Raw genomic sequence first — 144,179 nt, 5'->3', positions numbered from 1 at the left:
CAGGTGAGGTGGGTCCACCCTCATATACCAGCTGCCTCTGAGGTAGCCACTGTTCTGTTCCCTCTCAGACTCAGAGACAGGACAGGGCAGAGGCTGAAACACACCTGAACTCCCAGCCCTGTGAAACCTGCCCCTGAGCTTAGTCCCCTGGTACACGTCCCCAAGGCCGTGTTAATACCAGCCATGTTGAGGAGGTATCATCCCACTTGCCTGATTTCTGAGCAACCTGAGGCCCTGAGATTTTAGGTTAGCTGCTCAGGGCCTCACAGCTTACAGGAAGTAAAGGTCAATTTTGAACTCAGTGTCGAGTCTGATAACATAGTTGATACTCTTTCCACATGTCCTGCACCTTCTGATCAGACGAGGGGAGGCAAACAGGGGGAGTGGAAGAGCAGCAATTCCACAGCCAGTCAGTTCTCATGGTTGTCACACGTTTTGGTCACCTTGTGCAAATTACTCACCTTTTCTAAACCTCAGTCCACACGCTTGTGAAAAAGGGATAATGACAACCACTTCAAAGGGTTGTTTTGAAAATTACATTATTTTTTGAAATGTTTATTTATTTTTGAGAAAGAGAGAGAGAGAGAGAGACAGACAGGGCATGAGCAGATGAGGGGCCAAAGTGGGGTACAGAGGATCCAAAGCAGGCTCTGTGTTGACAGCAGAGAGCCCAATGCAGAGCTTGAACTCACAAACCACAAGATCATGACCTGAGCTGAAGTCAGATGCTCAACCAACTGAACCACCCAGGCACCTCACATTATTTGTTAAATACAGGGGGGGAAATACAGGTACCCTATCACAGATCCTGGCACATCGTAGACACTCAGTTCAATTTTGCTTACTCCCCCTTGCTTTTCTGCTTCAGATATCCTCAGTGCCTCCTTTGAGAAAGAGCATGGGAGAATAAAGGTAAGGAGAATATCCACTCCCTAGCACTCTGGGTAGTATGTCCCAGAGGCCAGACCCAGAGGCCAGAGAATCCTGAAATTCTGGATTAGAGCTCATTCACAGGTGAAGAGATGAGAACCCAGGAAAGAGCAAGGTTGTTGCTAAGTGTCACATTACCAGTCAAGGCAGAGTGAGACCATGCATCAATAAAACGACTGTGATCACTGAGCCTCTGCCATGTGATGGGACCTTTGAAACTCTGGCCATGCAGGGTGATTCCAACAGATGAGGCACTTGCCCTAAAGGAGCTCACGTTTCAGCAGGAAGACTAAACTACAAGCAAATAACTGCTGAGATGAGGAACCCTGGGAGAGAAGGGGACTCCCATCAAAAGGGTGACTTGAAGACTCAGAAATGAGAAGGGATCCCAAGCACAGGACAGACGAGAAAAGGAACACCCTTTTTACTGCAAGAAAGAGAAGGACTAGAGGAAGTGTCACAGCTAAGACTGGAGGTTTGGGGCCTGGGAACTCAGGGCGCCTCCAGCTGATGGCTTCTCTGTGTGGAGTGTTGACTTTTCTCCAGCTCAGGGTAGGCTCCTCCTGGTTACTTTGGTTGTTACTTGAGCACATTCATCCATGCTGCTACACATTGTTGTAGTTCATCACTGATTGCTTTCAATGAATACAACTTTCATTGCATTTCTTACATGAATATGCCACCATTTACCTGTTACATTTGGGTTCTTTCTAGTCTTGGGCAATTTCAAATAATGCTATGTGCATCCATACACACCTTTTTCATTTCTATGAGCATATCTGGGGGGAGGGTATATATCTAGGAGTAGGATTGCTGAGTCACAGAGTATGAGTATTTTCACTTTTAGGAGACAATGCCATAGTTTCCCAATGTGATTGTTGCAATTTACTCCCACCAGTAATGCATAACATTTTCATCCTGGAATGGTCAGTTCCTAAAATTTTTGCCATTCTTGTGAGTGAGTAGTGGTCTATCATTGTGATTTAAGTTTCTATTTCCCTAATTACTAATGAGGTTGAGTGTCATCTCAAATGTTTATTGACCATCTGGATTTCTGTTTTTGTAAAGTTCACTCTCTTGCCAATTTATTGTTGGGTTATCTGCCCTTATTGATTTCAGTACTTCTTTTAATATTCTAGATTTAAGCTCCTTTGTCAGATGCCAGGATCTTCTCCCAGTCTGTGGCTAGCCTTTTGTACTCTCCTCATAGTGTCTTTTCATGAACAGAAGTTCTTAATTTCCATATTTTATTTCAATATTTTCAATATTGAAAATTCAAATATTTCAATATTTAGTTCAATATTTTATTTTATTTTTATTTATTTTTTAAATGTTTATTTACTTTAGAGAGAGAGAGAGACAGAGTGAGAGCGGGGGAGGGTCAGAGAGGGGGAGACACACAATCTGAAACAACTGCAAGCTCTGAGCTGTCAGCACAGAGCCTGATGCAGAGCTTGAACCCACAAAGGGTGAGATCACAACCTGGGCCCAAGTCAGATGCTAAACTGACTGAGCCACCCAGGCGCCCCCACAAATGTATCAACATTTTAAAAGAGTTTTAGTGTTAAGGCAAAGTCATGAAGATATTCTTCTATATTTTATTCTAAAAGTTTCATTGCTTGGTCTTTCACATTTAGTCTACATTCTGTCTGGGATTGACTTTTATGTTTAGTATGAGGTGAGAGTTGAGTTTCATTTTTTCCTTGTGGATGACCATTTGCTCTGGGATCATTTATTTAAAAGTGAATCTTTTTCCCACTGCTTTGCAGTGACACTTTCGTCAAAACCAATGTTTGTGTATATTCTAGGGCCTGCTTCTGGGATCTGTATTCTATTCTCTTGCTAAATAAATTTACAGCATTGACTTAATGTATAATTTTATAATAAGAGCAAACCTTCCAATCATAACTTTTCTTCAAGGTAGAGGGTTGATTATTGTTGGTCCTTTGTATTTCTATATCAGTTTTAATTACCAGATTGAGAAAAAAAAATCTGTTGAGATGGAATCACAATCTACATATCGATTTAGGGAGATGTAATATCTTCACAGTAACTGACTACCAATTCATTTATATGGCATATCTCTCCATTTATTTAACTCTTTTTAGTTTCTTATAATATTATTTTGTAGTTTCTGTATAGAGATATTACATATGTTTTGTAGGATTTATTTTTAGGTAGTTTATCATTTTTATGCCTTTATAAATGATACTCTTAAATTTTATTTTTCAACCATTTGGGGTTCAATTTTTGAACACTGACTTTGCATTCAGTAACTTATCAGTTCTAATAATTTATAAATTCTCTTTTATTTTCTAAGTACATAATAATGTTGCCTTCAAAAATGACACTTTGACCCTCTTTGCAGTTCTTATACTTCTGATTTCCTTTTCTTGATTTCCTGCACTGGCCAAGAAATGTCATATAGAAATGGTGGGAACAAGTATCTTTGTCTTGTTCCTAACATCAAAGGGAAAGCTTTCAATTCTTTACCATTAAGTCTTTCATTTTCCTGAAGATTTTCTAGGTTTGGGTGTGGGTTTATTGGTTACTTATCCTGTTTATACTTTTTTGGTCTTCTAAAAACCGTGGCTTGATATCTTTTGTTAGTTTTGGAAATTATTCAGCCAACCCCCTTAAAACATTGTTTCTGCTCCATTTTTCTCCTTTATTTATGAGATTCCAATTAAGCCAAAATTTAGTCCAGCACTAATAGAAACTGCTACAACAATGGGGTTGTTCTAGATCTGTGCTAGAGCTATTGAGCATTTGAAATGTGGCTAGTATGATAGAGGAACTGAATTTTAAACTTTCGTTTAGTTGTAATTCATTTAAATTTAACAAGCCACATGTGGCTAGTGGCTATCACATTGAGCAGTATATAGTTAGAACTCTCCAACTCTGTCATACATATCTCTTACCCTCTGTATATTCCATCTTTCTGATCTGTCTTCCAATTCCCTAATTCTCTCTCAAGTTGTGCCTAATGTATTATTACACTCATCTCTTTTCTTAACTATGGATATTTTGTTTTTTAATTATAAAATTTCTTCTTGTTTCTTATTCTGGTTATTGAATTATTATCACTCAGTTCCAAATTTACCCTGTTGGACTACTCCATGAAAATGGATCTTTCTCTTTAAGTATTTTCTTTCTCATGCCAATTGGCACCAATGTTTTCTTAGTAGAGTGTGCTGAAGAGACATTCAAAGAAAAGGGTTTTGCTTCCTGGTTCCAGTGTACTAGGCTAAGTAGGCTCTGACAGAGCACATGGCTTTTCCAGTGCAAAGATTCTGCAGTGAGTGTAGCTTCCCCAGCAGATGGCTCCAGCTGAGTGTCTAGTTCTCTCCATCCTGATAGTTTTGTAGTAGAGCGTCTCTAGTGGGATACTTCCTTGTAGACGGCTTTCCCCAGCACCCTACAGGGCAGATTTCTGGCAACTTTCAGAGGGTGTAATTCTAATGAGTTCCACTAATGTAGCACCACGGAGATTTCTCTATCCATTGATACAATCCTTTTTAAAATATGCAGTGTCATTTTTTATAGTCTATTCCTAGTGTCTGTTGTTTGTGCTGATTCTTGTTTATGTGCCTCATCCCCTCATTATGTTTGATTTTGTGTTGGTCATACAACACAATTAGCTATAGAAGTTGTGTTGTGACAAAGCATAGAAGTTACTCTCCTCCAGGCGTGTTTTGCTTAAGCTTCTGCCAGGGTCTTAAACATACTAACAATCCAAAATTACCTCAATATAATATCAATTGATGTTTTCTGGACAATCCAGAGGACCTGAGAGCAGGCTACAGGTAATATCATGGTTCCTCTATATTTTCCTTTACTTTCAGGGTGCAGCCCTTGCAGGCTTAGTGCTGAGCACAGGGAGCTACATGAGGTCCTCACCACTGGCCACCTGTTGAGTCTGATGTTTGTTCCTTCTAGCCCCACAGTGCTCTTTGGCTACCCAGTCACCTCCTCTGGGCCAGCAAATATCTTCTAGGCAAAAGCAGTCCCAAATGCTGGAACTTAATTCTCTGGATTCCTATCTCAACCTAGATCTTATCCTTCTAACTCTCCACTATCTTTTTAATTTGTTAATGCTTTTAGGAAGATTTTTTAAAAACTTAAAAAAAAAGTTGTCTAACTTTTTTTGCTGGCTTCAACAAGAAGATTGGGATATTAGGTAGTTCAGCTCAGAATCAACAGTAGAAGAGAGTCATTATTTGTTCTTTACTGAAAACAAAGTCTTATGTACCATGAGCCATCTGTTGGCTTAGTTCGTACTCTGGAGCATCAGTTCACCCAGGAAGCTGTCTTTGAACACCCATATTCACCTTCTATAATAAGCTGTACATTTTTAATTATCTATTTAATCCTATTAGACTGTTAGTTACTTGAAGGCAAGAACTGTTTCATATTTATTCTTCATATCCTTGGTGTTCATGGACGGCTTGCACATGGGAGGTGTTCAATAAATGTTACATGAGTGAAGGAATGATTAATAATGGCTTTGTTCTGATTTCTTAAATTTTTGACATTTCCTCCAAAAAGCTGATCTTATCCTTGGGAGCAAGAGTTCAATCTATTCTTCAAAAACTGAATTTTAAAGAAGACTTTAGAAACTTGCTCAGGCTTGCTGTAGACGCCTTTCTTCCTCTTTCTCAGAGAGCTAATCTCTGCTTCACTGAGGGCTTTTCTCTCCAGGTGTTCATGTTTCAGCAAGTCAGGAGGCAAATGATTAGACATGAACTTGGCATCAAAAAGAAGTCAGCCTGGGATCACAAAGTGGATTTTTTTTAAAATGCTGTAATTTTCTTTAAAGTATTTTGGGAAGGATAATAGGTAAATGTGTGTTGTGTGTGAGGGGGGGTTTGGTTAAGATGCACTTAAGCGGAAGTCAGTTTCTTTAATCAAGAACTTGCTCTTCAAGAGTGGTCAGCTAATGAGGCACCTGGGTGGCTCAGTCGGCTAAGCATCTGACTTCAGCTCAGGTCATGGTCTCACGGTTGGTGAGTTGAAGCCTTGCATTGAGCTCTGTGCTGACAGCTCAGATCCTGGAGCCTGCTTTGGATTCTGTGTCTCCCTCTCTCTCTGCCCCTCCCCTGCTCACACTCTATCTTTCTCTGTCTCTCAAAATTGAATAAACGTTAAAGAAAAATTTTTTAATAAAATTAAAAATAAGAGTGGTCAGCTAACATTTAATTGAATAGCCACACAACAGAGTCAGTTACTATAAAAACTTCACCATATGTTTATATTCTCTGGATTCTTTCTCCTTACATATATAGATATATGTACTTTGATCAATAGGAGAGTCTTTTTACTAGAAAAGTGAATGTTATAAACAGGTTTTCATTTGAAAATTAGTGGCTTTCTACACATTATGATGGGGATGCCCTGTTGGCTTAGTCAGTAGACCATGTGATTCTTGATCTTGGGGTCGTGAATTCAAGTTTCATGTTGGTGTAGAGCTTACTTTAAAAAAAAAATAATAAAAGAAACAATAAGATGGATGTCAGAAATGGGCTGTTCCCCCACAAAGAAACCATCAAGCCCAGTTTGTTTTACAGGCAAGTCTACCTGTTTGAGGAATAGATCATTCTAATTTATAAAGACTTTTTTAGAGAATGAAGAGGAAAGATTACTCCCCAACTCATTTCATGGGACTTCAATTAAAAAAAAAAAAACAAAACATTAGGGGGTTGCCTGGGTGGCTCAGCATATTAAGCATCTGACTTCAGCTCAGGTCATGATCTCATGGTTCGTGGGTTTGAGCCCCACATCGAGCTCTGTGCTGACAGTTCAGCCTGGAGCCTGCTACTCCCTGACCTCTCTCTCTGCCCCACCCCTATGCACTCTGTGTCTCTCTCTCAAAAATAAACAAACATTAAAAAAAAATAGTCTCCTTTAAAGTCAGGAAGGAGACAAAGACGCCCACAATCTCCAGGTCCATTTAACATGTCCCAGCCAGCACAATAAAGAAAGTCAAGTCATAAGTATTAAAAGGGGGTTAAATTATAATATTTAATGATGATATTATTGTCTCATAGAAAACTAAAAGGAATTAAAAAAAAAAAGAAAACTAAAAGGAATTGACAAATTACTACATATAAAAAGGAGAGAGTTTGGCAAGGTGATGGATATCAACGTATAAACAGCAGTACCATTTTATTCACTGGCAATGTCCAATTGGAAAATTGAACTTTTATTTCTGTATTTCTGTATTTATTTCTGTATTTCTGTATTTTATTTATTTATTTATTTATTTATTTATTTATTTATTTATATTTTGGAGACAGAGAGAGCCCGCATGATCAGGGGAAAGGGGCAAGGGAGAGAGAGAGAAAGAGAATGAGGAAAGAGAGGAAGATAGAGAGAGGGAGAGAGAATCTTAAGCAGGATCCATGCTCAGCACAGAGTCTGACATGGGTTTCATCCCAGGACCTTGGGATCATGACTTAAGCCAAATCAAGAGTCAGATGCTCAACCAACTGAGTTACCCAGGCACCCTGAAAATTGTGCTTTTAAAAAGACACTGTATAATAGTAACAAAAACCTAGAAAAAAATCTAATAAAAGATATGCAAGCACCATACAAAGTAAATTGTACAACTTTATTGAAAGCCTTTTAGAAAGACCCAAGTAAGGAGAATGTATTATGTTTATGGGCAGGAAAGTTTACCCTAAAATTGTCACAATTCACATAATGACCTATAGATTTAATGCAACTGTCATCAAAATCCACAACAGAGGGGCGCCTGAGTGGTTCAGTCAGTTAAGCATCTGGCTCTTGATTTTAGCTCAGGTCACGAATGTCACAGTTCATGAGTTCAAGCCTTGCATTAAGGCTCCATGCTGACAGTTCAGGCTGCTTGGGATTCTCTCTCTCCTTTCTTTGCCCTTCCTCTGCTTGCACTAAATAAATAAATAAATAAATAAATAAATTTATTTTTAAAAAACCTACAACAGAGTTTATGTATTTTTTTTAAATATGACAAACATATGAGGAGAGCAAATGTATATTCTAGCATGTGTAAGGAAGAGCAAAGAATATCCATGACCCTTCTGAAAAAGAAGAGTAGAGACATTAGCTCTATGAGATATAAAGATTTATGAGAAAGCTCTGGTAATTAAGATAAGTATGCCATTGGCACAGAGACAAAGTGACCAATGGAATAAAATAGAGAGCCCAGAAACAGATCTATATATATGAGGAACATTAATATATGACCAAGGAGATCATGACAAATCCTTGGGAAAAAGAAAAACTACTCAATGACAAAAGATAGGTTATCTAAATAAATTTTAAAAAAAGGAACATGGATCTCTGCTGTAAAAATATATCCTGAATAGATTAAGAACGTGGATGTCAATAGGAAAAAATTTAACATTTAGAAGAAAGCATAGGTGACTTTTTCTAACTTCAGAGTAAAAGATCATTTTAAAATAAGACCTACTCTACAAAATACTTGACCAGTACTCCTCACAACTGTCAGGGCACAAAAAGCAAAGAAAGACTGAAAAACTGTCCTATACCAGAGACTAAGGAGACATGACAACTAAATGCATTATAGTTTCCTGCATAAGATCCTGGAAGAGAAAAAGGGCATTAATGGGAAAACTGGCAAAATCCATATAAAGTCTGGAGCTTGGTTAATAGTAACTTCCCAGTGTTGGTTTCTCCACATTAACAAGGAACCATGACCACGTAACATAATAGTAAAGAAAGTGGACACTGGTGAGGGGTATACAGGGACTTGCTACTCACCATGAGTGGCTACTGAAACTCCTCTGTAAATCTAAAATTATCCCAAAAGAAAAATTCTATTTTAAAAATAAATAAGACCCAAGAATCTCTAATGATAAAATATTGATTAACTTGACATTGATAAATAATAACTTTTTTCATCCAAAATACTTCAAATCGCTCATTGATAGCTGTTTGTAACTCATGTATTGTAAAACACTGGGTATCTGGGGATTAATTATATTATACTTTAGACTTCTATGTGTTTGAAATTTTCCATAATAAAAAATAAGATCACAATTACAAAAAAAACAATGGGGCACCTAGGTGGCTCAGTTGGTTGAGCATCTGACTTTGGCTCAGGTCATGATCTCACGGTTCATGGGTTGAAGCCACTTATTGGGCTCTGCGCTAACAGCTCAGAGCCTGGAGCCTGCCATGGATTCTGTGTCTCCCTCTCTCTCTGCTCCTCCCCTACTTGAGCTCTGTATCTCTCTCTCTCTCAAAAATAAGTAAACATTAAAAAAAATTTAAAAACATAATTCTTAAAAAATATTTTAAATAAAAAAAATAAAAAACAAAAAAGATCCCCTAACAAAAGTGAAAAGACAAATGACAAACTAGAAGAAGATATTTGCAGTACATATTACTGACAAAAGATTACTACCAAATATACATAAAGATCTCCTAAAAATCAATAAGTAAGAAAATACAACCCCATAGAAAATAGGCAAAGGGTAAGAACAGGCATTTCAGAGAACAGGAAACACATGGGGGCCAGTTATGAATGAGGAGCTGCCATCCCTACTACATGCCCAGGAAGACATTTTAAATTCTTGGGAGAAAGAATTTCCTTGTCAAAACCAATTTCCTAGCCCTGGTTTCTAAAAGAGGTCACTGTTGTGAGACCATTTCTTGACCATATTAAAATATAAATATCTGTTCAAGATGGGAAATTTGAGTATAGCTTCCTAGACCAGGCTACCTGGAAGGGGGTGGCTTTGCTGGCAGAGGTTCCCATGCTACACTGACCTGTGACCAAGGAGACAGTTCTGAGGGCAGCAACCTCCACAAAGCTGGTCTTGGTTCCCATGGCTTCCAGGACGCTGCAGCGTGATGCCCGAGAACACTCCACGGCAGCGTCTGCTGTTATCCCCTGCCCGGGAGCCTGTCTCCTTACACCAGATTTCTCAATAGAAGGATGGTCCCAGGATGACCAAACTGCAGATTTCCTCTCGTCCAAGACATCTCTTGGCCCACACTTAAGGAAGGTGTATTCAACTGGTTGTTGAAAAACCACCCCAAGTCAAATTATTTCCTAAAATTAAATCAAAGTGCATCCTAGATCTGCCCGCTTGTGTATTCCACACATTAAGAAGGTGCCTGCATGATGATTCTGAATCATTTATGGATCTGTTGACTCAGCTCTTTCTTTACAGCTGTGTCTTGAAGTAACTCCATTTGGGCATATCAGACTCGGCTTTAACATTGGCTTTCTCTTTGTTCTTTTCAAAATATAATTGGAAACCTCTAAGCCAACATGAGAATTTGAGTCCCAGTGTGATGAATAGGGGAAAAAAAATCAGATCTTCTTTTTATATAAGTGGCTGGTTCTAGGGCTGAACTTAGAAAGTACAGATAAACTTGAAATATCTTGTCCCAGAAAATGAGGGACTGCTCTAAAAGTGATGAGAACGTGTCAAAAAGACACAGAGACCTGTTTGAAGGAATTCACGCTGGCCGAATTTGGGACAACTTGAACATCAAAATAATGATAGTAATGAATTATGATCCTTTGAATATAATAGGAAACTACAAGTCCATGCAGATACAAGTAAGTTTATATATATATAAGGGAATATATAAAAGTTTAGTGAGAAACAGGATATTTACATAGTTTCATGGTTTTCAATTCCAAAGGGAAAGGAGTCACCTTACAGTCTGCCTCTGTCAGCTCAGGCTGCTATAACAAAACACCTAAACCAGGTGACTTATAAACAACAGAAATTCATTTGTCACAATTCTGGAGGCTGGAGGTCCAAGATCGGGGTGCCAATATAGTCGGGTTCTGATGAGAACCCTCTTCTGGGTTGCAGACTTAGGACTTCTCGTTGTATCCTCACATAGTGGAGAGCAGAGAGATAAAGTCTCTTGTGACTCTCATGAAGGCACCAATCCCATTCATGAGGGCTCCACATTCATGACCTCATTTAATCCTAATTACCTCCCAAAGGCCCCACTTCCTAATACCAGCACACTGGAGGTAGGGTTCAACATAAATTTGGGGAGCACACAAATATTCAATCTGTAACACCATGTTAGTGTAGTGATCAAAGGCAACATCACCTGTTAACAAATCAAAACCTTGTGCCACCTCATGGAATGGCATGAAGAAAACATGGCATCACTTGTGCAATATTCCAGCCAAAGATGCATAGTAACCAAAGATACATCAGATAAACCCAGATTGAAGAATATTTAATAATGGAATAACTGGCCTGATAATGCTCAAAAGTGTTGAGGTCTTAAAAGTCAAGGAAAAACAGGGACGCCTGGGTGGCTCAGTTGGCTTAGTGTCTGACTCTTGGTTTTGGCTCAGGTTATGATCTCACGGTTTTGTGAGTTTAAGCCCTGCATTGGGCTCCATGCTGATAGTGTGGAGCCTGCTTGGGATTCTCCATCTCCCTTTCTCTCTGCCCCTTTTCCAATCACACTGTCTCTGTCTCTCTCAAAATAAATAAATAAACTTGGGGCACCTGGATGGTTCTTTCCTGGTCCATGAGTTCCAGTCCTGCGTTGGGCTCTGTGCTGACAGCTCAGAGCCTGGAACCTGCTTCAGGTTCTGTGTCTCCCTCTCTCTCTGCCCCTCCCCACTCACGCTTCGTCTCTCTCTCTCTCTTTCTCTCTCAAAAATAACAAACATTTATAAATAAATAAATATACTTTAAATAAATCAAGGACTGAAGAAACTATTTCAAATTGAAAGAGTCCATAAAAACATGGCAGCTAAATGCCCCAGGTGATACTGACCTGGATCTTTTTGTTATAAAGGACATAACTGGAGCAATGGTTCAATTCTTAAATGGAGTTTGATGATTGGGTGGTAGTACCATGTAATGTTAATTTCCTGATTTCCAGGGGTTTATTGAGGTTGTGTAAGGAAGTGTCCTCATTCATAGGAAACACATGCTGAAGTATTTATAGGTAATGGGGCATCAAGTCAGCAATATGCTTTCAAATTATCCAGAAAAAAAGTTTTTTGTACTGTATTCAACTTCCCTCTAAATTTGAGATTGCTTTAAATAAATGAAAAAGATGGGCATCTGGGTGGCTCAGTTGGTTAAGCATCGGACTCTTGATCTTGGCTCAGGTCATGATCTCATGGTTCGTGAGATCAAGCCCTGCATCAGACCTTGCACTGTAAGCACAGAGCCTGCTTGGGATTCTTTCTCTCCCTCTCTCTCTGCACCCACTCAAAATAAATAAATATACTTAAAAAAAATAAATGAACAAGAAAGAAAGGAAGAAAGAAAGGTCATAATGCTCCACCACTGTGACATGGGAAAAGGAACAAAAGGACAAAAATGTCCACATATCACGCTTAGCATGTAATTTGTAATTACCATGTTTTGCCTCACATTTAAGCCAAGTTGTGACATTAGCTAAAGGGACTGTTGGGGGTCATTCTCCTGTTTACCCTATTCATCTTCCCTTAGTTACCACTGGAGTAAAAGCGAAGAGGTAATGGCTTCAGATGACTGACAGATGAAAATGGAGGAAGAAATGTTCCTAACTCCTGGGACCTCACCAGGGAAATGATGGGACTTACATAAGTACTCCCTGTGGCAAGGGTTAGGGGGTCAGTAGGCTTGGACTGAGGCCACTGGGAGTGGGGGAGGTTTCCTAAGCCTTTGCTGGTGGGGCTGCTGGCTCCACCCAGACTCAGCTGTCCACTAGAATGGCACTTCCCTTCACGTCCCAGTGGCTTCTGTAGAATCCAGCAGTTCCTGAACAGCAGGAAAGAGGGGGGGAAGAATTATCGGCTGAGATCTGCACCATCTCCCCTCTTCCATCACCTGCCTTTGCAAACAAGAGTTGGAGAGCTGAGTGAAGCAACAGATTGACCAGCTGAGAACCTGATGCTGGGCCAAGAGAGGCCCTCTGCTCAGGCCCATCCCAAGTGATATGCCATCCTGGTGAAACTCATTTCTTGAAACTTCCTTTATTCGAGGAAACACCAATTTCCCATTGGGTGTTTTTCAAAAAGTGCCCAGACATCTAGGAACCTTACCTGAGTGCACACAGTTTTCTTCTCTTGCTAAAGGGAAGAAGATGGGAGAAGAGGTGTATTCAGACTCTTGAGTCCCTGAAAACACAGACTACACCAAATATTGTCCTTAAGGTCAATTTCATCCTTATTGGAAACTGCACAAACTGCTCTGGTGTTACTGAGCCCAAGACCACAGTCCCTTTCAGAAGTCAGGCCTTATACCTTGGCATTAATCCAAAGTTTGAATCAATCACAGGCACTGAGGAAAGCTGCAAGAAATAAACTGAGTAGATATGCTATGCATTAGGCGGAGTCTGCCTCCAGAGTCTTTACCTGCAAGGAATCAAGCCTAGCAGTGGATGAAAGTCTGATGAGTAATAGGATATTTGACATAGACTCAGAGTATATCCCCACAAATTGCTTCTTAATTACAACAGGAAAAATAATAACTACAGTGGAGAAGTCTGGAAGACCCCACCTTAACGTGAGTCTAATCATGAGAAAACATTAAACAAGCCTCAATTGAGGAAGTTAATGCCCTGAATTAAAGCCTGACTATGATGGAATGAGCTGGCTCTAGTCCTAGTCTGGGTGAGGCAGACCCTGCAACATGGGCATCTCAGTCAAGGTTGTTAGAGAGGACTTAGAGGATTTGGGCCCTGATAGGGTGATTTGGAGGAGGGCTTAAGAAAGCAGGGCTTTGCTTTGGATTGGATACTGTCAAGAAGCAGGACTAAGTTATAACTGGGCATCTTAGTAATCTCTATGAGGAGGTCAGGCTAAAGCTGTAATTGGTGAGGCAGCAGTCACTCATACTGGTCATAGAGGGTAGTACTTGGTGTTTGTGATTTTGGCAATGGTCATGTTTTGTCTGTGTTCAGACATGATTATAGAGTGGTTTTGTTTTTGTCATAATCCAGCATGGTCAGAGTGGCCTCGGTGCTGTTGGTATTCTGTGAGCCTGTTGGTATCCCACAGGAGAACACCAAGACTTTCTTGTGAGTGCCCAGCCGGCTCAGAAAAACCCCAGGGACCGATAGTAGACACTCAGAGCCTGGTTATCAGGGGCTACTTTTTCCTCCTTTTCAGAGACAATCCACAAAACCGACTCCTACCTTAAAAGTAAAATCACGAAAGACAAAGAAATATTGAGATGTCTTTCCAGGTTGAAATAAACTAAACAGAAATGATAGTACATGATCTGGGCTTTGATTCTGGGTGAGAAAAGTATGGAATTTAAATGTGGATTTTTTTATTAGATAGTAGTGGTATGTAAATGTTGGATTTCCTGCTTCTTATTACTGTTTCATTCTTATAAAAAAGAATACACTGAAGTATTTAGGGACAAAGGGGGTTAATGTCAGCAACTTATTCTCAATGTGTTCAGGAAGAAAAAATGTTTACATAGAGTAAATAATAAATCAAATTGGGGAAAATGTATATAATTGGTGTATCTGAGAAAAGGGCGTAACAGTGTTCTTAGTACTATTCTTACAACACTTTTGCCATGTTTAAAATTATAAGAAAATGAAACTCACCAAAAAAAGGTAAACCATGAACAAATGATCATTTTTTTCTTAATTTTCTTCCCTTAAAGAGCAGCTAGATCTAACTCAACAGTTAGAGCCTCAGAGTCTTTACTTGCTTGAAATGTGGAGGATTTGGGGTGATGGTTTCTCTACTGGGTACAGAGAAGAGAACAGAGTTGGAAACTTTGATCAAGTCTCCGCATCACTTTGCTGTTTGTCAGCTTGGTAATTCAGCCAGAAGTGGGACTTTAATCGTTGTGTGGGTCCACGAAGATCACATAGACCATATTCTTTTTTTTTTTAAGTAAACACACAAAAAGAGGACTGGAATAATTAAAGTTTATTCGTTAACGGGCTTCATAGAAATGTGAGAATAAAGTGAGATGATGTTTCTGAAAGAGTTTTGAAAAGAATATAGGACCATGAAATTGTAAGATATTATCCATAATAGACACACACTTTTTGATTAGTTTTTGTTTTGATTTTTGTTTTTAGCTCAGATGAATTTGGTACAATTACCCTCAAGTTATTTTTTATTTTTGCTTTTTATTCTTCAATAATGAAAAGTTATATTGAATAATGAAAAGCATGTAAAGTTATATTTTTTCTTTGGAATAAAGTTTTGACTGTATCCTATTTTTTTGGCACAAAGTGTTCTAGAATCTTTAGTTTTGATTTTTATTTATTTTTGAGGATGTTTTCCTTTGTTTTTAAATATACATAGTAAAATTCACTCTTTTTCATGTACAGTTCTATCCATTTTAAGAAATGTCATCTAGAGGCGCCTGGGTGGCTTGGTCTGTTACGCGTCCGACTTCGGCTCACGGTCCGTGAGTTCGAGCCCCGCGTCGGGCTCTGTGCTGACAGCTCAGAGCCTGGAGCCTGTTTCCGATTCTGTGTCTCCCTCTCTCTCTGCCCCTCCCCCGTTCATGCTCTGTCTCTCTCTGTCCCAAAAATAAATAAACGTTGAAAAAAAAAAAAAAAAAGAAATGTCATCTAACAACCACCACAATGGAGGTACAGAACAGTTTCATTATACTACTTCCTCCCCCCAGATAGTTCCTTTATGTTGCTACTTGTAATCAAACCCTCCACCAAGTTTTAACTCCTGGCAATCACTGATCACATAGACCATGTTCTTTCTTTTTTTTTAATAATGACTGATCTGTTCTCCATCCCTATAGCTTTGCTTTTTCCAGAATGTCATACAAATGGAATCATAAAGCATGTGATCTTTGAGTCTGGCTTCTTTCACCTAACATAATACATTCAAGATTCATCCACATTGCTGTTTGTATCAATAGTTTATTTGTATTGCTAAGTAGTATTCCATTGCATGGATGTACCCTAGTTTGTTTATCCATTCAGTAGTTGATGGACATTTGGGTTGTTTCCAGGGTTTTGCACATATTAATAAAGCAGCCATAGGGGCCCCTGGGTGGCTTAGTCGGTTAAGCATCCAACTTAAGCTCAGGTCATGATTTCATGGCGTATGAGTTGGAGTCCCACGTCGGGCTCTGAGCTGGTGGCTCAGAGCCTAGAGTCTGCTTCAGATTCTGTCTCTCTCTTGCTCTGCCTCTCCCCCGCTCATGCTCTGTCTCTGTCTCTGTCTCTCTCAAGAATAAACATAAAAATTTTTTTTTAAATAGCTATAAATATTCCCATAGAGGTTTCTTTGTGAACATAGGCTTTAATTTCACTTATGTGGGTCATATGTTAAGTATGTGTTCAACTTTATTTATTTTTTTTAATTTTTTTTTAATGTTTATTTATTTTTGAGACAGAGAGAGACAGAGCATGAATGGGGGAGGGTCAGAGAGAGGGAGACACAGAATCTGAAACAGGCTCCAGGCTCTGAGCTGGCAGCACAGAGCCCGACGCGGGGCTCGAACTCACGGACCGTGAGATCATGACCTGAGCCGAAGTCGGACGTTTAACCGACTGAGCCACCCAGGCGCCCCTAGTATGTGTTCAACTTTATAAGAAACTGCCAAAAAGTTTTCCATAGTGTCCATGCTATTTTGTTGCCACCAGCAATGTATGAGAGTTGCAGTGGCAATGCATCCTCACCAGGACTTAGTATTATTTTATTACTGTGATGGAAAGTGTTTCTTAATTTCCAAGTTTTTAAGATGACTTTAGTCATCTTTGTATTATATATTTTTATTATCTACTATGTATCTAAATGAATTGCTATGATTGGAACATAACCAGTAAAATTTCCATTAAAAAATCTTTCTTATTTGAATATAGTTGGCACACAATGTTACATTAGTTTCAGATATACAACATAATGATTTGAGACGGTTATACATTCTGCTCTGCTTGCTGCATCTGTCACCATACAATGCTATTAAAAGTTCCATATATTTATTACCCAAGGGATACAGGAGTACTGATGCATAGGGGCACTTGTACCCCAATGTTTATAGCAGCACTCTCAACAATAGCCAAATTATGGAAAGAGCCTAAATGTCCATCAACTGATAAATGGATAAAGAAATTGTGGTTTATATACACGATGGAGTACTACGTGGCAATGAGAAAGAATGAAATATGGCCCTTTGTAGCAACGTGGATGGAACTGGAGAGTGTTATGCTAAGTGAATTAAGCCATACAGAGAAAGACAGATACCATATGTGTTCACTCTTATGTGGATCCTGAGAAACTTAACAGAAACCCATGGGGGAGGGGGAGGAAAAAAAAAAAGAGGTTAGAGTGGGAGAGAGCCAAAGCATAAAAGACTCTTAAAAACTGAGAACAAACTGACGGTTGATGGGGGGTGGGAGGGAGGGGAGGGTGGGTGATGGGTATTGGGGAGGGCACCTTTTGGGATGAGCACTGGGTGTTGTATGGGAACCAATTTGACAATAAATTTCATATATTGAAAAAATAAATAAAAGTTCCATATACTTAGTTACAATTTTCTGTTATTGATCTTTATCATATGTATTTAATTTTTCATTGAGATATACTTCCTGTACCATAAAATTATTGATATATAATTCTCATACCATATTCAATTAATGATTTTTAATATATTTACAATGTTGTGCAACTACCACTTCTACCTATGAAGATTTTTTATTTCTCGAAAAAAATCTCCAAAACCATTAGCAATCATCACATTCCTCCTTTGCCTAGCCCATGATAAACTAGTCATCTTTCTGTCTCTATGGATATGTCTATTTTTAACATTTCACATAAACAGAATCATAATGTGTTTTTTTTGTGTGTGTGTGACTGTCTTCTTTCACTTAACATAATGCTTTCAAGGTTTATCCATGTGGTAGCACATGTTAGAATTTCATTCCTTCGTGTGGCTGAATAATATTCTATTCTCTGGAATACTACCTTTTATGTATCCATTCTTCAGTTAATGGATATTTGGATTATTGCCTCTTTTTTAGGGTATTAATTCATAATACTGCTGCTATGAACATTTGTGTGCAAGTTCTTCCATGCATATAAGCTTTCAATTCTCTTGGGTATATACCCAGGAGGGAATTGTTGGATCACATGGTAATTCCATCTTTAAATTATTGAGGAACTGATAAATTTTCCAGAGCAGCTGCACCATTTTACATTTCCACAAGCAAAAGTCTCCCATCTCTCCACATTGTCCCTAACACTTGTTATGGTAGCCATCCTAGTGGGTAGAGGTGATATCTCATCTCACTGATTTGCATTTACCTACCAACAAACGATATTGGGCATCTTCTTCATGTATTTATTGACTATCTGGATATTTTCTTTGGAGAAATGTCTGTTCAAATATGGTGCCCTTTTTAAAATTGGTCTTCTTATTTTTTTCCTTTTTTGGGGGGGTCTTCTTATTATTGAGTTGTAAGAGTTCTTTATATATATTTTTGATAGTAGACCCTTATCAGATATATGATTCACAAATATTTGCCATCATTCTGTAATGTAACTCTATACTTTTTTAAAATTAAGTTTTTAATTGTAATTCTAGTATTATTAACATAATGCTGTATTAATTTCAGGTGTACAATATAGTGTTTCAACAAGTCTATACATTACTCAGTGCTCATCATGATAAGTGTACATTTTAATCCTTATCACCTATTTCACCCATCCTCGACCTACCTCCCTTTTGGTAGCCATCAGTTTGTTCTCTATAGTTAAGGGTGTATTTCTTGTTTTGTCTTTCTCTGTTTTTTTTCCTTTGCTCATTTGTTTTTTCTTATATTCCACATATGAGTGATACCACATGGTAGTTGTCTTCTTCTGACTTATTTTGCCTAGCATTATACTCAGTACCTCCATTCATGTTGTTGTAAATGGCAAGATTTCATTCTTTTTTGAGTGAACAATATTCTATTGTATATATACCACTTCTTTTTTTTATATACCACCTGTTTTTTTATCCATTCATCTATTGATGGACCCTTGGGCTGCTTCTATAATTTGACTACTGTAAATAATTCTGCAATCATCATGGGGCACATATATCCCTTTGAATTAGTGTTTTTGTATTTTGGGGGTAAATATCCAGTAGTGCAATTACTGGATCATATGATATTTCTATTTTTAAGTTTTTGAGAAACTTCAAAACTGTTTTCCACAGGGGTTGCACCAGTTTGTATTCCTACCAACTGTGCACAAGTGTTCCTTTTCCTCCACATCCTCACCAAAGCTTGTCATTTCGTGTGTGTGTGTGTGTGTGTGTGTGTGTGTGTGTGTGTGTGTTTAGTTATTCTGACAGTTGTGAGGTGATATTTCATTGTGGTTCTGATTTGAATGATGAGTGATGTTGACCATCTTTCCATGTATCTGTTAGCCATCTGGATGTCTTCTTTGAAGAAAAGTCTGTTCATGTTTTCTGCTCATTTTTTAATTGTATAATTTGTTTTTAGGGTGTTAAGTTGTATAATTTCTTTATATATTTTAGATACTAACCCTTTATTGGATATGTCATTTGCAAATGTCATCTCCCATTCAGTAGGTTACCTTTCAGTTTTGTTGATTGTTTCCTTTGCTGTCCTTCAGCTTTGTGGAAGCTTTTTATTTCAGTGTAGTCCCAACAGTTTATTTTTGCTTTTATTTCCCTTGCCTCAGGAAGCATATCTAGAAAAACATTGCTACCACTAATGTCAGAGAAATTATTGTCTATGCTATTTTCTAGGATTTTTATGGTTTCAGGTCCCACAATTAAGTCTTTAATCCATTTTGAGTTTATCTTTATATATAATCAAAGAAAGTGTGGTCCAGTTTCATTCTTGCTATCCAGTTTTCCCTACACCAATTATTGAAGAGACTTTTTCCCATTGTATATTCCTTCCTCCTTTGCCAAAAGATTAATCGACCATATAATTGTGAGCTTATTTCTGGATTTTCTATTCTGTTCTCTTGATCTATGTATCTACACTTATGCCAGTACCATAAAAATAGATTACTATTGTTTTGATTACTACAGCTTTGTAATAAAACTTGAAGTCTGGAGTTGTGATACCTCCAATTCTGTTTTTGTTTTTCAAGACTGCTTTGGCTATTTGGGGTCTTTTGTGGTTCCATACAAATTTTAGGATTGTTTGTTCTAGTTCTATGAAAAATGTTATTGGTATTTTGATAGGGATTGCATTAAATCTGTAGATTGCTTTGTGACATAAACATTTTTAAAACTTTGTTCTTCCAATCCATTGGCATGGTTTTCCATTTCTTGGTGTTGTCTTCAATTTCTCATCAATGTTTCATCGTTTTCAGATTACAGAAAATACACTTCTTTGGTTAAGTTTATTCTTAGATATATTTTTTTGGTGCAACTGTAAATGAGATTGTTTTCTTAATTTCACTTTCTGCTGCTTCATTATTAGTGTATAGGAATGCAACAGATTTCTCTACATTGATTTTTGTATCCTGCGACCTTACTGAATTCATTGATTAGTTCTAGTAGTTTTTTGGTGGAGTCTTTAGGGCTTTTGATATATAGTATTATGTTATCTACAAATAGTGAAAATTTTACTCCTTCTTTACCAATTTGTACGCCTTTTATTTCTTTTTGTTGTCTGACTGCTGTGGATAGAACTTCCAGTACTATGCTGAATAACAGTGGTAAGAGTGGACATCCTTGTCTTGCTCCTAACCCTAGGGGAAAAGCTGTCAGTTTTTTCCCCATTAAGTATGATGTTGACTGTGGGTTTTTCATCTAAGGCCTTTGTTTGTTGAGGTGTGTTCCCTCTAATCCTACTTTGTTCAGGGTTTTTATCATGAGCGGATATTGTACTTTGTCAGATGCTTTTTCTGCATCAACTGAAATAATCATATGGTTCTTATCTTTTCTCTTGTTAATAAGATGTATCACATTGATTCATTTGTGAATATTGAACCACCCTTGCATTCCAGAAATAAATCCCACTTGATTGTGGTGAACAATTTCTTTTAATGTATGATTGGATATGGTATGTTAGTATTTTGTTGAGGATTTTTGCATCCATGTTCATCATAGATATTGGCCTGTGATCATCACAGATATTTATCTGTGATGTCTTTTCTGGTTTTGGTATCAGAGTGATACTGGCCTCATAGAAGAGTTTGGAATTTTTCTTTCTCTTCTATTTTTTGGAATACATTGAAAAGAATAAGTATTTTTTTCTTTAAAATGTTTGGTAGAGGAGTACTTGAATGGCTCAGTCAGTTGAGTGTTTGACTCTTGATTTTGGCTCAGGTCATGATCTCATTGTTCATAACATGGAGTCCCATGTCAGGACTGTCTCTCCCTTTCTCTCTGACCTTCCCCCACTCAGGCTTTTTCTCTTAAAATAAATAAACATTTTAAAAAATAAACGTTTGGTAGAATTCACTTGTTAAGTTGTCTGGTCCTGGACTTTTGTGTTTTGGGAGTTTATTGATTATGGATTCAATTTCTTTACTGGCTAGGTCTGCTCAAATTTTCTATTTCTTTCTACTTCAGTTTTGGTAGGTTATATGTTTCTAGGAATTTATCCATTTCTTCTAGGTTGTTCAATTTGTTGGCATATAATTTTTCATAATATTCTCTTAAAATTCTCTTTTTTTCTGTGGTGTTGATTGTTATTCTCTTTCATTAGTGATTTTGTTTATTTGGCTTTTCCCTCTCCCCCCTGCCCTTTTTCTTTTCTTTTCTCTCTTTCTTTCTTTCTTTCTTTCTTTCTTTCTTTCTTTCTTTCTCTGTCTCTTTCATCTTTCTTCCTTTCTTCCTTTCTTTCTTCCTTCCTTTCTCCCTCCCTCCCCCCCTCTCTCTCTCTCTCTCTCTCTCTCCCTTTCTTTCTTTCTTTCTTTCTTTCTTTCTTTCTTGTAAGTCCAGGTAGAGGTTGATCTTTCCAAAGAACCAGCTCCTGGCTTCATTGATCTTATCTATTGTTTTCTTTTGTTTTTAGTTCCTATATCATTTATTTCTGCTCTAATATTTATTATTTCATTCCTTGTGCTAGCTTGGGGTTTTGTTTGTGGTTCTTTTTCTAGCTCCTTTAGGTGTAAGATTAGGTTCTTTATTTGAGATATTTTTTGCTTCTTGAGGTAGGCCTGTATTGTATAAACTTTCCTCTTAGAACCACTTTTCCTGCATCCCTAAGATCTTGGATTATTGTGTTTTTATTGTCATTTGCCTCCATGCAGTTTATTTATTCTTTAATTTCTTGATTGACCTGTTCTTTAGTATCATGTTATCTAATGTCCACGTATTTGTGTTCTTTCCAGATTTCTTCTTGTGGCTGATCTCTAGTTTCATACCAGAGTTGTCAGAAAACATGCATGGTAAGACTTCGATCTTGAATTTGCTGAGTCTTGTTTTGTGGCCTAGTATGTGATCTATCAGGAGAATGTTCCATGTACTTTGAAAAGAATGTGTATTTTGCTGTTTTAGGTTGGAATGTACTGAATATATCTGTTAAATCCATCTGGTCCAGTATGTCATTCATAGATACTGTTTCCTTATTGATTTTCTGTTTGGGTCACCTGTCCACTGGGGTAAGCCGGGTTTTAAAGTCCCCTATCAATTAGTGTTACTATCAATTAGTTCTTTTTTTTTTTTAAATGTTTATTTATTTTTGAGACAGAGAGAGACAGAACATGAATGGGGGAAGAACAGAGAGAGAGAGAGGGAGACACAGAATCTGAAGCAGGCTCCAGGCTCTGAGCTGTCAGCACAGAGCGGACGTGGGGCTCGAACTCATGGACCATGAGATCGTAACCTGAGCCGAAGTCGGACGTTTAACCGACTGAGCCACCCAGGCGCCCCTCAATTAGTTCTTTTATGTTTATTATTAACTGTTTTATGTATATGGGTGTTTCCACGTCAGGCATATAAATATTTACAATTGTTATATCTTTTTGTCGGACTGTCCCCTTTATTATTATATAATGTCCTTCTTTGTCTCTTGCTGTAGTCTTTGTTTTAAAGTTCATTTTATCCAATATAAGTATTGCTACTCTGGCTTTCTTTTGACATTCATTTGTGTGATAAGTGTTTCTCCATCCTCTCATTTCAATTTGCAGGTGTCTTTAGGTATGAAATGAGTTTCTTGTAGGCAACATATAGAAGGGTCTTGTTTTTTTGTTTTTTTATTAAAACCCATTCTGTCACCTTGTCTTTTGATTGGAGTGTTTAGTCCATCTACATTCAAAGTAATTATTGATATGTATTTTATTGTTATTTGTTTTGTGGTTGTTTTTGTAGTTTTTCTCTGATCCTTTATTTTCTTGCCTCTTTCATGGTTTACTGGCTTTCTTTAGTGATATACTTGGATTCCTTTCTTTTTATTCTTTGCATATTTATTACTGGTTTTTGATTTGTGGTTACCATTTGGTTTGTATATAACATCTTCTGTATATAGCAGTCTACATTAAGTTAATGGTCATATAAGTTTGAACCCATTCTTTACTCCACTGCCACTCCCCAATGTTTTAGGTATATTGTGTCATGTTTTACATCTTTTATTTTATGAATCCCTTGACTTTTTTACAGAAATATTTATTTTTACAGTTTCTGTGATTTTTTTTTCCTTTCCATACTCACATTTATGGTCTTTCCTTTCCACTCAAGGAGTCCCCTTTAATATTTCTTGTAGGGCTGGTTTAGTGGTCATGAACTCCTTTAGATTTTGTTTGGGATACTCTTTTATCTCTTCTATTCTGAATGATAGCCTTGCTGGATAGTATTTTTGGCTGCAGATTTTTCCCTTTCAGCACTTTGAATATATCATGCCACTGTCTTGTGGACAGCAAGTTTCTGTTTAAAAAATTGCTGATAGCCTTATGGGGTTTCTCTGTTCTCTTTTCAATTGCTGCTTTTATTTTTTTTATCACTAATTTTTCCAAATTAATTAATATATGTTTTGGTGGGACCTCCTTGGTTTGATTTTTTGGGGGATCTCTGTGCCCCTTAGACCTGGATATCTGTTTCCTTCACAGTAGAGAAGTTTTTAGCTATTATTTCTTCAAATAAATTTTCTGCTCCTTTTTCTCTCCCTTCTTATTCTAGGATCCCTATCATGTGAGTGTTGTTATGCTTGATGGAGTCACTGAGTTCCTTAAGTCTATTCTCATTTTCATAATTCTTTCTCTCATTTGCTAAGTTTGATTAATTTTCATTCCTGTCTTCCAGGTTATCCTTTTCTCTGTTTCCTCTAACCTATTTATTCTATCAAGTGTATTTTTAATTTCATTTATTGTGTCCTTCATATCTGATTGGTTCCTTTTTATTTCTTTGTTAAGGATATCACTGATGTTTCCTACCATTTCTCAAGTCCAGTGAGTATCTTTATGATTGTCACTTTCAATTCTTTATCATGCATATTACCTATATCCATTTTTGCTTAGGTCTCTTGCTATAGTTTGGTATTGTTCTTTCATTTGGAACATAATGTCTCTGTCTCATTTTGTCTAACTCTCTGTGTCTTTTTCTCTGTGTTAGAAATGTTAGCTAAGTCTCCAGCTCATGAATGTCGTTATGCAGAAGAGGTCCTATAGTGCCCTGCAGTGTCCCCTGTTCCCCAGGAGCTGGCACTTCAGGAAGTGTCTCTTATGTGTGTTTCATGTGCCCTGCTGTTGAGTCCTGGCTGCTTTTTCCTTCAGTCCACTCATCTTCAGAGCCTCTTTTTGCCTGTCCCTGACCAGGGTGGGGGTGGGGGGGTCATTTTAACAAGTTGTTCACTGGTCTGCTTGCTAAATGAGACCTGGTGCTGTTGCCACTGGAACGGAGGCCCCACAAAATTGCAGGTCAGGAATCCCATTGTTGGCAAAGTTTGCACCAGTCTTCTAAGGGAAGGGCCCCACAGTGACAGGACTGAGGCAAGTGTGACTAGGAAGGGTGAATCCAATGATTCAAGCAGAGCTTGGTATAAGCAAGTTTAGTAGCAAGTGTGGATATTGTGCTGGTTTCTGCATGTGGTTGTGTGTTTATGCTGGGGAGTAGAGGAGGGAAATGGCACCGGTCAGCAACTTTGTTCCTAGAGGGGTCTTCTCATGATCTCTGCCTCTCCAGGACACACTCTGAGATGTGTAAATTATTCTCCCTCCACTATGGCCCAGGTATTTTGTTTGTTTTTCAAATTGCTGCTTCTACACTGTATCTCTACTGCTCTTTGTTGTAGTGTCTCTTCAAGGGCAGAACTTCATGTCCTAATGCCCTTGGGGCTCTCCTAGAGCAAGTCCATCAACTTTTAAAATTCCAGGCTTTAAGTCCCACTAATTGTAAGAGCTCACAAAATTCAGCCCTTCTTGCTATCAAAGCCAAATGTTATGGGGATTCATCTTCCTTGTGAAGGCTTCCCAGTATGACAGTCTGTTTCTTGCCCTTCACTGCGACCCTCTCTTCCTCCTGACCACAGATGGCCACAGTCCATTTTGCCCCAAAACAACATCTCTGCCCTTCCTACCTTCTTCTATGTGGCCTTTTCTCTACCTTTAGTTGTGGAGGTTGTTCTGCCAGTCTTTGGGCCAGTTTTGGGGTTATTTACACCGATGTGAGTGGTATCTAGTTGCATCCATGGGATGAGGTGAGCTTAGGGTCTTCCTACTCCACTATCTTCCTTAATTACATCTTTTATCAACTCTATACTTTCCTGATGGTGTCCATTGACAGAAAAAAAGTTTTAAATTTTGTTGAGATCCAATTTATTTTTTCATTGGTTGCTTATACTTTAAAAATATTTTTTTTACAGTTTATTTATTTATTTTGAGAGAGAGAGAGAGAGAGAGAGTGAGCATGAGTAGGGGAGAGGCAGAAGACAGAATCCCAACCAGGCTCCACTTTGTCAGCATGGAGAACAATGTGGGGCCTGAACTCACAAACCATGAGATCATGGCCTGAGCTGAAGTCAGACACTTAACTGACTGAGCCACTCAAGTGCTCCTTTTGGTTGCTTATGCTTTTGGTGTCCTATCTTAAAAAAAACTAAACCAAATTGTTGCTTAATCCAAGATCATAAAAATTTACACGTTTTTCTTAAGAGTTTTATATTTTAAGTTCATACATTTAGGTCTTTCATCCATTTTGAGTTAATTTTGTATATCGTATGAGGTAGGAGACCAAATTCATTCATCTGTATATGGATATCCAGTTCTAACACTGCTTGTTTGGAAGACTATTATTTCCCTGCTGAAGAATCTTGGCACCCTTGTCAAAAATCAATTGATCATAAAATGTAAGAGTTTCTCTGGTCTAATTTTCCATTCCACTAGTGGTTACCATCCTACACCTAATACAGATAAACAAATATTTACTACTATATATAAAAACGAAAACACAGTACAAACTACTTCCTTCCACCGAGGCGTTCCTTTCCCTCACTAATAAGATGAAAACTTGAGAATGCTTTAAGTACCCTATTGCCCCTTGACCCAGATCGGACCCAGTGGGCCATGGCTCTGATCAGATGGTTTGGTGCTTCTAGTTTCCAGCTATTATCAGAGTTTTGCTTATAGAATTGTTTCTGTTTCAAGATCCTTATTTAGCATTTTTGTGATCCATTCCTAGTCACTCTATCATCTTACTGTATATTGCACTACACACACACACACACACACACACACCAGTTGCCATGATAACATGACAAAATGCTGCCACTCTGGTTGGAGGGACAAAACTTCACATCCCCAAATAGTAAAAACTCATCCTAATACTAGAATGTCTACATTTCTTACAAAGAATGCCCCTATTTGCCAGAACTCAAACCACCAGAGGAAGGTAAAGATCTCTAGGAGAGCACTGTGGGAAATGTTTGTATCCCCAATCCTTGCTTCCTCCCAGTGTCCCTGCCTTTTCCTAATAGTCTCCTGGGCTGATCCTCCCACTTCCAGAACCATTCAGATTGTCTCCTTCCAAACGGAGCTCAAGATTTGTGACCTTACTCCCTCAAGGCAGATAGAAAGGTGGCTTGCTGGGTTCAACTGGTGGAAAAGCAGAGGCACTCCGAAATGTGGGAGCCCTTCCAAAAAACCAGTTTGCACAATAAACAGGAACTTGGACTTCTTAAATACAGAGGAGTCTCTAATAGAGAAAGTTTAGATACTCAGGTAAGGTGTTTTTGGTCAGAAATTTTTCCAGACTCCTCAATTCACAGTGGCATAGAAACCTTTAACCCTGCTTCAGTTCTAGAAAAGCACAGTTTTGGTTGCTCAAGAAGTTTCAGCCTGGTGTCAAGAAAAAAATGCCCTCAGGGGCGCCTGGGTGGCGCAGTCGGTTAAGCGTCCGACTTCAACCAGGTCACGATCTCACGGTCCGTGAGTTCGAGCCCCGCGTCGGGCTCTGGGCTGATGGCTCAGAGCCTGGAGCCTGTTTCCGATTCTGTGTCTCCCTCTCTCTCTGCCCCTCGCCCGTTCATGCTCTCTCTCTGTCCCAAAAATAAATAAACGTTGAAAAAAAGAAAAAAATGACCTCAGTCCTCTTCTGAGGAAGAAAAACCAAACAACAACAACAAAACAACAAACAAAACACGTAGCTTTTGCTGTCTCTCATGTAAGCAATCCCTCGAGAGATTCTAGAGGTTCCTTGCATTCGGCTCACAAAGGGAAAACCCAGACCATTTATACTCTAACCTGGAGAACTGGAAGTGTCTCCTGGGGTATTTCTGCTGCACATGAAAGACAAAGCTATTTCACTTAAGCCAAAAACATAAGGAAGGGGATTTTTCAGTGTGAGAGGTTTAACTATTTGATTGTTAAGGCCAACCTAACTCTATGCATTAATTCTGGGAACTACCATCTCCAGGTACCCAGTACATACACTCAACTGTCTGTCCTCCTTGTTTGGAATCAGAGTATAAGAGAAATAATTTTCCCTGGTAATCTTGTTAGAATGTGTCAGGCCAGCTTGATTATCACCCCCGTATCTTGCAGTCTCTCCAAGACTATACCTCTTTTGCAGGTATAGTCCCATTCCAGCCTCCAGACCAAATCCCTGCAGTAGAAGAGGTATATAGTCCAGACTGCTAGTTCAGGGTTGCCTGGTGTCCATTTCTGATGAGTGAACTTCTTCCTATCTCTGAGACCTTTAGGCTCCACTTGGGTTAACTGAGGTTTTGCCTTGCTTCTTGTACTTAGACTTCTGTTATGAAAATGCTGGGCCTTGGCTTGCACATTCCAGGCTCTAGAGCTGGGCCCTGACATCTGCTAACTCCTTTGCTGATGCAGTTTCTCTTTGTCCATATGAATCAGTGTCCCTTGTCTCTAGTCATGCTGATATGCTTATCTGCAGCCTGCTTCTTGATACATAAACCTGCTAATCTGCTGGATTACTGTCATTGTCCCTGATGCAACCCATCTGCCAGATTCCAAATATGCTCTGAACACACAGCCAACAAGGAGGATGTGAAAGAGATGAGTAAAGGAAACTCCAGGGTTTGGCCTGAGAAACCAGGAGTTGCCATCAACGGAGATGGGCAAGCTATATGTAGAACATGTCTGAGGTTGCTGGAGGAAGAATAGAAGTTGTTTTGGATACGTTAACATAGAGATATTCATTATCAATCCAGCTATGGAGATGGACTTGGTCATTGGACATACACCTCTGGAATGTGGGAGAGAGGCCTGGACTGGATATTACTATTTTGGATGTCATTGGTATGTATAGAGCATTTAAGCCATTGCACTGGGTGAGATCACTAAAAGGTTGATGTAGACAGAAAAAGTCTAAAAACTGAAGAGACACTCCTACATTAGAGATTGGGGAGGAGAGGAAGAATCAACAAAGAAGGCTGCTTCTTGGAAAACCGATTGCCTTTTTTTCAGCAAATAATTAGTAAACATAACTATAGATGCATGCTAGGATCTAACCAGAGTTTTTCCTCTTTGTGAGTTTTTTTTTTTTACAGTGTGTGCCTCACTTTACATGCAAATAGGATGCTACATACTCAGCATTGGCCAAGGCCTTTTTGTGTAGTTCTGACCATGGACTTGGGTTTGTTCCAAGTCTTCCTCATTTTCTCCTGGTTTATGTGGGATCAGTAATATGCATTTTCATGAAGATGTAGCAGAGGCAGAAGTGAAGACATGTCCAGAGAGCAGTGCAGTTTATAGGCTCACATCAGATAGAATACAAGGTTTAAGAACAACCTTCTATCCAAATGTGCTAACCAATCATACCTGTGGGTGACCATTTGGCTTTTTGTGTATGTATTCTTTATCTGGTAAATGGTGATTCTTTGGGAAATATTTTCTCTTTTTAAGGAAAAATTGGAAAATTTCGTGTTTAGTTGGCTTTTCTATGGAAGTGTAATCTAATTAAAACGTAAACTATTTAAAATATTAAAAGCCCCCCGAAAATTTTTAAACAAACCCATTTAAAAAACATATAAAAGGAACTGTATTAATTTTCCTGGGCAGCCATAACCAAGCACCATAAACTTGGTGCCTTGAAACAACAAAATATATTCTCTCACAATTCTGGAGGCTAGAAGTCCTAAACCAAGGTGTTGGTGCTCTGCCTCTTCCCTGTTTCTGGTGGTTCCCGGCCATCCCTGGTGTTCTTGGCTTCTTGCTGCACTATTCCAATCTCTGTCTTCACATGGCCTTCTCTCCTGTGGGTGTCCAAATTTCCATTTTCTTAGAAGGACACCAGTCACTGTATTAGGGCCCACACGAACCTAGTATGACCTCATCTTAACTTGATTACAACTGCAAAGACCCTATTGCCAAATAAGGTCACATTCACAGATTCTGGGTGGATATGAATTGGGGGAAGGGGACACTTTCCAACCCAGTAGAGTAAGAGTGAACTTATTCCATATGTAACTAAATACAAGTTATTGTATCATTGTCATAAAAATAAAAAACACATGCACGCCCATCCCAAAACAAAGAAGCTAACAAAGTAAACACTTACAGAAGAGGACTTGCCCTAATTCTGAGTTATCACACCTCAGTGTGTGCCTCTAGTGTATTTTCAGAAACCATAGCACTCTACTACTGTGTTCCACTGGGTCCCAGGAGATTCCTTAGTTCGCCACTTGCTTGCCCTTTTATGAGTTATCCATGCTGGGTTTGACAGTCTACTAGGGACAAAAATGAGTAAGGTAGCTGTCTGGTTCTTCCCTTCTTTTATCTCTGCTTCACAGAGAATCCCAGATCAGTTGCCTCCAGCATTTCCACTTGGTCTCAGAGCTTTGGATCTAATCAGAATGGATTTAAATTACTGGGCCAGCAGTGAGCCTGCCTGATTTTTCCAGAGCCAGGCTTGACCTCCTAACTGGGCAATCTCCTAAGGAATGCAAACCGGTTCCATCCATTCAGACCTGGGTCAATGTCAGTGAAAGCATAAAAAAGAAAGCAAAAAAGTTGGGGTGCTGGGCTATGGACACTTCTTCCTTACTCTGAGTACTACTCTTTCCTGTACTGTGGAGCAGTGGACAGGGCAGTCCCAACCCAGGTCAAGCACATAACTTACAAGTGGAGAGTGACTTCTTATACCACATATTTCCAATTTACCACATGGCTGAAGATCTTCACCTTGGCTGTCAAAACTTAGAAATAATTATTTTAAAACACACAATCTAAACAAGACATCTCAGATGTTTACCTCATAGCATAGCACTGATTTGAATTTTGTTGCTCCAGCATGTTTAGTGTTCAACTAAAACAGCTTTGTTTTTTTCTATTCAGCATTCAACTTTTCCTTTAAGGTCAGAGTACGTCTGCTGCATCAGTGGCCTCCTTGGGTCAAATGTTAGGTACGATGTATTCGCTAAGCCAGTCAATTCCTACTAAAAGTAGATCTTTGCTTACATCTGTACCTTCTTCCCTAGGAAACAAACTAATAGGTAAAAATGCACTCACTTTAAAAGTTGGGGCTCTCAGCAGATGACTGAGTGCTGTGCTAGGGGTAGTCTCACGAGCTAGCTAACCCAGGCTGCTTATAAAGGTCATAGAAAGTTCTTCAAGGAAAGTATCAATCTGGCCAACCCCCTAACTTTACCTGCTCCCAGGATTGCTAACTTCAACACAAGTTATAATTCTTCGACTACTGTAACTATAAATAGTAAGCTACTAACAATGGAGAAAAAGAAAACAATAATAAACAAAAATAGAAAAGCCCTTTATGTTCTTTTCCACAAGTTGGTTCCCAAAAGTTCCTTCTTTTTTGCTGAAAAATGATATAGTTAAGCTTGTCAGAAGAATGCAAAACACAGATAGATCTCTCCCTCAAGGGCAGTGTGTAACCAGTAGCTGACAAAGATTTCTGAATATAAGAAATAATCATATGGCAGATTAACTTTTGGCTCAATTTCTCTACTTCAATGTGTCCTTGCCTCAAAGTGGGATAACAAAGACCACCCACTTAAGCACAGAAAGACAAATCTTAGAACGTGTATAAACGACTATTCTCATGCTTTTCCATTCTTGTTTTTGTGATTCAAAATGTAATACATTTGTGTGGTAATAAATGTTTCTCTTTGATCACATTTAACCTGGACATTGTTAATTCATGGCACAGAGTCAAAGAAATGAGAATGGATCAAAAAGCCTCTAGGTAATAGTTTCTAAGATTCAGGAGAGGAGCACCTACGCAGTAGTTTCAGACCTGTATAGCCAACGGCCTGTTACATTAGGTTATCTCAAAAGCACATCAGATGCAAGGTGTTATAACCAAGCTCATTATGTTCCTCTTCGTCTTCCAAAGTTCTCCTAACTCACTGAATCAATAGGCCATCTTTGACTCACCCCTTTCCTCCCTCATTCACCCTATCCCAACCCATTAAGATGTGTCATCAAATTAACCCATTCATTATTAAGATGTTAATTTTATCTACTTTATCACTCTGGAGATGGCCGCTGTCACCACCGTAACTGCTCACCTCACCAGTCTCCTAAGTATCCACGCTATTTGCCTTCAGCCCTCTACAGTCTATTCTTCACATTAATGCAGGTTACCCGTTTTCCACTGAAATTTGCAAACAGGATTTTGAAATAGTTTGCAAACACCAAAGAACAAATTGAAATATGTACACTATAAAGCATAATGAAATGAATATTCATACAGCTACCACCCAAGGAAAAAAAAATATATATATATGCACAAATGTAACTCCCCTGTGTAAAATCCACATCATTCATTCAGAGATGTTTTGATTCTTAGGTTGTAGCTGGTGCTTCTTACTTCAGGATCTTTGCTGTTACTGGTTAGAATATGCTCTCCCTGTCTCATTTCCTGCCCTTCTAACCTCTCTTATGCAACCCTTCTCAAAGTACCCAAGGCTTTCCTTCATAAGCATGTACACTTGAAATGGCGTACTTATGACTGATTGTTACAAGTCTAAAAGTTCCATGTTGGCACAGACTATATCTTTTTTGCTTATCACTTCAGCAGTTGTACTCACATAATACCCTGGCACCAGTAAATGTTTGTTAGATGATGAAAGGTGAATTGGCTGAACTATGGATGGAGAGCAGGGGAAGGAAAAATCCTTATAATTTCCTATGTCGTATAGTCACTACATATAAAAATGACTTCTCCCCATCAGTGAATCCTACCTTTAATGAAGTCTAGCCCTTGAGGTTGTATGTCTCACATAAGGATTGCCTCACTTAATTGCTTCAGCTTTAGATATGCTTCATGAACTTCAACCAGTGGACCTCTCCATATTTTTCTACTCATTTAGCTACAGTCTACGTACAACTGCCCTTAGGTCTAGTATTTTAAAAGTTCATATATTTACTTTGACCTTGTTCAACTAAGAATGTGTACTAGGAACCAAAGATTAAGAGCTCAATAAACTATCCACTGCTACTATAACTCAAAAAATTTTAACTGAACACAGGTTTGCATTAAGTATATGTATATTAGGATATATATATATACACTCGAAATAGATATTCTATAGCTGTACATGTGAAGGTAAAATATTAAATTCATAAGTACCTTCCACCATGAATCAGCTACGAGCAAAGTTGTTTAACATGTATATTTAGATCTTAAATATCTTAGGAAACTGAAATATGAAGTGTTTAAAAAAAGTTTTTTTAATGTTTATTTATTTTTGAGTGGGGGAGGGCAGAGAAAGAGAGAGAGACACAGAATCCAAAGCAGGCTCCAGGCTCTGAGCTGTCAGCACAGAGCCTGACGCGGGGCTCAAACTTGTGAGATCATGCCCTGAGCTGAAGTCAGACACTCAACTGACTGAGCCACCCAGGCATCCCAAATATGAAGTGTTTATTCTCACAAATCACCTAGAAACAAATTTTTGCTCTGAAAAGTCAGGAAAAACTATTCTTTACGTATAAAATGAAGTTACTTCTATCTTACAGGCTATTTTATATATATAGAGAGAGAGAGAGAGAGAGAAAGAGAAAGAGAGAGACTGTATTTATTAGGTCCACAATTTTGACTAGGATTTAAATTCAGGTTCTGCGGTCCCTGACAATGACTCCTGGAAAACTCTTCATTTGGTTTCCTCTTCTATGAGAGAGGAGCATTGCCTGGTTAACAGGATTATCGGAAGGTCAAACAAAATAACATATGAGGAAGCACCAGTCACAGTCTGTACTCAATAAAAGTTAAAAAAATTAACAGAACTTTATAGCATTGTAGCATATACAGGTTATAAAATCCTATAAAGGTAGTACGTTATAAATAAAGCAAAGCACAAACCCCAGAGTATATCTTTGTTTATATTAAAGCAAACGGTCATAAAATCTTAGACTAAACCCCTAGAATAAAACTACAGCAGCAATTAAAAAAACCTGGTTTCAAAGAGAAGGACAGAACGTGAACAAAAGCAGCATGCTGTCTGGCTGGAAAATGTATCACTGACTCACACATTAACTACCTCAGTATTAATAATAATTTTTTAAGAACCTCTGAAAGTTTTGCTCACATTATTTTTGTTTTCCAAGATAAAGCACAGAGAACCCTTTCTTCTCCTTCCGCTTCTTCCCCTTTTGTAGCTTTGACCTCCTCTGCCCACAAGCACTAGGTACCGTACACAGGGCCTGTCAGGTTAGTGCTCTGGGCTGTGCGCTAGGCTCGTAATGATTTCAAGCGCCTGACCTAACTTGACAAAACTGCAGCCTTCCCTTCATTCTCCTCAGCAGAAGGTCTGTGCTAGAATTCATTCTGAAAGCTGCTCCCTCTTGGATGGTGACTTGGTTAAGTGTATCTGGCCTCTTCCTCCTCATGCGTGAGTATATCTTTAATGTTTCCTTTCTGGTAAAATGAGAAAAAGATGTGAAGAAAACTCTTGGCAGTCACTTCTGCAGACCTCAGCACAAGTATTTTGTCCATTTTTCAATATATTTTCTTGACAATTTAGATACCAAGACTTAATTTAACATTTATAAATATTTAAGAAAAAAGGAGTCAATTTGGAAACTTTATCAACAAGTTATCAAAACAAGGTTTGTTTTTTGACAGTGAATGTACAATATTGTATGGTTTGCCATTACGTCCTCTCTAGAAAGAAAGGTAAAATGAGAGATACAGTTTATAAGTAAGTCGTTATAAGCTTAGATTTTTCCAACACTTAAAGAGACATGAGTCAGAAAAAGTGCAATCGAACAAACCAAATGCAGAAGCCATTTTTGCAACAAGACCACATATTAGATGATATTAAGTAATTATTTTTTGTTAGGTGTAATAATGTCATTAAAGTTGTGTTTTTGTTGTTAAAAAAGATCTTATCTGTGTCAGAGATACAAACTAAAGTACTGTAAGTAAAATGATTCACATGGGATACCCTTTAAAATATTCCAGCTTATAGATGGGTAATAAATATAATAGACTGGAGTAGTCTAATACTGCTGTTAACATAAATAATAAACAAAATAGTGGAATTTCATGTCTATAATAAGTGGCATCCGGTGTAATGCACCATACAGACAAAAAAAAAAGGTATTTAGGTTACGCATTGCTAAGCACACCTATGACTTATGAGAGTGAATTTAGTATCAAAATGTATAGGGGTGTAAGGGTAATACACAGGTAAGAGAATGGAAGGAATACACTGGTATCAAAGGATCTCCTATAACTCAGAGAAAGGTAGAAGGAGAGGTAAGACAGCTGGGTATTTGTCTACATTAGAATTAATGTATTATGAAAATAAAAGACAACTTCTGGATGAGAAACGCTTTCTATCCAGACTTGAGGCCACCACATATTCTCCTCATCCTTTATTTCTGCGGTGTAAGCATATCACCAGAAACTCCTGATAGAATTAAATCCTCAACATTGAAAATGCTCATATCCAATGTAGTTCCAGTCCATAAAAATAAAACATTCTTTATGTTGAATGCATTTTTATGCATTCAAGAACAATAATCTAGACATTTTTCATGTAGGACTTAAGTAGGAGTAAAAAGCGAGTTAAACCATTCAGATAAAAATGCAACTAAAGCTTCATTAGCTGCTTTGATGACTCATGAACATTTATATTTATACTATTATGTGTGATGCTCCATCCACATAAAAAAGGCATTCTATTTCTTTATTTTTTTTATTTGACAAGCAGCAATATCATGTTTGTCATTTTAATGTAGATACAATTATTAGGTTATCTGTCATATTACAATATTTAAGTTTTTTATTTTATGTCCTTTAAGATACATTAAAAAAAAAAAACACATCAACTGCAAACGTGAAGGGGAGAAAAAGCATGGTACCCAACCAAATTTCCACATTTCAGCAATACTTCACTCATTCTTTTAATAAAGTTTTAAGAAATGTCATAATGACATGAGCTTGAAATATCTCTAGGCATTTTCTCTGACGCTCATGACGTGGCACTGGTGATGTTGTAAACAGCAGAAAAACAGGGGCTGCCAAATGACCAAATTATGGAGGCACAGGCCTGCTTTTTCCCACAGGAACACACCAAATGGTGATGGCAATGATCTTCTCACACCCACACTAGAGGAGAGCGACATCACGCTACGTAACTGTATTCATCTGCTGACGCTTGGCTGCGTTCGATGTACTGTTTGTCTATCAGAACTTCAATACACTTCTTAATCATGCTGATACTAGGATTAAACCTAGCTCTTGACTGGCTAATCACCTGTTGGAGAGAGACATTGATGTGTCAAACTACTGCTAATCAGTCAGTTATAAATCATTACTAACTAATTGGCTATGACGTGCTTCCAATGCATTGAGTGAGGTTCCATCAAATAGACCTAATCCATACGGGAAAAGTATGCTTAAAGTAATTATGAATTATATTAATTAAACTGAATAAAATCATCCTAAATGCATGGGTATGATACATCAAACAAGTGAATGCCATGAACAGTATTAAACTGTTTTAGCTCAGAGGGCATTACACAAGGAGAGAGGGAACAATTTAAATCAATTTTGATGACAAAAAATTTTTATGTAAAATAGGGGAAAAGCCTAATGTTTATGTTGTGAAGGAATTAAAGTGCAAAACACAGATATAGCAAAATCTAATAATTTTCACACATAACAAAATTAAACTATACACTAATCTATCTAAATACACGTACACATGCTCCAACTTCCATTTCACCCTTGCCAAACTTTCAAGTCCTTGCTGAACTTATACTTTCTCCAGAAACCTTCCCCCCAAATCCCCTAAGTCAATGCTTCCGTGTACACTCTCACAGTACTGTATCTCTTTCTCAGTGCATGTTAATGGAATTTTATATTTTTTGCTTGCATACTACTTCAGTCATGTATTTCTTCCCTATTAGACAGTCAGGAACCATATCTTGTGTTGCTCTGCACCGCATCCCTAATGACGTGCATAACACTCTATCACATGGTAGACACTCCTATATTTATGGAATGAATGAATACTTGATATCGTCAATTTCCTTCAATAACTGGACAGGAGGCTCAATATACTGGTGAACTTAGCTCTCTAAATCTAAGCCAAGGGAAATCTGAACTTAAAACTGAAATTATAAGTGAGTACTGTTCTCATTAAGTAATGAGACATTTCTTTATGCTATTTGGGAATCATATTATTTCTGTATCATGTTTACAAAGAAACATTCCTAATCCATACATTGATAATACCCTTTGCCCCAAAAAGCCTTGAGGACTTCCCCGCCTTTTACCTCTTGAATAAGGGCATTATGCCGAAGTACTTTTCGTGCTTTCATGATACGAACTATAGCAGCTTGGAGATACATTTTCCGGTCCTCATCTACAGCACTTCTAGTCTGCTCCATTTCCTGTTTCACAGGGGGGAAAAAAGAGCAAATGAGACACTAGTCACTGAACCTTTCATAATTCATTCTATCATTGAGTTTAAATAAATTTCCAATCAATCCTGAGCATCAAATTATGTAGTTAACATGTGCCCATTACCACATAACCATTACCAAAGGAATATCTACAGTGAGTTATTTATAATTTCTTGGGTTAAAGTTGGAAGGTTATTAAAAAAATTAACACTACTGTAAAATGTATTTAATGTAAATAAGCAATAAAGGAGAATTTAAATGATTTTCAGATTTTCAATAATTTTCAAATTTCTGTCCTGTCGGGGAGTACAGACTATATACCACATACATGCTTTTAGATGCTTTAGTAACTGTGCATACTGGCCTCAAGGAGAAGAGCTGTGAAAGATTCTATTTGGCTCAAGCAGAGAAGCAGGGAAGAATGGGCCACAAAGGGCCTATCTCCACACAGCTCAAGGAAACACAGTAGAGTGAGGCATAGAAGCAGGCAATGCTACAATAGGGCTCTCATAACAGCTTTTAAAAGACAAAATATAGGGGCGCCTGGGTGGCTCAGTCGGTTGGGGGGCCGACTTCGGCTCAGGTCATGATCTCGCGGTCCGTGGGTTCGAGCCCCGCATCGGGCTCTGTGCTGACAGCTCAGAGCCTGGAGCCTGTTTCAGATTCTGTGTCTCCCTCTCTCTGACCCTCCCCCATTCATGCTCTGTCTCTCTCTGTCTCAAAAATAAGTAAACGTTAAAAAAAAAAAAAGACAAAATACAACCCACATATTATAAATTATTATTCAATAGCCCAGAGAAAAATGAGATCTCAAACATTTTTGTGTTGAAATTTAGTCATAGTTAACTAACATCTGTCTCCCATGGGGGAATAAGTTCTTGGAGAGGGCCCGACATCCTATCTTTTAACTGGACATGGGGCAGGATGTAAAGTTAGAAACATTTTCAACTTCTCTTTGAAAGAAACGTGTTATAAAGCTTTTCTTTATTTTACAAATGAAAAATGTGAGAGATTATATCACTAGTCAAGGTAGGAATTTTTGTGAAGAATGCAAAGCAATGCTCCACATTTTGTCTAAAAGCAAATGTGACAATACTACAATACCCTTTTCCTTAAATACCCATTATATTACTATTTTTATAATTTAAGATACTGGCAGCGGGTTTGTTTGTAAGGTTAGTAAATGCAGAGAATAAACCAGAAAAAAATGCATCACATTATTACTTTTGATGTGCAAAGTTTTGCATTCTCTCAGTTACACTTGTGAAGTCCAATGCTTAAATATTTCCAAGAGAAACAACATTAAAAAGCACTTACCTGTGGGGTGTCTTTCTGCATCGATGTAGTAATTTTAAATTTTGTTCTTTTACTGCTAAAGTTCATATTTAATGAAAATGAAGATTCTGCATCAATGTCTTCCTATAATTAAAAATAATTCATTCATATTTATCAAAATTAAAATCATTAAATAGGAGTTGCTGCAAATAATATGCCTTAAAATGAAATGGCCAAGCAAAGAAGACTCAACTCTCATCATTTTACATTACAAAGATCATTTAAGAGAAAAGTAACTGTCTTCTGTCAAAGAAAGCAAAAAACAATTCTTTTCTAGTTTTACACTTGAATTTTAATCTGTTTAACATTTAGAAATAAGCTATTTTATGGCCCAACTATTATGTATATTACCACTAGATAAAGGGTCAAAGCTCATTGGCTTAAACAGAATTTAACATTTTAATTTTTATGACCTACTGTCACCCCATTTTGAAAAAGTGAGCAACCAATGGTCTTGTGCTGCAGTAACAAAATATCGATGATAAATAACTGGACTACAGAAGCAACTGGTTTCCCGTGGCACACGTGACTCTGGCGTGGTTCTGATGAAGTTCACCCTCCAATTCATGTTTTATTCACTCTGCCAGAAGCAAGTGGCCTTTTCTCAAGTGAAAGTTGTCAAACCAATTTTTATAATCACAACTTCTCTATCAGGCTTAAGAAAGCCACTCATGTCCTATAGTGAGTTTTCTCCATCAGCAGGATCAAAAAGCACTTGGCAAATGAACCATCTTCAATAATAACCTAAGAAGTTCTGCTAAGGAATGGCATTCATAATTAAAATTTAATGTGCGAATAAGCAATCTGTATTTATTTTGAACACTCCTGGGCAGCAAAAATAATACATTTTAGAAAACTATACAACTTCTTAAGCACTTAATTTAGCTAAAAATTTATACTTAAAATTTTAAGTTTTAAGTTTAAAAATTCATGCTTAAATTATAACTAATTGCATTAATTAAAATCTTAATATTAAGAATTTAATATTTTGTTAAGATTCTGAAGTCAGAAAAATTAATCATTTCTCAGTATTAAGAAAAGCTTTATTTGACTTTCAGAATACATGCTATTTAAAGCTGCTCCAATCATAGGCTACAAAATATCATCGGATTAAATGAACTGATGAGAGAAACTGTAGGCTATTAAGTTCACCAAAACAAAAATGAAACACAATTTATGAGAATTTTTTCTTATAGGCACAATTTGAAATAGGACTCTTAACTCATATCTGCTTTTTAAACAACGATTTAAGTGTCTAAAATATACTGTAACAACAACAAAAACTTGTTATTAGGAAAAAAAGCTATAAAGAAAAGAAGTAGATTACTGGCTTGTTCTTCTTGTGACAGATATTACAAATATATGGTGGTTATTAGTTGAGTCCTGGAATGAGGGAACAGGAGAGTGAGAGCATTTGGGATGGTTACACAAACTAAATATGCACACAAATAAACATCAATAGATGGTCATTTCTTATTACAGAATCATGTAATTAAATATCAACTAAACACATGGAAAAAAAAACAAACAGAAAGATTTACAATATGCTACTGTTTTTAACCTCAATTAACCAGAATCTACTCAGTGGCAATTCTTACACAATTTTCAGGAAACTGTCACAGTGTAGGACAAATATAATCAAACTGTAAAGGGCACACAGTCACCAACTTCTCTGTGACTGCACAAGCTCACAGCTGTGAGGAGCCTACAGTAATGCAGCTGGCTCCGCACTCAAGTGTGTTCCAAAGTACAAAGGACATTGCCAATTATAACCTTACTTGAAAAACTGCAAACATCTCATGAAAAAGCTGTAATGTTTATAATGCTTAAATTCCCCATACCTTTTCTGAATCATGGTTAATCATTTTCACATCAAGTAATGATTTGATTGTTTTTGTCAGTTCCTTTTCATTCATTTGAGTGCTGTCTTGAAGCTCTTTATAGCTGACAGTTTCACTGTTGTTAAAGGCAAGAAGAACTGCCATTTGGTATGTTGTAACCATGGCTACATATGGTTTGCCCAAATAGTTCATTTTAACTTCACCTACAATTAAAACAAAATTGTGACAATAAACTGATCATCAAAGAAACATTTCAAAATTACTTGAGTAATTGTTTATTTCAGCTACTTTCTCCTGAAAGAATGAGCCAAGGACTTATTAAATTGTTATAAAGCCATTCTTGCCAGCAATGTAATCATTTTGTTTGTCTGGGGGGTGGAGGGAGGGCTGTTAGTTTTGAGTAGGCAGTATAAATCACAATTAAACTAAAATACCTCTACCAGCAGGTAACAATGTCTCTAAAAGTTAATAGGAAAGCTAAGACTTAGGCATGAAAAAAAGCAGTAACAGGAGGTGAGGGTAGGAGGAGAAATGGACAAAAGGAGAGAATGACAGCCTGCTACCAGTAACTGCCTCAGGGGTGTCTATCTGGCAAGGTTCAAGCACAGAGGGAGGTCTACAAGCACACGGGAGATGCTTCTCCTGTGGCTCTAACCTGCAGTTTCTGCCAAAATTTAACAATGCTATTTTGTCTCATAAACAAACATTTTTCTTCTCAGTAACTTTCTAGGGGCAAACAAATGAAAAAGAGACAAAAAGATACATTATTTTGATGAAATAGTTGATAGAATAAACAAGTTCTAGATACTACACTACTCTGGAAAGCTATAAAGGATACAGCGGGTTTAGGCTCACTGAAGTTCTGCAACACCCCAGGGAGGCAGTGCACTGAAAAGTTTATAATAAACTGTATGACAAACATGTATGCACTCTATAACATGTAAAGTTAACGCAGGTCAACCAACAATTTCCTTTAGGACATAAAGCATAAAGCTGTGGTTTAGTGGCTGTATTTCTCTCTGTCTCTTACACACCCTGAATTATTCGACTATTAATGGATTATAAACTAAAACCATTACAAGATCTGGTTTTAAAGCTCTACATTATACTCAAGGAGGCTATATTTCACATGAACTTACCCCAGAGGCTACATTCTCCCTGTGAGTGGTAATTAGGATCTCTGATCAAGATATTGTGCTTATTTATTCATTATGTAATTAAAAAATTTAAAGGATATCAAGTCAATTCTGCCACTGATTATCATGCAGATGCCTATTCCAATTTTTATTGTGCTTCAACCTATTTCAAAAATAACTGTTATTCAGATATTTAGAAACACCTAAAGAAAAATATGCCTTATCTCTGAATTTTCATGAAAGGAGGGCTTAACAGAGTTTAAGTAAAAAGTTAACATTAGGAGTGTCCTGCCAACAATCAGTACCAAAAATACTTTAAGGACTCTCACCTCAACATTTAAATTTGGGAAATATGGTGAGAAGCAAGATATCACATAAACTGTACATAATTTGTATAATGACTGTTTCAATCATGTCAGAAACAAGTACGAAGTAATGCATCAAACATGCAGATGATGAAGTGGGACCTCAGGCGACACTTTATGGATGCTATAACACGCTGCCATGGGTTTGGACACAGAATGCATCTCCTGCCACACCAAGCAGTCTTTCATCACCACCAGAACCCAAGGAACATTAAGAGACAATGCAAGGAAAGGGTCAATGTAAACAAAGGGTCAATGTAGCATTTATTATTAAGTTCATTCTGCAACATTTAATAAGAGGAAAACTAGTTTTGTAATACTTTTTTTTTCCCCTGCTATTTTTTAGTTGTCAGCATTAGGGGCACATGGGCCTCTTGACACCTTTTCAGTACCACTGAAAAGTACCACAGTACTCATTAGCTCACAGAAGAAAAAAAATGGGAAAAGCGTAGAGGGAATATGTGGGGCAGGGTAGGAAATCCCAAATTTGGACGATTCATTTAATTACTGCCATAAACAGAAACAGAAGATACAAACGAGGTCATTTTACCTACAGAACAGGCTGGCAAACTTGATGAAACTTCAAACTAGAACAAAACATTCTGATACGCACATACTTTGAAAAAATAAGCCAACCATAACTCAAGAGGTATTTACAACTACAGGAAGTTAACGAGTGGGCAGAACTCTCTTAATAGTTTCATCCAAGTTACTTTCCCATTACCTGTCGGCTCCTTAGTCTCTAAGGGAAAGCTTTTCTTTACAGAAGAATGTCAGCTACTAAATGCTGAATGAGTGATAGAGTATCGCCAATTTGCAATCAGTAATGAAATAACTGATTCAAGCCATGATCATCCGTGGGTGCCAAAACCATTAGATAGAGCTGTTCCTGAAAAAGGGTATTCATATGGGACCTAGGTATCTCCCCTCAGATCACCTGTTAATTGAAAAGGGAAAAGAGTATCTTTACAATGAAGCTATGTGGTGGTCACCACCTTAACCAGGTGTCCAACATTAGAGTCTCTAATAGTGGGATAACCTGATATTATAAGCCTTCTGGTGCATTATGAAGTATATAGAGCTGCCTAAGAAGTATTCTTGCCGACAATATAATTTGAATAAAATCAAACTTTTGAACCTAATTTCAGAAATACTAATTTACAGAAAGTATAGGGAATAGAAAACAAATCAAATACATCACAATAATGTGACAAATCCAAAACACTGTCTGGTCTTTTCAAAAATGTATATCAAGAGGGCTAAAGGGGGTTAAGGAAGAGGTGGTAGGGAAAGGAAGTAGGAAGACACAATAACCAAATGCAATCAGTGACCTCTGATTACATTAAAACAGGCATTAAGGTCTCTTTGGGGACAACCAAGGAAATCTAAATATGGACTGGACATTAGGTAATATTAAAATCCCTCACAATTTTAACTGTCAAAGTATTTGAAATCAATAATGAAAGAGAATTCAGTCAAGGATAGGATCATTACCTTTTAAGGTATGTGCAATATGATGGGATTTTGATTTTGGCAAATTTGCCAGATTAGATTTTGGCAAATAATCAATACTTATATGACTTATAGTTCATTAATTGCTTATATAATCTAATTATATGTATTATTTATGTATTATCTACATAGCTATGTATTAACCAATGAAGTGTTACTTCCCTTGAATTTATTTCTCAACTTATCTCTCAGCAGCTGACTTGGGATTCCTATAAAATCTTGATGTGCCATAAATAAAATTTATTTATATCCAGTGTAAGTTTCTAGGTTCTGTATTTGTCATTTCTTCATCTAGTTGTTCTCTCAGAATAATTCTACCCAGTGTCCTAGTCATAAATCCAATGGAATTTTTATCTTTCTCTCATTCAGTATCTCTGTCACACCTGATAGCATAGATTGCTTACTTCTTAAAATTCTTACCTCTGTTTGTAATATGCTCTCAACATTCTTCTTTGCCTATCTTGGCTAAGTCCTATTCATCCTTGAAAACCAAGTTTAGATGTTATTTACTCAGAAGGTTTCCTTCACCAGGAGCTATTTGCTACCACCAATCTATGGGAAACTAAAACCCTGGGCTCACCTATTACAACATTCAAAACATTTACCATAATTATTTACTTGTCTATCCTCCCATTAGATGTGAGCTTTTTGAGGGCTGAGGCTCTGTATTTTATCTGTACTTGGCATACAGAAGTACTTGGGACAAAGATGTTCTCTGGGTTATAAATGAAATTTTCAAAGTGAAAGATGAGGGAATAGGCTCAGAGAAGTTAAGTAATTTGCTCAAGGTCATAGACTTAATAGGCTAATAACCTGACATCTCCTGATTTTAAGTTTCTCCAAATATCACTTTATACCCCATCTCCAACCATTTGTAAAGACTCTTGGATTACAATACAAATAATACCTGGAATAATGTACAAATGGATTAGGAAAGAATAATTTTGATTATATGTAAAGGTATGAGTAATAGGGGTTCTCAAGAAACAAAACTCTTAGTCTAGAATGAGAGCCAATGTTTTAAAGGAGCCCTGGAACCTTATGACAAATGTGGGAACCACAGAACAAGCATCTTAAAGACAGATGGTGTTTGACAACTTTTGCTAAAGAGTAAATGAATAAATGAGAAACAAAACCAAAATAAAATTTACCCAATAGTTTCACTGATAGATCACAGGTATTTTCAGTGCTTTCAGTGATTCAAAACAAAAACGAATTTACAAGGTTAACAATATCTTTTCCAAGGAATAAACTATTTGACTCTAATGAAGACACATATACACAACATTGAAACAAGACAAAAACAAACAAATGAGCTCCAAAAATCTGGTTATCATGGACCAGCTTTGGAATTCTGTATGTTCAAAAACAGAAAAGGAATGTTGTTCTCTTTCCTATGTAGGTGTCATCAGTAACAGTTTTCAGGTCAAATTCCAAGAGCAAAAACTACGTCATTTTTTTCTTTATTTCTATTACAATTAAGTTGCTGAACACCAAAAAAGTGAGCCCCTCATTAAAATACTTTAGGAGGTTGATTACTGCTGAGGTAATGAGAAAAACAAAGAGAGTTTAAACTCCCCAAGACAGATATTCATGGATATCAAAAATAAATTAAATTCAAGTACATTAAGATATATTAGTTCTTTTAGTTATCTAAAACACTGGTTGAGCATGTTTTTTCTTAAAACCCATTATATTTACTAAATGAGAATAGAAAAAATTCATAACAGATATAAAATTAAAGGTCAAGTGCAAATTGACCACTTATTAAATATCATTTCTGGGGCGCCTGGGTGGCTCAGTCAGTTAAGCATCTGACTTCGGCTCAGGTCATGATCTCGTGGTTTGTGAGTTTTGAGTCCTGCTTCGGGCTCTGTGCTGACAGCTTGGAGCCTGGAGCCTGCTTCGGATTCTGTGTCTCCCTCTCTCTCTGCCCCTCCCCTACTCACGCTTAGCCTCTCTCAAAAATAACTAACATTAAAAAAATTTTTTTTGGGGGCGCCTGGGTGGCGCAGTCGGTTGAGCGTCCGACTTCAGCCAGGTCACGATCTCGCGGTCCGTGAGTTCGAGCCCCGCGTCGGGCTCTGGGCTGATGGCTCGGAGCCTGGAGCCTGTTTCCGATTCTGTGTCTCCCTCTCTCTCTGCCCCTCCCCCATTCATGCTCTGTCTCTCTGTTCCCCCAAAATAAATAAACGTTGAAAAAAAAAAAAATTAAAAAAAAAAATTTTTTTTAATCATTTATTTCACAAACTGCTGAAAAAATGTAGATGTCCAACTTGTTCAATAAAGTTAAACTTGTGTAAGTATGTTTTATCGTGTACTGATTATGTACTAATATGTATTACTAACAATGAGACATCATATTCCAAATATAAATTAGTCAAATAAATGGTAAGAGAAATTTTTCTTAAGTGAGTGAATAGAATTTCCTAATAAAGGTTATGGCACCTGATTGATCAAATTTTCTTATACCATTTCTAAGAGATACACCCTTAACAGAGATACCTTTTCCTTCTTATAGAAAGAGAAAGTTGACTCAATGAACTTTTCAAAGCAGAGCTTTAGCAAAAGTAGAGAAATTTTTGAGTGTTTGCTTTGGCTAACATCTTCAGGCAACTCAGAGCAACTGCACACAGTCTACAGTCATTCAGTTATGAATCCTATTGTCAAATAAGTGGACCCCACTGTTCCAGAAAGAAGCAAAGGACCAGATTCTGACTTAACTTTTCTAAAATTAAAAACTACTGGAAATGAATTGGGACACTCTGGAAAAAGTATTTACTATTGCAGTTCACTATAGCACCAAAAAGAAAAATCAAATGCTTGGATCTCCTTATGATCCTACAATGTTTAATGAAATTTCTGAGGACATTTGACATATTTAGAGAAAATAGGTTTTTTTTAAGAGTATCTGACCTGTCAAGTCTTGGTTTCTAAATAAAATTTCTACTGTCTATATAAAGTGCTTTGTTACAGAAATGTAAGAAACCATTATAAAATTCAGACATTTTCTTACCAAGCAGTAATAAAAACAGCATAATTTTATACTTATACTATTAAAAAGTGCTGCACATGAACTTCATTATTAGTTGCTTTAATGATAACCAGCAAGGCAAATAGAGGAAAAGAGGTTAAAAACTATTATTAGAAAAAAATAAAACAAAAAAAACAAAACTATCATTAAGCTGTAAGAAATCTCTTCCATTAAATTATTAACATAATTATATCAGGTAAATTTCACTACACTAGATATAATTAAATGCATTTTACCTGTACAGAGATAATGTAACCATGTAAGTTTCCTTCCACTAAAATGCTGGCTGTAAAATAATTCAAACTGTAGAAAAAGAAAAAAATCAAGTTAATTTCAGCTACTATAACATAACTACCTAGCTATTACTACATTGAAAAAGTAAAAAAAAATGTTCATGTTAGAAAAGACATTATAACCCATCTGGTATACTTACTCATTGTATAGATGAGAAAACATATCCATGGCAAGTCCCTGACCAAGATCTTACAATTATTAGTCCAGCTCTTTTCACTTACAACTTTGTCCAGGATTCTCTCCACTAAACCACAGCCCTGTACAGTTGACTATTTGTATAAATTCAGAAATGACATAGCCAATGATTCATTTTGAGTTTGGAATGATAGCCATTTGGACTTTACAAATACAAACTACAGACCAAAAACATCATCATATATTTCCAATATGAAAATGGAAATCATACCTTCATTTCTAATCTCCTATTTGCCAACATATATACCCTTGCTAAAGTGACAGGTTGATTAATATTTCTGTGGTTACCTATAAGGTGACATCTACAATTTAACTTTACATCCAGTCAAACACAAATACAAACAAAGTTTCAAGGTACTCATCTTTGTATCTTCTTTTGTTGATATTATTATAAAAAAATTAACATGCTATTATTGTAGCTTTGAAAATTAAAAAAAATCTTCCTTGAACTGAATGTATAATTGTAGGACATCAATCCAAAAAGTACCTTTTAAAGAGCCAGTACATAATTTATAGTGAGAAAACAATGCTGAAATGTAAAAAAAACAAACCTCAATTTCATTATAACACTAAAAAATAAACGCATCATGTCACAATTCAGAATTATGGACATACTTTCAGCCATGATGTGCCACAGGTAATAGTTACACCTAAAGCTTTTATCTGTATATCAAACTTAACCTTTTTTATTCCCAAAACAAAGTTTCAATAAAGCAATCACCAACGTTTGACCTGCCAGCTGCATACTTTCACTCTTTACAGCAGAAGTTTATAGCTGTCAGCCAAGAGAATTAGTGAATTCTTTTCAGCAGTTTATTCCAAGTTTGCCTGGTCCTGGGAAGCTAAAACTTGTTCAGCACGCTTTCCCTCCAATAGCATGATAAATAGGAAATGCCTGGCACCTAAAATACTTAAGATTTTCTGCTTGGTTCTAATCTAGACAAAGAGAAAAGTCAAAATAATGTCATCAAAGAATCCTAGAAGCGGGCTTTGACTAATCATCTCCAGGGGTGTCAATAAATTCAATTACTACTACCTAACTCATAATTTTATGATGAATAATTTACAATGAATTTGTGGACAAAAGCAAAATAAAACATTTTGAAATCACGAAAATCAAACTTTAAAATGCTCTTTATAAATTATTTAAGTGCAAAACTAGCTCCAGGATGTATATTCCAAGCTCTGAAGGCACATGCCTTGCCTCTTTATACTCCTAGATCTATCAGTCAAGTTTTATTGATAATGATATAGATACATCAACAGAAAACATTCTTTTACCTTAAATTTAAAATCTGATTATAAAGATTTTCATTTCTGTAAATCATCAAGAACAAAAAGTCTCAGTTCCAAATGGAAATACTATAATATTCATCTGGTATTCAAAGATAAAAGCTATAAAACTTTGCTTCATTATATCATTAAACAATTATGTTACCAAAGTTTAGTAGTAAAAAATATGTCTTGCCTCAACTTCTAATTTTAAAATCAGTAACAGGCCAGGACAGCATCTTTTAAATGCCGTTTGAGGGTATTAATTAGAACTCAAGAGGCCTTAAAAATGAATAATTCCTATTCACTTCTAATAGAGAGCTGAATTAATACAGATTACTTTATATTTCTTCAGTATTATTCAGATTTCTGGACCACGTACAAAGGAAATATAACAAGAGTTAATGGTCTAATATGCAAAAATAAATTATTTTTTATTGTTTTAGTTTTTTAACGTTTATTTATTTTTGAGACAGAGAGAGACAGAGCATGAACAGGGGAGGGTCAGAGAGAGAGGGAGACACAGAATCTGAAACAGACTCCAGGCTCTGAGCAGTCAGCACAGAGCCCGATGCGGGGCTTGAACTCGGATCGCGAGATCATGACCTGAGCCGAAGTCAGACGCTTAACCGACTGAGCCACCCAGGCACCCCCAAAATAAATTATTTTTAATTAAAGTTTAATTTCTATAGTTTTAAGATTCACATGTGTAAAATGAAAGTAAATTTTTTGTAAAATAACTACATATTTTAAGATGTAAAATATAGAAAAGATCACTAAGGCAAGATGAATTATTTACATGTAAAAATGTACACTGTTAAGTACACAGATGGATTTTCATTCCTATGTAACTGAACCCTTGGATTTACTAGGAAAAAAATAGGAGGACAAACTCCCTCTACTGGTAATTAGCGAAAATCCAAATGGAGAGGACAATATTCTTGGAATCATAAATAGTCAGAAAAAAAAACCCGCTGTTTATAAGTGAGGAAAGTGAAACCTGATAAAAGTTATACATTAATAAAGGCTGAAGCGTTTAAAAACCTGATGTTGGAAAATGATTATTTCAAGAGGAGAGAAAAAAAACAACATAAAGTTAAAAGGAAACTATTTGTGGCAGCACCTGTTCTCTGCCTTAATTGTGATTCAAACATTTGGGCCCTTAAGAAGTAAGTTTTAATACTGTCAAAGATGAGAGGTTAATTTTCTTCCACTTGCCAGATCACAAATACATCAAAATGCTTTACCTGGCTACCCCACCCCTACTCCTAGCTTGCATCTATCCTTTTTGCAAAATCCGTACTAACCTGGGCTCACACTATGCCCACCCAAATGAATGCTTTTCTTCATGTAGTTTCTAAGATGGTTGTGCCACCATGCCTTTCTAAGGAAGATGCAAGAAGTCCCTAAGTTCAACTCCTATTTTGAAAGCCTACCTTATGCCTAGTATCTTGAAATCTACCTGGTTGGTTACACTACTCTAACTCTGCTATTACCATTACTACTATAACTGTTATTTCTTCTATATTAGCTACCATTTATTGAGTACTTATTATACACCAGGCTAAGCGCTTTACATGATCTCATTTTATCTTTGTATCAGCACTCTGAGGTAGTCCTCTTATCAGTTAAAATATTAGAAAGTTATGTGCCCAAAGTCACAGAGCATACATAGTAAATAGCAGGATAGGAATATAAAATAAAAAACTATGATTCCAAAGCCTGTACTGTTATTTTATTTATAATGCTTATTTTGAAAGAAACAAAAAACATACTTACTTTAAAACATGACTCAAAATATCCATTACATATATCTCTAGGGAATAGTGTAATGAAATACCATTTTCATTTTTAACTTCATAACGTATGCATAACCCACTGGTTCATGAACAACTTCAAATTAGTGTCCAAATAAGGGACTATAAACAATAATGAAGATTTCTCTAGAAAAAAATGCTACCCAAACTTCTAATCAGTCAAGAAATAAGAAACCTCTTTTGGTGAGTTAGTAAATCAAAAAGGGTTAGCTGCAAGAGAAATGAAAACATGTCCACTAAAAAACTTGTACACAAATGTTCACAGCAGCATTATGCATATATTAAAAAGGCGGAAACCACCCAAATGTCCATCAACTGATGAACGGACACATATGTGGTACATCCATACAAGAGAATATTATTTGGCAATAAAAAGGAATTAACTACTGATACATGTTATAACATGGGATGAACCTTGACATTATGCTGAGTGAATGAAGTCAGTCACAAATGATATGACTCTGTATGAGATGTCCAGAATAGGCAAATCTATAGAGAAAGAAAGTAGACTGCTTCGGGATGAGTGGAGTGGTGAAGGGAGTTAAGGAAAAATGAGGAATGACTACAAATGGGTAGGGGGTTTTGGAGGGGTGATTTTGGGGTAATAAAAATGTTTTAAAATGGATTGTGTGATGGTTGCACAACTGTGAATATACTAAAAACCACTGAAATTGTACATGTTAAATGGGTGAATTGTATAGTGCTATGATTTGAACATCTGTGTCCCTCCCAAATTCCTATGCTAAAATCCTAATGCCCAATGTGATGGTATTAGGAGATGAGGCCTCTGGGAGGTGCTTGGATCATAAGTATGGAACCCTCAGGAACAGGATTAGTGCTAATAGAAGAGAGACCTCACAGAGCTCCTTAGCGCCTTCTACCATGTGAGGACACAAGAAGTCTGTGGCCTGAACATGGCCCTCACCCAATCACGCCGGCACCCTATTCTTAGGTTTCCAGCGTCCAGAACGGTGAGAAATAAATTTCTGTTGTTTATAAGCCACCCAGGCTGTGGTCTTTTGTTAGTTAGAGCAGCCTGAACAGGCTAAGACATACATTATACGAATTATAGCTCAATAAAGCTGTAAAGATACAGTCTCTACAGTCTTTTTAAAAGCTTTTTGGTAAGCATTGTAAGGTTTATTTACAGTTGCACTTTAAAGCACTTTTTCTAGGTTATTTCACATTCCATATATTTACCTAAATCACAGTCCAGAAATAAAAATAACTATCACAGGGAATAAATGTGGAGGCTCGGGCACCTGGGTGGCTCAGTCGGTTAAGCGGCCGACTTCGGCTCAGGTCATGATCTCGCAGTCCATGAGTTCGAGCCCCACGTCGGGCTCTGTGCTGACAGCTCAGAGCCTGGAGCCTGTTTCAGATTCTGTGTCTCCCTCTCTCTCTGACCCTCCCCCGTTCATGCTCTGTCTCTCCTTGTCTCAAAAATAAATAAACGTTAAAAAAAAATGTGGAGGCTCAAAAATGGCTCCAAAACTGAATGAAAAATTAGAAAATGATCATTTTAAGTATTGTGTTCTAAGCTGTCTTCTAATATGAAAATTTCTGTAACTTAAAACTGCTTAAGAGCAGATAACAGATTTAATAAAAATGAGGCACACTTGACCAAGAACTGGATGACACACTTAGCATTTTAGTTTTTTTTTTTTTAGTTTATTTACCTTGAGAGAGCAAGAGAGAGACAGAGAGACAGAGAAAATGAGAAGAGGCGGGGCAAAAAGAGAGGGAGAGAGAGAATTCCAATCAGGCTCTGTGCTGTTAGTGCAGAGCCTGACATGGGGCTCAGTCTCACTAACCTTGAGATCATGACCTAAGCCAAAATTAAGAGTCTGACTTGGCCACCCTAGCAACCCCTTAGCATTTAGCCAACTTAGTATTTAACTGACTGAGCAACCAAGGCACTGCCTTAGCATTTTAGTTTTAATATTAGGAACCACAATAATTTACATTTTTCCTACAAGGCAGACTAACTATAATTTGTGAATATACTTTTATATCACATGAGCCCTCAAGGCTTTGTAAAAATATTTAAATATAACGTGAAGACAATTATTAAAATTTCTTTGGTCTTCTAATATATTTTCTGCAAACTTACCATCTGTACACTTTTTTCCAATTCCTGGGGAATTGCAAATGTAGATGAAGGAGCCTGAGTAAGAGGCCATGCACCAGCCTACAAGGAAAAAAGTTAAACAAATAAATATCTAACTTAAAAGTAAATATTTTTAAAATGATTTAAGCAACTAAAGCCCCCCCTTTTTTTTATCTCCCTTAAAATGTTGATAAAGCCCATCAACATTTCTATCATGACATATTTCATTCCAAATCAATATAACATGTAACTTTAGAAGATAGCATCCACTGACTGAAAGAAATGTAATCAGGCATCCATTATTAATCCTTTGTATCAGAGTTTTTGAAATGGTTAGTCATACCTGTAGAACATATATTTGAAAACTAATTCCCAAATCTATTACTGTGTCTTGATTTTTGATAAAATTGTTGAACTTATTGTTGAGATCAGCACTGACACTCATATCTGTATACATCCGATGAAGCTTGCTGGTAAACTCATAACCACAGGCTTGCTGTAAAAGAAACAGTTTTTAAAAATAAAAATAAAAAACCACATTGATTATTAAAAGAATGTGATAGGTCTACAGTCAAACATCCTGCTTGTATATTTACACCAGAGGCCTATATTATTCATAATCTAAAGCAGCTATTCAAAACAAAACCTTTCAAAAAATTTTTTCTGTTTAAATGCAGAATAAATGAGAACACATATTTATGAAACAATAAATTTCCCTTTAAAAGAAAAACTTTTCTATAAATTCATATGTCCTATTTCAACACTACAAAATGTCCACTATATGTAAGACACCTTTTAAGGTTTATATATAGTATCAAACACACATGAAAGATGACTGGAGATATTTGAGCCAGTAGTCAATTTAAAAAGGAGGGTATTTAGACATATTTTTAGTGCCATCTACTGAAATCTACCTCTTTGAAATTATTTAAAACTCTGTCATCTCCAGGTCAGAAAATTTGGATCTCTAGTCTTGGGATACAAAACGCTTTGTGTTAACATCATTTTTAAAATTTAAAAAGTTATTGATATATTTAAAAAGGACCACATATCATATTGTGTCTACTATATAGGAAAATGATCAACTACTGAATAACGCAGGATAAGAACCAGCTACTACTTATCTCATCAGTCCATAAGCTAAAATGATGTAGAAATATTTACAAAGGAAAAATGAAATTCAACTGTACTCCAAAACTTGTACTTAAAAGAATAATTTTGGTGTATTCATTTATAAGTAATACAAGTCTTTTGTAAAATTAACACTGTTTATATCTTGTGGATAATTTTATACCAATATATAGAGAGGGATTTTGTCCTTTCAATGCAGAATTTGCATATCCCACCACACAAATATACATTCTACATTTTAACCAATTACCTATTGATGAAAGATTTCGTTACTACATATAATGCTGCAAATAAATATATTTATGTGCTAGTGGAATAATTTTTAGGACATTATTAGATCACAGGCTTAAATTACCTTTAATTTATTGATCATGGCTTCTTCAGAATCCATAGACATAGATAACCCGTGAATTAAACGCTTCGCCAGCATTCTTGCGTAGAACTACATTAAAAAATTTTTTTAAAGATTACTTCCTTTCTGATGATTTAAAGTTCAAAACTAAATCAAAGCAGACTGAAACACAAATATAACTTCCTTATTTATAACTTACCTTTTGAAAAACATCTTTATCATCGATATACTTGAAAACAGTGATGAAGCTCGTGAGTTTGTCTTCTACTTCATTCTCAGTCATCCCCTTCGCTGACTTCTTTAGTAAGTTGTCACAGTACTTGGCAAGCTGAAGTAGAAATTGACAGTAAATTTTAGAAAGGGCCCTTCTGTATATATCATGCCTCAAAGGAGGCAAGGTGGCAAAAATACAAAATAAGATCAATGGACAGGGTCTCTGGCATCCTAAAGCTTTTATTTTAAAAACATGAACATGACCTTAAAATATAGGTGTTAAGGTAAAAACCAAAACAACAACAACAAAAACAAAAACACGTAGAAACAACCCAAAAATCTAATCAACATGTAGTGACCAATAAAGCATTGATACAAATAATGTAAGTTTCAAAAGAACACCTAGATGAGTTTTGAGAGGCTCTGTAATTTATTATGTTAAATAAGTACTTTTCTTTTAGGCTATCAAAAACTTACCATCAATTTTTTTTAGAGTTCAGATAAAAAAAATCCCTAATGCAAATTATTTCAAAGCAAACATATTTTAAACCCCAAATGTAAAATGGAATATTTTCTCCTTCAGTTATTCCTTAAAAACAAAAAAGGCTTCAGCATATGGCCAATTGCATTCCTTAAATAAATGCCAAATTATACACAATGTATACAATCACTTTTATTTTTAATAATTTAATTTCATCTATTTTTCTGAAAGAGACTACAAAAGCAAATTAATTTGATGTTCTCCTCAGTTTTCTTTTTCTAATACTGATTTTCTGTAGGATTATTTTTAAGCAATCATCAAACTTACCAGTTCAGGTGCTTTGCAAACAGACTTGGGTTCTCTGTAATTTACAACTGATGTAAGGGCCTACATAAGAAAACAGACCAATAATCAGTCCCCAGGAATAGGGGAAAAGTGCAGATGGTTCAACAGAGAATATTATCTGTAAATCCAAAAATGAGTGCCTCACACAAAACACAGCATTCTGATGGTAGTGTTCTTGTTTTCACATTTAACACAGGGTAAATTTCTCTAACTCTATTCCTCATGGTAACTACATAAAAATTATATATATTGTTCCTACTGAAAATATTCTCTATAACTCATTATTGCTATTTGAACACAGATAAAATAAGACTACATTTTAAAAAATCTTACAATAGCTATGTAAGCAAAGTTTCCTTTAAGGTATACTAAAATCCAAAAGTTTGTAAAACGTATTTATTTTTCTTTCAAATATCATTGTTATTTCAAATATTTCAAATATAGTAGCCTAAGTATTATATTTAAAGGAAAAATCACTACTAAAGAATATTAAAATTACACATGCATTTTTGAAGATACTAGTTTATTAAAAATTTCCCCTATATTGCATACTCATGGGAAATTCAATTCCCATATAATTCAAACATTTTATTTAACCACTCAGTTATTAATCTAAAAGTTTTATTTTGGGTCGCCTGGGTGGCTCTGTCGGTTGAGCGTCTGACTTTGGCTCAGGTCATGATCTTGCAGTCCATGAGTTCAAGCCCCGCAATGGGCTTGTTGCTGTCACCTGTCAGTGCAAAACCCTCTTTGGATCCTCTGTTCCCTCCTCTCTCTGCCCCTCCCCTGTTTGTTCTTTTTCTCTCAAAAAATAAATAAAAAACATTAAAAAAGAAAAAGAAAAAGAAAAAAAGAAAAGTTATATTTCAATTTTGACTTTGTCTAGATTAGAGGTCATACACATAATCAGTTAGAAGCTCAAATTCTGAAACTGCCTAAAGAATAGTGATTAAATAGAATTATATATACAGATTAAAAAGTTACCTTATCCAATGCACTCATAAAGTGCTGATCACCATTTAAAACAGTGTTGATTAGTTGAACAAATTTACCATGTACTTCCAAAACTGACTCCACAAATAGTGTTGGCATCTACGAATATGAAATACAAAGTACAAAATCACATTTTAAGAAGCATAAAATTAGGCTCACTAAAGAATTGCTTCATTACGTGTAAAGTTTTTCCCAAGCAAATTAATGTTATATACACATTATATATCTAGATACAGACCCTCAAAAATGTTTTTAACTAAGATGGCTTTAAAAATCTAAACCTTTGGTATGGAAATTAGCTTGTCATTCAACATCACTGAAATGCAGGACTCTAGTTCTTCTACCAGAAAAACCGACTAAAAACACTTCTGTGTTGGAATACCGTATCTTAAGGGTAACAAGATACAGCCTCCCAACTACCAGGCCTATCACTTTCATAGAGGATTATATAAACAAAAACTGCCTTCAAAGCTACTGAAGGTTGAGAGGGAAAGGAGAGTTAAAAAGCCAGAATCTGTGAAAACAGAGACCCCTGGAACTAAGCAGTACAATTCCCTACATCTCAGAGGGAAGAAGTATCTAGCAGTGCAAAAGTGAGTTTTTGATCTTAATGGAGGGAACTATGTCAGCTAAAATTATTTGGGTCTACTACAAATGCATTCTCTTACACTTCCACCCCCTTGTCCTTGACACAAATCTCTGCCTCTTTGCCTAGTACCATTTAACCCAGAATCTAAAAAATATAATTAATAAACCTAGGCTTTACAAAAATGGAAAACTTATTAGTGTGGCAAAACCATTACTGTGGCAGGATATAAAAATCACTGGAGTGATGAGCATTTAATAAATGCTCCTAAACAATGATATCCATATAGAGATTACTGCAAATGAAGAGCCAAAAGCTCTACTTCAGGAAGAGAAAGAAGTAACATTTCATGTCATGTCTATCTTATTTGTCAAGCCATCACTAGTGATAACAAAGGCGGTGATCCAAAAGATTTGATGATACGAACACATATTGAGAAGAAAGACACCTTGTTGTAAACAGTCATTTGACTGACAAGGAACTCTTCAGAAAGATGGGTGTTAGGAACATGAGGATACTGCTGGATATTCTGGGTAGTAAGCATATATTTAGGGAAGATTGTTTTAATTTAAATTTGCTTCCTGGACTACCAAATTCACAGCATTTATAAAGAAAGCAAATTGTAATTTGCCTATACTGCCTTTGATAGATACCATTACGACTATAACTATTAATGCCAGTTACATAGAAACACAATCATTTACAAACAGCAAACATATTTTTCTGTGAGAAGTTAATTAACAATTGCTAAATGAACACATCAGTATAACTAAGAAGCCTATCTCATTCAATGACTTTCTAATAATACGGTAATTCCAAAATAAGGACAACAAACTATAGGTTTAAAACATATTTTAATAAATATGTTTCATTTGTTATCATGGTAGGACTCTTCTGCCATTGTTTAAAATAGTGAAGTCAAAAGAAAAACTCCATGATATTCTGATTAAGAGAAAAACATCCCAGCTCCTTATATAACTCACATTTTCCTGAGTAAGATTACTGGTTGCTCTAAGGCCCTCATCATAGATATGATTTTGCAGCTCCTGAATCATATGAGGTAAACCAGTGGACACAGCACGAAGTAAGACATACATATTTGCCATGTCTGAAGAGAAAAAGAAAATTTGATTATTAAATTTCCAAAGAGTTCAAATAATATTTTAATGCAATAGGTAATATATGGTTCAAAATGCAGAGTTACAAGAGAATGCAGAGAAAGTCCCCCACACCCATCTCCAACCATCCAGTCCTCCTTTCCCACAGGAGAGGAATACTGTAGTTAATACCTTTTCAAAGATGTTTCATGCACATTCAAACAAATACATATAGTCTTTCCTCTGCATCTTTTTACACAAAAAGTGTAGCCCGTTTTATGTATTATTTGCAATTGTATAACACACTATTTTAACTTAAGAGATCTTTTTATATCATTATACAGTGTATTTCACATATTTTATAACTGCATAGCACCACATTATATGGCTATATTACAAATGCTTACAAATTTATGAAAATTTGGTTGTTTCCAATCTCTTGCTATTACAACATTACAACTACTAAACCTGTATATTAGCAAGCATATCTGCAGTATAAATCCCTGGAAGTGGGATTGTTATGTCAAAGCTTCATCCTCTAAACAGATCCTTATAACACAGCTCCCAACAGCAGGAAGTTCCCTTGCCAACAACGTGTTATCAAATGTTTTGATCTTTCCCACTGAGAGATGAAAATGATGTCTCCGTGCAGTATTTTTAAACTTTTTATTGAAATATAACACACGCATAAAAAGTGTGCAAACATGTATCTAAATGAATTGTCATAAGTGAACACATAAACACCCACGTGATCACCCTGGGTAAGAAACAGACATTTCCTACACCTACAAGTTCCCTGCACGCCTCCTCCCAATCACTACTCCTCTTGCTCTTCCTCAAAGGCAATCACTGTCATGACTACCAACCCACAGATTAGTTTTGCTTGTTTTGATTTATAAAAATGGAATCATACAATTCCTTCATGTTTGGTTACTTTGGTTCAACATATTTATAAGGTTGATCTACATTTTGTATGGTAGCTATAATCTGTCCATTTTCACTCCTCCATAATATTTCACTGTATGAATATACTGTACTTCATCTATTCTGTTATTGAACATTTGAACTGTTTATGGTTTGGGGCTGATACAAATAACACTGCAATGAACATTCTTGTACCTTTTTGTAAGTTTTTGCACACAGTTTGGGCAGGGGATTATGTATCTGGGAGACAATGTCAGTGTTTCAAAGTAGATGCATCAATTTATATTCTGAGCCTAGTGTATAACAAGCTCTCTGTACTCCACACATTTCCTAATGCTTATTATATTCAATCTTTTAAATTTTATATCAAAATGTGACTATTGATATCAGTGTGGTTAATTTGTATTCCCCTATTTTAATAAGATTGAGGGCCTCTGTATATGTTTACTGGCTACTTGGATACCCTCTACTCTGCAGTACCTGTTCAAATTTCTTGACCATTTTATACTTTAGACATAAACCTTTTTCAGTCATTGCAAATATATTACCCTATGATTGTCTTTTGATACTTTTAATGGTCTTTTAATGACCCAACGTTTTTAATTTTAATGCAGTCCACTAGATCAATCTTTCCTTTGTGGTTAGTGCTTTTTGTGTCTTATTTAAAATTATCTTTCCCTACCTCAAGGTCATGAAGTTATTCTCCTACATTATCTTCTCACAGTGTTACTGTTTTACATTTAGGTCAAAAGCCTACAATGTACTGACTGATTCTGGACATGCTGTCTGAGGTACAGATCAAATTTTACTTTTTTCCCCAAGTGATTATCCAATGGACTCAGCACTATGTGTTAAAAGGACTGTATCTTTCACCCATTGCTTTACAGTGTTACTTTGGTCGTAAATCAAGTATCTATTGTATGTATGCATGGGTTCTTTCTATGCTATTTTATTCTATTGGTCTATCTTTCTATCCTTACACCAATGCCTCGATGTCTTAATTACTGTAGTTTTATCATAAATCATGCTATCCTGCAGTCTTCCCATTATGGTCTTTAAGACTGTTTTGACTGTTCTTAGTCTAAGAGTTTAACTTTCAGAATTAAAACAAACAAACAAAAATCAAACCACTTCAGTTTTGAGTATATTCTCCTGATCTGTAAATCAATGTTGCTTTCAACAGTGTTTAGTTTTTTGGGGCGCCTGGGTTTGTTAAGCGTCTGACTTCGGCTCAGGTCATAATCTCACAATTCATGGGTTCCAGTCCCACAACGGGCTCTGTGTTGACAGCTCAGAGCCTGGAGCCTGCTTTGGATTCTGTGTCTCCCTCTCTCTCTGCCCCTCCCCCCACCTCTCTCTCATGCGCGCGCGCACACACACACACACACACTTTCTCTCTCTCTCTCTCAAAAAAACATTAAAAAAAACCAATGTTTAGTTTTTTGTGTAAGTCTGGCACACATCTTGTTATGTTTACTCCCTGCTAGTGAAAATTTTTAGTGCTATTTTGTCTTTAAAAAAAAAAAAATCCCATTTTTTTACTGCTTATTACTAGCATCTCATTGCATCTTTATTTTGTATTTTCTTCTATTTTGAGTGAGATTAAGCATCTCCGTGTATTTAAAATCTATTCACGTTTCCTCTTCATCTTCTTTGTTTTTTTTTCCTGTTTATTAGAAACTCTTAATGTATTAAGGAAATTAGCCCTTGTGATACACAAAAATGTGCAAACACATTTTCCTAGTTTTACTTTTGACTTAGGAATATACTGTGAACATATACTTTTCCAAAACAGTCTTTCAACGTAGATTATTAAAACATCTGTAAAAAGGCACATCAAATATCTTAGAGACTATTACTAAAAATACTTGAAATCTAAGGAAGTTTGAAGATGATGTAAAAAGTGGGTTTATAATTTAATATCTATTCATAGTTACTGTTTCATATCACTTACCATTTTTTTTCTCTTGTCGGATGATATTATGACATTCTGCATGTAAGAACTGTAAGTGGTCTGCTACCATTCGTTGCTGACATTCATGAATCACTTTAGTATATGAACTTGGATGCAAGTATTTTCGACATCGAATTTCTTCATCTTTTAATCTACCTAGAACCTTTAGAAATATATTCTTATAGTCATGACCTACTATGAGGAAAAACCTGTTATCAGTAAGTAACTTAGGTAGCCTCAATTTAATGGCTCCATTAAATATGGCCAGGTAACAAATAAGGATTATATAACCAACGTAAGTCCACATTCCATAAATGATTTCAATTTTTTATTTAAGCTACTAGCTATCACCTACATTTCACCAAAATCTTATGAATCAGAACTAATAAAGTTAAGTGGTCTACATTTTGTCTTCATTTTAAAGGCAAGTTAATATGCAACAGGAAAAGTGGGTAAAAATTATTAAAAAATAGAACAGGTGGTTACTTTATGAATATTTAACTATCAAACTAAAAAATAATTTACATCAACTGGATCAAGTAGATTAATCTAATTATTTTATATTGGTTCCTCTTATAAAATGTAAATGTAAACAGTATGTACATTAATTATCACATTAAAGATTTCATTAAAATTTCTGACAGTCAAATATAGTCTTAGTTAAATATGTCAATCAAGATCTTTAGTAAAGCTTATCCTATATAAGAAACATTGGGCTACAAACAATATACTGATTAATATTAATAAGAACCAGCTAATAAAGATAATAGCTAGAGAATCTGGCTAATTTCTACCTCAAAACAAAACTGCATTTGCAATAAAAATCATGCTAGCATAGTATAGACTTTGAAAATACCCTGCAATGCAAAGCTATATAACTACAGTTTTTGAACTTAACAGGTCCCAGAGAACTATGTATAGCTAAGCCTTTAGGGAGTACTACTGATTTGTCTGGGCATAATTAGATAATACTGGGGGGAGGAAGTGCCTGGTGGCTCAGTTGGTTAAGCATCCAAGTCTTGGTTTTAGCTCAAGTCATGATTTCATGGTTTAGAGACTGAGTCCCACGCTGATAGCATGCAGCCTGCTTGGGATTTACTCTCTCCTTCTCCCTCTGCCCCTCCCCTGCTCACACTCTCTCCCTCTCTCTTAAAGTAAACAAACAAAACTTAAAAAAAAAGAAGCTAATACTGGGATGAAAGGTGATGTTGAGAGGGGAAATAAGACATCATTCCTGGATACCTCTCAGATACCTTTTGATGAAAATGAGGTAAAGATGGAAGAGAGATTCATGGTCCTATCTTTGCTACCCTGTGGAACCAGGAGTTCAGGGCAGACACAGAAACCAAAGGTAGCCAAAAAAGTATCCAGACTAAAAGATGATGGGGCATCTGGGTGGCTCTGCTGGTTAAGCGTCGACTCTTGATTTCAGCTCAAGTGATCTCATGCTTGTGAGATCAAGCCGCACATAGGGCTCCAGGCTCTGTGCTGGGCATGGAGCCTGCTTAAGATTCTCTTTCTTCCTCTTCCTCTGCCCCTCCCTGCTCATTCATGTGCATATGTGTGAACTGTCTCTCTCTCAAAAAAAAAAAATAAATAATAATAATAATAATAGCTTATAAGATGTTTATAGCACATATTTAATCAACGAAGACAGTCATTTTGGTTAGTAAGTTTTTCTTTCAAAACAAAAATATCCCTTAAAAGAATTATGCCTATTAATCATTATAGTGCACTGTAAGTGACTTTAGTGTTTATGCGTTAACTAAATGCAACAGGAATTAGAGTCTGGAGGTGAGGAAGGATGAGTAAAGGAAAAAAAAATAATGACAATTGGGAGAAGCATACGTATCAAGAGGAAGGTAGACAAGAGTGGAGTATCTCCATGCAAGGCTTCAAATAATTACAAAATCACTTATAGCTGGGGAGGAAAGGCCAAAACTACAGGTAAAATACAGAAAGAGAAGTAGGACGGCTACATTTGTCTGTAAATTAAATGAACTACTTTTATATATGCTATTTCCCAAACATAATTTCCAAAGGCCCTCCTTTTTACAGTTTGAGATATAATTTACTTATTGTATGATTTACCCATTTAAAATATAATTCAATGGTTTGGGTGTATTACATTATTAGTGTTTTCAAAATTGTGGTAAAATATATATAACATAAAATATGTCACTTTAACCACTTTTTGACTGTGTTCAGTGGCATTAATTACATTCACAGTGTTGTGCAACTATTTCTAAAACTTTTTCACCACACCGAACAAAAACTCTTTAACCATTAAACAATAACTCTCTATTCTCTCCTCCTCCCAGTAACATCTCAACAACTTTCTGTCTCCATTAATTTATCTATTCTAGATATCCCACATTCTAGACAGTGTATGGTTCTACATAAGTGAAAATACAGTATTTTTGCCAAGGGCCTCCTTGTGAACCAAATGTAACAAGGAGTGTACGTATCACTGATATTCTGTGCATACTTTTCAGGATTGGTCCTAGAACCTTTAACAAGAGTCTAAGATGCAAAAAGGGCTTGGAGCTAAGAATCACTGACTTAATGTAACCTCTTAATAGATGGAGAAAAATGTCCCAGAGGCTTACTCAAGGTACCAGAGCTAGTGACAACAGCAGGAAGAGAATAAAAGAGCTCAGACTTCTAGACCTGGGCTTTGTGGAATATATAATGTATCAGTAAGTACTGATATTTCTTAACCTGTCATCTATGGAGGCCAGTCTATAATTATTTCACTTATAATACATTATTTTTCTTGGCTAAACAAACTAACATATCATCCTATAATAAAATGCTTGAAATTCAGTACAGCAAGTGAAAAAACCTGGCTAAAAATTTAATACATCTTATATGATGGCTGACTTTATAACTATTCCTTTACCAAGAAAATACACATACAGTTTTAAATATGGTAATCAATAAATGTTGGTTTAAGGATTAATTAAAGTTTCTTCTGGAGCTTTTACTCAGTCTTCCAAAAGTTGAACAGACCCAAAGAGTAACCTATCCAAATATCTAGAATTATTATATTTTTCCTTATTTTCACTTCCATTTTAAAGAAGAAAAGATAAAAACCCACCTACCTCGCTTCTATGTTTATCCTATGCCTTAAACTTGTCTACTAAGCGTAAATATTGTTTATCCTTTAGCCAAGACTGTGAATATTAATTTTAAAGGCAAGCAAGTCAAGCAATCAGGATTTATCAAAAAGCATCAACCATGATGAAAATTGGATAGCACTTTTTCTCATGGAAAATGCCACAGCAAGAACAATGATTTATCAATAGGAATTGCACATTAATTTTAACCCAGAGTAATGATCAAACAAATAAAAGCTTTTTCCACTTTCTTAATTAAGAAAACAAATGTTAAATAAAACCATGCCTGACATATAAGAGATGATGCATTTAACATAATATGCTCTTTCTTACCTTTTCCATATACTGTGAGCAGTTTGATTCTTGTAATAAATTTGAAGCTTCTTGTTTGTAATATTCTCCTGTTTCAGTCAGAAAGGGAGACTCAAAGATTTCCTGATAAAACTAAATAAATCAATTAAAATTTAATTAAAAAATTAGAACAAGTAACTTAAAAAATTAAAGGTCTGATTATGTTTTTAAAGGAGGCTTTTTACCTTTAAGGGGAATTTTTTCTTATACTGTTCAACATGAACAAAGGAGTTAATAACCCCATGGATTACTTTCTGGTTTGGGTCTTCTCCACCACGATCACTAAAACAAGGTATAACAAAAAATATTGAGAATACAATTATCTATGGAAAAATAGCAAAGAATGCCAAAATATGGCTGTTAATATTCTATTGGTCTAATCAATTTATAAAGCATTTTAAAGGTCAATGCATGCTTGATGCTTAAAAATAATTTTTTTCATATCATAGCTGAATTAATATTTATGATAGTTAATGTAGTCATTAGATGTCATTTCAATAAATGAGAAAAGTGTTAATTGTAAATACTACATTGATACTCGGATGATACTACTTTCATTTTAGAGTAGACATGAGGCCATCAATTCAAGACTTTTAATACTGATGGTTAAAAATATTTGAATTTGACTTGCCACAAACTGTTACTAGAGGATTTGGTCAGAATTCAGTCTGGACCATTACAAGTATGCCCATAATAATCTGACAGTACACATAAACTCTATATATTAGTACTCCCTGAAGGGACTAATAGGTGCTATTCTCTAAGAGATCTGCCACTGAGTTGCTTCCCATGCAAACACAAAGGTTTTTGGAAATTTTAGACATTTAGTGAGATATGTTTCAGTATTTCTATATCCCTTTACAGCTGCAAAGGAATCTAAAATCACCTCAATTATTCATGTGACATTTGGTAAGTTCCTACTTAGCCAAGGCACTATTTGTGATGCAAGTTTTATTTATCAAAAAATTGTTTTTAATGTTTATTTATTTTTGAGAGAGAGAGAGAGACAGAGCATGAGCGGGGGTAGGGCAGAGAGAGAGGGAAACACAGAATCTGAAGCAGGCTCCAGGCTCCAAGCTGTCAGCACAGAGCCCGACGCAGGGCTCGAACTCATGAACCGCGAGATCACGCCCTGAGCTGAAGTTGGACACTCAACCGAGCCACCCAGGCGCCCCTAAGATGCAAGTTTTAAACATGGTAACAAGTGTAGGTGAATGTCAGGCTTTCTAATTACAGAAAGAGGAAAATGAAATAGAAAAAAATAGTTTGCCTAAAGCCACAGCCCAACAGTCTGGCCCAAAGTTGGGAGTTTCTGACTCCAGTACTAATGCTCAAATCAAACCATTATGCGGTCAAAGGTTTACCTTCCTCCCGGCAATCTTTCACCTCACTTTAAAATGTCTTTTTTTTTCCTATGAGTTAATATTTATTTTACAGAGAGAACAGAAAATACATGATCACCATTCCATCGTAAAAATATCTTGTTCTTTACAGTAGGATAAAAACACTTTCTAACATTTTTGAAAAGTGTTGAGGCAATGATGTTTACATATTAGTGTCCCTCCCTGCCTCTGCATCTCTCTAATACTCTTTCATTCTTTCTTTAATTATCTGGATAGTCTGGGGGAAGGTTTTTGTAATTGAACAAATATAGGGACAAATATATAATTCTGTCAGTTATAAAATCTCAGATACAAAATCTACATTTTGATATTACTAACAAAAGCAATGAGTTCCTATAATGTCACATATACTGCTCTGCTCACCTTCTATCAGTTCCTTCCTAAATCCAAATTAAATCTGGTGAAATAATGATCTAACCTATCTCATCTATTTGGAACACAACAGATTTTTTTTCTTTTAACTTTGCCTAGGGCCAAATAAAAATCAGTCAAGAATGAGAAACGTCTGAATTTTTGGAAAATTAGACTACTAAAATTCTTTTCATGACCAAAGTCTATTCTCCCTGCTCAGCACCAGGAAAACTTCCACTCCTGATATTCTCAGCACTCTTGCCATTTGTTTCTGATCCCAAAAGGCCCAGGTAAGCTGGAATTGGGTAACACACTGTCTAGAAGAAACACAGATATTGCTAGTGCTTAATAACTAAGCTGTCCTCCCTAAAAAGGTAACAGCTGAATTCAGAAACTCTTAGGCATAATTATTCAATCTTTAAGATCACCACACACTTTTATAACTATACAAAACATTATAAATATACAGTATTTCTATTACGCTGACAGATAATGAAAATAAACTGAAATGATACCAAGTTAGTAATACACAAAAGCACTGACTAAATTGGTCATCTGAATAAACTCTAGTTTTCATCTAAGAACCTGGGCCCAAGAGATAAACCCTGAGAAAATAAATGAATTTTTACAAATATTGCTAATTATTTTATCTTAACAGGACTGTGTGGCAAATGCCTACAAAAGTCATAATGAAATTACCAACATAATGAAACCAATCAGCTGAGATGATAGGTACCAAAAGGAATATTTAGCATAGACCTTAAGACCAGGATTTTAGAGTCAGGCTGCCTGGGTTTGAGTTCTGGCTGCATTAATATGTCACCTTGGGCAGGCACTTCTTAACCTCTTGGTACTCACTCAGATCTCCTCTTCTGTAAAGTGGGGATAATAAAAGTACCTACACCTCATGGCTGTGAGGATGTGGTAAAGATTAAGCATAATGCTAGAATGCATGTAACACAGTGCTTGGTATAGGAATAAACAATTAATAAATACCACCTATTATTTTAAGTACTAATAGGAACAAAATGGAAGCATTTTTTTTTTAATTTTTTTTTTTCAACATTTATTTATTTTTGGGACAGAGAGAGACAGAGCATGAACAGGGGAGGGGCAGAGAGAGAGGGAGACACAGAATCGGAAACAGGCTCCAGGCTCTGAGCCATCAGCCCAGAGCCCGACGCGGGGCTCGAACTCACGGACCGCGAGATCGTGACCTGGCTGAAGTCGGACACTTAACCGACTGCGCCACCCAGGCGCCCCGGAAGCATTTTTAATATATTAGAGAAGAGAATAAAGAGACCAAAAAAGCACTGATTGTCATTTTAAAATCAAAGCTTTTTTTTTTTTTTTTTTAATTTTTTTTCAACGTTTATTTATTTTTGAGACAGAGAGAGACAGAGCATGAACAGGGGAGGGGCAGAGAGAGAGGGAGACACAGAATCGGAAACAGGCTCCAGGCTCTGAGCCATCAGCCCAGAGCCCGACGCGGGGCTCGAACTCACGGACCGCGAGATCGTGACCTGGCTGAAGTCGGACACTTAACCGACTGCGCCACCCAGGCGCCCCTAAAATCAAAGCTTTTAAAGCCTATGAAATGAGCTTTTAACTCAAACAGCAGACCAAATTTGTGACAGTCATCAAAAGTTAGGCTGGAACTCTCAAAAGTCTTGATACTGATATATGACAAGGGGTACATTAATCTCTTAGTGAAATCTTCCCTTTACCGTATGTTTAAATGAAAGTAGCGTTCCAGCAAACTAAATGCAGTCCCCTGTCCCTAATGTAAATCTGGGAAATGACAGGAAGGTTACTTTTTAGTACCCCATTGTTGGTGGTAGCCCTTGGACTTAAAGAAATTGAAAAAAGATGGAAAGAAGAGAGGACAGTGTGGGAAAATAAAACTATATGCAAAAATGCACAAGAGAATGAAATGCTACAAGGAGGGGATGGGAAGGGAGTAGAGGAAGACAGGCAAAGAAGTGGCAGACACCGAAAGCTGGACAGCACAGAAAGTTGATAAAACCATCCAGGACATGAGGAGCAAGAGTCAGTCTCTGAAGCAAGACGAGTCGCAGCTGTGTGTGTGACCCTCTGGGGCGGTAAGCAGGGCATGAGAGGCAGCGGAGCTCAAGAAGGGAAACCGCTGCAACCAGAAGACTTGCTGCGGCCCTCACCTGAGAACACCTTCTAGTTTCCCCTATTCCCACCCGAGAAAGGCAATGGGAAATCGAGGAAATGTTTTACCTTCAGACTGGCAAGATTTCCTAACAGCAAGTATTGCTGAATGGCAGAGAAACAGGCATTCTCACATTCTGCTTGTGGAAGAACAAGCGCATCAGAGGGCAAACTGGCAAAATTCTAAATGCATGTACTCTATGGCTCCAAACAAACATCTGCATTCATGCACGATAAAAAGCGAGAGTTGGATTAGTGGGTAAACTGGAAACAACCTAATATACACCATGAGAAGGGTTTAATAAAATGAGGTAGGACCATACTAAATAAATACTAAGTAACAGTTTAAAAAGAATGTGGTATATACTAACAGAAAAATTATCAAGATATATAATTGAATAAAAAAAGAAGTTAGTAAGTATGTACATCATTTATGATTTTAAAAAGTTAGAAAAAATCACATAAAAAAGAAAACAATCTCTGTATTGTACTTATTTCTGTATGTAAACATACAAAGACCTAGGAAAAGGTTTGTAAAGACACTTAAGCAAATAAAACAGGGATTATTACCTCTGGGAAGAGAAAGCCTAAGAAAAGGATCTGGAACATTCAAAGTTTTTCAAGAATGTATGTACCACTTGTGTATTTAAAATTAAGTTTTTCATTGAGTAGCTAATTACATGGTCCAGGGAAGAAAATGTACAAGGTGAGTGTGACACATCCTGACACACTAGGTAACAAGAAAGGTTGCAAGGATGACTAGGATCTTCTCAAAAAGACCATGGTGCCACCTAACCAAATGGAAGCAATTTAAACTTTAGTAAAACACCACAATGAATAGAAACAAATCAAATGTATTTAGGTCTATAAGATCATCATAATATACTGGGGGAATAAGGCTAATTGGTCACTTTCTGAGGATAACAACAACCCAACTCATTATCTTGACAAATGGGTAAAGAACAAACTAAGCAGTTATTTTACCCTTCCTATATGAACTTCACCATTGGGTAACCAAATAGACGAAGGGAAGCATGTCTTTATAAAATTATTGCTTCCAGGTAGGAGTTAAAACAAAATGATAGAAATAGAGTGACAGTTTTATAAAGCTCATTAAACAAAAGATGTCAGTATCCAGCATCAGTGGTTGCTTATATCCAAAACAAGTGAAAAAACAGATATTATGAAAGAACAAAGTATCTATAGTTTCGTCCGAGGGAACCAAGGAGTCTGCCAATTTGCAGGAAATAAAGAGGACAAAGGAACATTTTTTGGATGGACAAAACTAAACCTTACAGAGTCTAGGAATATACACATGGGTGATAAAATCATAAGAAATAGAAGAAAGGAACTACCTTACAAGTCAGCATAAAGGTAACTTTTGCATAAAGGAAGGGATGGGACACATATAAAGGTTTCAGGGGTGGCTGGTATGGTTCTATTTCTTGACTTGGGTGGTAATAACAAGAATATTCACTTTATAATAATTCATTAGGCTGTACAATTGTGTTGTGCAGTTTTCTGTATCTTTTAATTTACATTTAAAAAGTTAACGCACACACAGCAAAATCCCCCCAAATACAAAAGAAAACTGATATAACAATATTAATATGTGCCAGAATAAAGAAAAAGAGCACAAGATATATGATGTTACAACAATAAAAATAATTAACCATGAAGATAATAATCCTGATATTTACTCAACTAACAAACAGAGATTCAAAATGTATGAAACAAAAACTATTAATTGCAAGGAAAAAAGTCAATAAATCTAAAACTGAGCTGGGAAACTTTAAAATACATTTTTCAGAAACTCTGAGATTCAAAAGAATAAAGACTGAGTTAGATTTTTGTCTTTATCTAAGACTGTATTTTTCCCTCAATGAAGTCTCCAGGGTCTAAACAACTAATAAATAAAAATGACAAACACAAGGATGCATCAGAGAAAGCATACATCAGCCATACCAGGCTATGTTACAAAGTGTTCCAAATTCAAAGAGAAGAATTTCATTTCAAGTTTTGCTTTTGTTCACAGAGTACTCAACACTAAAAAGTTAACTACAGAATTACTGGGGAAAAGAAATGCAACTCTGAATCCTTCTAACATTAAAAACTCAGGGTTTTCGGGGCGCCTGGGTGGCGCAGTCGGTTAAGCGTCCAACTTCAGCCAGGTCACGATCTCGCATTCTGTGAGTTCCAGCCCCGCGTCAGGCTCTGGGCTGATGGCGCAGAGCCTGGAGCCTGTTTCCGATTCTGTGTCTCCCTCTCTCTCTGCCCCTCCCCCGTTCATGCTCTGTCTCTCTCTGTCCCAAAAATAAATAAACATTGAAAAAAAAAAAATTAAAAAAAAAAAAAAAAAACTCAGGGTTTTCAATGGTATCCTTAAGTATCTAAGTAATTCCTTTTATAAGCATTTAAAAATATATCTATTTATTTCCTTTTTATAATTTCATATATCCAATTTTAATTTTAAGTAAAACTAAAGTCCTTGCAGAAAATTTATATCACAATATTTATTTTCCATATTTATGCTTGCCTCTTTATATATTACTGAAAATATTCAAATTCTTATACTATAACATTTGGATCCATGAAGTTACACTATTTTATTTATTAAAATTATAAACAACTTTAGGTTGTTACTGCACTGAAAGTCCCAGTTGGCAATTCTACTATATTAATATGAAAGATAGATAAGTTACCATATGAACAAAATTACTTCTATCTTTCCAAGTGAAGTAAATACTGAAAAATATGCAATATACAATCTATGGTTACATCATGTGTTTTCTTCCTTATATATATATATATATATATATATATATATATATATATATATAAGTAAGACCACCTTTAATTAAAACTTCTACAACCTACATTCCACTTTTAAACCTAATATTTCTCTGAAACACTTTTCTTCAAAATGAATGAAACTGCGATTATTCCTATAGTGTTTACATAGCTCAAGAGAAGCCATCTTTATAAGAATGCAATTAAGCTGAAAGAGTTCAGTCCCAGTTTATATCTTAAAAGCAGATGATGCATGATCTTTAAGCCATCAGCTCCTCCTTTTCTCCTTTTACATCATTTTACATTGCTGTCTTTTCTGTCTGTCCTTTTAAACCTTCTTCTTGTCTTTCCTGCAGAGATCCCACTTCACCCAACTGAAAAGTCATGAAATTCTAACTATAGTTTACTAAGTATTTCAGCATTCATGCTCCATAAGAATCCTCACTTAGTGGAACATACTGATTTCACAAGGAAAAATCTTCCATTAGTCTGACAGGTAACTTTACTTCTTCAAACGCTGAGATGGGCCTCAATTTTCTGAAATCTTCAAAGAAGTTACCTCAGGACTGGAAATATTATGATCTATATATTTTTCTTATAATATGGTAAATGTAAGACAATTGCATGTGAGATCACATACAAAAATTCCTAGGCTCATGGGTGGTGGTAGGGCATAAAATATACCTAATACACATAACCAAACTTACATTAAGAAGTAATCTTTTCTTTAAAGATAGCAACCAAATTAATTCTTTTACTGATGAGTTTAATACTACACAGCTGAAAGAGGGGAAAAAGTGTATTACTCTGCTTTAAAAAAAATTATAATCATTATAAAATTAACTGAGGTAGAGATTATCTAACCGAAATTGTAGGAAAGAGCAATCACATTAGTATCAGATAACTACCTATGTGGTAGAAGCAAGCATTTTTAGCTAAAGGACAGTGTTAAAAATCATAGGGCCAAAAAAAAAAAAAAAAAAAAAAAAAAGAAATGTAGACAGCTGCTGGAACACAGTTTCAAAGTACCAGTATCTGGTATGGTGAATATCTAAGAGCAAACATGCTACTAAGTATTTAAGAATTAGGAAAGACATGTTTTTATCTTTTAGCAACTCTTGGCCATTGTGATAAAAATAATCTTTCAGACTACATTAAATAACTTTAGTATTAAGTAAGACCCATCTACGGAAGAAGGAAGCGAGTTCTATCTGTCAAGGACTGCTGGTTCATTAGTATTCTCTACTCTCAAGTTTTTTAACATATAATCTTCTCTTTACTTCTGTGCATTGTTTTCAAACTATGTTTCCTAGTGCTCTCAGCAATTTACCAGTCTCTTGTCAAAGTCTCTTGCGTTATTGTCATCCTGTTTATGACAGTTGCTTTCTTATTTAAATCTAATTAGACCTCATATAAAACCATATACTGGAAAACAGAAATTTCAAGTTGAAAGGGGCCTCCAAAGGTCAGCTGATACAACCTTCCCTATTTCACAGGAATCCAATGAGGTAATTTATTCAGGAAACAGAATTATAAAAGAAATTGGAATGCCCTGATTTCCAATCTGTCTGTTGTTCATACAAATTATTTAGAGAGGGTTGCTTAAAATTTAAAAGGAGGTTGGGGGGGCAAGAATCTAGACCTAAGGAATCAAGGAAGATTAAGACTATGTAGGCTGAGAATCATTTTTCTGAAAACATCTATAAATACTTTCTCAAGAGTTTGGGAAGTAAAAAAGCATAACACCCAAGGATGAAAAAAAAAAAAAAACAAAACTGATCCAACCAAAAGGCGTTTCAACCTGTTAAATCCATTACAGATTTGAAGAATAACAGATAATGTGAACTGAATTCATAAGAAGTGTTAAAAGGTTAAGCTGTCTTGACAAGCTTTACATAAGAACCTGTTTAATGAAAAATACCTACACAAACTGGATTGCTTTAAGGAGTTATTATCAAAAGTTTTCACTTGGATATTAATTTTACTGAATACTTATTGTACCTTATTATGCCTCAGGGAGTGTAGTAAATACTTTACATAAAGCATCTCATTTCATCTCAACAACAGCAATATAAAATGGGTATTGTTAACATTCTCTTTTAGTAACTTGATTTAGACAAAATTCTTTTGGCATCAAGGGAAAAACAGCTGGCAGCTAAATCACAGAAGTGTGTAAAAATATTCCCTAGGGAACAAGTTACTCCACTCTGGTATTTTAAAAACTTGTAATTTTCAATCAATTTTCACTTTATTTTACTTCTTACTCCTAATCGCTCTTTTTAAAAGTAAATTTCATCATTTGCAGTAGGAAGTATGGGCAGTAATTCAACTATTTCTTATGCTTTTAAAAATTATTAATGGAGCTCTAACACAGGGCTACAATAAGCTAGGTAAATTATTAATGTCTTTATTTTCTTTAACTGAGATTACCAGATAGAAAACAATGCTTAAATATCAGGAATTCTACATACTGTCTTACATTAGGAACCCTTCCTCAACCTCCACACTATATAATCATATCTCAGCTGAACGAATACACAGATTCCTGTAAAAAAAAAACAAAACTTTGGTTAGAGATTTTAAAGTGTCCCTCTCACCAAAGATTCTATATACATTTCAGTCCAATCTAAAAACAGTCTTGGGGCGCCTGGGTGGCACAGTCGGTTAAGCGTCCGACTTCAGCCAGGTCACGATCTCGCGGTCCGTGAGTTCGAGCCCCGCGTCAGGCTCTGGGCTGATGGCTCAGAGCCTGGAGCCTGCTTCCGATTCTGTGTCTCCCTCTCTCTCTGCCCCTCCCCCGTTCATGCTCTGTCTCTCTCTATCCCAAAAATTAAAAAATAAATAAATAAATAAAAACAGTCTTGTCTCCCAGAAGAAGAAAAGAAAAGAAAAATAAGAATGGGATAATAAAAGAGAAAGAGAGATACAACAGGGAAGATCAACTGAGACAAAACGGATTCTTCAAAAAAAAAAAAAAAATCCAACAAAATACACAAATTTCTAGTGAAAGTCCTCACGAAAAGATACATGCAAGCAATATTATGAGTGAAGACATTACTCCAGATGGGAATTAAAAGGAAAATAAAATACCAAGTGACTAAAGTTAGTATCACAAGTAAAAAAAAGAAAGTATTGTTGATATACTCTACTCTTTGATATTATATGATGAGAAGGGCATATATATCACCATGTGGAATTCCTCCTCCAAACCCATAATCTCAGTCTAATCTGGCCCAACATCACAGAAATCAAAGTTGACAGACATACTACAAAATACCTGATCACTAATTTTTTAAAAAAAGTGTCAATTCATGAGAGACAATGGAAGACTAAAAATATCTCCACCAAGTAGAAGAGACCAAGAGAGACATGACAGCTAAATACAATGTTGTGATTTAGACTGGATCCTGGAGCAGAATCAGTGAAAAACTGAGAAAGTACAAATACAATCTGTAGTTTAGTTAACAGTTTTATACTAACGTTCATAAATATACCATGGGTTGTGAAATGGTAATATTAGGAAAAGAGGAGTATACAGGAACTTTCTGTATTGGCTTTGCAACTCTTCTATAAATTTAAAGTTCTTTCAAATAACAACTTTTTTAAAGTAAATACTGTCAACAACTACTTCCAAAAATTCTGAAAAAATAACTCACAACGGACTCAGAAGAAATAAATATCTGACTACTGAAAAAACTACAGGCAGTATAAAAAATTCTGAGACAACTGTTTTGGGATCCAGCACTCTAAGATTTGGCAAGAAGCTGGAAATTGGAAAGATGGCAGAGTAGGAGCATAGTGAGCTCACCTCATCTCATGGACACACCAAGTCAACAACTACATCTACACAATTCTGAAAATAACCTGAAGACTGGCAGAACAAATCTTCCACAACTAGTTGTAGAGGAAGCCACATCAAAAAAAAGTGTGAGAAGGGGCGCCTGGGCGGCTCAGTTGGTGAAGCTTCTGACCTCGGCTCAGATCATGTTCTGGGTTGATGGGCTTGAGCTCTACATCGGGCTCTCTGCTGTCAGCTCAGAGCCTGCTTTGGATCCTCTGTCTCCCTCTCTCTCTGCTCCTCCCCCTTTCTCACTCTCTGCCTCTCAAAATAAATAAATAAAAACATTAAAAAAAAAAAAAAAAGATGCGAGAGACAGAAATGCAGTCAGGAACCAAACCCTAAGCAACTAACCACAAGTGGGAGGGATATCACAAACAAGAAGGTGTGAGGGGATTAGACCCTACACCAGGGACCTCCAGCCCTGGGGACCCACACTGATGAGTCCCCATAATGTATGGCTTTGAAAATCATCTGGCTTAATTTCAGGAGCATTAAAAACCAGCAGAGCTTAACCCCTGGAGGCCTGGAGGGCAATAGGAAACCGAGTCCTTGCCCTTAAAGAACCAGAACACTAAATAACTTGGCAGAGACACAGCATAGAAATAGCAGTTTGGGGGTGCCTGGATGGCTCAGTTGGTTAAGCATCCGACCTCAGCTCAGGTCATGACCTCACGGCTCATGAGTTCAAGCTCTGTGTCGGGCTCTGTGGTGATAGCTCAGAGCCTGGAGCCTGCTTCCGATTCTGTGTCTCCCTCTCTCTCTACCCCTCTCCCGCCTGCACTGTCTCTCTCTCAAAAATAAACATTAAAAAAAAAAAACAAAAACAGTTTGAAGGTGCTTGGGATATATGTGAAGATTTACTGACTAATCTTAGAATATGTTGACGGGGCAGGGATCTGCAGGAGACTTCTCCAGGAGCTAAAGTGTTGGTGGGTGCCATTTCTCTTCTACTCCCTGATCTAATAACTGGACACAGTTCTAACACTCTCCCATCTACACTGCTACCACAGCTGGTCCTCACCGCCCCAGTGTTCTCCTACTGACCTGCTCCACCCAAGAAACCCGTCTCAGCAGACATCCTTCCAAAGTGGCTCTTGCCCTGTCACAATACCATACACTAGCTCATCCGCAGTTCCAGCAGCCAGGCCTCTTAGCTGACTGCACATGGAGCAAGCCCTTGTTCTTCAGTATGCTAACAGTGGTGGCAGAGACTAACTGCAGACAGCTAGGGTGAGTGCTGGCCCCAACTACCAGTTAGCCCAGGCAGTTAACAGCTGGGCCTCTCAACAGTGTGGGGAACAAATCCTGTCCAGTGCCCCAACAGCAGGCAAAGTAGGTTACTGTAGACAGTTGGGCTGAAGGCCAGTCCCATCTACCACCATGCCCACAGCAACTGTGGCTCAGCCACAACAGGAAGGCCCATGCAGCTTACACAGGGGACACCAATGGAGCACCTGGTTTTGCTGACGAGGGGGGGATTGTGCTGCAGGGCAATACAGGACTTCTTCTACACAAGTCTACTACTTTCAAGACCAAGCGACACAGCTAACCTACTATATACAGAAACAGATTTAGACAAAATAAGAAGGCAGAGGAATATGCCTCAAATGAAAGAACAAGACAAAATAACAGAAAAAGAGCTAAATGAAATGAAATATTTCTCATAAAGAGTTCAAAGTAATGGTCATTACGATACTTGACTTGAGAGAAGAATGGATTAATTCAGTGAGAACTGCAACAAAAATACAAAATATTAAAAAGAGTTGAAGAACACAATTAGCTGAAATAAAAAATATACTAGAGGGAATCAACAGCAGATGAGAAAATGCAGGAATGGATCAGTGATCTGGAAGACAGGGTAATGGAAAGCAATCAAGCTGAACAGCAAAGACAAGACAAAACAAAACAAACCTAAAAAAGAGAGAGAGAGAGAGAGAAAGAGAGAGAGAAAGAAAAAAAAAAAAAGAATAAAAAATAAGAATAGGTAAGAATAGGTTAAAAGAACTCTGCAACATCATCAAGAGTAATAATTTCTGTATGACAGGGATCCCAGAAAAAGAAGGAAGAAGAGGTTGGAGAATTTATTTAAAGAAACAATAGCTGAAAATTTCCCTAATCTGAGAAAGAAAACAAACATTCAGGTCCAGGAAGTATAGACAACTCTTAACAAGACAAACCCAAGGACACCCACACCAAGACACCTAATAACTAAAATGGCAAAAGTAATGACAAAGAGAGAATTTTAAAAGCAGCAGAGAAAACAGTTATATACAAGGGAAATACTGTAAGACTATCAGCTGATTTTTCAGCAGAAACTTTGAAGGCCAGAAGAAAGTGGTACAAGATGTTCAAAGTACTGACAGGAAAAAAACCTACAACCAAGAATACTCTACCTGACAACGTTATCATTCAGAATTGAAGGAGAGACAAAGAGATTCCCTAGACAAACAGAAGTTAAAACTTATCACCACTAACCCAGCCTTACAAGAAATGTTTAAAGGGAGTTCATTAAGTGGAAAGAAAATAAAGGTATTTAATTTCACATCAATTTAAAAGCAATTATATCTGCAAAAATCAGTCAAGAGATAAATTTAAGATGTAAAATATGCTATCATATAAGTAAAATGTGGAGGGAGGGAGTAGAAATTTAATGATTTCACAATGTATTCAAAATTGAGCAACCATCAACTTAATATAGCCTGCTATACACATAAGATATAAATGACCCCAATGGTAACCAGAAATCAAATACCTATAGTAGATACACAAAAAATAAAGAGGACAGAATCTAAGCATAACACTAAAGCAAGCCATCAAACCACAAGGGAAGAGAGTGAGAAAAGAAGAACAGAAAAGAACTACAAAAATAACCAGAAAACAACAAAATAATATTTAATAAGTACATACTTATCAGTAATTACTTTAAATATTTATGGACTAAATACTCCAATCAAAAGACGTAGGGTAACTAAATGGATAAAAAACCAAGACCCATCTATATGCTGCCTACAAGACTCACTTCAGATCTAAAGACACATCATACAGAGTAAAATTGAAGGGATGGAAAAAAACATTCTATGCAAATGGAAGTGAAAAAAAAGGCTTGAATATAAATACATATATCAGACACAATAGACTTTAAAACAAAGACTGTAGCAAGAGACAAAGAAAATCAGTATATAATGATAAAGGGATCCATCCAACAGGAGAACAGAACAAGTGTAAACATCCATGCATCCAACATATGAGCACCTAAATATAGAAAGCAAATATTAACACCCATAACAGGAGAAATTGACAGTAATACATTAATAGTAAGGAACTTTAATGCTCCACTTATATCAGTTGTTAGATCATCCAAACAGAAAATCGATAAAGAAACAATGGCTTTGAACAACCCCTTAGACCAGATAGATGGACCTAACAGGATACATATAGAACATTCCATCCACAAACAGCAGAATACATATTCTTTTCACATCATATAGAACATTCTCCAGGACTGGTCACATGTTAAGCCACAAAACAAGTGTCAATGAATTTAAGAAGACTGAAATCATATCAAGCATCTTTACCAACCACAATAGTATGAAACTAGAAATCAATTACAAGGAAAAAAACACCAGGAAAAAACACAAATACATGGAGGCTAAACAACATGCTACTAAACAATCAATGGGTCAACAAAGAAATCAAAGAGGAACTCAAAATATTCATGGAGACAAATGAAAATAATAGTCCAAAATCTTTGGGACACAGCAAAGCAGTTCTGAGAGAGACGTATATGTTCATACAAGCCTATCTCAAGAAACAAGAAAAATATCAAATAATCAAACCTTACACCGAAAGCAACTAGAAAAATATGAACAAACTAAGCCTAATGTTAGTAGAAGGAAGAAAATAATAAAAATTAGAGGGGCGCGTGGGTGGCTCAGTTGGTTGGGTATTTGACTCTTGTTTTCGGTTCAGGTCATGATCTCATGGTTTGTGAGTTTGAGCCCCACACTGGGCTCTGTGCTGACAGTGCACAGCCTGCTTAGAGTTCTCTTTCTACCTCTCTCACTGCCCCTCTCCTGCTTGTTCATGCTCTCTCTCTCTGTCTCAAAATAAATAATTTAAACGAAAAGAAAATAATAAAGATTAGAGCAGAAATAACTGGAGACTAAAGAAAAAACAAGAAAACACCAATGAAATCAAAAGCTGGTTCTTTGAAATATAAACACAACTGATAAACATTTAGACAGACTCATACAAAAAAAAAGGGGGGGTGCTCAAATAAATAAAATCAGAAATGAAGGAGGAGAGATAACAACCCATACCAGAGAAATACAAAGAATAAGAAACTACCACTAACAATTACATGCCAATAAACTAGACAACCTAGAAGAAATGGATAAATTTCTAGAAACATACAATCTCCTAAACTGAATCAGGAAGAAATAGAAAACTTGACCAGACCAATTACTAGTAATGATAATGAATTGGTAATCGAAAAACTCCCAACAAACAAAAAGTCCAGGACCAGATGGCTTCCCAGGCAAATTCTACCAAACATTTAAAGAAGACTTAACAATGATCCTTCTCATACTATTCCAAGAAATAGAAGAGGAGGGAACACTCCAAATTCATTCTACAAAGTCAGCATTACCCTGACATCAAACCAAGACAATCACTAAAAAACAAAACAAAAACAAAAAGAACAAAACAAAAACTACAGTCTAATATCCCTGATTAACACAGATGCAAATATCCTCAACAAAGTATTAGCAAACCACATTCAACAATGCATTAAAAGGACCATTCAACACAATCAAGTAGGATTTATTCCAGAGATGCAAGAGTGGTTCAGTATTCATGAATCAATCGATGTGATACCTTACATTAACAAGAGGAAGGATAAAAACTATATGATCATCTCAACAGATAGAGAAAAAGCATCTGACAAAATACAACATCCATTCATGATAAAAGCTCCCGACAGGGGCAACTGAGTGGCTCAGTAGGTTAAGCGTCAGACTCTTTGATTTCAGCTCAGGTCATGATCTCACAGTTCGTAGGTTCTAGCCCCACATTGGGCTCTGTGCTGACAGCAGGGAGCCTGCTTGGGATTCTCTCTCTCTCCCCTCTCTGCCCCTCCTCTGCTGTCTCTCTCTCTCTAAAATAAATTAATAAACATTTAGTAATAAAAAAACAAAAAACCCGACAAAGTCATTTAGAGAAAACATACCTCAGTATAATAAAGGCCATATATGAAAAACCCACAGCTAACATCATATTCAATGGTGAAAACCTGAAAGCTTTTCTTCTAAGATCAGGAACAAGATAAAAATGTCCACTCTTACAACTTTCATTCAACATAGCACTGAAGTCCTAGCTGCAGCAATCAAACAAGAAAAAGAAATAAAAGGCATCCCAATTGGTAAGAAAGCAGTAAAATTGTCACTATTTGCAGATTAGGAACAAGACAAAAATGTCTACTCTCACAACTTTCATTCAACATAGCACTGGAAGTCCTAGCTGCAGCAATCACACACAAAAAAGAAATAAAAGGCATCCAGATTGGTAAGAAAGAAGTAAAACTGTCACTATTTGCAGATGATATGATACTATATATAGAAACTAAAAATCCCACCAAAAAACTATTAGAACTAATAAATGAATTTAGTAGGCTTGCAGGATACAAAATTAATATACAGAAATGTGTTTTATATACACTAATAACACAGAAAGAAATTTAAATTTTTTTTGAAGTTTATTTTTGACAGAGAAAGAGTGCGAGAGAGGGGGTGGGGGGTGCAGAGACAAAGAGAGGGAAATTCAAAATCTGAAGCAAGCTCCAGGCTCTGAGCTGTCAGCACTGACCCCAACAACCTGAGCAGAAGTTGGACGCTTATTTAACCAACTGAGCCAACCAGGCGCCCCAAGAAATTTTTTAAAATTTCTACTTGTAACTATACCAAAAAGTATAAGATGTCTAGAAATAAATTAACCAAGGAGGTGAAAAACCTATACTCTGAAAACTGTAAGATATTGATGAAAAGAACTGAAAATGACATAAACAATGTTCATGGATTGAATAAATCACTACTGTTAAAATGTCAATACTACCCAAAAGGAATCTACCAATTCAATGCAATCACTACCAAAATACCAATAGCAGTTTTCACAGAACTAGAATAAGTAATCCTAAAATTTGTATGGAACCACAAAAAACCTCGAATAGTCAGAGCGATCTTGAGAAAGAACAAAGCTGGAGGTATCACAAACCCAGATTTCAAGATATACTACAAAGCTGTAGTAATCCAAATAGTATGGTACAAAAACAGCCATATAGGGCAATAGAACACAATAGAGAGCCCGTGCTTCTGTGGTCAATTTATCTATGACAAAGGAGGCTAGAATATACAATGGGGAAAAGATGGTGTCTTCAATAAATGGTGTTGGGAAAACTGGACAGCTACATGCAAATAAATGAAACTGGGACCAGTTTCTTTTACCATACACAAGAATAAAATCAAAATGGCTTAAAGACCTAAATGTGAGAGGTGCCTGGATGGCTCAGTTGGCTAAGCATCTGACTTTTTGGCTCAGGTCATGATCTCACAGTTCATGAGTCTGAGCCCTACGTCAGGCTCTGTGCTGCCAGCTCAGAACCTGGAGGCTGCTTTGGATTCTGTATCTCCCTCTCTCTCTGTCTCCCACTCGTGCTCTGTTTCTCTGTCTCTCAAATATAAAATAAACATTTAAAAAATTCTTAAAAAAAAAAAAAGACTTAAATATGAGACCTGAAATGATGAAACTCCTAAAAGAAAACACAGGTGGTATCAGTGTTAACAATATATTTATGGATATGTATCCTCAGGCAAGGGAAACAAAAGCAGTAAGAAACTATTGGGACAACACCAAAATAAAAAGCTTTTGCACAGCAAAGGAGACCATCAACAAAACAAAAAGGCAACCCGGTGAATGGGAGAAGTATTTGCAAATGATATATCCAAGAAAGGATGATATCTAGAATACATCAAGAATTTCTACAACTCAACACCAAAAAAACCCAAAAAATCCAATTAAAAAACAGGCAGAGGATTTGAATAGACATTTTTTCCAAAGAAGATGTACAAATGGCCAACAGACACATGAAGAGATTCTCAAGTCACCAATCATCAGGAAAATGAAAATCAAAACCACAATGAGATATCACCTCACATGAGTCAGAATGGTTAGTATAAAAAAGACAAGAAATAGCAAGTATTAGTGAAGATATGGAGAAAAGGGAATCCCCATGCACTATTGGTGGTAATGTAAATTGATACAACCACTGTGGAAAACAGTATGGATGTTCCTCAAAAAGTTAAAAATAGAAATATCATATAATCCAGGAATTCCACTAGTGAGTATTTACTCAAAGAAAATGAAAACACACATTCAAAAAGATATGGGCACCCCTATGTATATATAACATTATTTGCAGTAGCCAAAATATGGAAGCAACCCAAATAGCTACTGATAGATGAATGGATAAAGAAGATGTGGTGTATAAATACAGTGGAATATTACTCAGACATAAAAAAAAAAAATGAGATCTTGCCATTTGTGAGAACATGAATGGACCTAAAGGGTATTATGCTAAATGAAATAAGTCAGACAGAAAAAGACAAATGCCACGTGATTTCATTTATAGGTAAAATCTATAAAACAAAACAAGTAACAACAAAAAATTCAGACTCTTAAATACAAACTGGTGGATGTCAGAGGGGAGGTGAATAGGGGAGATAGGCGAAATAGGTGGGGGAGTAAGAGACATAAACTTCCAGTTATAAAATAAATAAGTCACGGAGATGGAAAGTACAGCATAAGGAATACAGTCAATGATAATGTAATAATGTATGGTTACAGACCACACTTAATCGTGATGAGCGCCGAGTAATATATAGAATTGTCAAATCACGATTTTGTACATCAGAAACTAACATGTCAGCTATACTTCAAAGTAAAATAAAGGCAAAGGTTATTTTGTGAATGTGCAAAAAAAAAAAAAAATTCTTCTTACAAAGAAACCCTAGACGCAGATGGTTTTGCAGGGAGTTTTACTAAACACTGAAAAATTTTACAGAAACTCTTCTACTCAAAAGAAAAAGATGGAATAGTTCCTAATTCATCCTACAAGAATGAGCCTAATACCAAACCCAGACAAAGACATTATGAGAAAGAATAATTATAGGCCCATTCCACTCATGGATATAGATTCAAAATTCTAAACAAAGTATTAGCAAATCAAATGCAGCCATGTTATAAAATTATTACAGACAACAACCAACATGGGTTTTATTCTAGTTATATGAGGAGAGTTTAATATTAGAAAATTCATAAATGTAACCCACCACACTAAAAGATTAATAGAAAAAAAACTTTATCTCTCAATAGAATCAGAAGTCATTTTATACAATCCAACACCAAATTCAAATTAACTTCATCATTCTGATTAAGAGTATCTAAAAAAAGCTAAAGGAAGCATCATTTTAAATAGGGAAATGTTACATATGTAACCTTTAAAATCAGGGGTGAGACAAAGATGCTCATTATCCATCACTCCTCTTCAACACTGCTGTGGAGGTCCTAGCCAATGAGGTGTTGTGTGTGTGCACAGGCTAGTGCACGTGTGCGCGTGCGCAAATCCACACACACACACACACACACACACACACACACACACACAAGGGAAGCAAAACTATCATTTACAGATTATGACAGCTGACATAGAAAGCACAAAAATGAGCACAAATTATTAGAAATGACCTTTTTTTTTGGGAAAAGAAGCTACAAATGACGGAAGTTAACACGGAGGCTAAATGTTAAGATTTATATATTAAAGAGCCTGCTGTATTTCAATATACTAGCAGAAAACAAATAGAATGCATAATTACACAGAACAAATTTTTTCTAACAGTATCAGAAAATACCAAGTATCCTGAAATAAATCAAAGGAGTGAAGAACCTTTATAGATATATTTATAAAAACTTAGGAGACATTAAAGAAGGCATTAAAAATAGCAGATATGTTCATGAATAGGAAGATTTAATACAGTAAAGATGTAAATTCCCTCCAAATGAACTTATATATTCAATTGAATTTCAATCCTACAAAAAATTTATTCTAGGCAACTTATAATCACCTTTACAAAACATGACCAGGATCTGTGTGAAAAAAAAAGTAAAGGGGGGCACCTGGGTGGCTCAGTCAGTTAAATGTCTGACTTCAGCTCAGGTCATGATCTCAGTTTGTGAGTTCGAGCCCCGCATTGGGCTCTGTGCTGCCAGCTCAGAGCCTGGAACCTGCTTCAGATTCTGTGTCTCCCTCTCTCTCTGCCCCTCCCCTGCTCACACTCTGTCTCTCTCTGTCTCTCAATAATAAATAAACGTTAAAATAAATAAATAAATAAATAAATAATAATAAACGTTAAAAAATTAAAAAAAAAAAAAGTAAAGGGCCTTATGAAAAAGTAAAGGGCCAAATAACAGCAAGAACACTTCTAGCTTACGGAGGGCAAGTCTGTCTGACCAGATATCAAGACTTATTATGCTATAATAATGAACAGAGTGAGATATGGGCCAAAGATAGACAAACAAATGGAACAGAGCCCTGATATGGAACCACACTTGTAGGAAAACTCTGGTATCTAACAGAGGTATGATGTCAGAACAGAAAGTAGGAAGAATTAAAAAAAAAAAAAAAAAAAAAAAAAAGGAGCAGGGAGCCTTGGTGGCTCAGTGAGTTAAGCGTTGAACTCCTGGTTTTGGTTCAGGTCCTGATCTCACGGTTTATGAGACCAAGCCCAAGCTCAGGCAGCACACAGCCTGTTTGGGATTTTCTCTCTCCTTCTTTCTCTGCCCCTCCCCTGCTCATGCTCTCTCTCTCTTTCTCTCAAAATAAATAAACTTAAAAAAAAGGAGCTATAAAGTTATAATTTTTTTCTCATTTGTCACTTAAACTCTTGTCTTTGTTTCTGATTATGCAACAGAAAGGATACTAAAGTCATGATTGTTTTGCTGCTGAATTATAATGTCAGAATAAATAAAAACTTTTCCAATTCAACAAACATTAAGCATAGAGACTTATTTCAGATTGCAATCTGCCAAATGATTCTCTTAGGGAAAAAGAAATCTGCCATATAAATGCTAAGGCAGCAATTCTGATCCTAGGAATCCATAAACCTTCTAAAATGTACATAAAGTTTTGTGTGCATATGCATATTGAGTATTTTTATGTGGGGAGGCTCTAAAGCTTTCATCATCTTCCTAAAGGAATATAAAGTTTCCACAAAAAATAAATATAACCACTGTACTTAAATAAACAAATATTTAAGTACAATCAAACTATTCTCAGTAGTTACTTATGAAGAGAAGAAAGTTACAGCTAAAAGGAAGAAAACAGGGATATTCACATATTATGTGCCATTTAATCTTAAAAAATTTTTTTTAATTTTGAAATAATTACAGATTCACAGGAAGCTGCAAACATAACAGAAAGCAGTCCTGGACATGTTCACCCAATTTTCTCCAATGGTAACATCTTACGTAACTATGGCACAATGTCAAAATCAGGAAATCAACATTGAGACAACCTATAGACCTTATTCAGAATTTGCCAGCTTTAACACATAATCATTTGTGTATATTTGTATTTATGTAATTCTATGAAATTTTATCACATACCTAGATTCATGTTACTACCACCATATTCAAAATATACATCTACTGTATCACCATAAAGCAACTCCCTCATACTTATAGCCTCATACCAACCACTAATCTATTCTAATTTCTAAGAATATATTATTAGGTATTCGTAATACTTCTGTAAATTCCCCCAATGCATGTACATATGTGTGTGTAATACTGTATGTAGTATTTATACATATGTAGATATATACATATGCACATCCATATAAACAAATGTACACACAATCTTAAATGCATAGAGAATTTTTTCAGAAAATACTTTAAATCCTTAATAGTGATTTGCTTTAAATAACAGTATTGAAGGTATTAGGGGAAAAATGAAGGCCTTCTAATTTTTTTGTAACTTTCTATATATTTTTAATTGTGTACAATCAACTTATTTTATAATTTTTTTGTAGAGCAATACTTTTAAATATCCCTTGTGTAAACTTTTCACTGGCCAGATTTAAGAAACCATTAGTTCACAGTAATTTTTTTTTTTTAATGTTTATTTTTGAGACAGAGAGAGACAGAGCATGAACGGGGGAGGGTCAGAGAGAGAGGGAGACAGAATCTGAAACAGGCTCCAGTCTCTGAGCTGTCAGCACAGAGCTCTACGTGGGGCTCGAACTCACGGACCGCGAGATCATGACCTGAGCCGAAGTCGGATGCTTAACCGACTGAGCCACCCAGGCACCCTTATTCTTTAGACACTTGTAGAAAATTCCTAGGAACGCAGTGGTGATTACAGGAAAGGAAACTAAATAAGCTGATAGGAAATCAAATTTGTAATATGCTCTGCTAAACTGTAAGTTTAGTGGAGCTCTTTCCAAAAAGAAGTTGTAGGTACATATAATAAAATACCTCTCTGTTAGCCTTAAATCCTAATTCTCATTCTCCCATGTACTAGTTATGTGACCTGAGTAAGGTGAGATTGCCTTCGCAAGCCTCATTTTCCCCATTTGTAAATGAGTCTATGATAATATTCACCTTCACATCTTGTTCAGACAAGTTTATCAATGGGGAAATACTTAACACAGCCACTTGTCCATGTAACGGAAGTTATGATATCTGGCCATATTATTTCAAACAACAATGGGTAAAGCAACATAGTGAAAACAATACTAAACAATACTAACAATACTAAAGCAACATAGTAGAAAGACCCAAATTGGAAGTTTCTAGGCATGGACTCTCTTTCTTTAGCTATATCAAATTCAAGAAGTCGTTTCTCTCTATTGAAAGTTCAATTTATTTACTTATAAATAAAACTGCCACCTTAAGATCATACAAAGTACTATGTGTGAAAATACTAGAATACTCAAGGCACTATAAAACTCAAATGTATATAAAAGCTAAAATATTGGAACTGGGAATGAAAGAAATATTCTGTGAATTAAAAAGACAGGCTTAATGGATATAGAGTTGGTAAGTTGGAGATAGGAGCTGAAGAGAAAAAAAAAAAAAAGAAAATAGGGGCTGGAGTCAAATTAGTCTTCTTAGAGTGCCACCACTGATGTCTTCGTTTGTAAAATGGAAATGGAAATAGTACCAACATCCCAGCGTGGTGAGGATTAATGGGATAATGCCAGTAAAGCTTTTAGAACACTTCTTGGCACATAGCTCCCATATTTATTATTTGTTGTCGTTACTATTTACTGATTTATTATTTATTATTTTAGAGAGCAAGAGAGGGCGCAAGCAGGGGAGATGAGCAGAAAGAGAGAGAGAATCCTAAGCAGGCTCCATGTTCACTACAGAGCCTGATGCAGGGCTTGATCCCATGACCCTGGGCTCATGACCTGAGCCAAAATCAAGAGTCAGACACTCAACCAACTGAGCCACCCACGTGCCCCATTATTGTTATTACTATTATGCCTTAGCTTACTTAGCTGTAAAAGGTGGGATAACACCGACCTAATAGAGTATACATGAAAAATAAATGAGGTATTAGTAGGGCATGTCAAGTAATACTTTAATGGAAGCTGATTATAACAACAAAACTAAGAACAGTTGGCCTAATATCTCTAACCAGATATTATGATTCTTTTCCAGAATATCATATACTTGCATTATTTTTCTTATACAGTTAGAAAATTTCTTAAAATCTTCCATCAAATTCATTTTTAATAAGCTAACAATCACACTTAAGAAAATTTACTAGGTTGGGACAAACATATTAAAAGAGACATTTCAAAAAACTAACATTCAGAAAATTTTAACAATACTTTCAATAAACTTTCAATGTAAAATAACTGAATTCCAAGTTAAGAAAAAAGTTAATATTTAATAGAAAAATAAATTATGTTAGAACCTATAAATATTGTTGGGAGTATTCTTTTAATTATAGTTTAGTAGAGAAAAGAGAAGAAAAAAATTGTTCCACCCTACTGCTTTAGAAAAATTGTTCCACCCTACTGCTTTAGAAAAAATGGAATAATTAAAAGGGAAGCGACAGGTTTTTAAAACCAAGTTATTAATTGCTACCATCTACTTTCTGCTTAGCATTAACAATAAATTTTAAAATATTCCATTACCCTTTTTCGTGGCTTTATGTTTTTCTTTAGTTTTTTGTTTTTAAGTCCCTTATTTCCCAGTAGGAGCTCACAGAAAGAACAATGTTTTCCTTTTTTTCCCCTCACATAAAAAACTCCATATTTGGGTATCCTTTAGAGAAAGCATTTTCAGATGAAGTGGCCATTATCACGTTGCAATTCACTGGTCTAGATAATTCCTACAATATCAGTACCAATAACCTGATATTTATTATATACACATCTGTATGAGTGACTTTTAGTGCTTTAGGTTCCCCAAAGCTGAAGCCTAGTAAGAATCTTTTAGGCCAGAACGGATGCAAGGATGTTCTATTCTGGACTCCATGGGAAAACTTACTTTGTCTCCAATTCTATTCACAAAGCAATTAGGTAAAGTCCAAAACACTGGGTCCTGAGTAAAATGAGAAGCCATTTTCCTATAAACTAACCTCACATTAATAGGCAAGTTACTGATTTAACACTGGGGCTAAAAGGTAGCCAACTACCTAGAAAAATCTGTTTTCTTGAATAGGTAGGTTACCCTCATCAGGATTTAAACTGACAGAACATGTTCAAACAATTCAGCACTGCCCTGGAAAATCCAAGAGGGTACCAGGCTTGCAACAACAAATGATAGGTCACTTCCTTCAGGGATTTATTTATTTATTAAGTATATTGGACCAAAGACCTGCCAAAAAAAATTATGAAACAATTTAAAACATTGCCATTTAGATGGAAAATGAGGCTCATTTAAGTAACACATGGCCTATGTCTAGTCAACACCCATGCAACGGTACACTATTTGAAACCATTTCAAACAGCAAATTAGAATTGACTCAAGAAGATAAGTATCAGTACTCACTTTTTTATTTCTCGGAGCAGCATTCGGATAAGGATGGTCTGAAGTGGTTCAACCATCAATTTCCTCCACATATCCAATGCTAGCTGCCAGGAAAAATAAAATTATCAAGGCTGAACTACTTTTAACATTTGTTAAAATGTTAAAAGACTCTTCAAAGCAAAAATACTCTTTCGAGTATTTATAGCCAAAATTTCAAAATTCAAATGAAAACTGAATATACATAAAAAATAAATTTCTAAGTTATTTATTTATTTTTTTGAAAGAGAACGCACGCAAAAGAGAGGGCAAGCAGGATAGGGGCAGAGGAAGAGGGAAAAAGAATCCTAAGCAGACCCCACACTCAGCACAGAGCCTGAGGCGGGGCTTAATTCCACAACCTAGAGAACCTGACCTCAGCCAAAATCAAGAGTTCGATGCTTAACCAACTGAGCCACCCAGGCGCCGCTAAATTTCTAATTTAAAATGAAAATGACTACCACATCAGACTTGTACAAGAAACAGAATTAAGGTTTTATCATTAACTGAAAGTCTTAAAGACATAATTGATTAGATTTTTATGGAATAGAATTTATTGAATGTTAAATGCCCAGTATTATGGAAAGGCTAAGACTAATAGAAATAAAGGAATTATGTTAAAGTGATTTAGCTGTTGGCTGATTTTTGAAATTACAAAACCTCTCATACAAACATAAAAGGAAGGTCAACTAAAAGAATAATAAAATAAAACATTCCTGTACTCACCACCCAGTTTAAGAAACACAACTTCCACATTACCATTGTACCACATATCCTCCTACTTTCCCCTCAAAGGTTACAACCACCCTGAAATTTGTGTTAAATCATTCCCTTGCTTTATAGTTCTACCAAATGTCTACATGTCCCTATAATATTTTTCTTGTCTTAAGTCCAGTATAGTCAACACACAGTGTTCTATTAGTTTCAGGTGTACAGTATAATGATTCAACAATTCTATACATTACTCAGTACTCATCAAGATAAGTGTACTCAATCTCCTTCACCTATTCCACCCAGCCCCCACCCACATCCTCTCTGGTAACCAGTTCTCTGTAGTTAGGAATCTGTTTCTTGGCTTCTTTTTTCTTTCCCCATTTGTTTTGTTTCTTAAATTTCACTTATGAGTGAAATCATATGGTATTTGTCTTTGTCTTATTTCATTTAACATTATACCCTCTAGATCCATCCATGTTGTTGCAAATGACAAGATTTCATTTTTTATGGCTGAGTAGTATTCCATCGTGTGTGTGTGTGTGTGTGTGTGTGTGTGTGTGTGTGTGTGTACCAATTCTTAACCATTCATCTATATCGGTGGACACTAGGGCTATTTCCATAATTAGGCTACTGTAAATAATGCTGCATATACATAGGGGTGCATAGATCTTTTTGAATCTGTGTTTTCATTGTCTTTGGATAAATACCCAGCAGTGGAATTACTGGATCATATTTCTATTTTTAATTTTTTGAGGAATTAAAATTAAAAAAATTTTTAATTTTAACCACTGTTTTCCGCAGTGGTTGCACCAATTTACATTCCCACCAACAGTGCTTGGGAATTCCCTTTTCTCTACATGCTCACCAACATTCACTCTATCTTGTCTTTTTGATACTAGCCATTCTGACTGGTGTAAGGTGATTTCTCATTGTGGTTTTGATTTTTTCATTTCCCTGAAAGTGATTTGAGAATCTCTTCACGTGGCTGTTGGCCATTTGTATGTCTTCTTTGGAAAAAGGTCTATTCAGGTCCTCTGTCCATTTTTTAATTGAATTGTTTGGTTTTTTTGGTACTAAGTTGTATAAGCTCTTTATGTATTCTGGATATTAACCCTTATTAGATATGTCATTTGCAAATATTTTCTCCCATTCACTAGGTTGGCTTTTTGTTTTGTTGATGGTCTCCTTTGCTGTGCAAAAGCTTTTTATTTTGGTATAGTCCCAATAGTTTCTTACTGCTTTTGTTTCCCTTGCCTGAAGGAAACATCCACAAATATGTTGCTAAGGCCGCTGTCCAAGATTTTACTGCCTGTTTTTTCTTTTATGAATGTTATGGTTTCAGGTCTCACATTTATATCTTTAACTCACTTTGAGTTTATTTTTGTGTATGGTGTAAGAAAGTGGTTGTTTCATTCATTTGCATATAGCTGTCCAGTTTTCACAACACTATTTACTGAAAAGACTCTTATTCCAGCCTCCTTTGTCATAGATTAATTGACCACAGAAGTGTGGGTTTGTATGCATGGGCTTTTTATCCTATTCCATTGATCTATGTGTATTTATGTGTCCGTACCATACTGTTTTGATTACTACAGCTTTGCAATATAGTTTGAAATTAGGAATTGTGATACAGTTTTGTTCTTCTTCAAGATTGCTTTGGCTATTTGAGGTCTTCTGTGGTTCCATACAAATTTTAGGATTATCAGTTCTAGTTCTGTGAAGTGTTATTGATATTTTGTTAGGGACTACAGTCAATCTGTAGATTGTTTTGGTAACTCCTTGGTTTTTTGTTTTTTGTTACGTTTCTTTATTTTTGAAAGAGAGAGACACAGCACGAGCAGGGGAGGGACAGAAAAAGAGAGAGACACAGAATCCAAAGCAGGCTTCAGGCTCTGAGTTGTCAGTACAGAGCCTGACGCGGGCCTCAAACCCACAAACCATGAGATCATGACCTAAGCCAAAGTCGTACATTTAACCGACTGAGCCACTCAGGTGCTCTTAACTCCTTTTGGTTTTAACTTGCATCTTCTTGAGCGAGGCTGGGCATCTTTTTATATTTTTATTGTATGTCTTAGTTTTTTTTCTGTGAAATGCCCATTCATCTCTTTTGCCCATTATTCTATTAATATTTATCTTGTTTTGAATAAAAACTAGGAGTTCTTAAATACTGTAGAAATTAATCCCTTGACATATATACTGCAATTTGTCAGAGTTTTGTGACTTAACTTTTGAGTTCTTTTAAAAGTGTTTAGTAAAAATACATTATATTTTAATGTCTCCATTTTATCAATCTTTTCCTTTATTGTTTGTATTTTCCATGTCTTTTAAGAACTTCCCTAGCCTAATGTCAGGGATATGTGTGCTCTTATATTGCCTTCTAAAAGTTTTCAAGTTTTGCCTTCCACATTTAAATTCCAATACATTTTTCCCATAGAGAGTACAAATTATTTCAGTATCAAAAATTGACTGCTCCTCTGTTTCCAACTTAATTGCATCTATACAGCTATTAGTCTGGTTTTAGCCTCTATTCTGTTTCCCTGGGGTAACTTTATTCTGATCAATTGGTAATTCCATTTCAAATAAGTAAAAGCATCTGCCTTCCCAGAAGGAACATTCTTCAAGTTTCCCCTTATTTTTATATTTTTAAATAGCACCAACAGGGAAAAAAGAAAGTGATACAAAAGAAAATGTGATCTTATAGCTGTGGTGGCAGAGAAAACTAAAGCCTTTTGAAAGCAAGCTGGTGGTGCTATCAAAATTCAGGATGCTTTGACTTCTAGGTACCAACTCTACGACAATTTCTGCTCATGTACAAAGAGATATATACTTAAATGTTAACTCCCTGAGTGTGAGGTTTGTGTCTATTTTGTTCACTACTGAATTCCGAGCATATAGAAAAGTGCCTGGCACACAAAGGGGTTTAAAAAATACTTAATAAATGAACAAATGAACAATGATATTCACAGTGGTATTTCCAACAAGAACTGTAAACTAAGGAGAATAGTCTAATAAATGATAAATAAATTATTTTATATCCCTATTAGAGAATACTGAGCTCTCACAAAAATAAACTTATATGAAAAGAACACCTCACGTGGATAGAACTAGAGGGTATTATGCTAAGCGAAATTAGACAAAGACAAATATCATATGACTTCACTCATATGAGGACTTTAAGATACAAAACAGATGAACATAAGGGAAGGGAAACAAAAATAATATAAAAACAGGGAGGGGGGCAAAAACATAAGAAACTCATAAATATGGAGAACAAACAGAGGGTTACTGGAGGGGGGATGGGCTAAATGAGTTAGGGACATTAAGGAATCTACTCCTGAAATCACTGTTGCACTATATGCTAACTAACTTGGATGTAAATTAAAAAAATAAATGAACAACAACAACAAAAAAGAACACTTAGACACATTAACCAAAAAACAAAACAAGCAAGAAATACAAGTTCCAAGATATATGGTGTGATATCATTATGGTATATATGCTATGATTCCATTAACATTTAAAATTAAACTGTATGTATAAATATTTACATGCAAATGTGCAGGTAAAATTCAGAAAAGACAAAAACCAAATGGTTTATGGTGATTTCCTCTGGGAGGAGTGAGCTTGACAACGCTGGTGATAAGGGACCATCATTAAAATATTCTTATAACCCTACTAACTAAAGCAACTACTGTTAAGATTTTGTTATTTCCCACTAATCCATTACTCTGCATCCTTTTTCCCCCTGCAGTTTTATTCCTATTAAACATACAATGTGTCCACATTTTTTCATAAAATATTTTCCCCTTTATTAAAGTTTCTATGAAGTATTTTCTATTACTAATTCATCTCTTTGCCTTTATAACAAAATCATATTGTATATATTCTTCTATGTATGATTTTTTACTATTGGATATTGGACATTTGGATTGTCTACCCATTAGTCACCCTTACTAACAATGATTACAAGGAATACTCTTAAACGTTTAAACTTTTTTTTTCCATATTTATCATTTTCACAGTGCAGATTACTAGACATGGGATTACCTAATTAACAAATATTAAACATTTTAAAGTCTACTGAAAGACGATGACAAATTTCTTTCTAAAAGGATTATTCTAGTAAAACTTTCCTCATGCTGCATCTTAGCTGTTTATTTCTTTTATTAACACCCATCAAAATTTAACATTAATTTCTGTACTTATTTGGCACTGCTTCCCCATGAGGACAGGGAACTTCTGTCTGTTTACCATTGTATCCCCAGTGTCTGGTTAGTCAACAAATATGTAGTACGTGAAATAAACAAACATTGTACTAGAGTATTTCTTTCACAATGAATATATGCTTTATGTAACTCCCCACATTTAAATTTGCACTGTGCCTCAAGAATCTGAATGAATTACTTGACCTGCACACTTAATTGTTTCACTCTAGATTTAATTACTTTTTAAGGTTAAAATAAATTTGTCATGGGACACCTGGATAGCTCAGTCGATTGAACGTCTGACTCTTGATATGGGTGCAGGTCATGATACCAGGGTTGTAAAATAAAGCCCCACATCAGGCTCTGTGCTGAGTGTGGAGCCTGCTTAAGGTTTTCTTTCTTCCTTCCTCCCTCCCTCCCTCCCTCCCTCCCTCCCTTCCTTCCTTCCTTCCTTCCTTCCTTCCTTCCTTCCTTCCTTTCCTCCCTCCCTCCCTCCTTCCCTTTCTTTCTTTCTCTCTCTCTCTCCCCTCTCTTTCTTTCTCTCTCTCCCTCCCTCTCTCTCCCTCCCTCCCTCTCTCTCCCCCCCCCTCTCTCCCCCCTCTCTCTCTGCCCCTCTGCCACCCGCACATGCACACACACATGCTGCCTCTCTCTCAAAATAAACTTAAGGGGCGCCTGGGTGGCGCAGTCGGTTAAGCGTCCGACTTCAGCCAGGTCACGATCTCGCGGTCCGTGAGTTCGAGCCCCGCATCAGGCTCTGGGCTGATGGCTCAGAGCCTGGAGCCTGTTTCCGATTCTGTGTCTCCCTCTCTCTCTGCCCGTCGCCCGTTCATGCTCTGTCTCTCTCTGTCCCAAAAGTAAATAAACGTTTAAAAAAATAAAAAAATAAACTTAAAAAATAATTTCTTATATCTATAAATCTGTATTTCCTATCAAGTCCATGACCTTTCCACTTTTTTAACTGCAAGAGTCTCAACATTTTTAAAATGCATTTTATGAGCTTTTTTCATAGTGGAACTATTAACCTTGTCATTTATTCATCCATCATTAATTTAATTATTAAAATAATACTAATCACATCTCTTCTGTTCTCATCTATGTGAAGATTCTCAGGAAATCACTGCAGTGTTTTATTAACATTTAGCATGTCTCAAATCTTGACAATTTTGGGGGTGCCTGGGTGGCTCAGTCAGTTAAGTGTCTGACTCTTGATTTCAGTCTAAGTTGTGATCTCCTGGTTCATGGGTTTGAGCCCCATGTCAAGCTCTGCACTGACAGCACAGAGCCTGCTGTGAGAGCTTTCGGATTCTCTCTCTTCCTCTCTCTCTGCCCCTCCCTTGCTTGTTCTCTCTCAAAAATAAATAAACTTAAAAAAAAAATTTCGACAATTTTAAGGTAGTCAACACAGTGTCCTTGAAAAAAGGACAGTGAATGAAATTACCTCAATATATATATAAAAACACTCTGCTTGCCAGTCATTTAAAGAATTTCCTACCTCTCCTATTTCCATAAGTGGTTCATTCATATCTACACCACCGTAGCCATACTGAAGGTCAGCTTCTGTCAATTTATTCTTTTTAATAAACTGGGTGTTGAGATACCTGAAAAACAAATATAATATTATTATTAAAGTAAGTAGGAAAACAAATAACTGTTAAAATCAGTAGTAAAACAAATAACTTGCAACTTTAAAACAATAATTTTGGGTTATAAATCAACTATAAAATAGTTTGGTAATATATCAAATTAATTACGCAGAAATTAGAAATATAATTAAAAAGGAACAAAAGTATTAGCCAAACTTTCTCTGCAAGGCCTTAAGAGCCAAAATATATGACCTCTAGAGTGGGGGAAAAAACCCTATCACTCCAGTTTCACTTTAAAAAACTCAAGGGTAGGGGCACCTGGTGGCTCAGTCAGTTAAGCGTCTGACTTTGGCTCATGCCATGATCTCGCAGTTCGTGAGCTCGAGCCCCACATCGAGCCCCACATCGGGGCTCTGTGCTGACAGCTCAGAGCCTGAGGCCTGCTTCAAATTCTGTGACTCCCTCTCTCTCTCTGCCCCTCCCCTGCTCACGTGCGCAGTCTCTCTCTCTCTCTCTCTCTCTCTCTCAAAAATAAACATTAAAAATTTTTTTTTTAAACTCAAGGATTTGGTCTAAAACTTTTCAGTACTCATATAGCCCAATAACTCCTCCCCAAGGGGCTTCTATAATCCTTCTACCATCTAATTAACTCATTCCCAGATTCTCTTGGTAAGTTCACTTTGTAAAGAACTAAACAAAAAAAAATGCTTAAAAAATAAAAATCCAGGTAGTCATTCAACTTATATTTCATCACCAGGAAAAGATGTAATTAAACAACAACAAAAAGAGATCGTGATCAGTAGACAGAAAATGAAATAGACTGTTACAGACAGTAGAAAGTATGGGCAAAACTGACAAAGGTAAAATCACTTTGTCTACCACAGGACAATCGCTTTATAATGTTTCAACATATTCTGAGACAAGTAACTAAGAATTACTGAAATGAATAGAGTTCTTTAAAGTAAATAAAATATGTAGAAAGGGCTCAAAACATTCTAGTACTGGGGTACCTGGGTGGTTCAGTAGGTTGAGCATCCGACTTAGGCTCAGGTCATGATCTCACAGCTCGTGAGTTCGAGCCCTGCGTCAGCCTCTGTGCTGACAGCTCGGAGCCTGGAGCCTGCTTCGGATTCTGTGTCTCCCTCTCTCTGCCCCTAACCCACTCGCATTCTGCCTCTGGCTCTCTCAAAAATAAATAAATATTTAAAAAATTTTTTAAAAGAAACATTCTAGTACTCACTTTTCACAATCCTAGATTTCACTATAATGCCTTTGATACATATATTTTTAACATTTATTTATTTTTGAGAGATAGATACAGCACAAGCAGGGAAGGGACAGAGAGACAGGGAGACACAGAATCTGAAACAGGCTCCAGGCTCTGAGCTGTCAGCACAGAGCCCGAGGTAGGGCCCAAACTCACAAATCGCGAGATAAAGACTTGAGCCAAAGTTGGACTCAACCAACTGAGCCACCCAAGCGCCCCTCACTACAATGCCTTTAATGCTTACTTACCACCTGAAAGGTTGTCATGTGTATATAGTTAAAGACATATAAATACTTAGGCAATAACCACAAAATCTTTATATTAAAACGCACACTTTCTTTTTTTTTTTTAATTTTTTTTTTCAACGTTTATTTATTTTGGGGACAGAGAGAGACAGAGCATGAATGGGGGAGGGGCAGAGAGAGAGGGAGACACAGAATCGGAAACAGGCTCCAGGCTCCGAGCCATTAGCCCAGAGCCTGATGCGGGGCTCGAACTCACGGACCGCGAGATCGTGACCTGGCTGAAGTCGGACGCTTAACCGACTGCGCCACCCAGGCGCCCCTAAAACGCACACTTTCTAATGTTCGTTGCATCAAAATGAAAAGTCCACTTTACATGTGCAGACAACTAAAACTGAAAACAAAGGCAACAAAAATTTCAACTGTGTTATTTTACCACCAACTCTAGGAGATGATGCAAAATACAATTCTTGAAAGTACAACTCCAAAGCTGTATAGATACAACCATGTACACAAGTTGCACTCCCACACTAATTTCAAGCCTCTAGACTCCAAGGCTTAAAACCTTGGTACTCTGTTTGATATTTTAGTCTCCTCTACCCATATGTACAATGTCCTAATATATTTTTCCTGCAAAATGTCATTTCATCCTTCCTTCTATTCTCACTACAATCCTCATAATTTTATGCTGGGTTTTCAACCATGCCTTCCAATTGAAGAAAGGGAAATAGGACTGACAGAGACAGAAGTAAGAGATAGAGAAAGAATGGCTTTTTTTTTTTTTTTTTTAACCTGAAATAGAAGATTTGGGATATCTGGCCTGAAATGAAGATATATAAATTGGAGAGATATTTTAACCTCTGGCCTCTGTCATTCAGGTGTCAGCTCAAACACATTTCTCTCAGGCCTGACCTGATCCCAATCCAAATGAACTTTAATTCGCCACTTCACTCCCACTGAAGTGACTATACACAACTGTTTTATATTCTTCATGGTACTTACTACTGTGTGAAATATTCCAATTCTGTTATTTGTTTACTTGCTTTGTACATCTGTCACCTCTCTAGATTATAACAACTACAAAGCAAGGACCTGGCTCACACACACAGCATCCAGAACCAGTGGCAGGTAAATATGAAGTCCTCAAAAAATATTTCCTTGATGAATTACTGAATAAATAAATGGATAACATTCCAGACAACAGGAACAACAAAAGCTAATATTAGAACAAACTTGGAAAAGCAGCCTGGAGCCGGATCATAAAAGCCATGAATGCCAGGAAATACAAGTAATCACTAACATTTATAGAGCTTATGTTACATGTCAGGCATACCCCTAAGCATTTTATACAGCTGAATACTATCAGGTACATACATGTGGTACTATTATGATCCTCCTTTTATATGTAAGAAAATTGCAGCTTAGAGAGCTTAAGGAACTTGCTAACAGTCAATGTGCTATTAAGTGGAAGAGCTGGCACAGAAACTCTTGAGTTCTCCCTTTCTCATTCAACAAATATTGACTGAGTGTGAACTCTATGTCAGGTACAATGCCAGGCACTAGGGACAGAAAGATGAAAAACAAAAATGTGGTCTTTCCACACAGAGTTTACACATCTGGGAAAATATACAAATATAAACAAATAACAATATTTCAACTGTGACACATGCTCCCTGAGTGGAGGGACTTAATTACCATATCTTTACCATTTCTATGTGCCTTCCTATACGAATCCTTTGCTCCCAACCAGTTTCTTTTTTGGTCTGTGGTACCACCATGGCGATCCCAGTAAAAGATTAGAAACACTTCTCTCTCATCCTTCCATTCTACTCTTTTAATCAGCCAGTCCTCATCTCCTCCTAAACTATTCATTATTCTCTCCCATTACTTTCCTTCTCTCTTCCAATGTCTCTTGTTAATTCTCTGCTTGGATCATGTGCAACACTCTCATGACTGGTCTCTTTTTTCTGTTTTGCCATCTCCAATTCATCTAAAAATTCCACTTTCAGGATGTCACTAACCCATTCAGAATCCTAAGTAGCTCCCTTATACCTATAGAGTAAACTTCTTAGCATAGTGGTTTGTTAACTCTGAAGAACTAGCTGCTAGACCTGCAGAAGTCTGGAATCAACTAATCTGTTTCAACGATCTGTATGTATATTCTTGAGCCAGTATACTGGTTTAGTGGAGCTTTATGTTTCCATTCTGACAGGACAAGTCACTGTTCTCTTTACCTCATGGAATAAAACTTTAACTTCCATTAATTGTAGCTTTCTCATTCCAGATTTCTACTCTTAATGTTAAATTTAAGCTTGACAAGACATGCTTTTAAAATAATTTAAAGATGTAACTTAAAATGTAAATAGTGTAAGTTTTCATTTTGATATGGATACCTTTTTTTTAAGTTTATTTATTTTGAGAGAGAGAGAGAGAGAGAGAACAAGCATACACAAGCAGGGGAGGGGCAGAAAGACAGGAAGAGAGAGAATCCCAAGCAGGCTCCACACTGCCAGCCATGGCCCAAACCCATGAACTGAACCCATGAATCATGAGATCATGACCTGAGCTGAAATCAAGACCTGGACTTTTAGCTTAAAAGACTGAGCCACCCAGGCACCACGACATGGATACAATTCTTAACTTAATATTTTACAGTCAATTTTATTAATGACACATTTGTTTTTAAAGACATATGTTCTAAGAAATTATAAAAGAAAATAGGTCCCAATAATTTCTTAAAGGCAATACCTGATTGTTCTTCTCATGTATGATGCAATAGTTTTTATAACTTTTATGTTTTTATAATTTACTTTACCTACAAAGTGCTTAATAAGTATCCTTCACTTTTCTGGAGTATTAGCACTGACAAAATTAAAAATAGTACTTGCCAATAATGAACAGCCTAAAGTAACTTTGAAGCCTCGGAGAAACCAAGCATTTCAATCTATCATAGGAAATTGCATTACAGAAATTGTTCTCATGCTAATACCTACTGGATTTCAAAAGTCGTTAATACTCCAAGGGCCAGCAGGGTCTAAAGAGCTATGTAGTACTGGGAAAGGCAGGCAGGAGTATCAGCATTTTCCTTATAGTCAGAATCCTTAAATTACCTATATTAATGCATATCCATCTTAGAAATCAATCAGGATAAACAAGAGGGTAGAAATTACTTCATAAAAATATTTAAAAACACTTGAAACAAAATTGAATTCTTCCTTTATATTTCTCTACAAATATATCCTTACAGACTATGATTAAAAATGATAGCTAGCCTGGATAACCTCATTACCCTACAATTAAAAACTATCATTAAGCAGTTTTCATGTAATTACTGCCAACTATATCCTCTATAAAAAGCATCTTACCACCTATTCTACCAATATAATTAAATAAATGATGGTCAGCCACATGATGCCAGCATCACAGAGGTCAAATACAATTCTCTGTATGTGAATCCCATTAGCCATTAGTTCTAAGTCTTTGCTATAGATAGTGGAAAGTTACTACATGATTTTAGAGAGTGATCAAATTTGCATGTTAAAAAAATATGAGTTTAGTAAATAGGATAAATTAGCAATCAAAGGTTGGAAGACTGGTTATAGGGACTTTATCATTAATAGTCCAGGTGAGAAATGATAAAAAGCTTGAACTATAATAGCAATGCAAAGGAAATAATGAATTTAAGAGACATTTGGAGGATGTGACCAATAGAGATCAGGGAGAAAGGACAACCCTAAGCGAAGGAAGGGTAACTGAGACTTTCGGCATTTATGCCTGGGTGCACAGTATTACTACCAATTAAAAATAGTAATACTGGGGACAGTATACTGGGGACAGTATATAAAAGATTACATGCTCAGTTTTGAAATCTGCAATAGTACAATGTACCCACAGAATAACCTGGAGGTATAGGCGGGTTAGGTAAAAATACTCCTCTGAAACCTAAGACCACCTGGGATATACAAATATTTTGGTGGTTAGTAATATGTAAGTTGTAGCTAAAACCAGAAGTAATTGAGATCATCCTAGAAAGAATGCAAAGTATAAGATAAAAGATGAGAAAAAAATCTACCTAAATGACTAAAAGAGTGAATCTAGGATGAGACGAAGGTAGAATGAAGAAGTTGAATGGGTTTAATGTGACCAATCTGGATTGGTATTAGCAAAAATTTTTTTCCACTGAATGACCTTGAGCAAAGTCATTTAACCTCTCTGAGTCTAGTCTCTTCAGCTGTAAATTTGGCAATATCAGCTACCTCACATGGTTTATATACACACACATTTGTGTATATACAATATATATTTAATAAAAGTTCACTAATATTACCAATTTTTATTAATATTACCATTAATTTAAATTACCAAATTAATTAATTTTGGTAAACAGAGATGCAGATATAGGAGAACCTAGAAATCTAAGAAAAAATAGAAAAACAACTTAAATCTTTACCACAATGTCTCAGCTCAAGAGGTATCCCACTGCACACAGCATACTGCACTGGCATATAGTCTTAAATACTCTCTCATGTTATCTGTATACCAGTGGCCCAAGCTTCTCAGCAACAGCAAAGCATGCATGTGCTCTCACTTTCATCCTCAAAATTCCTGTAATTCTCCTAATTTAGCTAGGGAATTCTTAAAGTTCTATTTATGCCTATCTCACTTTGGTGGATGAGGAAAAAAAAAAAAAACATGAAATGTCAAGATGTTTAATGTATGGCAAACACTGTTTATAAAAGCCAAAGCCACAGTAAATCTTGTGCCTGTCAGCAATTGCTGGCTTCTGATTTTATTACACTTGGCTCTTCTAAGAAGATATAAAAGCTAATGGCTGTTGAAATAAGTTCCAGTTTCCAACAGAAGCAACTTACAGTGAGTAAACTCCAGTGTTGTTATAAAAACCTACAGGAATATGAACCAGTGACAAAGGACAAACACGCGAAGCAAGAGAACCAAGCCCTGGCCTCAGTGTGCTACTCCAGCAATGCAGAGTGTAACTGTACAGATGATGTTTTGAGAATCAGCTTCACTCCTCGGCTTCTCCCCAATGAAAAACTAAGGCAGGGGTCCATCTCAGCCCATGCCACAATGCAGATGCCAAAATTATCACTGCCTCATCAGAGGCCACAACAATTTCAAGAGCAGACACCCTAATTCCAAGGGTGAAAGGCCTAGGTTACTTAACGCCACTATTCCTTATTTATCCAACATTCTTCAATAAATAGGTCTCTGCTTCATGTACCCAGAAATTTATTTCCATTGTCTATGTGAATAGGTTAGAGAGGATCAGTGTGGACTACCATAGGAACATGAAGGAATGACAGTTAACACAAAAGATCTACGCAGGAAACTAGGTAGAGCAAGGACAAGGGAAGTTCAGAGAGGAGAATGTGGAAAAATATATCAGGATTACTCATTCAGAGGGGCGCCTAGGTGGTTCAGTCAGTTAAGTGTCTGAATTCAGTTCAGGTCATGATCTCACAGTTTCTGAGTTCCAGCCCTGTGTCAGGTTCTGTGCTGACAGCTTGGAGCCTAGAGCCTGCATATGATTCTGTCTCCTTCTCTCTCTCTGCCCCTTCAGTGCTCGCACTCTCTCTCTCAAAAAGAAATAAACATTAAAAAAAAAAAAAAAAGAATTAGTTCTAGAAAAGACTGGCTTCTAGAAAAGCCATCTAGATAGATATGACAGCATCAAGAAAGACAAAAATGTGGGAGACCATAGGGCATTAACACACTGTAGGTAATTCAATATGCCTATAGGATAGGGTAGAACTTCAAGAGAAAAACTGCTGAGTGCTTTGACAAAGAAGTGTTTCCACAAAACATAAAATACTGAATCCTAGAGTCCAAAAAGAGCATACTGGCAGGGAACACAGGCTTGGATTTACTCTGCTAAGCTTCATCCAAGCTGAAGTTCCACTTTGGAACTCTTGTCAAGATTTAGCACACAGAACTACAGAATTAAATACAGTTTTAGTTTTCAGAGAATAACTTTCCACACACTGCCTGGCTCCCATATTCCTCCATGACCCAGACTACATTTTCCCCATAGCAGACACAGTCCATATAGCAGGGAACACTTTAGCTCTGTTTATTTCTATGGGTAAGAGGTGATTCAAAAACCAAAAACCAAAACTCCTTCAATTACTGAATGCAGGCAATACTATTTATAGATTGTCAAGAGTTTCAAGGCATACTTACCTATACAAGCAGTCCATATAGTCTGCACCTTTGCTATACTCCTCCCAATACCTATGATACATAACAAGTACTTGCTCTTCAGACTCCAGAACTCTCTATATAAAGAAGAAATATACTTTTACTTGGAAAGCACTAATTATTTTCATTTGTAAGGTATGAAATTTATCAAAAATTAATGTTCTAAAATGACATAATTCTATTGTAAATTACATTTACAAATTACATTCTAATTTAACTACTTTTAAGAACACTGAAATGACCAGAAAAAAATGTGCCTTAGATATGAAAATAAAGCATCCATACTAAAGAGTAAACTGTTTCACTCTCTAAAAGGACAAAATGTAATGGTGTGAAGTTGTCTTCGGGCTAGAATATTTTATTAAGATCAGTTTATTTTTTTTTATTTTTTATTTAAAAAAATTTTTTTAATGTTTATTTATTTTTGACAGAGAGAGCATGAGGGGCAGAGAGAGAGGGGGAGACAGAGCATGCATAAGGGGCAGAGAGAGAGGGAGACACAGAATCAGAAGCGGGCTCCAGGCTCTGAGCTGTCAGCACAGAGCCCGACACGGGGCTCAAACTCACAGACTGCGAGATCATGACTTGAGCCAAAGTCAGATGCTCAACAGACTGAGCCACCCAGGTGCCCCTAAGATCAGTTTAAAGTAGGATGTAATTCTACTGCCATGTATCTGTGTACTTCCTCAAATCCCTCACTTTTGATCATCCTGCTTAAGCATATTATCACTCTGAATTATTCACTTATGTAAATGACTATTTATGAAAATTAACACCTTTTCTATATTCCCCAAATAAGATGTTTTATATTTACTTAGTAGAAATCTATTATTTTTTGAAAAATGAAAATGAAACATTTAGTGTGAGGTCTAATTTTTAAAATAAATCTATTCTAACAGTAAAACTACACTGAAATGATGTTCAAAAGATCTTAGGTTCTTTTATCTCAGTTCTTTTATTAACTGTCCATATGACTTTAAGTAAGTCGACCTCAATTTCCATCTAATTAATTCTCTAATAAAATGCTATGCTTTTAAACTTGGGATTTTAATAATTAAGGCTCAAGAGACAGAATAACCTATAAATAGTATTTTTTGCCTATCATATTAATAAATTAATTAAAAACAGCAACAGCTATTAATAATGCTAGAGAAAAGAGCACCCATAGGAACTGATACTACTGGCTGAATAAATATAAGAACAATTTGTTACTGTAGGTCAAAACAATAAAAAATGTTCATGACCTATGACTCAATAATTCTATGTCTAGGAATTCATCCTATAAAAAACTCAGCCGCACAAAAATATTTAGCTACAAGGATATTCACAGAAGCACTGTTTATAAAAAAAATTACACAAATTGGAAATAATCCATATGCCCAGCAGTATGAGAATATTTAAACAAATCACAGTACCTCCACACAATGAAAACTTTTACATCATTGCCAGGATTATAAAAGTTTATTTAATGACAAGAAAGAGACTTACGTTATTATTAAAATCGAAAAGCAGATTATAGCTAAGCGAAATTAGTCAGAGAAAGACAAATACATATGACTTCACTTGTATGAGGACTTTAAGATACAAAACAGATGAACATAAGACAAGAAAAGCAAAAATAATATAAAAACAGACAGGGGGACAAAACATACGAGACTCTTAAATATAGAGAACAAACAGGGTTGCTGGAGGTGTTGTGGGAGGGGACATGGGCTAAATGGGTAAGGGGCACTAAGGAATCTACTCCTGAAATCACTGTTGTGAATCTACTCCTGAAATCATATGTTAACTAACTTGGATGTAAATTAAAAACTAAATAAATTATTAGGAAAAAACCTGTATATGATTCAGTTTTCCAATAAAAAAATAAAGTAAAAGTATGCAAAAGACAAATATCAAGTTATATATATATATATATATATATATATATATATATATATATATATACATATTAATATATGCCAAAATAGATGTAGTTAATTCTGGAGGCATGAGTGATGTTTGGGTGATGATTTTCCTGTTTTTGCTTACCAGAATGTTCTAAATTATCTAAAACGGCAATGTAATGCTTTAGTAATTTAAAAAGTTCCCTCCCCCAACAAATCAAATTTTCTTCTCACAGGTAAAACTGCTTCTAATCTGTTGATTATGTTAATAATTTACTTTGTCATCAATAAATTAGCCAACTTCTTTTTTGTCACAGAATCTGAGAAAACATATGGTGCATAATTATATAAGTAATCTAAACTTTCCTAAAACTATTTCACAGTATCATTTTTAAATGCAATTATATCACTATTAATTTTGAAGTTTTTTTTAATGTTTATTTATTTATTTTGAAAGAGAAAGCAGGGGAGGGGCAGAGAGAGAGGGAGAGAGAATCTCAAGGAAGCTCTGTGCTGACAGCCCCATTCAGGGCTCGATCCCATGAACAGTGAGATCATGACCTGGGCCGAAACCAAGAGTCGGATGCTTAAACAAGTGAGCCACCCAGGTGCCCCTCCTAGCTTTAATAATTGTACCACTGCTATGCAAGACGTTAACCTTAAGAAAACTGGTAAAAAGGATACATGAATTCTGTATTATTTTTGCAACTTTTCTGTAAGTCTGAAAAGTATTTCAAAATAAAACATTTAAAGAAATGCAAACTATGCTAATACATAAAAGTACAAAATTGATAAATGGCTCACACAGGTAACAATCACGGTATAACCAAAGTTCACTACATTATCATAGCAGAACTTCAAAACTTCACATACTAAACATTTTAAGAATAATTTAAAGTATGTTATTAAAATTGCTTTTATCAACTAACAAATGTACATATTAGAACACTAAAATGTATCTGCCATATATAATAAAAAGTAGAGCATTACCTTTAAAGGTTTTAAGGGAAACATCAAACAATCAATTATTCTCTGGGGTTATCACCACTTTAAAACATAACTGCACCTAGCCACACCCAAGGTCAGACACCTTATTATATAGTGTTGTTTTATCTCCATTTTAAAGATAAAGAAATGGGGCACCTAGGTGGTTCAGTTAGTTAAGCATCAAACTCTTGATATTGGCTCAGGTCATGATCTCATGGTTTGTGAGACTGAGCTCTGAGTTGGGGTCTACGCTGACAGCTTGGAGCTGCTTAGGATTCTCTGTCTCTGCCCCTCCCCATGCTCACATGCTCTCTCTCCCTCTCTCTCTCAAAATAAACTTTAAAGAGAAAAAAAACAAAGACATTTCAATCCACAAGGTAGATTAAGTGAGTTGCCCATGGTCACATGGCTAATAAAAGGTAAAGTCCAGTTGGGGCTATAGCCCCAACATGGAAATTCTTTTGTTCATACAAAGATCAAATCTGTGATGTTGCCCTTGTACATATGACATTACTAACTAAAGTAACTGGTCACAAGGACAGTCTCTATCATGCTTTTTAATTTATCATTTCCCTTTTTAGTTTTAGGCTTTTGTAAGACTTTATGTAGGATATGAAGAGGCAGCTAAAAGGTTGAAAATAATAGAGATTTACCAAGAGGTGGGAAGAATAAGAGAAAATTTGATTCTAGTAAACACCATCCAGAGGACATAGAAGCAAATTTTAAAGTTTAGCAAACCTTGATTTGAAACCCCACTCTTTCAGTTACTAATTATACAATCTTGAATAACTAAACCTGATATCCTTTGGAGAATCTAACAACATAATGCTTAACTCATAGATCTTAAATATATATAATCAGAAAAATGTTATTTAGAAAACAAAGCAAATAACCTTAATCTGATATAAATTCTGCACTGGAAAAAAGTAAACTAGTCAAGTGACTACCCAGCTACAAACATATTTATATCATGTATGTATCACTCCTTACCTTGTGCAAATGCCGTACGTGATTTTCCAAAAAAATCTTAGTTTCTGTATAAAGTCTTTCTCCAAGGGGTTCAGGATAGGCCACACATAAAGCATAGATATCTCTAATTAAGTTGTTAAGGTTTGCATATTCATTAGAGATATTATTTTAAAACAAAAGATTTAACTCAAGTTTGCCATTAAAAAGTGAAATATTTCGGGGCGCCTGGGTGGTGCAGTCGGTTAAGCGTCCGGCTTCAGCCGGGTCACGATCTCGCGGTCCGTGAGTTCGAGCCCCGCATCAGGCTCTGGGCTGATGGCTCAGAGCCTGGAGCCTGTTTCCGATTCTATGTCTCCCTCTCTCTGCCCCTCCCCTGTTCATGCTCTGTCTCTCTCTGTCCCAAAAATAAATAAACGTTGAAAAAAAAAATTAAAAAAAAAAAAGTGAAATATTTCAAGCAATTTAGGATTCTACAGATATAGAAAGAGTAAAATACATAGCCATGCTTACTTTAAAAAGCACTGAAAGAGTTATTCATTTACTCATTTGACAAATATTTCTTGAGAATTATTAGACAGCATTGTAAGGAAAATGGTTCTTCTCTAAGAGGTTAAAATTCAGAGTGGGTTCTGGGAAATCAAGTTACCCAGAAACCTACAAAATAAAGTTTATGTAAGAATGGACATAAGCATAATATCAACAAAAGGCTATAGAATATCATAAGAAGTAGATATGTATAAGCAATTCTGAGAAACAAAAGTTACAAAAATTACTAATGTGACACATTTTCCTACATCATAGTACTCATCAAAATACACTGCAACCAATACACTACCCTTCAGCATTTATTCCATTAGAAGAATTGTAATATGAATAGTAATATCAATTAATCAATTAAGTTTTTGAATACCAACTAAGTACCCTGCTAGGTATCACAAATGGTAGATATATACTGTAGCAGAGTTTTTAATCTGAGACAGAGGAAATGGGATCTGAATGAGACTTTAGCTCTACTAGCCAGTGATCTTGACCAAGTCTCTTAACCTTTCTGCATTGTCATTTCCTCTTCTCTAAGGTAAGGGTAACAAACTGTCTCTTGATATCTCTTACAGAATCTTTGTAAAAACCAAATAAACTCATCAATGTTAACATGCTTCATAAACTGCATTACTGACCAGACGTTTAAGATAAAGAACACATGAAGCAATCTGGGAACAGCCTAACTGGAGATCCAGATAAAAACTGAAAATAAGGTTAATTATTTGGGATGGAGTCAATTATTTAATATGCTTTTCTTATATTATAAGTACAATTAATATACTTAAAATAAGGATCAGGAAATATGGCAAAATAAAAATTTGTACTTAAAAATATAGAGGTAGAGGGGCACCTGGCTGTGACTCTTGATCTCAGGGTTGTGAGTTCAAGCCCCACATTGTGTGGGGCTTAAAAAAAATTTCCATTATTAAAAAATACAGAGGTAGGATGCAGGTTCTTCCTCTTCTATAGCCCCATAACATTTTACATATTCTTCTTCTACAGAATTCATTTTTATATAATAGAAATTATTTATACCTTTTCCATCCACACTAGCCTGTTCTTAATTATCTCTGTATTCCCAGCCTCAAGGCACAATTCCTGGCACATTATAGGCATTTATTAAACACTTGGTGATGGAAGGAAGATAGGGAATCAGTATCACATGCTCTGCCTATTTACCTAGTAGCCTTACTCTAGAAAGAATAAGCAGCCCTCTCCACATGAGGTCACTGACAGGTAGACTTTGGTCAGACTTTCCCAGGTTCCTTCTAAATCTTTTTATTTTTAATTACAATTAGTAATTGATAAAATATTTTCATGTATATATGTACATATTTCTTCGGTATACTATTATACTAAACATAAACAAAAAACGTTTACAGCAAAAAAGAGAAGCAAAAATATCCATATAGTGCAATACTGCTGTGCCAGATTTTTTTGTAGAAAAAAGTACAGTATGAAACAAACTATTACAATTTTATTTTTTATTTTTGTTTTAATGTTTATTTATTTTTGAGAGAGAAGGGAGAGAGTGTGAGCAGGAGGCACAGAGCCCCATGTGGGGCTTGAACTCATGAACCATGAGATCATGACCTGAGCTAAAGTCAAAACTTAACCAACTCAGCCACCCAGGCACCCCTTACGATTATTTTAAATCAACTTAGATACAATGAAAATTTAAAAAATAGAAGATTAAATATAATAGCATAAAAGAACTACTTACCAACAGCAACATAAATATATTAACCTATATTACAAAAAAAGTAGAAATTTTAACATGCATCGCCTAAGAATTTAGAAATTTATTTCTATAGAAATTTATTTCTATATATAGAAATTTATATCTCAATTTGTAAAAATTTAGAAATTTTACAGAAAACTGATAATAGTGTGGGGAGAGAAGAAGAAGAAAGGTATAAATACAGAAGAAAGGTGCCCTAAAATAATGTATTAGATAAGCTCCTGGATCCAGCTTGGAGCCCTCTAGGTTTGTTATAAATTCCGTGGGGAAAAAAAGAAGTCCCAGTTCACTACATAATTTAAATCTCTAATAGTTTTGTGTTTTTTTACCATAGAGATTTATATTCAATCTCAATTAGTTATCTCAATCTTACCCTAGTAAAATCAGATATAAAAGTGTTGTCAGAATTAAACGTATTAGAAGTGAGGAGAGGGGCGCCTGGGCGGCTCAGTCAGTTAAGTGTCCGACTTCAGCTCAGGTCATGATCTCATGGTTTGTGGGTTTGAGCCCCACATGGGGCTCTGTGCTGACAGCTTGGAGCTTGGAGCTTGGAGCTTGGAGCCTGGAGCCCGGAGCCTGGAGCCTGGAGCCTGCTTTGGGTTCTATGCCTCCCTCTCTCTGCCCCTCCCCCACTTGTGCTCTGTCTCTCTCTAGGTCTCTCAAAAATAAATAAATGTAAAAAAAAAAATTAAAAAAAAAAAAAAGAAGTGAGGAGAGTGGTTACCTCTAGTGACTGAGGGGGTAAGAAAGTGGGATGCTAGGAGTGTTCTATTTATTGGGTCCATGGGTATGTTTATGTTATGAAAATTCACCTGTACATTAATGAGTCAGTGTATACTACACTTAAATTTAAATTTAATTTTTTAAAAAAGACTAAATTTAGCCAGGATCCAGATCAACAATTCTTTTAGCAGAGATATGGTATATTTAAGATCTTTTAAGTTCTGAATACCTACTTCAAGAAATTTCATCCATATTTGCTCTCTTCTTCCTGAAGCCATATATACACTTAATTCTAGAATACACAACTTACTTGATACTGAAAAATTAACATGATTCAATACCTTAATTTCATCATGATATGCTAATTATGTGCCCAAATGGTTTCTATCACCAAAATTAGTATCTCAATTTATCCACCACACGTACATGTAAACAAAATTGATTAAAAGGACTTTCCACTTAGGGTAAAAGGATCTGTGCAGGGCAGGAAATACATGGAAACTATTTCAACCCATATACAGGACTTATATACTGTTTGACATCTTCAGTGAGAATGTACTTTTGCATTTTTCTTTTTTTTTTTATGGTATCTCTGTGCTTTTTGGGTTTGTACTTTTTTTTAATTTTTAAATGTTTATTTATTTTTAAGAGGGAAAGACAGAGCTTGAGTGATGGAGGGGCAGAGAGAGGGAGACACAGAATCTGAAGCAGGCTCCAGCCTCCAAGCTGTCACCACAGAGCCCAATGTGGGGCTCAAACCCACAAACCACAAGATCATGACCTGAGCTGAAGTTGGATGCTTAACTGAGCCACCCAGGTAATCCCTACTCTTGTATTTCTTTTTAATGGCGTCCACCTTGATAAATCTTTTAATTGGTTATCTCATCATAGTTTGGGGTCTCAGTTAACCACTGTATCATGTCACTTAACTGTCTAAAATATATTCCTAAATGTTATTTTTCTCTAACCTACTGAAATATCTAACCACCCTGAAAATGTTTAGGCCTTAGGAAGAGCACCCAACTCTCTACCATTCAATTGTGATTTCGTTATAGACAAGGCACTTTTAAAAGACAAAAAAAATGGGAAATAACTGGAGGTCAGATTTAAACATTGTCATTTCCAAAGTTTTTTTCCTCAAGTTACTCTTTAGTAATCCAGGATATAAAAATCCCCTCTATTATGAACTTTCCAGTTATAAATTCACACAGTCAAAAAACAAAACTGTAGGGGTGCCTGGGTGACTCGGTCAGTTACGTATCTGACTCCTTTTTTTTTTTTTTAAATCTTTGAGAGAGAGAGAAAGATAGATAGAGAGAGAGAGAGAGAGAGAGAGAGAACAAGAGTGGGGAAGGGCAGAGATAGACAGGGAGACAGAGAATCCCAAGCAGGCTCCATGCTGTCAGTGCAGAGCCGGACTTGGGGCTTGAACCCACCAACTGCAAGATTCCAACCTGAGCCAAAATCAAGAGTCAGTCGGCTTCTGACTCTTGATACTGCCTCAGTCGTGATTTCACAGGTGAGATCAAGCCCTGGGAAGGTCTCTGCAATGACCATGCAGCCTGCCTGGGCTTCTCTCTGCCTCTCTCTCAGCCCCTCCCCAGTTCAAATGTGTGCATATGCGTGCGCATACTCTCTCTCAAATAAATAAACATTAAATTTTTTTTTAAAAAAAGCACACAACTGTTCCAGAGGAAAAGTTCTGAACCCTGCTACAACCAAAAGACAGTGCTGACCAGCAGCAAAACTATTTTAGTTCATTTTCTCTATTAAAAGGTGCTTCCTATGCTTGGGTTTAATTTTGAATTTTAACACTATTAATTCTGTTGTGCCGTGGGTCAAAAACAATGAGTTCTACAATGGGAATGAAAGTAAAGATCATCCAAAGCAGCAAGACACACACCATCAACCATTTTCTAAGAAAGAAGGAACACTGTATTATTACTTTTGGGGTCTTGACACTGGGCTGCAAAATCCACCTTCCTTTCCTCTGCCTCTCCTTCCCCTCAACTATCACTATCCCTGTCTTGTCTTTTCCTGTCTGGGCTCTTGCCTCCGCTTCCCCCGCCCCACGGCCCTCATCCTGTGTGTCCTGGTCCTGCTGAGGCCCACTGCAGGTGACTCTCATGAGAGACAAGAAAAAGAGGGGCACCTGGCTAGCTCATTTGGTGGACCATGCAACTCTTGATCTTGGGGTTGTGAGTTCAAGCCCTATGTTGGGTATAGAGATTACTGAAAAATAAAATCTTTAAAAAAAAAAATGAAATGACAGAACACCTGGGTGGCTTAGTTGGTTATGCATCCTACTCTTGGTTTTGGTTCAGGTCATGATCTCACAGTTCATGGGTTTGAGCCCAGCTACTAGCATGGAGCCTGCTTGGGAATTTTCTCTCCCACTCTCTCTGCCCAACCCCTGTTCACTCTGTCTCTGTCTCAAAATAAACAAACATAAAAAAAAAAAAAATTAGAAAGAAGAAAAAGGGAAAAAAGTGAAGACAGAAAACCAAACCCTGGTGAAAAAAATAGTTACAGAGAGGGAGGGAGGCAAACCATAAGTGACTCTTAAATACAGAGAACAAACTGAGGGTTGATGGGGGGGGGGGGGCGGGCGGGAGGGAAAGGGGAAAATAGGTGATGGGCACTGAGGAGGACACTTGCTGGGATGAGCACTGGGTGTTGCATGTAAGTGATGAATCATGGGAATCTACCCCCAAAACCAAAAGCGCACTGTATACACTCTGTTAGCCAACTTGACAATAAATTATATTTTAAAAAAAGAAAAGAAAAAAAGAAAACCAAGCCCAAGGAAGAGAAGTACAATGGGTTCTCATTATGAAGATATAGCTTGCAGATTTGTACAGATGTGCTTTAAGTTATTTATACTACATATAATAGGAAACAAACTTTAAACAGTGCTGGTTTAGTTTTTTTTTTAAAAAAAAGGTAAAGATGATCTGAAAATTGAAAATGGTACAATGACCAAAACAGTAGTGGCAATAAAAGATAAAGATCTTCTTTATTGACATTTCTGAAGAGGAAGAAAAAACACACAACATGTAAAAGATGCAGTATCTATGAAATCATCTACTAGCAAGCATGGATATAAAATTATTGGTTAAATGGAAAAATTTTAAGTGTAACTACAGAATCACAATAACTGAATTACTCTGATTTAATCTGGAATAGAGTGAAAATGTTATTGATGCTTCAAGCAGAGACAACTACAGATAAAACATTTTCCAATCTGTACCATCTAAGAATGATGGGCTACTAAGTGCCAAGGTTAGTAAGAAGTTCTCCTAAAATTTTTGTCAGGATGGTCAAGGATGGAGACGACCTACTTCAATATTTTTCAATGTAGTCAAACCTGGTCTGTATTGGAAAACATGCCTGACAGAATATATATTAGAGGGGGCGCTTGATTGGCTTAGTCAGTTAAGCATCCGACTTCGGCTCAGGTCATGATCTCATGGTTCGTGAGTTTGAGCCCCACATCAGGCTCTGTGATGACAGCTCAGAGCCTAGAGCCTGCTCCAGGTTCTGTGTCTCCCTCTCTCTCTGCCTTTCCCTGGTTGTGCGCTCTCTCTCTCTCAAAAATGAATATTAAAAAAAATTTTTAAAAAAGAGTATAAGGGGACTTGAGCATTTTACCTCCGCATTCTATCCTACAGTATCAGTAAAGCATCTTATCACATCAGTAAGCCACAACATTCTCAACTGTAAAATGGGGCTAGTAATGCATATTTCACAATGTCACTGGTAACAAATTAATTCCATACATATACATGTTGAAAGAAAAAATTACGACACACAAAAAAAATGTACCACAGTATGATTCCATTTATATATATAAAGTTCCAAACACAGAAATAACCAATAATTGTTAGGGCTGTATATATAAGCAGTTATACTATTAACAAACAACAACAACAAGGAAACAACAGTTGCAAAACTCAGAATAGTAGTTACTTCCAAGGTAAAGGAGTGGAATCGTGAACTGAGACAGACCTGTAAGTTGGGGGGAGAACTGGATTCTGGCAGTGTTCTAGTTCTTAACCTGTGCAGTTATTATGTGGGTGTTTGCTTTATAATTATCTGTTCAATCCCACATGTACATCTTAGGAATTTTTTAACATATGTACCAGTTAACCCTTGAACAACATGCGAGTGAGGCCCACCAAGCTACTCAGAAAAAAAAAAACACATATAAATTTTCATTTCCCCAAAACTAAGCTAATACCCTACTGCTGACTTTGCCTCAAGTGAAACATAAACAGTTGGTTAACACATATACTGTATTTTGTATGTATTAGATACTGTATTCTTACATAAAGTAAGCTAAAGAAAAGACAATCTTATTAAAATTGCCAAGAAGAGAAAATACATTTACAATACTATACTGTATTTATTTAAAAAAAGAAATTTATAAGTGGATACACAGAGTCCAAACTTGTGCTCTTCAAGGGTCAACTGCTTCAGATTCTGTGTCTCCCTCTCTCTGCCCCTCCCCCGCTCATTCTCTCTCTCTCTCTCTCTCTCTCTCTCTCTCTCTCTCCCTCAAAAAAATAAACATTAAAAAAAATTTTTTTTTAAATCACGTACTATCACACATAGTGATAACACAAGTTGGGGGAGGCTTTCCATTTTCAAAAGATTAAAGTTTTACAGCCTCTAAGATTTATACCTAAGAAATCTGAGGGTCAGAAGTCACCTTATATTCTTAAGCAAAAATAATAGGGAAAAGGTGAGAATTTTACTTCAAAACAATTAGTAACACAGTCCTTATTTTCCAAAATAAAATTTAAAGTAAGAAATTCCATTCTTAACTTTACCATTTCTGCAGCTTTCTGTAAAGGGAGAAGAAAATTCACACACAGGTCAAGAATAACTGGATGAATCACACAATAAACATCTTAGAAATAATAATGACTGGACGGGCACTTTCCAGAGAAGTTGGGTATTTCTAAGACCAACTCCCTTCTCTGTTTATTATTTTAGTTGAAATAGCCCTAAAACTACCTATGTACTCATCTAATGAAATCTCATTAACACCCAAGTGGCCTTTAACACTTGTTCCATTTTATTAAGATCCTACGCAAAAAAGAAAAAAAAAAGATTCCCACCCAAAACCAATCCATGATGTTCTACGAAAAAATTAATTCAATAGTAAGTTCTTCAAAGGCAGAATCTATATCAATTATCCTCTAGATACACTGGCAAGCATAGGAATTAGATGCTGAAAATCTCATATTCAAGTCTGTGCTCATTCAATTACTACCTGCATGAGTCTGGGCAAGTCCTTTAATCTCTGAATATCAATTTCCTCATCTGTTACATAAAGACAATAATTATATCCGCCCCACAATCTGACAGTCTTGTTTGAGGTACCAAGTAATATAAAAACATCTTTGCAAACTATGAAAGCTCCCAGGAACATTACCATCATTTTATTTATCTTAGTGCCTAGAACATAGGTAGCCTAACAAATGTTTCTTACTAACGACTACAACTGTAATGAAAGAAATGGTTTGCTACTGGTCTAAAAGAACTTCGCTGTTCTTGTATCAATATTCAGCTTAATATAAAAACTGAGTTAGGCACTGAGAACAAGTTGAATCACTGTTATAAAATCCAAGCTTTTCTAAAGAATGTATGCCTACATAGAGAGGGTAGCCACCCCTCAGACCCAGAAGACAGCTAGAGAGGGCAGCATAGAGTTTGAGAACTCTGAACCTCCACACACATTCTGGTTAATACCTTCACATTTCAATTTCCCTTTCTGGGGAAAGAATCTGGTTTTTACAGTATCCACCCAGTCGTCAAGGCCTCCTTCAGGGCCCTGGGTTACTGCCATGCCATTTGGACCCAGAGACAACCAGATCTCAACCCGATCCCTTTTCTTTACCCTGAGACATGACATGTGTGGGGTTTCCTATGATAAAAGACTGAAGCAGTTCAGGAGTCTGACAGTAAATATGTTCCAAAGTACGTATGTTGCCCCCATGCTCACCCAGCCTTGGGCCCTGGAAGACACTGCGTATAGTTGGTGAGACTGCCATCCACAACTTTGCCCCAGATACCTGTGGCCAAGGGTTCCTAGAGACCCCTTAAACCTTCCAAATACCAAGAAGCTGCAGTATTTTAATATTTTAGAGTTTTTTCTTGGTGCCAGAGTTTATACCCCAAGTGCTGAGGTAGAATAGTAATTTTATATATATTTGTAAGTAATATATATTATGTATATATTTTTAAAAAGAAAAAAAGATAGCTGTCATGTAGCAATGCAGAACATCAGGGTTCAGATTGTTCTAGGGAAACCACAAATTTGTATTTTCATATAAAACTGGTAATTCATAAATGTAAACAAACCAATTAAGAAACATATTTCTAACTGTCAAGTCATCAAACTTGCCATTCACTACCTAGAACACTCTTCTCCCAGGTATCTGTATGACTTGCTCCCTCACTTTAGTCTAGTTCAAATATCACTATCCTCAGAGAGGCCTTCCAAGACTATCCCATCTAAAAGAGCTGCCATACTCTAATCATTCTCCATGGCCTTACCCTGCTTGATTTTTCTCCACAATATTTATTACTACCTGTTAGTAGAAGCACTGGCATTAGATTATTTTAATACCTGTTTATTGTCTGTTTCCCTTAGTAGAGTGAAGGGAAAGTGGTTTGTGTCTTACAACTGTGTTCCCAAAGTCTCAAGCATACCTGCCATATACATAAGTGCTCAATAAGTATTTGTTAAATGAAATGTTATCAGAATGCTGACTGCCACATACAGGTGATGAACTTAGAAATGTAAACAATACATTTGAAAGTAGTCACAAAAGCATAAACCTGTTCTCACTTTTCAACAAGTTTGTCAATTTTAGGACATTTATCAACGTTCACTGATACAGTTATTGATACAATATCACTATCAATACAAGAACATTTATCAATGCCACTAAAGGATACGAGAAGCGATCGTTCCATGTTGCTCTTTCAACGTATTCCAACATGACAACAGCTTTGATTGTCGTTAAAAGTTTGTTCCATGTCTCATCAAAATCTACTACTCTTGGTTTCAAAGACATTGTGCAAGTTTAGTGTTGAAATCTGTTAATTAAAAACAATAGTAATGTTAGCATGAATTCTACAGACAAGTTAATTGTTTTCAAAGCATCGCATAATTCAAGAGCATGATAGACAAAAGGGATGAGAACCTAGCACATAGTAAAAAGACAATAAACACTGGCTACTATCTTTTCATGACTACCCAGATGAGGAATTACGTAGAATATTTACATTCATTACAAACTCTGGGAAATGGAAAGCTTTTACTACAAACTGTTTATGACCAAGAATGTTGTTCCGAAGATTTAGAAGCCTCACTTAATGTGTTGAGGAAAAAAAGGCCGGACTGTATTAGCCGAAACGCCAACTCCTCATGAGAAACTCATCATGAGAAATATGCAAGAGACACTTAATAAAAAGGTTTTGGCTCTAAATCCTCGTATGTGCTTCTTAAACTGGGGAATGAGGTAGTATGTGGGGGAATATGAGAAGACACAAGAAAGTAAAAGGGTTTATTTTCCCAGAGCACTAGTTTAGGCAAAAAATTAGGGGAGGAAATTTCCATTTCTATCAAAACAAATGAATTGTAGAGTAGAACGCAAAATTTACATGAACTTAAAGATTTTTCAAAAAATGTATAGATTTCAAAGACTAGCAGGGCCGCAGCAGAGAGCTGAGGCTCCATCTTAGACTCTCGGAGTATCCAGTCCAATTCTCCTAATGAAAGCACAGCTCTAGCATGGAACCTCTGGTTCAGGTGACCCTGACCTGCCTAGCAGCAAGCTAAAAGATTCCTTTTGCCTCCGAGACAAGCTATACTCTACAAGTTAGCTGGTTTCTGTAACAGAAGGATCCTAAGGGTAGCTGGCTCAAGTGGTAGATTCCAAACGCTTCTCAATATCACATCAGAAAAACAGAATTAAAAGAGACCTCTTTTAAAGTTAAATTTAATTGCTGAAGGGAATACTTTTCTGACACGTGTTTTAACACACTCCCTAAAGTTTTCCATTATGACTGGAACTGTGAACACCAAGCTAGTCTGTAGGCGAGGGCCAACTAAGGAGGAAACCCTTTCTCTTATCTCCCACTGTAGGAGTAGGAAATCAATGGGGAGGAGGGGAAGAAGCATAAAGAAAAGGAAGAGAAGACAAGGGGAGGAAAGTAGGTACACAACCGGAGATGGCCCTAAGCCCTTCTTACACTTGTTCTGAGAAGAATCCAAGGAGTCCAAGAGACTTCGAGGAAGAGAAAGAAAAGGAATCAGTAAGAAACCAAACAAAATTCAAGAGGATATGTCACACTGAATCAACATACCAAAGACTAACCACTGGGCTTTATTTAAACTTCTGGTACTAACCAGAATGGATAAACAGTAATCTGTGAGAGTGAGAGGGAGGGAGGGAGTGTGTGTGTGTGTGTGTGTGTGTGTGTGTGTGTGTGTGTGTGTGTGTGTGCTGGGAAGGGGTAGGGGAGAAATGGGAGGGCGGGGAGAACCTAAATCTCTAGCTTTACATCAGGGAATTAACCTTAACTCCTTGCCACTCTTATTTACCACATCCTATCCGACTGTGTTCCTGAATATTTCTTAAATCCATCCATTCCTGTGTAACCCTATAAATGCTCTGGGATCAGAGCCTTACCAACTCTAGTTTGTATTAAAATCTCATTCACCAAATAAATAATAACTTAATATTTATATGGTACTTACTATGAGCCAAACACTACTCCAAGTGGTTTACATAAACTCATTCAATTCTCCGAATCATCTGATTAGGTAGGTCCAACTCTTTCCTCCATTTTCCAGATAAGAAAAGTGAGTCAGGGTGATTAAGGCTAAGAAACCCACTTAAGGTCACAGTACTACTTAATGGTGGCATCAGGAGGATTCAGACCTGTGTTGGATCCCATGCTCTTAACTGCTATATGCAACTATACTGCCTAACTAGCATCTTTGGTGAATACTTAAATACTTGCCAGGTACCATTCTAGCCTCTGAGTATATACAGTGGTCAATAAATAAAATTCATGACCTTCAGGGCACCTGGGTGGCTCAGTTGAGTTGGACGTCTGACTTAGGCTCAGGTCATGATTTCATGGTCTGTGCTGACAGCTCAGATGTGGAGCCTGCATCAGATTCTGTGTCTCCCTCTCTCTCTGCCCCATCCCCACTTGCGCACGCACATGCGCATGTGCTCTCACAAAAATAAACATAAAAAAATTTAAATTCATGACCTTCAAGGTCAGAATCTCAGAACTGACACTCAAAGACAAATTACCTACCTAAACCAAAAAGTTGACATCACTCTTGTACTTACAGCCGCTTGATATTTCCCACTATAGATAGCACTAAGTTTAAGCTCATTGACAACATGATTCTATGATTTGACCTTAGACTAAAGCCTCTCTCCAGGTTCCTCTTCTCATGGGACTCCCTTACTTAACATCACAATCCAGTAATTTCTCTCTGCTTAGAGGTCACTGAACACAACAGGCTGATTCATATAACCAGCCTTTACATTTTGTTTTCTATACCTAAAATTCTTCTTCTTCCTCCCTCTTTCTACCCATTCACCTAACTCCTACCAATACTATATAGCCTTGGTTCAGTATATCTGCCTTTAAAAAACTTTCTTGGGCCCATTTAAACCAGGTTAGGTGCCCTATCTTATGTATTACATGAGAATTCTATGCTTATTTCTATTAGAGTATTAACCAACCTGAACTGTAATTATCTGAGTATTTCCTGAGGGTAGGGCCTATTTTCCAACTGTATATCAAAAAGTTGTCATGTTCCCTTCATAACAGTTTTCTTCCCTTATAAAAATGGGACATACTATCCACTGCTTGTAAATTATTTTAATGGTTGCATAGATTGCCTTTTGGCTTCATTCAAGTTTTGATTCAAATGAATCATAGTGCCTTTGACTTCTCTTCTGAGGCCAACAGATTTATGGTAAAGTGGGATCATGGGCAGTGATAATCCATACTTAGACAGAGGTCAAGGTGAAAAAAACACCAGCCTAGTGAAACATACTAGAAATTCATGAACCAATAGCTGAAAGTATGCTAAAACTGTCTACTAAATTCTCTGCTTGTGCAATAGAAAGCTCACATAACTAAAAAAAATCCAAGTTCTTTTGTTTTATCTGAATTGCTTACATGATAATTTATTCATTAAGAATTTATGTAAGAATACTATAGAGCAAATAAAGAAACAGGGCCACAATCACTGCACTATTCTCCTACATCTTCCAAGCTGTCTGGTAACTCATAAAAACAAGTAAGAGTCTTCTTCACCCCTGTGCTCTACTAGGGACCACACCAAGGTCCTATGCCTGACAGCCTGCCAGGACCATTTCCATCCCCACTCAGATTATGTCCCACTGAGTATCCACAAAGTTCAAGTGTCACATTACCACTTTAGCTTTCTTCTGAGTTCCACTCATGCAATGTTAGGATTTGCAACACTTAGGCAGTACATAGGTACCATGCCTAAGGCCCAGGAGTATTATGAGCCCTAAAAACAAATCACAGGCTCCAAATAAAAAAACAAACAAAACAAACAAAAAAACAAAAAAAATTCATGTGTCATTTTATTTCTAAATAACATCATCAGTATTAATTATAGTATCTGTAAACTTTTCATTGCATTTGAAAACAACTTATAGACTAGATTTTCTCAGAGAACCACTTCTTAATATGTATTATCAATAGTAAATTTGGGGCGCCTGGGTAGCTCAGTCGGTTAAGTGGCCAACTTCAGCTCAGGTCATGATCTTGCGATCTCGTGAGTTCGAGCCCCGCGTCAGGCTCTGTGCTGACGGCTCAGAGCCTGGAGCCTGTTTCAGATTCTGTGTCTCCCTCTCCCTGACCCTCCCCTGTTCAAGCTCTGTCTCTCTCTGTCCCAAAAATAAACGTTAAAATTTAAAAAAATAGTATATTAAACAATTACAAAAATTATTTACATAATTATAGTTATATGATCCAGAAATTCCACTCCTACATATATACCCAAAAGAAAACATGGCCACACAAAAACTTGTACACATATGTTCACAGCAACATTATTCATAAAGGCAGAAATTCATAATTATTCATAACTCAAATATCTATCAATACTTAAATGGATAAAATACATTATATACATAAAATGGATCATTCTTCCTCAATACAAGAAAAAGAAGTATTGATAGATGTTACAAAATGGATTAACCTCAAAACCATTATACTAAGAGAATGAAGTTGGTCATAAAGGCAGTCTTCAGAATGCCTTCTATGCTATATATGTTATATATTCAAGCATTACTAACCTTCAACCTGCAAGTCAGTAAATCCAGACTGTAGGAAACTACTGGATAATCAGATTTCTTCAATAAACTATGCACACAGGTAAAAGAGAAGAGAAAAAGAGAGAGGGAGAGATATATGGAGGGGGAATTTAACTAAGACTAAAAAGCACATTAATCAATCACAGTATGAATGACTTTGTTTGGGTGCAGATTTGAGGTCTTTTACATTAAATTATGATACCCCTGAAAACTTAGACAATGATGGGATATCTGATGACCTTAAAAAATTAATTTTTATAGTCTTTATAATGATAATTTTTTTAATGAAAGTCCTTATCTATTAGGGTCATATTCCAAAATATGTATGAATGTAATGAAATTCTGAGATATGCTTCAAAATTAATAGCTTGCTTATGAATTAATAATTGTTGAGAATGAGTGACAAGTACCTGAGGGTTTATTTTACTATTTTTTTGGTATATATTTGCAATTTTCCAAAGGAAAAAGGTAAAAATCCTCCTCCTCAACAGCATTAATAGTTTCATAAACATGGGGTAGGGGAGCACATAAAAGAAATAAGAATACTTAAAAAAGAAAAAAGATATTAATCTAAGTGGTCCAACATGCAATCAGTATGCATCTAAGAAAATCAGAATGAGAGGCAATCATCAGAGAAAAAAATATCCTAGAATGAAGAACAGGAGTTTTCCATCTAAAAAAGATCAACACAATACCCAGAATATTTAGTTTTAAAAATAAAAAAGAGGCACCTCTCTTTGACATATTAAAAGACTGGGGATGGGGCGCCTGGGTGGCGCAGTCGGTTAAGCGTCCGACTTCAGCCAGGTCATGATCTCGCGGTCCGTGAGTTCGAGCCCCGCGTCGGGCTCTGGGCTGATGGCTCGGAGCCTGGGGCCTGTTTCCGATTCTGTGTCTCCCTCTCTCTCTGCCCCTCCCCCCTTCATGCTCTGCCTCTGTCCCAAAAATAAATAAACGTTGAAAAAAAAAAAATTAAAAAAAAAAATAATAAAATAAATAAATAAAAGACTGGGGATGAAGAAAAGATTCCAAGTTTTCAGAAAAGAAGAACAGGTTACAACAAACCCTAAGTTGGAAAGTCTTTAGATTTATTGATAGCAACGCTGGAAGCTGGAAAGTAATATAAAGCAATGTTTTCAAAATTCTCAGGGAAAATAAACTAACCACCTAGGATTCTCTATCAAGAGTGATATCAATTTACTTCCCATCCAGTCTCTTTTTGTAGGAAAATAAAAAATATATTCTATCAGGAGGAAATGAAACAAACGAAAAAAAAGACTTGGGATCCCAGAAAGAGAGGGATCTAACAAAGGAGAAAGGAACAGGAATTTTTCAGAATAGCACCTATGCAGATTTTAAAAACAATCTGCCCAGGGGCACCTAGGTGACTCAGTTGGTTAAGCCTCCCACTTTGGCTCAGGTCATGGTTCATGAATTCAAGCCCCATGTCAGGCTCTGTGCTGACAGCTCAGAGCCTGGAGCCTGCTTCAGATTCTGTGTCTCCCTCTCTCTTTCCCTCTCTCTGAAAAATAAATGAACATTAAAAAAAATTTTTTTTAATAAAAAAATAAAAACAATCTGTCCAGATAGACACAGAAGAACAAAGGGCTCCAGGAGTGTTATCCCCAAGAAAAGGAGAAGCAGGAACTAACAGACTATCTCAGGTGTCAAACAAACTTTTCTTGTAAAAAAAGTAGAAAGTTAATATTGTAGACTTTGAGAACCATTCAGTCTCTGTTACAACTACTCAATTCTGCCACTGCAGCACAAAAGCAGCCACAGAAAACAAGTAAATGAATGAGCATGTTTGTACGCCAATAAAACTTTACTTATGAAAAACAGGGAGAGGGAAAGATTTGGCTCCTGGGCCATATTTAGCCTGGGCCCTTCCCTCCACACCCTCACTCTCATTAGGTGCTATGTTTGGACACAGAAAGAAGCTGGCAGCTCTGGTGGAGAATTTGGGGGCAATATAGGTGCATTACATTAAAATGTAAACAAAGGATTAAGACTTCCTAGTTAGGACACAAAAAGCCTGAATCATATCAACGATGTCGTGTTGTAGGACACAAAATCAGTGTATAAAAATCTGTTGCATTGGGGCACCTGGTGGCTCAGTCAGTTGAGCAGTCAACTCTTGATTTCAGCTCGAGTCTTGATACCAGGGTCGTGGGATTGAGCCCCGCACTGGGCTCTGCACTGAGCGTGGAGCCTGATTAAGATTCTCTCTCTCCCTCTGTCCCTCTCTCCCCAGCTCATGTGCCCTCTTTAAAATAAAAAAAAAAAAAAAAAAAAAAAAAAAAAAAGTTTTATTTCTATACACTAATAACTATCAGAAATAGAAATGAAGAAAACAATCCCATTTACAATTGCACCAAAAAAAAAAAAACTTTGGAGTAAATTTAATCAGAGGTGGAAGACCTGTACACTAAAAACCATAAGACACTGAAGGAAAAACTAAAGAAAACAAATGAAAAGATATTCCATGCTAAAGACACTCCATGTTAAAATGTCCATACTATCTAATGCAATCTACCAAGTCGATGCAATCCCTATCAAAATTCCAATGGCATTTTTTTTCCCACAGAAATAGAAAAAACAATGCTAAGATATTATGGAACAAAACAATAACACAAACTCACATATACAGAGAACAGACTGGTGGCTGCCAAACATGGGGAGTGAAGGGTGAGCAAAATGGGTGAAGGTGGTCAAAAGGTATAAACTTCCAGTATTAAAATAAACAAGTCCTGGGGATATGATGTACAACATGAAGACCACAGTTAATAATACCATGTTACATATCTGAAAGTTGTTAAGAGAGTAAATCTTAAAAGTTTTCATCGCAAGAAAAAAATGTTTTATAACTATGTATGATAACTGATGTTAACTAGACATACTGTGGTGATCATCTGGCAATATATACAAATATTGAATCATTATGCTGTAAACCTGAAACTAATATGTTATACGGCAATTATACCTCAACAGAAAAAAAAAATGAATGAAAAGAAAACGAAAAGCTGCAGCCTGGGAGAAAATATTTTAAGACATACCTGGCATAGGACAGATACACACACACATACACACACACACACACACACGCACGACTAGTATCCAGAACTCTCAAAGAAGTCTATGTAAAGAACTCTCAAACTCAATTAATAAGAACACATACAATCTAATTAATAGCGAAAAGACCCAAAGAGTTCAGAAATACTGATGGCAAATGAGAACATAAAAGAAATTCAACATCATTAGTCATTAGAAAACTGCATATTAAAACCTCAACAAGATACCACTATACACCTATTGGCATGGGTCAAAAAACCTGACAGAATCAAATGCTGATGAGGATGTGGAGCAACAGAAACTCTCATTTGTGCAAGTGGAAATTTAACATGAAATAACCACTAGGCAGCTTCTCTTAAACATGTATCTTTTCACTTGACCTAGTAATCCCATTCCTGAGTATTAGAAATAAAGGTAGACATTTATAAAAAAGCCTAAACACAAATTTTTAGAGCACTTTAATTCATAACTGCCCCAAACTGGAAACAACCCAAATGTCCATCAACTGGTGAAAGAAAAAACAAAATGTGGTGCATCCACACTGTGGTATACTATTCAGCAAAAAAAGGAACAAATTACTGATATATGGATGAGAACAGATGATTGATTCTCAAAAGCATTAGCTAAGCCAAAGAAGAGATTCATTAGACTACCTATTGTAGGATTCACTTTACATGACATTCTGGGAAAGGCAAAAATAGAGAGACATACATCAGATCACTGATGTCAAAGGCTCAGTAAAGACTACAAAAGAGCAATAGGAAACTTTTGGGGTGATATTAACTATGATGGTAGTTACATGACCATATAAAATTATCAAAATTCAAAGAATTTTTTAGGGTAAATTTTTCTAGGTGTAAATTACACTTCCATAAACTTGACCCCTCAAACTCAAGATGTCCATTCTTCTGCAATATTCCACATCTCAGTAAATGATATCCTCATTCACTGAATTCATCAAGCCAGAAATTTTATTAGTCATTCTTGATTTCTCTCTTACTGTTCTTTACAAATCAATCCAATCAATAAGTTATTCCAACTCTATCTTCTAACCACTCTTGCATTCATCCGCTTCTTCCCATTCCCACTGATAACACCTTAATCCAAACCACCACCTCTTACCTGGCTACTGCCATAGTTGCCTAAGTGACCTGCCTATGTCCTTTTTTGACGCCTTGGTACATGCCACATATCATGGCCAATGTAAGCTTTCTAAAATGCAAATCTTATCATTTCATACCCTCTGCTTAAAATTCTTAAAAGACTCTAACTTAAAATCTTTAGTATGTATCAAATATTTTACTGTTTAACAAAAAATAAAACTCTGTGCTGTCTTAATTTGATACTCTGACATCCTTCCCAGAAAATTTGGTAAATATTTTACTAATATTCTGAAAACAAAAATTTTTTAATCAGTTACCAGTTCTAAGAGAATAGCTAGGCAACCTAAGATAAAGAGAATAAAGAAATAATCAGGAAAATCACATAGATAGGCTATCTAGATTTCTGACAGAACTGTTCTAAAATCTCAAATTTTAAGTTTTTCTCCTTACTACACATACTTCACTCCTCAGAACACTAAAAGGTGACCTGTCACTAGCCTTTCCTTTCTCCTGAGAATCTTAACTTTCCAGTAAGTTTTAGGTTTCTGAGGCTGAAAGAGAGCTCCAAAAGAACATGTTACTGCCCAAACTATGATGTGGTAACATTGCCTGACAAAATTCCTATCCCTAAAAATGTTTTAAAAACAAATTTACTAATAATAACAGAAATTTAAAAAAAGATATAACTTTGCCAAGATCAGATGGATTTTAATTTGAATCAATATTGTTCTTCACTTAGACATTTTTCATATAAAGAACTAATTTGGATAATTACATTTCAGCAGGTAAAGCAGTTAACAGAATCTCAAAACATTGAATTTTAAGTATAGAACTGAGGTTGGTACATAACTGGATAAATATTTTATTTGAAGTATAAACTATTTTAGTAAAATGTATAACCATGTTTAACATCTTGATGAAGGTGACTGTAGCTTAACTATTGATAAATGCTTTAGTGTGCCACATTTCAGCTGACTTCCAAAAGTAGGATTCATCAATAATGTAAATAGCTAAACACTTAATATTGTGGTTCTCTTTTTAGTAAAAAACAAAACTACCAAATGATGACTTTTTATTTCAGTATTGAAATACAGGCAAAAATTTGACTATTCCAAAAATTACCAATAAGATATAATACTGGGGCCTAAATTAATTTCAGGTAAGTCAATATACCACATAATTTTTTTTCGGTAAGCTTTATGCTCAGTGTAGAACCCAATGTGGGGCTTGAACTCACAACGTATCAACACATGAGTTCAGATCAAGAGTCAGATTCTTAACCAACTGAGGCACCCAGACGTTCCCATAATTTGTTTTTAAGTTTTTAATGTTTATTTTTGAGAGAGAGACAGAGAGAGACAGAGCAAGAATGGGGGAGGGGCAGAGAGATGGAGACACAGAACCCAAAGCAGGTTATAGGCTCTGAACTCTCAGCACAGAGCCCGATGAGGGGCACGAACCCACTAACAGTGAGATCATGACCTGAGCTGAAGTCAAAAGCTTAACAGACTGAGACACCCTCGCGTCCCCATAATTAGTTTTTTAAATGACATTCAGCGGGCTTACAGCAGGTTATATTTGAATTAATATAATTAGAATATAGCTAATTATAATTAATATAAATTGAAAGAAAATACTTTAAAGCCTAATACAGAGCATTATTAACTTTGGAATATTTTCCATTTCCATAAGAAATGCTACCTCTACTACACACTGACTAAAAACACTACTGTTGTTTCATTTAAAAATAAGCTCCAAGATTCATCTAAACAATTTCTTCTTACTCTATTCAAATGAGAGAGCCATTAGATAGAGCGAAGAGATATCTTTATTGTTTGGAGACATTCCGTACAATGCTTTTTGTTGCAATAAGATTTGATCCACAGAGCTCTAAGTACTCTACAACGGTCATTTCTGTATGTTCAAAAAAAAAAAAAAAAAGGAGGAAGTGGGGGAAAAAAAAGAGAAATACAGTAGTCTCTCATCAATCTTGGTTGGCAAAATGTAGATTGCAGGAAGAAAACCCATAAGTCTCAAATAAAAAAAAAAAAAAAGAGGAGGACAGTGGGGAGAAAGGGATATATTTATGCTACAATAAATAAGTTATAGAAGGCAAGTGCTTCCAAAGTAAATCCACCTGACCAGAATTAAAGACCCTTCTTTCCTCAATGAACTTGAAATTCTCCCACAAGTCAGTATAGACTGTACTTTTTTTCAAGTTTCACATCGCTCTTATCAGCATGAAGTTTAATGTCCTTTTTACTTGCTTTCTCACTTTTTTCTTTTCTTAATAATTTAGGCAAGGACTTTAAGACATCAACCAGCCTTAAAAGAAAAAACAAAAACATTCTCATATACCTATCTCAAATGAGTTACAGAATGTGAATCTAACTCCCTCATGGATAGGCAAGCTCAAACTGGCATGCATACTAGACAAAGCCATTACCAGCCAGCATTTTCACAAATAATTGCAACATCCAGAGCACAATTTTTCCTAGGCCTGATCTCCTACCCAAACATTGAAAAGGATTACCCTAATCACCCTGTCTTTACACTACCCAAAGACTTGCAGTATTTGTTATCCTATTCTTTTGAAAGATAAATCATATCTATTTTAAAATATTGGACTTAAATTTTTTTCACAAATACAAGGATTAATAGTAATTTGCTTTAGCCGAGTTTTTTGTTTGTTATGGGTTACATGACTTTTATGGAGGAGAGGAATCACATTCTGAACAGTTGCTACTGGTTTATTATTGGCTGTACTAAAATTCAGAGTCCTTGCTTCACCTTCCAATTCTTACCAACTTTATTTATCACTATTTCTCAACTGGTCCTTTTTTCCAGACAAATTAATGTACTTGCAAGCTCCTGTATATTAATTCCCACTTAAGTTCTGGCACAGCTATAGAAGACACAGACATGGGAGAATAAGAAAAAAGTGATACAGGGGCGCTTGGGTGTCTCAGTTGAGCATCCACCTCTTAATTTTGGCTTAGGTCATGATCTCACAGTTCATGAGATGGGCTATAAGCACAGAGTCTGTTTGGGAGTCTCTCTCTCTCCTCTCTCTCTGCCCCTCCCCCCTCGAAAATAAATAAACTTAAAACAAAAAAAGAAAGAAAAGGTGATACAGCTATGGCAGATACACATCAGCTTCGCTGACCACCACCTCCTGTTTAAAATCCCCAACACAGGGGCGCCTGGGTGGCGCAGTCGGTTAAGCGTCCGACTTCAGCCAGGTCACGATCTCGCGGTCCGTGAGTTCGAGCCCCGCGTCGGGCTCTGGGCTGATGGCTCAGAGCCTGGAACCTGTTTCCGATTCTGTGTCTCCCTCTCTCTCTGCCCCTCCCCGTTCATGCTCTGTCTCTCTCTGTCCCAAAAATAAATAAACGTTGAAAAAAAAAATTTTAAAAAATAAAATCCCCAACACAGCTTGAACAACACAACCTCTTACCATTCCATTCTTTCCCTTAAGTGTCCCTTAAGGTAAAAGAATAAAGACAATCCAACATAGCAAGTTGTAAAAATAAATGACACCATAATGACACCAATTTTCCCATAGGGGGACACTAAGCAGGATGTACTTTGCCCATTCTTTACCACCATCGTAACACCTAACTACAGGCTTGTTAATAACAATAATAATAGCAAACCTTTATTGACTGCATATGTTCCAGAAACGATGCTGTATACATTTTATACATCATCTAATTCCTCAGAATAACCCAAAATGGCTATTATTAGAAACTACAGTTGGCTCGGAGCAAGTGGATGGATGATAGTTAAGCCTTCTACAAGAAGGCAAGTATCACCTAAAAAGTCAAATGTCTCAGAGTGGTGGAGGAAGTTTCTGCTAGATGTCAAAACATAAGAAAGAAGGGCTCCTGGGTGGCTCAGTTGGTAGAGCATATGACTCTTGATCTCAGGGTTGACTCTTGTGGGTTGAGCCCCACACTGAGAGTAGAGTTTACTTTAAAAAACCAACAAAACATGAGAAAGAAAGAAGGAAAAGAAGGAAGGAAAATACTAGACTCAAAAATGAAAGGGTGTGGGGGTGCCTGGGTGGCTCAGTCAGTTAAGCAGCCGATTTTTGATTTTGGCTCAGGTCATGATCTCATGGTTCATGAGATTGAGTCCCATGTCAGAGCCTGCTTGAGACTTTGTCACTGTTTCTCTCCCTCTCTCTGAAAAATAAACAAACATCTAAAAAAAAAATTAAAGGGTGTCAATCAAGAAACTATTCTGTCAATGGCAATGTGATACTAGACTAGTTACTATTTCATTTTTTCCATCTGCACAACATAAAAACAGTATAGGGGCACTTGGGTGGCTGAGTCGATTAAGCATCTGACTTTGGCTCAGGTCATGCTCTTGTAGTTCATGAGTCTGAGACCTGCATCAGGCTCTGTGCTGACAGCTCAGAGCCTGAAGCCTGCTTCGGATTCTGCATCTCCCTGGCTGTCTGCCTCTCCCCCACTCATATTCTCTCTCTCTCTCCTTCTCTCTCTCTCAAAAATAAACAAACATTAAAAAACTTTTTAAATAACATAAAAACAGTATTACAAGGCAATATTTATAAATACATTTCAAGTTTGCTGGACATTGCTAAGTTCAGGTAGTATTGTTTTCTACTCTTTTCTATCATTTAAATTTTCCATCCATGCTTTTGAATCTAATGAAGACCAAAACTGTATCACTGCTGAGATCTTTATGCCTTTACTCTTTCTCATACTTTATTCCCAAACTATCAATTAAAGACTTTCTTTCATTCTACTTTTCTCATAAGCAGTTCATTTTAATGTTTACGGGTTTCAGATAGAAAAAATACAATTCCTTTCATCATAATGCCAATTTCCATAATCCTCAATTATCTTCTTCATAACTGCTTTTTTAGCCCTCTAAAATTTAACTTCCAAGCTCTAGTCAAAGTTTGGAGATCTCTAAGTGCCAACATAAAGCCATCTACAGAAAATCCGTACAAAATACCCTGTCCTTACTTACATTATATGCAAAACTTAACTCAAGATGGAAGAAAAACAGGGGCGCCTGGGTGGCTCAGTCAGTTAAGCATCTGACTTCAGCTGAGGTCATGGTCTCCCGGTCCGTGAGTTCAAGCCCTGTGTCAGGCTCTGTGCTGACAGCTCAGAGCCTGGAACCTGCTTCAGATTCTGTGTCTCCCTCTCCCTCTGCCCTTCCCCCATTCATACTCTGTCTCTCTCTCTCTCCCTCAAAAATAAATAAAAGCATTAAAAAATTTTTTTTAAAGATGAAAGACATATACTTAAAAGATGAATATAAAATATATAAAACATAATAGATATAATATATAATAAATATAATAAATATAAATTAATATTTAATATTTAAAATATAAAATAAAATATAAAAATATAAAAACAAAAAACTCAGGGGTAGGGGTGCCTGGGTGGCTCAGTCAGTTAAGCATCCAACTTTGGCTCAGGTCATGATCTCATGGTCCGTGGGTTCAAGCCCCACATCGGGCTCTGTGCTGACAGTTCGGAGCCTGGAGCCTGCTTCGGATTCTGTGTCTCCCTCTCTCTCTGCCCCTACCCCGCTCACGCTCTGTCTCTCTCTCTCTCTCAAAAATAAAAAAACATTTAAAAATTTTATTTTTAAAAAAACCATAGTTAACGAAAACAAAAACTCAGGAGTGCTTGGGTGGCTCAGTCAGTTAAGCGTCAGACTCCTGATTTGGGCTCAGGTCATGACCTCACGGTCACATACAAGCCTTGTGTCAGGCACCAAGCATGGAGCCTGCCTAAGATTCTCTCTCCTTCTGCCTCTCTCTTGCTCACTACCTCTCTCAAAAAACAAAAACACACAAAAAAACAAAAACTCATAGAAGAACACACAGGGGAAAAGCTTTGTGACACTGGATTTAGCAATGATTTCTTGTATATGATGCCAAAAACACAAACAAAAGAAAACATAAACTGGTCTTCATCAAAATTTAACTTTATGCACCAGAGGACACTATCAAGAGAGTGAAAAGAATCCACAAAATGAGAAAAAATATCTACATCTTATATGTCTGATAAGAGATTAACATCCAGAGTATATAAAAGAACACATTAACAACAACAAATTTTTAAATGGGCACAGAACCTGGATGTTTCTCCAAACATACACAAATGCCCAACAAGCACATGAAAAGATGTTCAACATCACAAGTCACTAGGGAAATGTAAATCCAAAGTACAGTAAGATACCACTTCACATGATGTCTATTATCACAACAAGCAAACAAGCCAAAAATGAAAAATAACTAATGTTGGAAAGGATGTGGAGAAATTGGAATCCTTGTGCAATGTTGGTAGGACTGTAAAATGGTGCAGCCACCATGGAAAATATTTCAACAGGTCCTCAAAAACCTAAATACAGAATTACCATACAAGAGCATCAACTGCTCTTCCAGGTACACATCCAAAGGAACTGAATAGTAGGCAATGGAAAAGATACTCGTGTTATAACATTTACTGCAGCATTATTCGCAATAGCCAAATGGTGGACAGAACTCAAGTGCCCATTAACAGAAGAATAGATAAGTAATTGCAATACACATGAAAGAAGTATTATTCATTCATTAAAAAGGAGTAAATTCTGATACATGTTACAACATGGATGAACCCCCAAACAGTATGTCAAGTCAGATAAGCCAGATGCAAAAGAATAAATACTGTATGATCCTCCTCTCATAAGCTACCAAAAGAGGCACATTCATAAGACAAAAAGTAGACTAGAGGTTACCAGGTGCTGGCAGGGGAGGGAATGGGGAGCTATTGCTCAATGGTTGCAGTTTCTATTTGGGATAATGAAAAAGTTTTGGAAATACATAGTGGTGATGGTTGTGAAGACATTGTGAGTACAATTACTGTTAGCGAACTAACTACACACTAAAAATGGTTAAAATGGGAAATTTTGGTACGTGTGTTTTACCACAATAAAAAAAATACAAAAGCAGGTACTGTCCTTTTCATTTATTTGTTTTGAGAGCCAGAGGGAAAGAGCATGCATGTGAGCAAGGGATGGGTGGAGAGAGAGAGAGAGAGAGAGAGAGAGAGAATCCCAAGCAGGTCCTGTGCTATCAGTGTACAGCACGACGTGGGGCTTGATCCCACAAACCACGATCATGACCTGAGCCAAAATCAAGAGCTGGACATTAACCAACTGAGCCACCCAGGTGCCCCCCTAAAAAAGATGCTGTCCTTATAAATGCTTAAAACCCAGATCATATGGACAACAAAGTTCTGATGCAAAAGAAAGTATCTGAATCTCAGTGCAAAGTGATCTCCAAAAAAATTTAAATGTAATCAAGACAATATTTAGAAGTTCTAATACTTGGAATACTTCTAATATTTAGAAGACAAAATGTCATTATTTTTGGTTCATATAGACTTCTACCAAATAAAAGAAACACTCTGACAGATAGTTTAACATGTTTCTTCAGGCTCAGGACTATTTGTGGATCTTTTTCTTGTCACATTCATTATTTTGGTAACTTCATACTACTTATGTGATTATTAGGACTGTAAGAAAAGTATGCTCTATTTCTCAATGTCAGAAAATAGTTGTAAAAAAGGGGGATGGCTAACATAAACTCTACAGTGTCTAACTGGAATCAGTTATCAGTATGAACTCATGGTTTTTGATACAACATACATACACACATACAAATAAAAAGGTACAGAAATAAACATGGATGTTTGTGCACACACGGATTAATGTGTATACATAAATATATTTCTAGCTCTGCTGGGAGGGCCTAGGAGCAATGACACCTCAGCAGTAATAAGCACACATAGCATCCAGATCTTGGTTTCTAAGTATCATTCTCCAAGAAGGAACCAGAGCTCCTTGGAGAAGTGATTGATTCTAGGGCTGCAGCAGAGAAATATAAGATGAACCTGGAAAATTTTTGGTGCCAGAAAAGTAGTGCTTTCTTAAAAAAAAGAAAATGGAAGTATGTCGAAAAGACAAAGAGCCAACCTGAAGGCCACAGCTGGACCAATCTGAGCAACAAAATAATGACAGCATTAGATTATAAACCACAGAATAAAATAAGTATCTATGACTTAGTACAGATATAAACAAATTACTAAATAAAGAGAAGGGGCAGTTCTTCTTTACAGAAGAATTCCAATTAATAAATGTAGAAGGGGGACACATAGGTGGCTCAGTTGGTTGAGCATCTAACTCTTTTGATTTCGGTTCAGGTCATGATCCCAGGGTCATAGGATTGAGCCCCATGTCGGGCTCCATGCTGAGCACGGAACCTGTTTAAGGTTCTCTCTCTGTGTCCCTCTATCCCTCTCCCTACTTGTGCACTCTATCCCACTCTCTAAAATTAAAAAAAAAGGAGGGGGGATCAAGCTGGAAACAAAAATTTAAAAATAAATGTAGAAGGGACAACAATATTTTAAAATAAATTTTAAATTTTTGAAAACAAATATTTAAAAATAAATACAGAAGGCAAACAAAGAAATATAGAAGGAAATGAGAAAAATAAAATCACCATCAGGCAAACACCACTATGATAATTGCTTCAGGAAAGATCTACCAAGAATACTGAAATGACTGAGCAAAAGTTTGAGAAGAACAGGGATTATCTGCACATTTTCAAAGAATCTCCCAAAGATATCTTATAATTACAAAAGGAAAAATAGTGACTCTACAAGGAGAGAAATATGACAGACACGACTTCAACCATATAAGAATTAACATCATCTCAAATAGGATATACTGACATCCTGTACTCTGTGATGTGCAGGACTCAACATTACTTCTATAGTATCTTTGCCAAACACGCATAACTTCAATAAATCAAGGAAATATCAGACAAACGCAAACTGAGAGACAATTCTACAAGATAAATGGCTACACTCATCACAAGTGTGAAAGTCATGAAAGTTGAGAAAAGATCATATCGTATGAGACTAGGGAAACACAACAACTAAATGCAATGTATGATTCTGAATTGAATTATGAAACAGAAAAAGGATACTATTGGAAAAACTAGTGAAATTCAAATAGGGTCTGTAGTTAGTAGTATTGTACCAATGTTGACTTCCTGGCTTTAATCACTGTGCTCTAGTTGCATAAGTTATTAACATTAGGGAAAGCTGGATAAAGGGCACCTGGGCGAAGGGTATATGTTTCAAAATTTAACAAAAAAAAATGTTTAAGTATTCTATGTTCTCCTTCAACTGAATTAAAACAAAGTTGAGAAATTCAAGAAGTATTTACACAGCATAAATCCAACATTTCATTATTAGAAAAGCAACCTACATTGAAACAAGACTTAAGGTATTAATAGATACTTATTATGTATTTACAGATGCTAGAGATGTTGCCTTCAAGAAACTTACAGCTGGTAAGAGAAACAATGATAACTGTCAACGTCAATAATCAAAAAACTCTGACACAGACACAATCAGGTTATAATCCCATGATTAAATAACAATTAGTCACATCATTCATAAAGTATATAAATGAAAATCATTTAGATAACTAAAACCTTGAAATAGGACATTAACACCTACACATTTACAGAATTTAAGTTAGCTTAACACACTCACTACATATATTTCACATGGTAGTCTTATACCTAGTAATTAGTGTCTAATACTTCAAAAAGGACCATTAAATATTTTCCATCAAAGATTATATTTCTCCAATGCAGAAATAAGTTGGCTTACTTTAATCTCTAGCAAAAAGAATACAAGAGAATAGCAAAAATAACCACAAAAATTGAACTGAACTAGGTTTTTAAATCAAGAAAAATCTCAGAAAAAAAAAAACAGGTAAATTTAAAATTTATATAGCAAGTAGCTAAAGACACCTAACAGGAAATCAAAATGTCAACCAATATATAAAGTGTTAGACATTCAATAAAAAATATTCCATCTCCCCAACTCCACATAAGTCAATCAACAGAGTTCAATCATACCACAAAAGGTGTAGCAGATGCAATATCATGATCTTAACACTACTCATTGTCTCAAAACTTTTAAGGATCAAAAGAACTGCAGTGTTCTCCAATAAGCCTTCCTAAACAAAAAGTAACAGAATGACTGTACATATTCTTTTTTAATTTTTTTTAACGTTTATTTATTTTTGAGACAGAGAGAGACAGAGCATGAATGGGGAAGAGGCAGAGAGAGAGAGAGAGAGAGAGAGAGAGAGAGAGAGAGAGAGAGACACACACACAGAATCTGAAGCAGGCTCCAGGCTCTGAGCTGTCAGCACAGAGCCCGACGCGGGGCTCGAACTCACAGACCGTGAGATCATGACCTGAGCCAAAGTCGGATGCTTAACCGAATGAGCCACCCAGGCGCCCCAACTCTACATATTCTTAAAGATAGTAATACAAGGTTTACACTAACATCTGCAATGTAATAGAAACATTACTACTAAGATTCAAACCCAGGCAAAGAGCCAGATTGCTCTGAACAGATATTGTGATTAACTGATTACTGACAGAGGATTCACTCATACATTTTAAACATCAGTAACTTGTTATAATCTCCTAACATTCCAAATCTCTGCCTCTTTTTCCTAGACTTAACAATAGCCAGTTAAAAGTCTTCACAATATTAAGATTCCAGGGCTGATCCTGTCATTAATTTACTTGAATTTAATTGACAGTATATACAGGAAAACACTGCTCCCAATCACAGATATTTTCCAGCCAATAAAGAGAACAGGAAGATAAAGTGAACACAAAAGAAACAGAGCAAACTTTTATAAAAAGTCTCACAAAAAGTAACGGCTCTTTAAACAACTTCACATCTGTAGGTCCAAAACTCAGAGAGCAGGGACCAACTTACAAAATGTTGCAGTATTCCAGAGCCTTCTAAAATTCTTTCTACATTTTTTCCTTAGGTGGTCTCATCCTGTTTCATTAATTTTTAAATACTATTTAATACTCTAAAAAATACAAGGTGTCAAAGCAAGTGAAGTATGCTACCATTTTGGCAAAGTGGGGAGAGGGATATATAAATATTTGCCTATATGTTCATAAAATATATCTTTGGAAAGATATGTAAGAAAACACGAACCCTGTTTGGCTCCAAAAAAACTGGGTGATGAAGGGAGACAAGAAATAGGGAAAAATTTCTCTAAACCCCACCAAACATTTTCTGAATCATATGAATGTAGTTTCTTTTCAAAACATAAACCAACCAGTAAGTGCTGATGACTCCCCATCTCTTTCTCTCCCCACTAGAATTGAAGTCCTGTGAAGACAGAGATTTTTGTCTATTTTTGCACTACTATATCCCCACTGCCAGGACCATAGCTGGTGCCTGAAAAACATTTGTTGAATGAATGACTTCTTAACCTCTCCACTAAATTCCAGATTTGTATATCCAAATCTGGGTATACAGATGTTCTCACCTTCACTTGAACATCTAACAGGTCTTACTTAACATGTCCAATCCAATGTTTCCCTCACCACCTTCTCATCTCAATACATGGCATCACCAGCCTCCAGCTGAAGCCCAAAACCCGAGTCACTGCTGATCCAAGCAACTACACTCTCATGCAAGCCACAAGTTCAATCAATACATTTAGCTCCAAAATATACCTCAAAAATCTTTTGTAACTTGTCTCTAACACGCCAGTCACTATTCTATTCAAATCTACCACAGCCTTCTCTCGGTCTCTCTGCTTCTCTTCTCCTTTTATTCAATCTCCTCCTCCAGTCATATTGCAAATCACTTCCATCTTGACAAAAATTCCAACAGCTTTTCAATGTACTTTAAGAATAAAGGCCAAACTCCTTTGGACAATAAGACCTCACAAGATCTGCCCCCTGGCTATGACCTAACCTCTCATTTCCCAGTAGGGTCCACCTTCACTGAGCTTCTTTCAGTTTGCTGACCCCAAGCTTGATATCTCTGAGAATTTCCACGTGCTGTTCCCTCAGATAGGAATACTCTCCCCTCAGACTTCCAAAGGCTAAATCCTTCTGACTTTTCAGTTATCAGGTCAAAGGTCCCCTAAGACCGGTTTTTTTCCTGACCACAGCATCTCCGTCTTAATACCACAACTCCCTATTTCCTTCATAGTACTTAATGATTCTCTGAAATTATTTTTATTCCTTATGTATTATGTCTCTCTCTCCCACACCAGAATCGAAGCTCCAGGAGGGCAGAAACTCCACTTCTTGCTTACTGCTCTATCCCCTAATGCCTGTGATAATGCTTGACATACAAACGAAGTACTTAATATTTAAGTGAAAAGGACCTCTAAAGAAGGTCCACAACATTTAATTTAATGACTAGACTGTTGAGGATTAAAGACATGGATAAACCATCTTAATAGTCATAAAACACTGAAAATCACCAGAGGATGGAGCCTGAAGTAAGATTATTTCAGATGCATCTGAACATTCAAATACATAGAAAAGGTATTTTTCACACACTACGTGCATGCACACTGCAGAAATGTTCCCCCAAGTTATAAACAGCATCTGAAAAGAAAAAAAGGATAACTCAAAACACTGTACATCTGTTATTTCATCTGGGACTCTTTTGGAAGGGCCTTCCAAACACTGTATTTGGGCAAAAGAGGCAAAGGATAACCAATTTGTTCATTTGTCTGTCTTAGGAATGTGAGATTCTAAAGGGTAGGGTATTGCCCTTTGAGTGTTTTTAAATTTCTACTAGGTAGTCAGTAGTCAATCAGAACAAAGTGATTATTTCTCATATTTTACTTTGTACATTTGGAACAGACCTAGTTCAAAGATTTTTATACTGTCAAGTCAAAACAGCTACAGTGAATGTTAATAGTTTATATCTTATCTCCAAAACTTTAACTTCTACGATATTGCCCATCAACTGGTAATAGTAATATCCGAGGGAAAGGAGATGATTTAACAATAATAACAGTCTGCAATTTAGAGATATTTTATTTACATGAACGTATCTCTGGGGTTGTAGGTAATGGTCCAGGCTCCCTAGTGTGTAAATGCTCTGAGGAGTCTAAGAATCTTATTTCACCAGACCCTAACTGTAGAGACAGGTCTGGCGTGCACATAGGATACTCCTCCCCACAGCTATCAATCTTCGCTGTCTGCGGAAACAAAAGTGAAAATACTCGTGGTAAGGATATAAGAGACTGATGCCCCCCCCCACACCCCCAAACACAGAGTTGTGTATCCGTGTGAGCTCGTAAACAAGCAGAAGAGTACACGCACTCTCACCTTCCCTCCTTCGGAAGAAAATGGGGCCGAGGGAGGGGCGGCCAAGGCCGGGTAGGGGAGGCCCGGGATCCAGTCCAGGGGGTGGCCGGGCTTAGGGGTCAGCGCTCCGGGAAGCGGAGGTCCCTTATAGGACACCATCTTCCCTAGCCTCCCCCCTTTCATCCCTTTCCCCTCCCCCCTCCCCGCCCCCAACTCCTTTCCTCCGCCCCATCCCCGCCACCCATTAACCGGGAAGCGAAGTTTCCCGGCGCCTGCAGCCCAGCTCCCCGACCCTCAGCGGGGTTACCTTCTGCAGAAGCGGGACAAGGGACAGGGGACAAGGGGAGGGGGAGACAGCCCGAAGGAGTGAAGGACGAAGCCCCCGGCGAGGAAGGTGGGCGGCGGCGGCGGCGGCGGCGGCTGTCAGCTCGCGTTCCCCTGCTCACAGCGCTGCCATTACTGTGCGCCGAGGCCGCCTCCCCGGCCGGCCGCCGCCACCGGCCCAGGAGACACGGGGGGTGGGAGCGAAGCCCGGGGAGACCGCGCGCCGGACGCTCACCTGCCACGGCGCGCAAACACAGCAAAGCTCAAGGCCGCCGCCGCTCCAGGACGGGACAGGGGCGGCGGGGAGAGGGGAAAAGGGAGTAGGAGGGGCTGGTTACGGGATCCGTGAAACAACCGTCCTCCTGATCGCCCGGTTTTTCCCCCCCGACACACACGCTTCGATCTCCTTCTTTCGCTACCTCCAATTCCCCCCTCAGAAAGCAATGGTAGAGTCCGCGTTACGGCAAGCGCAGAGAGCCTGGTTTAGTGCAATTGCGAAAGGCCACGGAAATCGGCATTCAAAGTGACTCCTTGCGGTACTCCCTGCGAATGAGGCAGTCGTAGTTGGCTGAGCACAAGAGACTCGACCCACCAAGTTTCGGCACTACTAGTCACAATACTACTAGTCAGGTATTTTCAACAGAAGTATTTTCCAGACCTATGTGAATATTCTGATACCCCCACAATGGGGGATCTTTTCAAATGATCAAAAATGTATTAGCAAAACTACCTTCCCTTCTGACATACTCCTTTAGCAGGTTTTGTCTATAGCCAAATTCTGAAACCTTTTCCCTCCCAACGCTCTTTCTTAAAACTATCTGTGCCAATCCTTTAAGGCCCATTAAAAAATCCTGTTTGCTTCCTTGTCCAGGATATCAATTCTCTGCTATTCTCACATAAACCCATCTTTTGCTGGTAAAATAATTGGCAGATTGATTTGTGAGGTAAACAGAGTTTGAAGACTTTCCTGATGAGACTTTGGTGCTGTTAATAAATGTGACTTTTTGATATTGTGAGATGAGATATGTCAACGTATGAAAGATCTACATGACACAGTGAACCAATATTTTCCAAATATCCGACTCAGGACATAACAAAATCATGCATAGGTAAAGGATACTTTCAAAGTTCCAAGTAGACCAATGGAGATAGTTAAATATATGTATGTGTGTGTTTGTGTGTACACATACATAAAAACAAGGTACAAAAGATTCCTTCATATGATTTCAGATTCTTCATTGCAAATAACCTCTAAGAAATTACCACTTGTCAACGTTTCTATAGCCTCAGAGAAGAATATTCACACTTAACTGAAAAGACTATTAAATTCTCCTCCTAGAGCCTTCTATTTTCTTCATATACTTGAATCATAGAGAACACTTTTATTAAGCCAGATATTAAAGAGATATGCATGCGGGGGCGGCTGGGTGGCTCAGTCAGTTAAGGGTCCAACTTCAGCTCAGGTCATGATTTCATGGTTCATGGGTTTGAGCCCTTTGTCAGGCTCTATGCTGACAGCTCAGAGCCTGGAGCCTGCTTCAGATTCTGTGTCTCCCTCTCTCTCTGCCCCTCCCCTCCCCTTCTCTCTCTCTCTCTCTCTCTCTCTCTCTCTCTCTCTCAAAAATAAACATTACAATTGTTTTCTTTTTAATTTTTTTTTAAACATTTTTATTTATTTTTGGGACAGAGAGAGACAGAGCATGAACGGGGGAGGGTCAGAGAGAAAGAGGGAGACACAAAATCTGAAACAGGCTCCAGGCTCTGAGCTGTCAGCACAGAGCCTGGCGCGGGGCTTGAACTCAGGAACCGCGAGATCATGACCTGAGCCGAAGTCGGACGCTTAACCGACTGAGCCACCCAGGCGCCCCACAATTGTTTTTAATAATAAAACAATAAAGAGATATGCAAAAATGTAAAACCATGCCATTCTAATAATTTGTATTTTGGAAAATATAGTTATTATTCATAAAAATATGTGATGTATGTAGAAATGTGTAGGCATTTATTACTTTTTAATAATTAGGGTTTTTAAATTTCCCTTGTTAATTCTAACATAGTAACTATTGCTGGATATAAACCACGTAAACATAAGCTCTTTGAGATCCTCAATAATTTTTAAGAGTGTGAAGAGGTGCAGAGACCAAAAAGTTGAGAACCAGTGCCCTAAGTTATGAACTGCCCCTGCTCTTGCCACTTTCCTTTTAAACCCTAGGTGGAAGTGAATTAGCATGAAGGGTGACAGACATGAATCACTACCACTGTAACACCCCCTATTTCTAAATTCCAGAAACCTCTTATCCCTTCATAGCTTATCCAACCTATATAATAGGGAAATTACGTTTTGAAAAAAATTATAGCATCCAAGCCTTTTAATATTAAATTGAGACTAGTTCTTCATTCCAGAAAAAAAGATATTGTTTCTGGCCAACACTTCAACCCACTACTTCAAGCAATGTTGGTCTTTACCCTCAAACCTAATCTCAAACCTTAGTTCATCTATGAATCCTTTCTTTGTTTTAATTTTTAGAAGAAATTACATATATTACTTTAAAAATGTGTTTTCAGGGCACCTGTACGGGTCAGTCACTTGAGCATCTGACTCTTGATTTCAGCTCAGGTCATGACCCCTGGGTTGTGGGACGGAGCTAAGGGTGGGGCTTGCTTAAGATTCTCTTTCCCCTGCTCACCCTCTCTCTGAATAAATAAATAAATAAATAAATAAATAAATAAATAAATAAATACTTAAATTAAAAATATTAAAAAATTTAAAAATGTGTTTTGGCCTACATAATATTTATTGAATTCTTTTATTTGTTTCTTGATTTCTAAAGTATACATGTGTTTTTGTAAAAAAAAAAAAAAAAGGCAGAGAGAGAGAGAAAAAAACTCTACCTATATTGCAGAAAAAGATGACCATGTTTATTTTTTTCCCTTTTTTTTTCTTTTTTTTTTTTCTTTTTTTTTCAACGTTTATTTATTTTTGGGACAGAGAGAGACAGAGCATGAACGGGGGAGGGGCAGAGAGAGAGGGAGACACAGAATCGGAAACAGGCTCCAGGCTCTGAGCCATCAGCCCAGAGCCCGACGCGGGGCTCGAACTCACGGACCGCGAGATCGTGACCTGGATGAAGTCGGACGCTTAACCGACTGCGCCACCCAGGCGCCCCAAGATGACCATGTTTAAATTGATAAATATTTCTCAAAATTTTTTCCATGAATATAATTAAATACATTTATGCAAATCAGATCCTGTTATAGATATGCTCTTTAGTAGTCAGTTATTTACATTTCAAAATCTTTATGATTTTGGTCTGAGACCATTAAATAATTCTTAGGCACAGTAATTTATAAATTAGTATTTAAAGAAGAAAACTAATGAAAAATATTTTATGTAGAATATCCTAATATGTCATTATATAAATCAGTAAAAAAAAGTGTGTCTATTTCATTTCCCACTTGTTAATATACATAATCTTCTCTTTAAAAATTTTCCAAGTTCATTTCCTAATCTCCCTGTACCTACTATCTGAGGAGCCCAACCAGAATCATCTTCTGCCTTTATAAGCTTCCTTTACACACATGAAACCCAAAAAACCCTTATTTTTTCCTGGACATTTGTGATTTCAAACAATTTGTCTCATTTTTACATTCTGTATACTAAATCTGACTCATCTGTCCTTGAATCTTCACTGGGAATTTGCATTTCCTGGTTATATAGTTTTTAAATGTTTTTCCACCTTTTGTTTCTAGTAAACAAAAAAATGAGATATTGGGGGCGCCTGGGTTGCTCAGTTGGTTGTGTCCAACTCTGAATTTCCGCTCAGATCATGATCTCACAGTTCATGGGATGGAGCCCCATATTGGGCTCTGCAGTGACAATGGGGCTGCTTGGGATTCTCTCTCTCCCTTTCTCTCTCTCTCTGCCCCTTCCCCACTTGCTCTCTTTTTCTCTCTCTCAAAATAAATAAAACTTTAAAAAAGAGAGATATTGAAGAACAGTTTTCATGCTTGGAGTAGCTGATTAAGAAGCTGCTTTGTGCTTATAAAAGTGCAAGGCTGCTCTTTGGGGAAATATCTGACTGTAGGACAGGGGCAAAAAATACACAAGATGAGCCTGGAGCATCTTGTAGTGTAAGAAGGTAAGGAAGTCCTCAAAAATAAAAACATCCATATTGATTGGAGTATGTATGAGGACACAAGAGCCAAGTGAAAGAATTTCCAATGGCCATAACTAGAACAATTTGGGAAAGAAAATAAAGTATTAGTGAATTATAGCCCAAAGTATAAAATAAATAACCATGGATTCATACTAATATAAATAAATGATAGAATAAAGTAATAAATGGGGGAGAAGAAACAATCTTATCTCCTGTAGGAGAATTCCGAATAAATTATGTAGATACTCCACCTAAAGGAAGGGGAGCATCGGGGCTCCTGGGTTAAGTGTCCAACTGCGGCTCAGGTCATGATCTTGCAGTTCATCAGTTCGAGCCCTGCATCAGGCTCTGTGCTGACAGCTCAAAGCCTGGAGCCTGCTTCAGATTCTGTGTCTCCCTCTCTCTCTGTCCCTCCCCCACTCACACTGTCTCTCTCTCTCTTTCTCTCTCTCTCTCTCTCAAAAAAAAATTAATAAACATTAAAAAAATGGAAGGGGAGCATGACTCCCCATTTTGGGGGTGTGCACCATAAAAGTGACTTGCTTCCAAAAAATAAAAAGAGTAACTTTACAGTGGAGAAATATCACATAGCCAGATGATTAAAGTCAACATTAACAAGATAACTCATTGTTGATAATATGTTCCCTTGAAGTGATGTGATGAGAATGGCACTTGACCTCTGTGATCTTCCTCCCCAAAACGCACCATTCCAATCTAATCATGAGAAAAACATGAGACAAATTTCATTAGAGGGGCATTCTGTAAGATACCTGAGAAGTACTCTTCAAAATTGTTAAGGTTATCAAAAACAAGATAAGTCTGAGAAATTGTCAGCCAAGGGTAGACATGACTAGTGAATGTAATGTGCATTCTGGATAGGATCCTTGAACAGAAAAATACATAAGGGAAAATCTAAGGAACCTAGAATCATATGGATTTTAGTTAATTATTGTGTATCAGAATAGGTCCATTAATTTTAACAAACATACCTACTAATAATGTAAGATGTTAACAGGGAAAACGGGCTGTGGAGAAGAGGGTATACAGGAATTCTTTCTCCATTATCTGCTCAATTTCTGTTTAATATGAAATAATTTTTTAACAGTCTATCAATGAAAAAAACTCATACAACTGTACACTTAAAAAAAGAAAAAGTACAAGGTTTCTAATCAGAAAAGCTAGGAGCCTATGAGATTTTTCTGTATGCAAAGTAGAACCAGATGAACAGGTTATATATCTCTGCCTCTCCTAGACAATTCTGATTGAAAGCTATTTAAAGAGGGGAAAAAAAGGTATTCTCTTTCAAAAAAAAAAAAAAAGGAGGGGTGCCTGGGTGGCTCAGTGGGTTTGTGAGTTAGGACTTTGGGCTCAAATCTTGGAGCCTGCTTTGGATTCTTTGTCTCCCTCTCTCTCTGCCTCTCCCCTTCTCACACTCTGTCTCTCTCTCTCTCTCAAAAATATATAAACATTAAAAAAATTTTTATTAAAAAAAAAGCCTGTAAATCCTTTATATTTCTTTGTAGTCACATTCAGATAGGTAATTTAACAAGACCAAAGACCAAAACTGTGTTGAAAGAGAGCTC

The 144,179-nt window shown here is 36.5% G+C and overlaps 1 protein-coding gene across 4 annotated transcripts; it reads right to left on the bottom strand.

Annotated features, from left to right (window-relative positions):
* Nucleotides 1-33,460: 33,460 nt before the first annotated feature.
* CUL2 (cullin 2) lies at nucleotides 33,461-138,834 on the bottom strand. 4 transcript variants are annotated; one of them, XM_040450959.1, is made up of 22 exons: nucleotides 138,423-138,602; nucleotides 137,850-138,006; nucleotides 116,307-116,447; nucleotides 106,355-106,457; nucleotides 102,474-102,568; nucleotides 94,673-94,778; nucleotides 88,244-88,326; nucleotides 63,751-63,847; nucleotides 63,548-63,658; nucleotides 60,096-60,258; nucleotides 57,104-57,228; nucleotides 55,526-55,633; nucleotides 54,524-54,583; nucleotides 53,702-53,830; nucleotides 53,506-53,592; nucleotides 52,363-52,515; nucleotides 52,023-52,100; nucleotides 46,568-46,634; nucleotides 40,285-40,487; nucleotides 38,426-38,527; nucleotides 36,980-37,096; nucleotides 33,461-35,955 (listed from the first exon to the last, which is right to left on the bottom strand). In XM_040450959.1, exons 3-22 carry the CDS (start codon nucleotides 116,423-116,425, stop codon nucleotides 35,824-35,826), a joined length of 2,238 nt encoding a protein of 745 aa, XP_040306893.1. In that variant the 5' UTR covers nucleotides 116,426-116,447; nucleotides 137,850-138,006; nucleotides 138,423-138,602; the 3' UTR covers nucleotides 33,461-35,823. The 4 variants fall into 4 exon arrangements, with proteins under 4 accessions (XP_040306893.1, XP_040306895.1, XP_040306896.1 ...); XM_040450961.1 differs by lacking the exon at nucleotides 137,850-138,006 and adding an exon at nucleotides 137,278-137,404; XM_040450962.1 differs by lacking the exons at nucleotides 137,850-138,006; nucleotides 138,423-138,602 and adding an exon at nucleotides 138,675-138,834.
* Between the last annotated feature and the right edge of the window lie 5,345 nt (nucleotides 138,835-144,179).

Source organism: Herpailurus yagouaroundi, unplaced genomic scaffold (assembly GCF_014898765.1).
Source record: "Herpailurus yagouaroundi ecotype Mexico unplaced genomic scaffold, PumYag 203, whole genome shotgun sequence".
Classification (NCBI taxonomy): Eukaryota; Metazoa; Chordata; class Mammalia; order Carnivora; family Felidae; genus Herpailurus; species Herpailurus yagouaroundi.
Note: the sequence above shows the minus strand (reverse complement) of the source record. Positions and strands in the feature narration are given on the sequence as shown.

Bases quoted from the DNA above. Each gene is read 5' to 3' on its own strand.
- CUL2 (XM_040450962.1), bottom strand. From the start codon at position 116,425: ATGTCTTTGAAACCAAGAGTAGTAGATTTTGATGAGACATGGAACAAA. The intron at 88,327-94,672 runs GTAGGAAATTCT...TTTTCCTGGCAG, and splicing joins CACTTATGGAAATAGGAGAG to CTAGCATTGGATATGTGGAG. The intron at 54,584-55,525 runs GTAACTTTTTAA...TTTCTTATGTAG, and splicing joins TTATGAGTGCATTGGATAAG to GCCCTTACATCAGTTGTAAA.